This window comes from Aquarana catesbeiana, linkage group LG01 (genome assembly GCF_042186555.1).
Source record: "Aquarana catesbeiana isolate 2022-GZ linkage group LG01, ASM4218655v1, whole genome shotgun sequence".
Classification (NCBI taxonomy): Eukaryota; Metazoa; Chordata; class Amphibia; order Anura; family Ranidae; genus Aquarana; species Aquarana catesbeiana.
This window is the reverse complement of record NC_133324.1, coordinates 110843036-110987214: the sequence shown is the minus strand read 5'-3', so window position 1 is coordinate 110987214 and position 144179 is coordinate 110843036. Positions and strand designations below refer to the sequence as shown.

The following is a 144179-nucleotide window of genomic DNA, read 5'->3' as shown; positions in this document are numbered from 1 at the left end:
TATTTGCATTTGGAATCTATTGCTGTGAACCTACATCATGCATTCAAAGGAGCTGTCCATGCAAGTGAAACAGGTCATTGTAAGGCTTCAAAAATGAAACAAATCCATCAGAGAGATAGCAGCAACATTAGGAGTGGCCAAATCAACAGTTTGGTACATTCTGAGGAAAGAACACACTGGTGAGCTCAGCAACATAAAAAGGCCTGGACATCCACGGAAGACAACAGTGGTGGATGATCGCAGGATCCTCTCTATGGTAAAGAAAAACCTATTCACAACATCCAGACAAGTAAAAAAGACACTCCCCCAGGAGGTGGGCGTATCGATGTCAAAGTCTACAATCAAGAGAAGACTTCATGAGAGCAAATAAAGAGGGTTTACCACAAGGTGCAAACCATTCATAGGCCTGAAGAATAGAAAAACCAGATTAGACTTTGCCAAAAAACATCTAAAAAAGCCAGACCAGTTCTGGAAAAGCATTCTTTGGACGGATGAAACTAAGATTAATCTGTACCAGAATGATGGGAAGAAAAAAGTGCAGAAAAGTCTTGGAAGAGCTCATGATCCAAAGCACACAACGTCATCTGTAAAACATGGTGGCGGCAGTGTGATGGCATGGGCATGCATGGCTTCCAGTGGCACTGGGTTATTGGTGTTTATTGATGATGTGACAGAAGACAGAAGCAACTGGATGAATTCTGCAGTTTAGAGATATACAGTCAGCCCAGATTCAGCCAAATGCAGCAAAGTTGATTGTACGGCGCTTTACTGTATAGATGGACAATGATCCAAAACACACTGCAAAAGCAACCCAGGAGCTTTGAAGGAAAAGAAGTGGAATATTCTGCAATGGCTGAGTCAATCACCTGATCTCAACCCAATTGAGCATGCATTTCACTTGCTGAAGGCAAAACTAAATGCAGAAAGACCCACAAAGAACTGAAGACAGCTGCAGTTAGAGCCTGGCAAAGCACCAGAAAGGAAGAAACCCAGTCTTTGGTAATGTCCATGGGTTTCAGACTTCAGGCAGTCATTGCCAGTAAAGGATTTTCAACAAAATATTAATAATTAACATTTGATTACATCTGAGCCCCTAAAACTGTGTATAAAAATGGTTGCAGTTCCTAAATTTGGACTCGATATTTATGTTTAACGCCTTGAATTAAAGCTCAAAGCCTGCACTTCAAATTTATTTGGATTGCTTCATTTTAATTTTATTCTGGTGACATAGACAGAGCCAAAAGTATGAAAATTGTGCCAAATATATATGGACCTAACTGTATATTTTTGAAAATTAATCAGTTTTAATCAGGTACTGACTGCCGATTTAATTTCTTAAGTCCTCAAAGTGCCAGGACAGTAGGAATACCCCCCAAATTACCCCTTTTTGGAAAGTAGACAGTCCAAGGTATTTCGTTTTTTGAAGTTGTAATTTTTTAGAAAATGTAGAAGTTAAATAAAATGTGTTGTCTCTTTACAAAATTTCTTTTAGATATTGTCACCAGTGCAGTACAGCGTCATCATATGTTTGGTGTGGTGGTGGTCAGGAACACTGACTGGTTAGAGTATATATATAAAAAAAAAAGGTACCATGCGATTGCTTTGGGCCAATTACAGATCACAACAGTAAGCAAGCTGTTCATTTACATTGTTATCATGTGACCATAAAGGTGTTGCTTTAGCAAATCATTAAAGCCAGAGACATACACAGCCTCTGCCCGATGGATCAGTGAATTTGGTAGCCACACAGTCTTTTGAAAAGTATTACCCGTGTGCTTCACCAAGCCAGAGATACTTGGTACCTCCCCCCGACGGCCTGGCACATGGTAATAGGCGGACTACTGTTCCCAGCCAGTCCATTGCTGTAAATGCTGTGTTCCCCAGCCACAGCATTCTGCACTACTCTCAACACTTCTCCTGTTGCTTCTTGTACACTGACCTTCTCCAAAGGGCAAAGTCCTACTGTTACTTCTCCTTCACCGATCTTCTCCTGTGTACAAGTCCTGTGTTTCCTGGTCACAGCAGTTTGACACCAACTCCATGATGAAGATCTTTATCTAGGATAACTTCCTAGCAGCTTCTCCATCCCTCCTCCGTGCCCGGCGCACCCCCATGTAGGGCCGCCCTGCGGTAGACTCCTAAAACTCCATTCTTTCTTCCTGCAGCATCAGAAATCCTCCCTGGCAGCATGTGACCTCAGCTTATATGGGAGGCCTGCCCCCTGCCAATACCAAAGGGTGATTGGTCAGAGCTCCTCACATGAGCTGCCTGCCACTCAAACCTCAGGTCCAACCTCTCTTCCAGAACAATCCTCCTGAAAGCAGGGGAGGAGCCGTTGGGTTAGAGCACAGGTGGTCACACTCACCACTACACTGAACACTACCAATCTCAAATCAAAACAACCAGGCCCAGCCTAAAGCACAGGCCTGGCTAAATTTACCTACACTGATCTCTCAAACACAGAAAAATCCTATTCTAGCACCTACCTTCTGGTAGAGGGTGCTACATTGGCCATATATACTGGCTCCTGGTGAGCTTTATTGGTCAGAGCTGGGACTGATTCTGGGTGCCATTAAGTGGAGGAGGCTTGAGGCTGGCGCTCCTGGAAGAATCCTTAATATAAATACATGCGTTTGATGCTGTTATGATTAAAGAAGCTATGTCTGGCGAGTTTCCATTTCACAAGTAGGTGGTGGTTGGTGTTGTTTCTGACACCTAAACGAGTGGCATGATCTAAGAAGGTGGTGGAAGATTCATTTTCCCATGTTTCACATTGGAAATACTGTTTGGGACTTTTCATTTATTTATAAAGTCTTCTAGGACAATGTTTGCTCTTTTTTGTAAGATTGCACTGTATTATTGTTATATTCAACTGTGTGCGCTGCAGTGTTTGTTTATTTTATTCATTTTGGGTTTTGTATATTAGCCATGTGCGCTAGCAGCCATATAGCTATCCACTCATTTTTCTGAACACAGTGCAGATTTGTTATTATATTATTGACATGGTAATGTGCTGCTCTCATGCATGCGCAGTAATGTCAGAGCATGTGCCCTGCCCTATGCATTTTGTCACAGCTGCTCTCATCAGGGGGAAACAGAAACACAAGATCTGACCACAGTGGAACACATTATATATCGGAACAGATAGGCGAAGGAGGAAACCACTACTGATTTCTGGTCTTGTACCATAATAGCACCATTTTAGCTTCTTTCAATGTGAAATAATCTTTCTTCAAATACATCAACTGAAATATTACATGTTTACAGAAATTGCAGAATTGCCATCTCATTCATATAACTAAAAAATGTAAAATCACCACACCATCTAGTGGCGGAAAATTAAAATAACATCCCCTTTTTCCTATTATAACTAAAAGCAAAAGGCAATAGTACCTACAGAGATAAAATGTAAAATATAAAAGCGAACCATCCAGTGGCAGAAAATTAAGATTTTCCCTATTATAACTAAAAGCAAGAGGCAATTTTGCCTACAGAGATAAAATGTAAAATATAACACTACACCATCTAGTGGTAGAAAATTAAAATAACATCCCATTTTCACTATTATAACTAAAAGCAAGAGGAAAAATGCCTACAGAGCTTTGAAGCCTATTTGTATATTGGTAATTACTGTAAAACCCTTGTGGACTGCAGAATATTGATAGAACCTCCCAGACATTAGGATTGGTGAGCATATCACCAATGTATCAATTACAATATCTGGTCAGGCACACAATCGATCCACATGGCCCACAGCAGGATTGCATGTCTCATAATGCATTTGCACACAGACAGAAGCAGAGGTTTTCTGCTGGTCCCTCCTCCTCAATATTACCTAAATGGAGGATCTGCAGAAAGCAAGTAAACACTTTTCCTGGTGCCTCCATGGCAGCATACCTGAGATAAGCTCCGCCCCGGACTCCCCCTTTCATGATAGTGAATATATTATAAAAGTGACAACCATACCCCCCAATAGCATTCTCCTTTTTTCCTCATACCTGATGGATAGTGTTAGTGCGAGTCTTTTCCTCTGACATGTGCAGCTCCCATCTGGGTTCAAGCCTCTCCCAGATGCGGTCCCCTTCCTTTGGCTGCTATTAGCGCTGATAAGAGGGGAGCCCCTTCTGAGGGTCTTTTGGGACAGCAGCGGTTTCCAAACTTGGAACGATAGCCCTGCAGGTTGTGCTTGGCTGATATCCTCTGTGTGGGCAGGTAAGGGCTTCCTTTCATATAGCCTTAGTTTTAGCATTTTGTATCTGTGTATTTCTTTTTATTTTTCTCTCCCTGTACACCTGTCCTCTCTCCTCACCAGGTTCACTGGCATCCCTCGTGCAGCGAGCGCCACTGATTGGTCCTTGTTCTAGGTTCTCTGTGATTTCCTATTGGCCAGGCGACGTTCCCGGCAGCCCGGTGCATGCGCAGACGGATGACGCTTTCGGCACCATCTTACTTGTGGGTAAAGCCCTATGGCTTGCCCTCACTTAGGACGGGAGCTTCAGGGGGCGAATTGAGGGAGGAGGGACGTGCAGGTCCCGCCTCCCCTTGCCCTATTTAGGAGCTGAGGAGGTTTAGTTAGGCTCAGGCTTATCCCCTGCAGGTCCTTCTCCTGAGTGCTCTTAGGGCGCAGTATTAGCTGTTTCATGGTAAGTACTATTTGGTTTTTTTAAAGGGGAAGTTTTTTTTATCTGCAACAAAAAAAAAAAAATCCTTTTATAAAAATATATATATTATAATTTTTCGCTATTTGGTATATTAAAAAAAAAAACTTGGTTCTTAAGCAATTCCTAGTGTCAGAGGTTAGGGCTGTGCCTCCACCCCCCCCCCCCTTTTTTTTTATTATTATGGCTTTCCCTTTACTTTTTTCTAGTGCTTTGCTGGGCTGCCTTTCGCCCGCTACCTACCCCACAGTTATGAGTCAGCCGCCGTCAGATCAAGACCCTCGTTTTCTTAGGTAAAGACATGCACCTAATGCAATTTAAAAAAAAATAGAAAACATTTTTTTTTTTGGATCAAAAGAGTGCCTTTACGCTGTTACTCTCGTTTCAGCCCTATACGCCAAGACATGTCTAATAAGACTTCTGGATATCACAGTGGTCATTCCCAGCCAAGTTTTGATCACAGTTGTTCAACTAGTTCTTGACACCATTCCGATGGGGGGTCAGCTTCTAAAGGACATCGGGCATCTATCCCCCCCCCCAGGCGGGTAAGCTCCAAAAAATGTCGAGCATGTGGAGCCACCCCTATGGCAGATAAGCTGATCTGCAAAGACTGTCTTTGAGGTTATGCTAAACAAGAAAAAGCTGAAGTTCAGCAGGTGACGGATTTAATAAAAAAAAGTCGTCAAGGACTCATTAGCAGAGCTAATAGACTCATCTCCTTCGCAGCTTGTGGCTAGTGGGCAGGTTCATCCTTTGGATTCAGCCCTTCCAGGCCCATCCACAGCAGGTCCTGCAGTGGTCACATCAGGGCCTCTTTCCCTGACCACAGGAGACAAGGATGGGTCAGATGATTCTATGGATGAATCAGAGCCCTCAGGGTTCAACTTTTCTTTAGTTCAACCCTTTGTTTCAGCGGTCAAACAAGCCATAGGCTGGGAGGAGGCGGAGGAGCCGCCTAAGAAAGCCAAGTCCTTTTTTTCCATTTTTAAAGAAAAGACTCTCCTTTTTCCCTTTAATGGAGGAGTTAAAGGATCTTATAGAGGGGCAATGGAAGAAGACGGACAAACGCTTTTCCTTAAACCGACTTCAATAATTTTACACCTTAGCAGAGTGCGACTCTGTTCTCTTAGACACTCCTCCGGTTGTCGATGCTGCAGTGGTGTGCCTAGCTAAAAACATCACCCTGCCAATGGGGGACTCAGCCTCCTTTAAGGATCCGTTGGATAGGCGCATCGACTCGGACCTTAAAGTCTACCAATTGGCAGAAGGAGCCTGCAGGCCAGCCGTGGCATTGGCATCAGTCTCTAATGCCATCAGGGTCTGGACCGAGAACATTGAGGTAGCCATTAGACAAGATGTACCTAAAGATGACATCATAAAAGCGCTGGAAGAGCTCAAGTTATCTGCAGACTTCGTAGGGGAAGCAGCAATTGATTTGATTATGTATTCAGCTAGAGCGATGTTGCACACGATTATGGCCAAACGCGCTCTGTGGCTGAAGCCATGGGCAGCCGACACAGCCTCGAAGCAAAATTGGTGCAAGATCCCCTTTGACAGGAAAGCTTTATTTGGGGATAGGCTGGAGAAGGCTGACAGCTCTAAATTCCAATCCTCCAGGAACAGGAACTTCTCACAGTTCCGTCAAAACAGAGACCCCAAGAAGAATTGGAGAAGTACTCAAGCTACTTTCTTGAAGTCAAACGGAGAAGTCTCCCCAACCCCCAGGAGGGGACGAAAACTTTTTGACGTGAGGCGACTCCAACTTTCTCCAGTCGGGGCCAGGTTGAAGAGGTTTGCCGAGGTCTGGTCCAGCCGGTGCAAGGATGCCTGGGTGGTATCCACCAACCGTTTTGGGCATTTTTGGACGTTCTTAGATCATCCCCCGAAAGATTCATTTGTTCTAACAAAACTACCAGCATCTCCACAGAAGGCGGAGGCCCTACAGAAATACCTTCACCTACTGCAGGTTCAGCAAGCAGTAATCCCTGTTCCTCCTTCCGAGAGATTCACGGGATTCTATTCTCCTCTCTTTCTTATCCCCAAAAAGAGTGGAGAATGGAGACTAGTAGTGGATTTGAAACGATTAAATAATTTCATTTAATTAGACTCCTTCAAAATGGAGTCCTTACAAACTATCATCCAAATGGTCCAATCGGGGGACTGGATAGTTTTGGTGGACCTTCAAGACGCCTATTTTCATGTACCCATTCTCCCTGCCTTCCAGAAATATCTAAGGGTGGCGGTTGGCCTCACGCACCTTCAGTTCCAGTGCCTTTCTTTCAGCCTGTGCACATCCCCAAGGATATTTTTGAAGGTACTAATCGCAGTCTGAAGACGGTCTACCTTCCGGAGGCAGATCACCTGTCTCTGTATTTTCAAGACGAGTGGTCTTTTCACCCCTCAGTTTTCAGTTGGATCATGAATCTCCAGATTCCTCCAAAAATCTACCTTTTTGCCTCACCAATAAATGCCAAACTGACAAGATTTCTCTCCCGCCTGCCTCACCCTTGGGCAGAGGCGGTAGATGCTCTCTCAAGCCTGTGGCATTGCAAAACAGTCTATGCATTTACCCCCTAGCCCCTAATTTTGAAGTTTCTGCTCAGATTGATGAAGGAGCCATTCAGAGTGGTGGCAATTCTACTATACTGGCCGAGGAGGCCGTGATTTCCATGGGCAATGTGCCTCAGTACTTGTCGCTCTCTCAAAATTCCGATGCTACCTCAACTTCTCTCTCAAGGGAGATTTGTACATTCAGCTCCTCACAAATTGAATCTGCATGTTTGGATGTTGAAAAGGGAGAAATTCCAATCCTTAGGTTGCTCTTCAAATGTGATTTCAGCTCTTTTGAAAGCCAGAAAACCCTCCACGAATTATGTTTACTTAAAAGTCTGGAATAAGTTCAAACTGTTTGTGGCAGACAAGTGCTCGGATCCCACAATTCCTTCCACTGCACTCCTCTTGGATTTTCTACAGGCGGTTCTGGACCTCGGGCTCAGTCTAAGCTCACAAAAGGTTCAGGTGGCTGCTATTTCGGCAGCTACCCAAAAAAGATGGGCAGAGGACTTGCTCATCATTCAATTCTTCAGGGCAGTCAAAAAAAATTGGCCACAAGTAAGATGTTCTTTTCCTGCTTGGGATCATCCCTTTGTTCTGGACTGCCTGATGTCTATTTGCAAAGCGGCCACTTGGTCATCTCCAAACACATTCATGTGCCATTACAGAATTGATCCAGGGGCACTCACTTCCGTGGAATTTGGAAGAAGGGCAATTGAGTCAGCTCTATCGTTTCCTTAATAAATTTTTCTTTATGAGCATTACCCACCCAGTTGTTAGCTATTTATTTTATTACAGGTATGTTGCCATGGAGGCACCAGGAAAACGGAAAATTGTATCATACTTACCGTAATTTTCCTTTCCTGGTGCCTATCCATGACATGACAGCATACAGGCCCTCTGGTGATATTCGATACAATAGCAGAATGCTATCTTACGTACGTGCCATTGCTTCAGTTGGCTTAAGTGCACATGTGCCGCATGACGTCGGCACATGCAAATACAGGGATATCTCTTAAACCGTTTAAAGTGCTTGTAAAGGGTTTACAACCACTTTAAGCCCTGTCAGCGCCGCTGGAGGGCTTTGTTCTAAGGTAAGCATTTAATAATGTGCTAGCATGCAATGCATAGTAGCATATTATGCTATTGTCTTGCAGGTTTTTTTTTTTTTTTTTTAAGGCTATGGTTTACTACCGCTTTAAAGTGAAACTTTAGTCAGCAAATAAATACTGATAATTCACTTTAGGCTGGCCACTTGCAGGTATAGCTGTAAATCATTAAAAGTAAGTGTCTATACTGTTTAAAATCCAGAAATACTCTCTCACCCTGCTCCTCACATGCTCAGTTGCTCTCCATTTTTAAGCACTGCCGAATTTGTAGAGGCTGATCTGCTGACAGCTCTAAAGCAGAATTGAACCCTCCTATACTTTACAGCCAAGGAATCTGCTTCTGATTGATCTGTAACTACCGTGGTGCTGCACATGTGATCAGTTAGGACTCCAGCCATTTGATGGTTTGACAGTTTGGTTGAGGGCACAAGCAAATGTGACAGTTAGCAAATCCTGGCATTCCAGGAATGTAACAGCTTTTTGAAAGCATAGGTTTAGTGGGTTCCATTCCACCTTATGATCTACGGCTGTTCAGGGGCTCTGGCATCAGCAAAATGGAAAAAAGAGAAAAGGCAGCGCACTAAAGTTCTGTAGTCAAATTCTTTGGCATTGTACAGTTAATTGTACATACAGGGATGATCCAACTCCAGTCCAAGAGAAGAATAAAACACCTTTTTTTAAGTAAAATTAGTAGTAACAACACCTCAGTGCAATCAAGAGGACAAATGACAAGCACTATGATGCTTACATGGAAGTCCCTGGTTCCACCAAGCCTTCGCAGCACAATGTGTATTACAGGCTCCTGGTGAGGCTGGGATTGGGACACACACCCATTCATGAGGCAGTGGGGTGGACAGGGAGCCCTGAATGTACCAGGGAGAGAAGGAAGCATCGATCTGAGGTAAGTGATGTAGCAGCAGCTGGTATCCAACCAACTTGATGGCCGCCCTGCGTACAAAGAGGGGGCCAGATCAGAGGTCGCATACCAGAAGTGATGTCAAGGATTGTCTTGGCAATGGGAACAGAGACTGGAGAGGGCCAGGAATCCTCTAATGCATTTCAAAGCAAACAGTTTCTTTGTCATGTGGCCAATCAGCACTGTGCAGACACAGATTCATACATCAGCAGAGTACTATAATCTCCACCCTCAGAACTTTCCCTGAGGATAGGAAAGACCAGGGAAACATCATGTGACCTCTGAACAGCAATAATTAAATAGAAAAACAAGAGACTCCCATCATATCACACAGAGCGAGGTGGTCTCATCCCTGATAATGAGAACAGAAAAATGGTCACCCCCTTAGTTGGGACTTTAGATAGACCACCCACTCAAAGATATAAAAAAAGTATAAAATCTTTAATGATGAAAAAAACATATAAAATCCAAAAAGGACAAAGATGCACAACATGAATTTACATAGAAAGTCATAAACATCTGGTATACATAGTTAACATGCAATGTAAATGCCCAGATGACCGACGCGTTTCCGGTATGAGATGTTCAAATACCTTCATCAGGGCCCAAGGGTTCAAACAGTTTTTAGTATTCAAATATATTCTAAAATTACAAAAAGATATGTCAGATAACACATACAGGCAGAGCGTAACTATGTCAAGCAATACATATAAATAGAACAAGGGAAATCATATGAAGGGAAGGGACTATGATAGGATAACAGATGTACAAGCATAGAAATGCGTAGACCTATATATAAAGGTTCTAGATCAACAAGGAAACAAATTAAAACAAAACAAATTAAAGATGCAAAAATAACCCGTGAACATACCCAATATGATGATTCCATGTTTGGGCAGCCTAAGAGGACCAAAAAGTCCATATAGATATTATAAAATTATTATAAAATACGCAAGCTGAGAATATTGTGTATATAGGGCACAGTCCTAAGGTGCATAACATCTGTAACATCTGCATAAAAATAAGAAAAATTATAGATTTCAAAAAATTCTTAGAAACCTAATTGTTGTAGGGTGTAAAGGAGGTCGGGATAGGTGTATTACTGTGGCCAGACCATGAGCAAACCAACAGGAAAAACAGATTTGAAGCAGAATGAAACAGATGCATTAGATATGCAAAGGGTTCCCACAGAGACCTAAAGCATAAACAGAGACAAGACCACGTGCTGGGGAAAGAGGGCTAAAGGTGAATGAGAAACCCCTAAGCTATGGGCCAAAAAGAAGCCCACAGGTAAGGAGTGATCCGTATCGTTCACTAATGGGGAAGAAAATGCATACCTAATATGTGGTATATGCCCATATGGATCACATCCGAGGAGGTGGGACAGCCAATTGGCTGAGACCAGTGGTATAGGCTAAATAGCCCAGGAATAAATGTCCAAAGTGTCCCACCACAGACGGGTCCTATACGTATATATATAAGGAATGAACAATAAATCTTATAGAGCAAGATAAAAGGGAGCATATATACCCAAAGGACCTGGACAAAGTCAGATCAGGTGCGTCGAAACCTAAACGCCCTTCCAAACAAAGTCTCCAAATCGCAAAGCTTATTCAGGGGGTGGGATTGATAGACATCTGGAGGGAATTGAAGCCTCGGGCTAGAGACTTCACTCACTTCTCAGCTCCCCATGGGACATATGCCAGGATAGACCACATCTTCACGCGTGCCAATGTAGTCCCCTTAATTGTAAAATCCCGGATAGTAGATACTCCTTTATCTGATCACTCTATGGTTTCTTTGACTGCTCGGAGACCTTCGGGTCACAGTGACCGGCCACGCTGGTGCCTACAGGAATCAATCCTTAGTGACCCCATACTAGCCTCTATCATAGAGGATGCCATTAAGGAATACTTCAATCTAAACACTACGCTGGATGTTTCCCCCTCAACGGTTTGGGCGGCACTAAGTCTGTGATACGGGGTAAACTAATTCAATTGTCAGCTCAGCTCAAAGCAGAACACAGAGCAGATACGGTAAAGTTAATGGCAGAATTTCAATCCCTCTCAAAAGCTCACAAACTTCATCCCACTCCTGTTTCACTAGCCAATCTAGACAAAGCTAGAGCTATGCTCAATTTGTCATTAACCACAGCAGCAGAAAAGCACCTCAGGTGGACTGGGGCGCGGTTTTACTCTCAGAAAGACAGGATGGGGTTGAAATTAGCGGTCAAACTTAATCCTAAACCTCGCCCTCTAGCATTCCCCAAAATTAAGTTACAATCGGGAGACCTATCTCAGAACCCCACAAAAATTATGGAGGAGTTTTATCGATTCTACTCGGATCTTTACCAACCAAGCTGGATGTTTCCCCCTCAACGGTTTGGCCACGCTGGTGCCTACAGGAATCAATCCTTAGTGACCCCATACTAGCCTCTATCATAGAGGATGCCATTAAGGAATACTTCAATCTAAACACTACGCTGGATGTTTCCCCCTCAACGGTTTGGGCGGCACTAAGTCTGTGATACGGGGTAAACTAATTCAATTGTCAGCTCAGCTCAAAGCAGAACACAGAGCAGATATGGTTAAGTTAACGGCAGAATTTCAATCCCTCTCAAAAGCTCACAAACTTCATCCCACTCCTGTTTCACTAGCCAATCTAGACAAAGCTAGAGCTATGCTCAATTTGTCATTAACCACAGCAGCAGAAAAGCACCTCAGGTGGACTGGGGCGCGGTTTTACTCTCAGAAAGACAGGATGGGGTCGAAATTGGTGGTCAAACTTAATCCTAAACCTCGCCCTCTAGCATTCCCCAAAATTAAGTTACAATCGGGAGACCTATCTCAGAACCCCACAAAAATTATGGAGGAGTTTTATCGATTCTACTCGGATCTTTACCAACCACTTAGCCCCTCATCTGGGGAATCAAAAGACAGTTTCCTTGATACATTGACTTTACCTGCAGTATCTACAGAACATAAGGACTTGTTGGACAGCCCGTTCTCACCTTCTGAGGTACTAGACACGATCAAATCTTTGAAATCTGGCTCCTCTCCTCTTTAAAGCCAACTATCCCCCGTTGATCACAAAGTGTAAGGGAGATCTTCAACATTGGTCAAGATGTGGTCTAGACGAGTTCTCTACTGGATATTATAAAAAATTTGGTGCTACATTGGCACCTCATCTCTCTAAGCTTTTTAACTTTCTCAGGAAAGGTGCCCCAATGGGAACAGATTTAAACACAGCATATATCTCGGTGATCCCCAAACCGGGAAAAGATACGAGCGAAGTAGGGAACTATCGGCCTCTCGTTAATCAGTAACGATATCAAAATTATGACCAAGATTTTAGCAAATAGGCTAGCGAGTTTCATACCCTCCTATATTAATAGAGATCAGGTGGGATTCATACCAGGGAGACAGGGTCCCGACCAGATTAGACAGTCCATTGATGTAATTTCCCTCCTCAAATCTCCTTGGGATGGGAACCCCCCACAGAATGGTTTCTTACTGTTGATTGACCTACACAAGGCTTTTGACTCCATAGACTGGGGTTACTTGTCTGAGATTTTGAGAAGATGGGGTTTGGGCCCTCACTTTATGAACTTAATTCACTCCATGTACTCCAAACCTACTGCTCAGGTGAGATTAACGGGTAGATACTCAGAGCCATTTACAATAGGTAGGGGAACAAGACAGGGGCGTCCCCTTTTCCCCACTCCTCTTTGCCATAGCTATTGAAACCCTGGCGATCGCGATTAGATCTAACCCAGATATTAAAGGGGTCACCTGCGGAGACAGGGAACACAAGTGCGCCCTGTACGCAGATGACCTACTGCTCTACATAATCTCCCCGCTAATTTCAATACCAATCATACTTAGAGTTCTCAACTCTTTCAGTAGTTTGTCGGGATTGAAGGTCAATATGTCAAAATCCACGGCCCTAAACGTCTCTTTACGACCCGAATCACTTTCACAGCTCTCAAATAACTTCACATTCTCCTGGGCCCAGAAGGCTATCCCCTACTTGGGGATTCACTTGACCCCAGATGTTAATGACCTATTTAAAGCCAACTATCCCCCGTTGATCACAAAGTGTAAGGGAGATCTTCAACATTGGTCAAGATGTGGTCTATCCTGGCTAGGAAGGGTGCATGCCGTAAAGATGACGCTCCTACCTCGCCTCCTGTATTTATTTTGTTCGTTGCCAATCCCCCTCCCGAAGAGCTTCTTGGGGAAATTCCAATCTGAGATAATCCGCTTTGTCTGAGGAAACAAGGGGTATAGGTGTCCATCCAAAATACTTTTACGCCTGAAAACACAAGGCGGCCTGGGACTGCCGGACCTCTGTGGATACTATCAGGCAGCACAGCTATCCCAGATATTGATAGCTTTCTCTAAAGGCCCGAAACCGGAATGGCTCTCAATGGAACGGTGGGCGACTCCCCTCAACACCATCGATTTCCTTTTATGGTGTGATCCCAAACAAAGGCCGGCTTTAATGGCTCCTACCCTCTCACACTCTATATCATTAAGCACTAAGTTATTCAAACACTCCTCTCTTATATCTCCACTTAAACCATTATCACACATTTTCCATAACCCTAAATTCCTCCCGGGATTAAATATCCAGGCCTTCCGTTGGTGGACAGACAAAGGTCTCTACCGGATAGGCCACTTCTTCTCTCAATCTGGTCCCCTTACATTATCCCACTGTATACACAAGCTTGAAATGCCCAAATCGGAACTCTTTAGATACACACAAATCTCTCACTTCCTAAATACCATTTGGAACACTAGACCAGAACCTCCCTCATTTACCTCTTATGAGTATTGGGTCTCCAACCTTTCGGAAATAAAGGGAGGCATCTCCCTAATATACAACGCATTACAGACAAGACTGGACAAGCCGAGCTACGTGAAGGCCTGGGAGGAAGACTCGGGTGGATTGTGGCCACCAGCAGTATGGTTCAGGTCCTGGACACTCTCCTTTAAAGGTATTTGCAACATCTCCCTTATCGAGGCTAATATAAAGGTTATCTCCAGATGGTACTATGTTCCCTTTAAATTGGCTTTGATCTATCCTGGAACTTCTCCTTTGTGCTTTAGGGGTTGCGGGCTAGAGGGGTCCATGTTTCATATTTGGTGGACCTGCCCCCGCATTAGAACTTTCTGCCGGAAAATCTTCCAAATAATTAGCAAATTAACAAAGTCGCCAGTCGGACCCAGCCCCTACATAGCCTTATTCAACCACACCATCCCCGAAATAACTAAACATCAACAGGACCTCGCTTTCTTTGTGTTGTTAGGAGCAAAAATCACTATAGCTAAGGCTTGGAAGAAAACCACGGTGGCTCTTCAGCCTTGTAAAAAGAAGGTGTCTTGGATAATGGCCCAGGAACAAATAGTTGCTAAGCTAAATGACAATATGGAAAAATTCTATGCAATATGGGATCCTTGGGCCACGCTCTGTAATATAGCTTTAATACCGGGGACGGGACCCGCTGCTGGACCCGCCCATACTCTAAACTGACCAACTCTCTACTCTTCTTTTTCTCTATCATCCCCTCTCCTACGTTCTTTCAGTCCTCTCTCTGGTTATTCTTAGCCTCTCAGGCTCCTTTTTTTTTTTAAGAACTTAGCTCCCTCAATCCCATTAGAGGGGGAGATCTGGGATAAGGCTGGATGGGACGTCGGGGGGACTCCACCTCCGCTAGTTTATTTGAATTTTCTCTTACTTATCAGCCTGGAGGTAGAAGGCACCACCATTTTGTCCTTCCTCTTGGACCCTCCATTTTTGGAGATAGTGAGGACTGGTGGGAGGACCCTTATCACACCTACAGGAAGATCCCATAGGGGTAGTGTGTGTGGGCCCCAGCGGGTCCTGGCGAGATCTCCTTAAAAACGAACATATATTCCTACATGGTACTCTTCTGTGGCGGTGGGGGGTCCCATCCGACTACCCTGATCTGATTACTAGGTCCAGATATATGATCCCTAGGATTACGATCCAGTAACGTTCTAAATAACTTCCTCAGTATTTATTTTGGTTTATTAATACCCTTATATAGTCTTTATTTGTCCTTCTCTTTTACAGAATCTCCAGCTTTATCCTTTTTGAATTTGATCAACTGTAATGTTTTGTTAGCAACTGTATGTACCCACTTCAGGAATTTATTGTACTCTAAATTAAGCTACTGTTTGTGTTTCTGTGAAACATTTCAATAAAATAATTAAAATTTAAAACACATATTCCAGAAATTTTAGAAGTACAGACTAATTTTGTCAAAGAAGATGAGGCTGATGTTATTTAGCAGCATAAAATTAGGCAAAATAAACATGATCCTAAGTATTATATAAATACAGATGCAATTTAAAAAAAAGACGTAATAGCAACAATAGGTGTTTAGTATGGAGCTAGAGTTTAACTAAAGCAAGGCAACACGGCAAGTTCACTCAACTGACTCCAACCCCTCCCCACCATACAGCTGCACATAATCCCCTTTGCTAGAATAACCACACTGTTGAGCCACTTAAACTTACCATTCAGCAGGAAAAAGAGGAATTTCAATCCGTCTATGGGCAGGCTGGTTGTCTAACGATTAACTTCAGTACAACCAGCCTGTCTTTTTTTCGGTCAATCACTGCTGGAAGCTACAGCCACCAGCAGTGATCATTGTATTCTGACGGCTGGGAAACCTCCAGCTGTCAGAATACAATAGCACAGCGGGAGGGATTACTCCATCAACACTGACTGTGTTGATGGGGAGATCGAGCAATTTTCTTTCCTTCAACCAATGGTTGAAGAAAAGAAAATTGATTAATTTATGGCCTGCCTAAGAATTAAGAGAGTAAGCACTATGTAAACTCTAAGGCGTGACTTGAAGCTTTCTCAGGGCAGAGGACTCATTTCCTTTTTCCTGGCTGGGTACCTAAGTGGCCAATCACCAAGCATCAGTCCTGTCACATGGGAGGGAGGGGAGTTAGTCACATGCTCCTCATACCTGAAAATATCAAGTATTGACTGAATGGAGAGGAGAAAAAAAAAGAAAAGAAAAGAAGAGCAAGTATGTGCTGCTAAGAGTGGTGGTAGTTTAGTAATCCTGTTATGCCCTACACGGGCAAGGCAAATGCTCATAAAGGCAATCTACAGTCTTTTTAAAGAAGATCTCACTGTCATATCCTGGGCCAATATGCTCACCATCAGAAATTGGCATCATACTCATTTCTATAAGAAGAACCATCAATCAAGCCTGGAAAAAACCTGCAGTCTCCTTCCAGGGAGTGAAGGACCTTATGATGGCCCTTGTGATTAACAAACACGTCTAGTATTTTAAAGGACTCTCACTCAAAGTTTCTCAAAATATGGGAACCTTGCATTGAGTACTCTTTCCCATAATTACATCCAGCTAGCATTGGTCGCCTATGACTCACGCGTGAGAAGGTCCTGAGCCCATGTTTCCTTCCCACCCGCCCTTCTTCCTCTCTGGAACCGTACTTCCATCCTTCGCTTTCTTTCTTTAACTCTTGGGGCCTCTATCCCCCTGTTCCTTTCCCCTTTTTTTATATTTTTCCATTTTGGGTTGTACCATGGATGGGACACCTATCTTTTGGCATTTGTAGATTCACATTCTGGGATATCCCACTGGGTCTTCCCATTTATTTGTTTATACTTTATATTGTTCTGGCTTTATTTGGCACCTTACAATGTTTCGTACTATGGAATGTTTCTTTCTTAGTCCCAGCATGGGCAAATTTGGTACTCATTTTTTTCTGTATGTAACCCAACAAAAATGATTGAACCAGAAAAAAGAAAAAAAAAAAAAAGGTATATATGGGCCAGTGAATAGGTGATGAGCCAGAATTAACTGAGCACCCCATGGAAACTTGACGCGTTTCATGGCTATATGCCATTCATCAGGAGTTGGGTACAGAGATAAACTGTAAATACAAATGGATATGTAGTATCTTCTTTACCTCTCTCACCAAGGCTCTTCTCCCCCGATAGCTCAGTTTGGCCGGTCGGCCAGCTCCGTCTTCCATTTAAGGATTATGGAGGCCACTGTGCTCTTAGGAACCTTAAGTGCAGCAGAATTTTTTTGTAACCTTGGCCAGATCTGTGCCTTGCCACAATTCTGTCTCTGAGCTCTTCAGGCAGTTCCTTTGACCTCATGATTCTCATTTGCTCTGACATGCACTGTGAGCTGTAAGGTCTTAATTAGACAGGTGTGTGGCTTTCCTAATCAAGTCCAATCAGTATAATCAAACACAACTGGACTCAAATGAAGGTGTAGAACCATCTCAAGGATGATCAGAGGGGTCAAAGGGTCTGAATACTTAGGACCATGTGATATTTCAGTTTTTCTTTTTTAATAAATCTGCAAAAATGTCAACAATTCTGTGTTTTTCTGTCAATATGGGGTGCTGTGTGTACATTAATGAAGAAAAAAAATGAACTCAAATGATTTTAGCAAATGGCTGCAATATAGCAAAGAGTGAAACATTTAAGGGGGTCTGAATACTTTCCGTCCCCACTGTGTATATATATATATATATATATATATATATAGTATAAATGGGTATGTTGCATGTGTCAAAAAAAGGGCTTGAAAAAAGAATGTGTGTGCATAACTTACGTGTGTATCCAGTGAATGGGCTGTGTATGCTACCTCCCTGGTGTAAAACACATAGTGAAATGGTAAGGCAATTAAGCTCACCTGCTTATGTAATCCGGGTGTGGGGCGGGTCACCGGCTAACGTCATGCACAACGTCGAATGAGAATAGGAGTTGACAGTGACATCCACCACCCGCGCAAGCGCCAAAGTGGAGCCACGCCAACCCCATCTCCGGCGTGAGATGGACTGAGAAGGCCCCTGCATCGCAGCGTCAAAAAATGCCACAAACAGGTCATACCATGAGGCAGATGCGTAGTAGGGCCCCCCGCCAATATCTCAAGAGAGACACAGAAGGGAAGCACTGCTACACATCGCAGCTCCAGAATCAAGACAAGGAATGGGGCACTCCCCCCCATCCCCAACCCAGACCAGCCTCAGTGTGGATAGAATTATTTAGAACAACAGAGGACCAGTAGGAAAATATTTTGGTAAGTAGGTAAATTGTAATAGGAAAAAATGGGCGTGGTATCGGATGGTATAAAGGCGTTGGCAGGTCACTATATAGAAATGGGTGTCTTCCACCCAAAAATTGTCTGTCAGTGCACCATATCCAGGGTCCACACACTGGAGACATCTACAATGCCATGTCTATGGCACCTGGCGGTACATTTGGCATTGTACTACAAGTATTTGCATTTGACTAATAAAAATCTATATAATAATGACATATGCAACATCTGTAACAGTGACGTTCCTCATTCAAAGTCCCACTAATTTCCTTTTTTATATATTTAATAGAGAAGGAGGTTCTGTCACTATGGTGTTTGGCAGGTCATATCTCTTTTTCTTCACTAGTTTTGGGTGGAAGACACCCGTTTCCATATAGTGACCTGTCAACGCCTTTATACCATCTGATACCACGCCCATTTTTTCCTATTACAATTTACTGTACCTACATACCAAAATATTTTCCTACTGTGCTTCTGTTGTTCTATATGATTCTATCCACACTGAGGCTGGTCTGGGTTGGGGATGGGGGGTGCCCGTTCCTTGTCTTGATTCTGGAGCTGCGATGCGTAGCAGTGCTTCCCTTCTGTGTCTCTCTTGGGATATTGGCGGGGGGCCTCCTCACATCTGCTTCATGCTACGACCTGTTCGTGGTATCTTTTGACCCCGTGATGCAGGGACGTTCTCAGTCCAGCTCACGCCGGTGGTGGATCTCACTGTCAACTCCTATGCTCATTTAACGTTGTGCATGACGTTGGCTGGGGACCCGCCCCACACCCGGATTACATAAGCAGGTGAGCTTAATTGCCTTACCATTTCACAATGTGTTTTACACCAGGGAGGTAGCACCCACAGCTGATTCACTGGATACACACATAAGTTATGAACACATAATCTTTTTCGAGCGCTTTATTTGACACATGCAACATACCCATTTATTATATATATATATATATATATATATATATAAAATATATACATACATATACACACACGTGATACTCGAAAAATAAGAATATCGTGCAAAAGTGAATTTATTTCACTAATTTGTCATAATTGTGATGATTATGGCTTACAGCTCATGAAAACCCCAAATCCACAATCTCAGTAAATTAGAATATTACATGCAATCAATAAAACAAGGATTGTACATAGAACAATATCGGACCTCTGAAAAGTATAAGCATGCATATGTACTCAGCACTTGGTTTGGGCCCCTTTTGCAGCAATTACTGCCTCAATGCAGCGTGGCATGGAAGCTATCAGCCTGTGGCACTGCTGAGGTGTTATGGAAGACCAGGATGCTTCAATGGCGGCCTTCAGCTCTTCTGCATTGTTCGGTCTCATGTATCTTTCTCTTGGCAATGCCTCTCCATTCTTCCTCCATATTCTGGGTCCTTGGTTTCCAAATGAGATGCAAAATTTGCTCTTATCAGAAAAGAGGACTTTGAACCACTAAGCAACAGACCAGGTCTGTTTTTCGTTAGCCCAGGTAAGATGCTTCTGACGTTGTTTGTTGTTTAGGAGTGGCTTGACAAGAGGAATACAACATTTGAAGTCCATGTCCAGGATCCGTCTGTGTGTGTGTGGTGGCTCTTGATGCACTGACTCCAGACTCAGTCCACTCCTTGTGAAATTCCCCAACGCTTTTAAATGGCATTTTCCTGACAATCCTCTCCAGGCTACAGTCATCCCTGCTGCTTGTGCACCTTTTTCTTCCACACTTTTCCTTTCCACATAACTTTCTATTAATTTGCTTTGATACAGCACTTTAGGAACATCCAACTTCTTTTGCAATTACCTTTTGAGGCTTTCCCTCCTTATGGAAAGTGTCAATCGTGGTTTTCTGCACAACTGTCAGGTCAGCAGTCTTTCCCATGATTGTGATTCCTACTGAACCAGACTGAGAGACCATTTAAAGGCTCAGAAACCCTTTGCAGGTGTTATGGCTTAATTAGCTGATTAGAGTGGGACACTGAGCCTAGAATATTGCACCTTCTGACAATATTCTAATTTTCTGAGATTGTGGATTTGGGGTTTTCATGAGCTGTAAGCCATAATCATCACAATTATGACAAATCACGGCTTGAACTATCTTGCTTTGCATGTAATGAGTCTATCGCATATATTAGTTACACCTTTTAAGTTGCATTAGTGAAATAAATGAACTTTTGCACGATATTCTAATTTTTATCACCTGTATATATACACACACAACACTTATTCATTTTTTTTTTTTCCATCCCAATCATTCATTATGTTTTTACACTTCACATTTTCTCACTCTTTTTCTTTTTTACATATTCTTCACATATTTTTATACATTGTTTTTTCAGAACACTATATTTGTAAACATCCCCACACATGTGGAGTGTGTTGTGGTGATTGGGCATGCTATGTGGATGTTTTCTTGGCCGGGGCAAGGTTCCTTGGCTCAGCTCTGGAACAGACAACCATTTGGGGTCCCATCTTCCTCGATGCTAGCCGACCTGTGAGTATAGACCCCTTTCTTCCCATGAGGTCTTTTCTCCCCTTAGGGGTAGAATATATTAACTAATACTACATACCCATTTGTATTTACAGTGTATCCAACTCCTGATGAATGGCATATAGCCATGAAACGCATCGAGTTTCCATGGGGTGCTCAGTCAAGTCTGGCTCATTACCTATTCACTGGCCCATATATACCTTTTATACATTCAAAATGTATTGAGCACTATGTAAGTGTACCTTCCTTTGTTTTTACAGCAGCTCTGTTGCATATGGTATACCAATGCCTGTTAATAGGAAATATCTTGTACTATATCTACAATTAATCATGTTCAAGATTTATATCATTCAACTTATTGCCAAATGCCGTTTCTATGACATGTGTACATATATGTATTTATACAATTTTATCAATTATTCGTTACCTCTCATGTGCTGCCAAGCTGACGTGTGTGTGTGTGTGTGTGTGTGTGTGTGTATATATATAAAATTACTTTTTTCATACCATTGCCACAAATAAATAATGTTTACTAACCACTCTACCTCCAAGTCAATGGCCTCATTCAAAGTCCCACATTCCTTTCTCGTTTACCCGAATCAGGGATGGAGGCACATTCATTGTGCCTCATTTAAAGTCCCAAACCCCCCCCCATCAAAACGAGAGGTAGTACACACAATGTATGCACAAGAACATGTCAATTTTTCTATGTAATAAAAACTTTATTTAGCTGGAATGCACATAAACTGATAATGAGAAGTCAGTTGAGGAGGGGTGGTTACCGGACCTCAGACAGCGTCAAAAGTGAACAATAATGAAAACAAAAAAAATTTCCTATTAGGTGTGCACACATTTGGATTTAATGTAGATTTTATACAAAACATCCCAATTTGCGTTGGCCTTGGGGTTGTAATTCTGCCACTCCAGGTTTATCATGATCAGCCTTTGTTGGCCATATTACATTTTCTCATGCCCTATTCTGTTCATCTATTGCATAAAGACCCATTCTGGGAAGAAAAGGTTTGGGAATTCTTTTGACATACACTATATTACCAAAAGTATTGGGATACCTGCCTCTACACACATATGAACTTTATTGGCGTCTTAGTCTGTAGGGTTCAATATTGAGTTGGCCCACCCTTTGCAGCTAGAACAGCTTCAACTCTTCTGGGAAGGCTGCCCACAAGGTTTAGGAGTGTGTCTATGGGAATGTTTGACCATTCTTCCAGAAGCACATTTGTGAGGTCAGGTACTGATGTGGAAGAGAAGGCCTGGCTCGCAGTCTCTGCTCTAGTTTATCCCAAAGATGTTCTATCAGGTTTGAGGTCAGGACTCTGCAGGTCAGTCAAGTGCCTCCACCCCAAACTTGCTCATCCATGTCTTTATGGACCTTGCGTTGTGCACTGGTGCACAGTCATGTTGGAACAGAAAGGGGACATCGCCAAATTGTTCCCACAAAGTTCGGAACATGAAACTGTCTTGGTATGCTGACGTCTTAAGAGTTCCTGTCACTGAAATGAAGGGCCAAACCCAGCCCCTGAGAAACAACCCCACACCATAATCCCCCCTCCAAGAAATGATTTGAACCAGTGCACAAGGCAAGGTCCATAAAGACATGGATGAGCGAGTTTGGGGTGGAGGAACTTGACTGGCCTGCAGAATTCTGACCTTGCTATGGAACACCTTGGGGATGAATTAGAGCGGAGACTGTGAGCCAGGCTCTCATCCACATCAGTGCCTGACCACACAAATGTGCTTCTGGAAGAATGGTCAAACATTCCCATAGACACTCCTAAACCTTTTGGACAGCCTTCCCAGAAAAGTTGAAGCTGTTATAGCTGCAAAGGGTGGGCCAACTCAATATTGAACCCTACGGACTAAGACTGGGAAGCCATTAAAGTTTGTGCGTGTGTGTAAAGGCAGGCGTCCCAATACTTTTGGTAATATAGTGCAGTTTAGACTGTTGTGGGAAGGTAAACAGAAACAAACAAATGGCCCCTGCCCCCACCTATAACTGTCCATTACAGCAAGGAGCACATGGAAGGGCTATCACATGAAAGACAAAAACAGAACTTTCCATAGCTCACTCACCAACCAGTCGTCTGCCAACCAACCAAATTAACCTGTCCAACAGTGCGTTAAAAACAGGTTTAGTTAGCACGCATTTGCAAACGCATGCATAAGCTGCAAGGCCTCTTCACGGCACCCTGTGTATGCTTGCAGTCCTAACACTACTGAATTTATAAGTGTCTCCACAATGGAAGCACATGCATTAAATGGATAGATGAGAGCAGGTGGGCCTGGAGGCAACAGCCCTCCTCAGGAGTTTCAAAAAATTGTGGCTAGGATGCAGTCAATTCGAATCTGAGGGTAACAGCAAAGGATCTGCTGACATTTTTCAAACTTGTTTTATTTGTCGTTTGACCTCCATGACCACCACTATTGTTCATTATTTTTTCTATTATAGACTGGAACACAGATTAAGGCCAACCATACATAGAGCAAATTTCTTTCCTGCAACCACTGGTTGCAGGAAAAGAAATTAGTTTGATTCCCCAATCAACACAGTGTTGATGCGGGAATTCCTCCTGCAGGGCCATTGTCCTCTCCCAGCGGGGGCAGCCATTCGCACTGGGAGAAGATGGCGATTAATCGCTAGCGGCTATAGCAGCACAAGAGAATCCAGCAGGCTGGTTGTACCCAAGTTGATCGATTGATCAACCTGGTACATTCAGGCTGCCCATTAACCGGTTCAGCAGGACCCGGCTGAAATTCAAGCCGTGTATGGCCAGCCTAAGTGCCACATCTTTAGCTGACACTCTAAGGCTTTGTCATCTGCCTGAGAATTGTACACTGTATATCCTTGCATCAATCTTTGTATAAGGCCTAGGAAGAGCAGCAGCATCACTAAAAGGTCTTCCATGGAGGCAAAGGTGTTTATTCCTTTATAGACGCCAATAAATCTTTGGTTACATGGATGCTTGAAAAATGTCAGCCAGCAAAATAGAACTAACTATAATTGCCTTTTCGGTGGACCAAGTCTTTAAACTCTGGCGCTTTGTTGGTCACTGCAGGCAATACACACTTGCAGGTGTTCTGTACATGCAGGTATTTGACATGCCCAAATTCTAGAATACTTGCAGTGGTTGGGGATCAGCAAAGCTCAAAAGTGTAAACACTCAAGCCACTGTAAAGACAAGCGTAGATGCTCATCTTTTACAGGCTGTGCTACAGATTACACCTGACCCTCTGTATGACAGTCACCAAGTAGCTCACTTTACTAATCCCCTCCAGTTAATTATTAACAGTGACAGATTACCACTTAATGGAACGAACAAGGTTGCCTATGTTGTAAAAAATTTGAAAACTGCACTAAAGAACATTTTTATTAAAATTAAAGCAGCAATTCTACGTGCAACACCAATACTGGAAAAATGGTGAAATCGTACTTAATAAATAGCAAATCAAGAATCAATAAGAGAATAAAGTGCAAACACCCTTAATACCAGGGGCGTTGCTAGGGGGTGGCTATTAGGGCTATAGCCCCGACTCTCTTGCTGCAGGGTCCCTGCCTAACCAGTGGGTTGTGGCTGCTGCAGCGGGTGGGCTGGCTGCATGAGAGAGGCGGAGGAGAGAAGCGAGCGGGCGGATGAGCAGAGAGGACATCTCTCTCCGCCCGCTCCACATCAACGCTCTTCACAGCCGGGCCTCTTCAATTTGGGAGTGAGGTGTGGTGAGCAGAAGAGAGATGACATCATCTCTCACTGCCCGCCACACATCAGCGCTCTTCCGCCCTCACAGCACTGTGGAGTGGAGGTCACGTGCTTCCTGTCATTGTGGAGCTCCACTTTGCAGCCAGACCCCCTTGCTTCAATGTCGAAGGTGCAGGGGGTGAGCAGCAAGAGGACATCATCTCTCACTGCCCGCCCCGCATCACCACTCTCCTGCTCTCACTAAATGGACCAGTGTTGTCTGCCTGCCACCAATGCAGCATCAATGCACATTTGGTGGCGCTGGCATGGCAAGTGACAATCCACATCAGTTGGCAAGTGACAACCTACATCTGGTGGCCGGTGAAGTAGCAAGTGACAATCTGCAAATGGTGGCAGGAGACGTGGCAAGTGGCAATCTGCAAATGGTGGCAAGAGATGTGGCAAGTGACAATCTGCAAATGGTGGCAGGAGACGTGGCAATCTGCAAATGGTGGCAGGTGACGTGGCAAGTGGCAATCTGCAAATGTTGGCAGGAGACGTGGCAATCTGCAAATGGTGGCAGGTAATGTGGCAAGTGACAATCCACATCTGCTGCCAGGTGAAAGTGGGAAGTAACACGCTGCATCTGGTGACAGGCGACGGTGGCAAGTGACACGCTGCATCTAGTGGCGGGAGATGTGGCAAGTGACACACTCAGGGCTCCCACTGATTCTGCAGTATGGTGAGTTGAACCACTTCATTATATATTAGAATGTAACAATAGAAATAATGCACTTCAATCACCCAGACACCATATCAACCATAGTGCCACGATGATTGAAGCGCCAACACCAGCCATTGCCCATGAAAAATTGCTTACCACCGGTCTCCACCCCCCCCCCCCCCCCCCCCGCACGCAGGCATGCAAAAAGGTTGGTGACCGCTGCCATGGGCTCTAGCCCCAGATCTTTTGCACACCTAGCAACGCCCCTGCTTAATACCCACATAAGGTAGAACGAATTATAAAACAAAAAAACAAAAAACAAACTCAAATCAATGGTATATATGATCTAAGAGGAGTGCAAAGTACATAATTTTCCACAATAGTGGTGTGTGAAAATTGATCTTAATGATCTAAAAAATACAAAAATGCAAAGATTGCCCAAAATAGTGAAAAGTGAAGTAAACGATCTTAATGGTGACATAATCCATCTTCCATCACCAAACACACTGTGCATCCACCACCAGCCATAGAGGCTGCTTACCAGCTCCAGGTGACCCCTTGTTATAGGGGGTCAATGTACACCTGTGGCTTAACACCCAGCCGGGGCCTTTGTCCACGTCTCAGTCTGAGCTCATTTGTACAGTTGACTCTCCGCATACCACTTCTAAAAAAATGAAGGGCGTGCAGAGGGTCAACTGTATAGCTGAGCTCAGACTGGGGAGGGAGAAGCAACAAAAGGAGCCAGCAGGGTGTGTTGTAGTACTCATGTACTAACAAGGAACATGATGACAGGAGGAGAAAGCAGAGTAATAGAGATACGCAAAACAGGAAGATTCACCCACACATTCCAGTCCAGTGCCGTTTTAGCTTCCAGAAAAATACACCAGTGAAGGCCTCCCATCTCCCTTTGATACACATATGCTTTGCCGAGCAGTGCTGAGACACGGACATAGGACACAGTTGGGTGTTAAAACCACAGGTGTACATCGAGCCCCTTGATAAGGGGTCACCAGGAGCCTTGTGGAGCGGTGCAGAGACGCAGACAAAGGCCCCGGCTGGGTGTTAAACCACAGGTGTACATTGACCCCCTATAACAAGGGGTCACCAGGAGCTGGTAAGCAGCCTCTACAGCTGGTGGTGGATGCACTGTGTGTTTGGTGATGGAAGATGGATTACTGTATGTCACCATTAAGATCGTTTACTTCACTTATCACTATTGTGAACAATCTTTGCATTTTTGTATTTTTTAGATCATTAAGATCATTTTTCCACACATCACTATTGTGGAAAATGATGTACTTTGCACTCCTCTTAGATCATATATACCATTGATTAAGAGTGTTTTTTTAATGACTTATACCTTATGTGACTATTAAGGGTGTTTGCACTTTATTTCCTTATTGATTCTTGATTTGCCTATATTGTAAGCATTTAAAGAAAGCCTGTAACAAGAAATACAAAGCTGCCATCCTTTTGTACAGAATGGTTGCCTGAGCTTCTCTGGTATAAGGCCTGGTTCACACTATTTCGGGCATCGCAGCGATTCCCGCACCCAAAACTCGCTACTGTTTAAAAATGCGTAGGGCTGCCATTTATTCTTAATGGCACCCCCAAGTATGTCAAACCGCAGCGCACTTGTGGATGTGGGAACTGCAGGGAAATCGCATGGTGCTAAAGCTAGTTTAGCTGACAGTTCCTGCAGTAACAGTTTTTAGCATTGCATGCACAAAATTCACCAGTTTTGTTTCAGGGCATTCCTCTTGAATTAACGTTTATGGAGGGGACAGAGAGTGGGAGTCTTTCCATATTAACAAGCCAGGTAATCACCGGCTTGTTAACATGAACTTGATCAGCTCCTGCCCCTCAGTCCCGATTTGCAGCTCCTCCCGCCCCCTGGGAGGATGACAGTGGCCAGGCGGGAAGCCCGGGACAGGGCACCCAGCAGTGGCATTGCTGCAGTCCAGGCAGAACTGTCAATCAGTCCAGTTCTGCACCACAGTCTGCCATTTAGTGAACGCTGGTCTAAGACGTTGTTCACATGGGAGTACTACAGTGTTACACCTGTGCGAGGGCTAGGTTTTCCTAGACAGTCTCCCAATTTGACAGCTACGTGGGTGCACGGCCCCAAACAGGCATTGTGCGTTCGAGACCATGCACCCTTACAGCTGTCTTTTTGGGATCAGTGGCTGTGTCCGTGCAGCCCCTGCATCCCAATTGACATAAATGGGACTGCTTGTGCAGGGATGCACGGAATACCTGCGCATCCCCATACAGACAAACACGACCCTCGTAGGGGGTGCATGCTGTAGTACACCTGTGAATGAGGCCTAATAATAAATCATGAAGAAAAAACAAAGCACAGATTTGTTCAAAATCTTTTATTTACTATAAAGACAAAAACACCAAAATAGGTACAAATTATACTATAAAATCGGTTCATGGGTTAAAAACCTTTAATAATTAAAATATCTTGATATATTTAAAATAACAAAGGATAAAATTAAGCCAATTTTTTCTTAACCCAGAGATTTCCGCAACAATTGCTTGCACAGTTAAAAGGTGCTAAAGAGAAATTAGCCCTTGAGCCCTGGAAGTCTTAGGAATCAATCTTACAGCAAGTATAGTCTCATTGTGAAAAGTCAACTTTGGTAGAAGAAGAAAATAATAAAAAAAAAAAAAAAAAAAACACTATAGGACACCTGAGGTAGTAGAGACTGAAATAAAACAAGCAGTAGCCGTTATTTACAACTTAACAAGTACCAAATAACATTAAGAATGTCACAAAAATAATTATACAATACGATTTTCAGTCCAGCTTTGATCCAAAGAAAATAAGATTATATCACAATCTGCATAAAAATAGGACAGCACAACTGCCAGCAAGCAGGGCCAGTGGAGGACAAACTCCTAAGTGGAAGCAAGACTTAGGAATTTGAAATGTGGAAAGGACAGGAATCTAGAGAGTAATACTGATTAGCTGAGGTTCAATTATGCATGGGGGGGGGGGGGGGGGAGAGCAATAGAACAGCCAACAATCTTCCAGTATATAAAATCCAACAGAGTGTTATCAGTAGCAAGGGAAACATAGGGCTAATGAATATTTAAGACTTCAAGAAAAATAATTATATGCCATAGCATAGCTGTCAAGTAAAATACAGTTAGAGCTACTTAATTTCACATTACGGAATAAAATTTAACTCTTTGGAATATGCTTGTCTGTCGCACACACAAAAAAAAAAAAAAAAAAAAGGGGAATGTCCAAATTTGTAAATTCACATTTGAATACAGTTCAGCATGTGTTTCTGTACTATCTAAAACAAACCTTCCAGATCCATACAAAGTACATTTGCTGAAATGTACAATAGCTTATTAAGTTGATCCTGAGAGTCAGAATAACCTTTTTTATTAGTTTTCATTGTGCAACAACCCCAACCGGCTTCCAAGGAGTTAAAAAAAATGATTGAAATTTTAACCATAAAAGAAAACAAAAAAAGACAAAGAACAAAGCAAGAGAGCTGCCATCTTCCTTCTATTTTACATGCATTAAATGACAACAGAGGAGAATAAAAATATGACAGTAAATGAACCTGTTAAGTCAGTATTTCACCAGCCAGGTAGACACAGATGATGCGTGGCTCATTTAGGGCTCAGTGACACGGTTGGGGCACATTTTGTTCTGTCCAACCTATAGCCAAGTAAAGCTACAGCAGGCTGGACTTGTATCGGATCTACATCACCTTGATAAATCTCATATTGTAAGGTGAGGCAAGGAGATCAACAAGTCTTTAAAATAGTAATCATGTACCTGATCCACAGGGTTCTAAATTAGCAGTGCCTTATATACATATAGCCTTCAATGTTAAAGGAACCTTTCTACAGAAACCCATAGAGGCCACCGATGCTTAGTTCTTTAAATTCTAGTTACCAGGTTGTCATGCTGTTCCTCTTGCTTGAATACTTTCCATCAATAACTGTGGACAATCATGCAGATAAGGATTTAACTCTGACCTTCCAGACCTGCATACTTGCTCCTGGATTAAGACTTAAGCCTCACATGAGCGCACACCCATTCCAGGGCTGTCTTTGCCTGCAAGGGGATGCAGAGGAGAATCCCATTTGTCAGCTGTGCGGGTGTGGATGCACGGCCCCGAATGCAGACAGTATGCATTTGTTGCCATGCACCCACACCCATATGGCTGCCAAATTGGGAGCAAAGGCTGTCCATGCAGCCACTGCATCCCAATTGACATGAATGGGACTGCCTGCATGGCGATTCACAGAACACCTGTGCAGTCAAACACAGCCCTTTGCATGGGTGTATTTTGTAGTGTAGGCCTTAAAGTAATGACAAGGAGGGGCAACACTGGAGCCAGTGACATGCAAAGGGCCAATGCAGTGTGTTGCAGTCGAGGTGTGTTGTTCAAGATGTATGGCACCACAGCGTACCAAAAATTAGCTACGATGATCCATTGGGTATGGGCCCTAAAACATGTTAATAATTGCAATCTACAAAAGTGGTTCTTTTATTACGGTTATCTTATGATACCTGACAGGATTGTAAAACACAATACATGAATATTGGTGAGTTCTGGTAATGTGGGGGGAGTACAAACATCCCTACACTTTCAAAGGATAGGTTCACCTTTACAAAATAAAAAATTAAATGCACATTTATTGCAGATAAAAAAAAAAAAGTTCATTTATTATTTTTTTCTCCAGGAGCCTGTAAAGCATTGCACTCACAATCACAGATTGTGGGGTGCAATCTCAGGCTCCTGAAGACTGTCTTTCAGTAACTGCCTTCTCGTATCGGAGGGAAGGGCAGACAGCTACACTGACAGGAAGCATCCATGAACTACCTGGAGCACTCACCAGTGCTCTGGTAGTTCACCAAGAACTACAAGTTGTCAGCCACAAAAGCCGACAATAGTTGTAGTTCATGGATTCTCAGGGATCTGTGAATGAATGATGTGGTGGTGTGGGTAGGGACAGAAGGTGCGGGGAGAAGATTTGTGGGGGGAGGAGCAGGCAGATGCTGTAGATGTTACACCCCAAATATGGGTGTAACATGTTCAGAAAGTTGAATTTATCCTTTACTACTGCATCTATGGACGATTACAGGACAGGACATTTTGTCAAGGTTTGTCAATGTCATCTATGGCATATAGCCTAAAAAGTGTACCTATATCAACAACCCTGTACTACTGGGGATATCTTTTTTTGCAGGTGCAGATAATGCATTCCAAAATGGCAGGGGCTGCAGGGATTGAAAATTAAAAAAAACATATTAGGAGCAAGTCAGTCCAATCCAAAAACTCAGCAGGTAAGAAGTCAGGGAACATAGCGGACAACAGTAGAACAAGCTTGCAGGTAGCTGCCTGCTGACATGTATAATGACATTGACTATCTTCCTCCTAGGATTAAGCATGCCTGAGATGGGAACACAATATGATCAGCAGGGTTAGGAGCCCCAGGAGCAGCAAATATCATCTTACAACTATTGGGGTATAGCAGATCTTCAAGTAGCTTTTTTGTGCTTCTGCTATAAACATTGCATATGAGCCTGTTCCAATCCTTGATGTAAGATAGAAGGAAAACCGCAGGTTCAGCAGACAGACAGTGAGAGTGGTCAAGTTACAGTCTTCTTGATTTGGTTTGTAATAGAACTATACTTCAAAATACTTTTAGTAGAAAAATATTAAACCTGAATATTCCAGACAAAGAACAACATTTTCACTTCTCAGACATTACTGATCAGGAGAACAGGCTGAGAAATCAACACACAATACCTTACCAAAATAAAAAAAGAACAGTGAGTGGTCAGGTACAATGCTTGAGTGATCTGGAACTGAATGGATTAAAATCAGTCATTTACCTTTTATTGTTCACTGCAATAAAAAAAAGATGATTTTTTTTTTTTTAAAGGATATGTACACTTATCTTTAGAGCCCCCTGAATCTGACCTTTTGGCAAATTACATTACATATACTAGCCACAGTCAACATTTGCAGATGCCCTTTCAACTGCAATCAATAACTGCAAGGTGCATGTTTGGGGGTCTGAAGCCCACATAGTGATCATCAGAACCCCATGGTTAAGGTATATGCCATTTTTAAATAGGAGGGGGATGCTTTAAGGGACAGTCCAACTTCATTCAAACCTGTTACTGAAGCTTTGCATGGTTGCTGACAAATTTGAATTACATACTCCTAGATTGTTAGCTCCAACGAGCAGGGCCCTCTCATTCCTCCTGCACGGAATTGCATTGTAACTGTACTGTTTACGCAGCGCTTTACTACTAGATTGGGTGGAGATTACCTGTAACATTTAAGCTACCTTGGCAAAAGCCTTAGGCAGAATTTCACTAATGGGTCCAGAATAAAACCTTGTGGTCCCAAAATAAACAGAAAACCTATTCATCTGGCTTCCACTATTCTCAAAATGAGACTTGGGATTCTTCCCTCCCCCCTTCCCCCAAAAAAAACAAAAAAAACAAAAAGGTAACATCTGCATAGCTATCATTTTGTTTTAGAATTGTAATTATTCTCTTCTTTACTATCCCCTAAAGTTCTCTTTTCTGCATAATAGAGGAAACGTATTAGAGGAAATAAAGATTGTAACCCAAGTCAAGATACTATAGAGAAATGAGTGGCCAATAACATTTGTTTGTGGTTGAAGAGACTGATTTATACAAATTGCAGAGGAGAACTGGTTGTACAAGTGTCTGATCCGGCCATCTAGTGGCCAACGCTGACAGTGCATGTACAGAGATATGGCTTTTGCAAAGCTATACTTCCTGTCTTAGCCCGACACTAACTAGAACAAAGTTGCAGGAGTAGAGTTGCACAATTCTAGATAAAAATGAGAATCACAATTTTTTTGCATAGAATAAAGATCACGATTCTCGCGGCGTAACATCTTTCACATTATACAAAAAAAAAATTGTGCTAATTTTACATTTTTTTTTTTATAAATTAATTGAAGTGTTTATTTTCCCAAAAGTTTGTGTTTTGAAAGACCGCTGCGCAAATACAGTGCGACATAAAATATTGCAACATCCGCCATTTTATTCTCTAGGGTCTCTGATTATTTTTATATATATATATATATACACACACACACACACACACAGATATAATGTTTGGGGGTTCCAAGGAAATTTTCCACCAAAAATATGTCTTAACTTGTAAACAACAAATGTCAGAAAAAGGTTTGGTCTTTAAGTGGTTGAACTGCCCTCATTTACTGACCAAAGTTCATTCCGTTCATCTAAAAGAAAAGAGATAAATTGTATATCTTTTCTCTCTCTCAGGGCTGAGAAATGTTGATAAACATTTGATTTTTTTTTTTTTTTGACAGCTCGGCTCTGCACTGTTTACATAGAATCGCAAAAACTGATTAGCATCGTGATCTTTTAACGATTAATCATGCAGCTCTATGCAGGAGCTATGCCCCATTCATAATTTTTATAAGTGGATGCTTAAAGCCCGCTCACTAATGGCAAACCGGAGGCCATCAATTTCCAAGATATGGGCTTGGCCTTGCAATGGCAGGCACTGGCATGGCCAACTGCATCCCGTTCTGTTGCTGGATACAAATACCCACAAAAGCAAAGTCCAATTCTACATGTGCACATATCCTTATCTAACCATAGTTAATCGGAGGTTAATACAATGACCAGAAGACCAATTCCATCAGATCCAGATCAGTCATTGTCTTAAAAAGGGAAAAGCTTTTGGGTACAAGTTGCCCCAAAAATTTTAACTTTACCCAATTTATATATATATATAAAACACGACAGAATTCTCTAAATGAAGAAAAACGGCAACAAAAAGGTTGGTTCTGTGTGGTACAGCTGTGGTAAAATACAGTGTAGTCAGTATTTACACATTGCAATAATCTCTATGGCCATGTATACTGCGATCTGACAAATACACCAATTACAGGCTCTGCCCCGCATTGCCGTCATAACTACTCTCAGTGGAAGCTTCAGAAAGCTGTAGATGTTTTAAATAGATGCCAGAAGTCATGGCCCACAAAGTAACGTTCATGCAAATTTCACTAAAATTACAAAGCACGCACCAAGATGTGTTTTATATATATATATGTATATAATAAATAAAAAAAATAAAAGGATACGATTAAAAGTCAAAAGGAGCAGTATCTTTCTCATTTAGATTTTTGGAAAGGAATCTCCCACAAGGCACACATTTTGTCTCATATTTTAAGTCCTCCTTGTTCTGAAGCTGTTCCAGGTATGAAGTGGTCATGCACAGGGCAGGGAGGGACAAACATTACACACAGGTACAGTATGGCAGAGACAGGACATGCAGCTATAGAGGAACAGAGTTCCCTGTCTCTATCTCAGTAGCAATCTTAAAATGGTCTTCTGTAGAGAATGCTTCTACCACTTCGTTCTAAAGACCGGGTGTTTCAGTAACTCTCTTGATGGGGGCCGGTCTTGAGGCTGAAGTTCCAGACATCGAAGAGTGACGTCCCGTAAGCCTGGAGACAGATGCGGAGGGATTGATGGGGCCGTTGTTGCACTTGCAATCTAAATGCGAAAATAAAAAAATATGAGTAGTTTTGATGCAGCACTGAAGAGGTCACAGATATGGTCAGGGTCTTAGTAAAAAGTTTTTTTGATTGCAGATTATGAATTATTTGCTTATTAAGCCCTGATGAGTACTTTAGCATTACAGTTTATGCAAAAATGCCTGTTTGCTTAAAACCACTTGCCAACCACAATATGTATATATACATTGCGGTTTGCAAGTGGTTTACTGGAATTATGGCTGAAGATACCAGCCATAACCCTGGTATGTGTTTTTTTTTAGACAGCGGCTGGCTTTCTCATTAGCTGTGGCGGAAGGGGACACCCCCCCCCCCCTCCTCTTGCTGCCCGCAGGTGTTTTTCGGGCTTACCGTTCTTACCGGCGTGCACGGGAAACGATCTGACTGTGCTGCCGGTTGATCAGAGGCAAACAGAGACGAGATAGTCTCTGAACAGTTCTATGGCCTTAGAGGACCAGAGCGACGTCATGACATAATTTTTTTTGATCTTTTGCTTTTGAAAAGGTCAAAGCCGAGATTTGGGGTCTTTATGACCCCTGATCTCTTGATAGAGAGGAGCTGTCAGCCTTATTTCTATTACAAGGGATGTTTACATTCCTTGTACAAGGAATAAAAGTGATAAAAAAAAAAAATAGAATAAAAACAAAAAATGGACAGTGTAAAAAATATAATATAAAAAATAAAAAATTTAAAGCGCATCCATCCCTCCGTGCTCGTACACAGAAGCTAGCATATACGCAAGTCGCACGCGCATATGTAAATGGTGTTCGCACCACCCATGTGAGGCATCGCCACAATTAGAGCGGGAGCAATAATTAAAGTGCTAGTCCTCCCCTGTAACTCTAAAAACTGGATAATAAAAGGGTAAGTCCAATAATACTCATTGTCCTGTTGCCCCACAACTTCCTCTGTGGCAAGAGCATATGTGTGATTAACCGCTTGCTGACCGGCTCACGCCGATATACAAATCGGCAGAAGGGCACGTACAGGCATACTAATGTACCTGTACGTTGCCCTTTAAGAAGCAGCTTGCGGCGGCGCCTCAAGCTCTGGGTGTGATCGCGGGCCCCGCGGACTCTATGTGCGTGGGGATACCCCGCGATTGTCTCACGGAGAGGAAGAACGGGGAAATGATGATGTAAACAAGCATTTCCCTGTTCTGCCTAGTGACAGAACACTGATCACAGTTCCCTGTGATCGGGAGCAGTGATGAGTGTCGTGTTACACGTAGCCCAGCCCCCCCCACAGTTAGAATCACTCCCTAGGACACACTTAACCCCTACTGCGCCCCCTAGTTAACCCCTTCACTGCCAGTCACATTTACACAGTAATCAATGCATTTTTAATCGCACTGATCGCTGTATAAATGTGAATGGTCCCAAAATATCGCCAAGTGTCCGATCTGTCCACCATAATGTCGCAGTCATGATAAAAATCGCTGATCGCCGGCATTATTAGTAAAAAAAAAAAAAAAAATTATTAATAAAGCTATCCCCTATAACTTTTGCGCAAACCAAACGCTTATTGCAATTTTTTTTTATCAAAAATATGCAGAATACGTATCAGCCTAAACTGAGGAAAAAAATAAAAAATTTTTATATATTTTTTAGGGATATAGCAAAAAGTTAAAAATAATGCATTTCAAAATTGTCGCTTTTTTTGTTTATAGCGCAATAATTAAAAACCGCAGAGGTGATCAAATACCACCAAAAGAAAGCTCTATTTGTGGGGGAAAAAGGACGTCAATTTTGTTTGGGAGCCACGTCGCACGACCGCGCAATTGTCAGTTAAAGCGACGCAGTGGCGAATCGCAAAAAGTGCTCTGGTCTTTTGCCAAATGGTTCGGGGCTGAAGTGGTTAAAGATGCAATAGTTATTGCAAAAGTTTTCAATTCTCCAAAAGATTGTTCATCTATGGAAATTCCGACATCCTAGCAGGGAAGACAGCAGAACAGGACCCAGAAAATACAATGAGCCTCGACTTCAAAAGAGAAAATGGGAGACAGAGGTGAGACAAGGAAGCACAGTTCCAGAGAACACTACCTTAAAGATGAGAGCAAGGTGATTGGAGTGCTTCTCTGCATTCCATGGAGGTTTAGCACAAGCCATCTCTATAATGCTGCAGCCAACGCTCCACACGTCACAGCTCCGCCCATACTGCTGCCCCCTCAGCACCTATAGTAATGAGAAAAGGGGTAATGCTGAATCAGTAAATTATTTCTATTATACATATGTTCATTCACCAGACAAAACAAAACTGCTATACTTCGTCAAGGAAATGTTATATAAAATAAGTACTAGAGCTACAGGAATAGAAGAGTACCTCTGGAGCCATAAAAGCAATAGTTCCCAGCAGCTGCCCCTGAAATTCGCCAGCACCTGTGCCCTTTGATGCCAGTCTAGCTGCTGCTCCAAAATCAGCAATACGAAGTCGCTGTCCAGTGCTGTCAATCAGTAGATTAGCACCTGAAAAAGGGATAAAGAACTAATTTTAATAAAAGCAGTTAACCCATAAATTGAATGACAGTTAACCTCATCTTGCCCATGTGTATATAAGTGTCTCTCAGCATAATGCGCTTTGCTGTGGAAACATTTCACATTTGAGAGCCAACAGCAGAAACTTAGTGCAGCTGCTGGTTTTCAATTCCACTTCTGACAGCTCTGATCCCCATTAAGGATCAGTGGCCAATCAGTATGAGCTCATTTTCTGCTTATGACGTAGTGATAGCTTGCTGGCTAGAAGTTTTATTGTAAAAAAAATTAAAAGCCTTTAGCCTGCAGTGTTGATCTTATTTAACAATTTCGTGGTCAGCCTTTTAACCAGTGGGGGTTTTAGGGAAAAAACAGGGGTATGTACAGACCCCCTGATTACCTCTTGAGGTTGCAGCAAGAGATCTGGGTCACAAAGTTCTCAAGCTCCATCTCCCCTGCTAACTAGCACTTACTACTGATCACGGAAGTATTCATATTCACAAACAGAAGACATAGTAAACATCTCAATCATTTTTATGATCCCTTCAGATATGAACACCCAAGTTCTCAGTACTTAGCACTCCTGAGTTCATTCAGGAAAGTGAAGGGATTGGTAAACATAAGAACATGTTACTAATCTCTTGTTCACCACCCTGAACTGATCTGATCTTCCCTGCTATGTGCCGACAACCTGCTGTCTGTCAGTAAAGACAGGAGGAGAGCAGTGGGGATCAGAGGGCTCTCCATTAGCGACGATGACCTAAACAAAGTTTTCCTTTAATCTGATAACAGACAGCCTGACAGGGACTAAAATGTTGACCTTCCAGTTGAAAACATCTGCGGAAGCCACAAACCAATGTCCCCATACAAGATCTGACCTAAACTATGACCAAGCCAACAGTAATATGAACTTTACAGCTGTGTTGTGATCCCTGGCCCCCTCACACTGGTACTGACCACCAATCAAGGATACATGGACTCTCAGCACACATAAGCATCAAAGCTTGGAGACCACAAAGAAAAAGTGTGTACCCCTTACCTTTTATGTCTCTGTGAATGATCTGATTCTCATGCAGATATGACAGTCCCCGCAGTAACTGTTCTGTATAGTTGATGACAACAGATTCTTTAAATGCTCCATATTTACTGAGTAGGTGGGCAACAGAACCACCTAAGAATACAAGATCTGAATTAGAAAAGAAAACAGCCCAATACAAATTTCACACACAAAAAAGGAAGGTTTTTGCGGTTACCTGCCATCCACTCCACAAACAGATTGTAGTTGTTCTTCTCACAGGTTGCCCCCAACATCCTTATGATATTTGGGTGACTAAGGTGATTCATCATCCTGATCTCCTCCCGTAGAGCCTCCACCACCTCTCCCTGCTCAGTGGATGTGTTCCTCACATAGGTCACCTAACATGGAGCAGAGAACGATTACTGCACGGTACATGCTATAAATCACAGAAATGTGTGTATACCAACACAAAAACATTACTGATCAATAACCAAACCAGGAAAATGATGAAGCTACTACTGATCAATCTTTGATTGTGACCATGGTTTTCTGGGATCTTTACTTGAGCAAATTACAGGGTGAATTCATGAAAATTTGACGCACACAAAGAACGATTGCCAATAACAACCAATAGGGTCCCATCTTTAAATCGTATGGAGGGAACCTGACTGGCGTGCTAAAGAAAACTGCTCCTTTTTTAATTAGATTTTTAAATGCATTAAAAGGGGGAAAGAATCATCTCTACGGTTGGTGATTCTTTGTCTTAAATGTAAACCCGTTTTGAAGTTTAAAACCCCAACCCCGCACCCAGCTGCTATATGCCTAGTTTACATTTGTGACTGAGGGGTGGGAAAAAGGGGGATTGAACATGTTTTAATCCCCACCCCAAGAATACATTGTGCTTTTTTGCATAACAGAATTTTTAGGTTTGGCGGTTTTACAAGAACTTCTAAAAAGGCAAGGGGCACCAACTAGTGCCTAGGTGTAAGAAGACTCCTATAGACTATTAAGCTGTGGGAACTGTATAAAAGGTAAAGAAATGGTAGCAAGTTTTTTTTTTTTTAGGTTTGTAATCAGTTTGATTAGTCACTTAATTTGTGAACATCAGACTGCAGATAAGCGGTATACATAACTTAATCCCCCTTATTCTTGTTCATTACATTCTCTCACCTGTTTGACGGCCATTAAGGTGCCAGTTCCAACATCCTGAGCTTGATAGCAGGAAGAAAAAGCTCCCAAACCAATCTGTTGGCCTTTAAGCCATTCAGCCTCTTCCCGATAGTGATTTTTTGCTTTGGTATGTCCAGGGAGGGTCTCTGGAGTCTAAAAGTAAAGATCAGCATGTTATTGGCACAATCCTTATACAGAGGCGTTTGATTAAACTACTTGGGCTGGTAGGTAGGTAACGTGGCCAGAAATGAACGATAAATCTGTCCCGCACACAAAGGATATCACTAGTTCCTAGTAAATTAACAGATTACATATCTAAAAATGTTGTCCCCAAATGCTGACTCCATGAACTACCACTAACGGGTACTGTATATCAAGTACATTAAATTGGTGTAAAATCAGCGCTAAAGGAGCACACATGCACCATCAATGCAGAGACAACTGTCAGCACTTGCTGCTGTGCCATTCAACTAAGGCACGCTGTCACCTGAGGTCACAGAACTTCTTCAGGATCTGGAAGGATCCCGACAATGTCAGGATATATCCAGATGTCTGGCTGGCAGCTGGCTCAGCCTCTTGGCGTGCTCCTCCAGCACATAATGGCACTCCAGCGAGCGCTGGGAGAGCAGAGCAGAGAGTGGTGACTGGCATGACAGTCACTGCTCCCTGCTCCAAACAGACCAAGAACTGAGTGATCAGTGGTCATGTGATCGCTCAGTTCTTGGTGTTAGAGGAGACATGGGACTGATGCTGCAGAATGAAGGAGTTCGCGTTCTTTTCAAATCCCACACTCCATTAAGCACCACATCTAGGAAGAAATGTATTGTACAGGGGTTGATGGAAGGTAAAAGTAAACTTTATTTCTAGACATACATTTCTTATTTGGGGGTACAAAATTGACAGCTTTTTGACTTGTACATCCATGCCTGCTGCTTTGCACAGGCTAAGAACTGGTTATTGACCCCACCAATTTTTTTTTTTTTTTTTGGGGGGGGGGGGGGGGGGGGAGATTTTGCCATATCCACACTTTTGCTTACAATGGGATCACAGATGCTGGAAGATGCCACTCTAAAGATATCATTTAATTATTAATAATATTAATTATTATTATCACCTCATACTGTTGCAGGTATGAGGTGCACATAGCTCCAAACAGATTTTGTTTGAACCTTCAGTTCCTTCAAATATTCACCGGTTCTGACAAGTAAACCACCAATATTTAGAAAGTTAGATATGCACAGGAGTGTTTTTTTTGTGGAAAACTATTTGCCCATCATAACGATAGGCAACCTCATTTGCCAACAGAAATTTGCCCAATGAGGAGGTCATCTTCAGCACAATCACAAAGGGCTGAGGTTTTTCTTGTTGGAGAACCCCAGGATTGAACACATCCCGAGAAGTGTGCCATCACAGCCAAGTGTCAGTTTAGCAATGTCATCATGAGCACACGTTTTCATGAAGAATGTCAAGCCAATGGTTTTAAAAAAAACTTAAAGCCGAACTAAAGTCCTCCTACAACAGAGCAGGCAGGCTATTCTTACAAAAGAGACATGCAACTTCACTTAAGTGATAGATTACACCTGCCTGTCTGCTCTCAGTCTTCTGCAGCATGTAAACTGAGCTGCGCATGCATAGCCCAACGTAAAATCGCTGGCACGGCCCCTGTGTGCTGAAATGACCGATTCCTGCACATATGCAGAGGTTACGTCATCCCGTGCCAACCAATGAGATGCCTGAAGACAGGCACTGGAGGAAAAGATACCAGTCTCAGTGAGGGATCTGAAACATTTGACAGGAGATAGAGAGCTTTCAGGTCAACTTTACAGTCTCAGATATTGAAAAACAATCGGGAAAAGCAACATGTTATTCACATAGTATGAAAACATCAGCTTTCTTTAAGAGGAGCTCCACCCCTCGTCTAACTTGGCATGTAATTTTGAAAGGGGGGGGGGGGCCTAGCGGGTACCTGGTTATGAAAGGTACCCCACTGGCACTTCTGCTTGGATTGCCTTCCACATTCTCTCCCTGCAGTCTTTTGGGACACGTCACAGGTCCCAGAAGACTGTGGGACCATTCACAAAGCACAGTGTGGCTCCCGCATGTGCAGCTGTCTGTGAAGCCAAAAGCCGCACAGTTGGCTGCCCACAGTTAAGATGCCGGCACTGGGAACCCGGACACTTGCGAAAACTAGCCTGGACGAGGACCCCCAGACTAAAACATCCTCTTTAAAAGCAGACCAGGTGTCTTTAAAACATTTCTCCAAACTATACTTTAAAACTGCTTAAAAGACAAACTTACATCCTGCTGAATGATGATGATATCCTCCCCATTTTCCACTTGCAGCTGGGGTATGACTGGCAGAGCATCCTGAGAGGCAGACATGGCGAGAGTGATAGCCAGTGCTTCCTCCTCCTCTGCTTCCATTTTCTCTTTGCACTTCTGATTGTGGCTGACATCCTCTTTGTAGGTGTTATCGATTTCTGCTCTCTCAGGAGACAGCACAGCTACCTCAGACTTAAAGGTGACAGTGCCATCACAAGTAGGCATGGATGCCTCCAAGAGGTCCTCCATGCTGGAATTAAGCTCTGTATTAACATCCAGCCGACCCTTTTCTTCCACAGGAGTAAAAACAGTATCATCACTAGGTATGACAGCACTAGTGCTACAGCCACCATTGTCACCATGAGAAACGTTTAAATCAAGAGTCATATTGCCTTTTGGAGACTCTGCCACTTTCCCCATGTCCCCCGGAGTAGGCCGAGATGGCTTTGGCCTGTGTATCTGATGAGATGGCAGTGGCCTAGCTTGAGTGAAAACAGGAGACAGTTTTTCAGGCTCTTTACTTCCTGAATGGTGCTTCTGTATTTGAAGAGAAAATTTCCTCTGAGTCTGAGGGGAAGCAGATGACAATTTGCAGGGAGTAAATGCCTGAGGTTTAGGTTTAGGGATATCCGCGACAGGGCCAGCTGGCACAGATGGGGCAGAAGAAGGAGACGGTAAGGTCTGGAAAAAGGAATTAGGCGGTTGTGAGGAAGAGGGAGAATTCAAGCATTGACTTAATGGTCTGCGTTTAGTGGGGATGGCAGGCTTTGGTTGCTCAGTCGTTACAGTGGACATAGTGTGCCCTAAGGAGATCGCTTCCAGTGCCTCGTTCAAGTCCTCAGGGCTAGAAGCGGCTTTTGAGACACATGGATCATTCCCCACTATCCCTGAAAGCTGCATAGTGTGTTCTGGGGAATTACTTTGTGAAGTAACTGGAGAGTTGGCTGGCGCAGAGGGCTGCACGAAGGCTTCCCTGCGGTGTTCAAAAGTCTGAGAATCCTCCAGGCCTTGCTGGATCACCTCCACAATGTCCATTTCTTCAGCAATAGCCATTAAACGTCTCCGCATGCGGCTGTAATGCGTTGAGCTGGTTGTGCTCAACATGTCCAACAGCTTGACGTACACGTGGGGGACTCTGGCAACCATCCTGGCCGCGCTTAGGAACACTCTGCGAGATAATTTTCCCACCATCGAATGGGAATTGTCAATGGATTGCAGCGCAAAGTTCAGCAAGGACAACAAGTTTCTATACCTGTTACAGAGAAAAGAAAGTGTCACATTCTAGCATAATACTCAGCCTACGCACAAGATGCTAAATGCGGATTGATTAGGAAAGATTAACCTTACCACGACAAGAAACATTGCCCTGCGACGAGGATAAATTTATAAATGCCCCATTTTACCTTTGATTTTTGTTTTACTGCTGTACTCAACGCTGTATTACTGATGTTTACTCAGCTGTGTGCAATGTCCCATAGATCAATGTTTCTAAACTACAGTCCTCAAGTACCCCCCAACAGGTCGCGTTTTCAGGATTTCCTTCAGATGAAACGGCTGTGGTAATTATTAAGGCAGTTATTAAGGCAGTGGAACGGATCAAATCATCTGTGCAAAACATGACCTGTTGGGGGTGCTTAAGGACTGGAGTTGAGAAACCCTGCCATAGACAACAATGTAACTCATTTCACATCGATAAAAAACTCAGCATTTTTTAATCTTGTGCGCAAAAGGCCTTAAAGGGGTTGTAAACCTTTGTATCCTATGCATTAAAGTGAAAAAACACCTGGCAGTGACTGGCCCCCCCAGCACTCCCGTTTTACTTATCTGAGCCCTGGAACTTGACCCGGCAGGGACGCGCTGTCTCTCTGCCCGGGGTTCTCGGCTCTTGATTGAATAGATAACAGCACAGCCATTGGCTCCCGCTGCTGTCAATCAAATCCAATGACGCCGGCGGGGCAGGGCCCAATCACATTCGGCGGCTATGGACGCCGAATGCTGGACTCGGGAGCACGCCCGCAAGGTAACCCCCTCGGGAGAGTGCTTCTCCTAGGGGGTTATCTGATGTGGGGAGGAGCTGCAAGAGCCACCGGGGGCCCCTAGAAGACGAGGTTCGGGGCCACTCTGTACAAAAACGAGCTGCACATTGGAGGCAAGTATGATATGTTTGTTATTTAAAAAAAAAAAAACAAAAAACATTACAATCACTTTAAGTGTTCTGAGCCATAATATTTGCTTTGAAAAAAAGTGCTTCAGAGAGCATCCACTATGACAATGATTGATGTCCTTCCAGCAACTAACTTTATTGTGAGGAATGTGTATTGCAGATGAACAAGCACTTGTATATTGCTAGACCTGTGTTAGACACTACATGAAGGAACTATATACTAAAGGTGATATAAAACACTTTGTAGCACTGCTCAGCAAAAAGCATGTGCACAGACAGATAACATATAAAAAAAATTATAATCAATCTCTCTCTCTCTCTCTCTCTCTCTCATATATCTGTTACTGGCACACCAACAGAAGTTAAAGTGATTGTAAGGTCTCGTTTTGTTTCAGAAACAAAACATGTTCTACTTACCTGCTCCATTGCGATGGATTTGCACAGAGCAGCCCAGATCCTCCCCTTCTCGGGTCCCTCTTCTGTGCTCCTGGCCCCTTCCCCCCCTGTTCAGTGCCCCCAGAGCAAGCAGCTTGCTCTGGGGGCACCCGAGCAGAGTCACAGCTCTGTGCGTCCATTCAGACACAGAGCCCCACCCCCTCTCTCCTGATTGGCTAGCCGACTGATTGACAGCAGCAGCAGCCAATAGCATTGCTGTTGTGTCAGCCAATCAGGAGGGAGAATCTTGGAAGGCTGAGACACTCGTCGACATCGCTGCACAGGGAAGGACCTCAGGTAACTATTAGGGGGGCTGCTGCACACAGAAGGCTTTTTATCCTAATGCATTAAAGCGGCGTTCCACCCAGTGGAACTTACGCTCATTTGTCCCCCCCCTCCTTTCCGGTGCCACATTTGACACCTTTCCTTCCCCTACCACCGGGCCAGCAGGAGAACGCAGAGGTGCCTCACGTATGTGCAGTAGGGACCCGGCGTGAAGCCGTAATGCTTCACCACCGGATTCCCTTACCAGCAATGGCGGCGGCAGCACCCGATAGCTGATGGAAACCGCTGCGGTGCCGACATCGCTGGACTCCAGGACAGGTAAGTGTCCTATTATTAAAAGTCAGCAGCTGCAGTATGTGTAGGGGCTGGCTTTTAATTTTTGCAGGGGTGGGCGGACATCCGTTTTAAGACAAAAAAAAACTTCTGTCCTTACAGAAGCAAACCATTTATCACAATAAAAAGGGCAGTTTCAGGGACACTGAGGACCCCTTCCTTGGGCAGATATTGTTATATGATTTGCCCACAACTACTTCTGATGATGCGACAGCTCTACATACAGACTTTCTTCCACAGATACCAACAATTGTTTATTTTCACTGACCTTGGAGGAGTTTTTACTCCCACTGAACACAGTCCTGCCCCCTTGAGGTCTAAACCGTGAACTGGCCCCTTTATTTAAAAAGTTTGAGGACCCCTTGTTTACATCCATCGCACACATCTTTCACAGCATTGTAATTTACACTCAAAGACAGTTTAGTGTGAAGTGCAATTGGACTATACTCATAACTAGATTCCTGATACCTTTCTACTGCTGCATCAGCCTGCAAGACATCTCCACTGATGATGTGGGGGTAAAATTCAGCAGGAAACTCCAACAAGAGCCGGTCAATGAGACATAAGCGGCCCAAAAGCGCTTGCCAGTTGTTAGACTCTGTCTGGGCGGACAGGATACAGTTCAAGACATATTCGACTCCACCAATACCAACAGAACCTGGAGAAGTGATAAGATAAAGGCCACTTATAGAGACATGTAGGACAAGGAACTTAAACTTTTTCTCAAAAACACATGAACTAAAACTAACCATGTGAATAAAAATTAAAGCTCAAAATTTTAGATAACACACCCCTATGGGTTTAACCCAACTCTTGCTGAAATTTTCCTCCTTTCCCGATTCCAATGTTTGGGCCTCTAAAGAAATTAAATACCTTAGTCAAGTTGGTGAGGTTGGTTCTCTTAAAACCTTTGATTCTCTGAAAGAGCAATACAATCTCCCTAATTTGTACCTGTTCGATACCTCTAACTGCACCATGCTTTTCAGACACAATTTTGCAATCAACCAGTTACCCTGGTTGTTCTGGAAATCAAGTCTTTATTGTGTGAGCATTCCCTCATGGAACTCCAATTATTTATAAGATCCCATTACCAACTTTTCATGATGGCCTAGATACATTTTTGTCCTGCTGGTGCAGTGAGGCTTCAGAGTTTGATACTGAAAACTGGGAAGAAGTATGGGAGTACCCTATGCAACAACTGGTCTCTACTCAGGACCGGTTAATACAATATAAAATTGTTCATAAAATATATTTTACTCCTCTGCTAAATGTTGGCATTGTCCTGCCAACATTAGACCTGGCAATATTTATACATGTCTTCTAGGAATGCCTGGTCATCCAGTCCTTTTGGGAAGCTGTGTCCAAGTGTATACCATTTTGTAACCTCTAGATCTATACCCTTATCTGTTGATGTTTCCATCCTGGCTCTGGTTCACCTTTTGGCTATGTCCAGAGCCTTGAAAACATTGATAGGTTTTTGCTCTTGTTTTACGCACATACATAAAGCCATCCTTTTAAAGTGGAAATCCCAGTCCCCACAATTGATCTATGGATGTGCTTAAATGATGCAGCAGTCCCATTATATAAATCTATGAAGCAAGGGGTCGTCCCCAAAAAATTCTAGAAGGTCTCGGATCTTTGGATAGATTCTACTGATACAATCGCATCTAATAAGATGTCCGATTAGTTCATGGCAGGTTTTTTTTTGTGTGGAGAGAGGCACTAAGCGCCCCCCCTTTTTATCTCCTTTAAGGTTTCTTTTTTCTCCTCTGTTGGAAGTTGTCATTTTATCTATTACAATTTTTACTACTAACAATTTATTGATTTGCGGAGGCTACTGGTTGCCTTGAAGTAGGTTATAGGCTTTGTTTTGTACTATAAATCTACATTTTCTCTCTAATCTATATAGCAGGGACGTACAGTCAGGGGAGGCAGGTGAGGCAGAGCAGAGCCATGAACATTAAACAAAATAAACACGATCGAGCTTTGAGGGTCATAGCTCAGTGACTCGGAGTCACAGTAGCTGAAGACCTAACACCACCACTGGTCAAAATTTGGGGCTCCTGCCACCTATCGTTCCGGAGATACAGGGCTTCTTGTGCAGCCTGTCAGAAGCTACTTACAGAGCGGCCAGTTTAAATACAAGCTGTCACACTCTGTTTGCAGCAGACTGAGAGGATGAACTCACAGTGCCTCCCACTTACTATCAGAGGCACTGAGCACAATGGACAGCTTGAAGCCTTGTACCAATGGTAAAGCACCATTGGAACAAGCTGTCCAATAAAAACGCTGCAGTGGAGGCTGCCCTCTGACTGCGTGTCGAAGAAGGGGCATGTGTCTAAAAAGACAAAATGCTCCCCTACAGCTCAGACCTCTTAACTAAAAGGAAAAGCATTGGTTTCTGGGTACAAGATTTACCCATAATCCCATGTTTTTCTCACAGAGTTAAGAGGAAGAATGAGAATCTGCTGCTGAAAATGTACTATTTTAATCATGCCAAATCACATATTATACCATATTTTATTATCTATTTACTGTGAAGTTACTGGTGTAGAGTTATAACTTCAAACTTCAGTAATTTGTCCGTTAGGCCACCTGCTGGAGTACAGTTTTTGAAAATAGTAAAAAATTACCTTAAACACAATATATAATAATGATTTGTATATTACTTACTTATGGTAATTAACCACTTGCCACCCAGGCCAATTCTGACACTTTTCTCCTACATGTAAAAGATCATCTTTTTTTGCGAGAAAATTACTCAGAACCCCCAAATATTACATATTTTTTAGCAGACACCCTAGGGAATAAAATGGTGGCCGTTGCACCTTTTTATGTTACACGGTATATGCGCAATTTTTCAAAAGCAATTTTTTAGAGAAAAGTTTCATGAATAAAAGAAAAAAAAACAAAAAAAAAAACCCCACACTAAAGTTAGTCCGATTATTTTATATAATGTGAAAAGATGATGTTACGCCAAGTAAATAGATACCGAAAATTGCGCACACTTGTGGAATGGCGCCAAACTTCGGTACGTAAAAATCTCTATAGGCGACGCTTTACATTTTTTGTTACAGGTTACAAGTTTAGAGTTACAGAGGAGGTCTATTGCTAGAATTATTGCTCTTGCTCTAACATTCGCAGCATATGTAACCTGTGTGTATCGGGCTCTGATACTAGCCAGTGCCTCACCAGCCACTGACCTCATATGTCCCCCGCTAAATATCTTAATAAAGTCTGCAAAAAAAAAAAAAAAAACGCGAACCATTAATTGTCAACTGATGGAAAAGAGCAGTTATTCACAAAATTAAAACCAATTTTTCCCAAAAAGACAATATCTTTTAAAGGGTATGATGGCAATATGAATTACATGTGGCTACTTTTGAAATGTCTACAGCAGAATTCCTAGTCCTAAAATCGACTGCCACAGCCACTACAAACCTAACAGATAGTCTCATGTCCTCAGTCTCTCTGATAGATGGGACCAAGGCATAAAACTAGCGTAGAGAAATTTCACTGGATTCTATACCAGATACGAGCTGGTGGGTAAGTCGTGCCACCCAAAAATGAAATCGTTTAGAGTTTGCCTTTTAAAAACTCTGGATATACTGTATACTTGATCAGAAAATAAATTCCAAAAACTAGGGGGTTAGGGTGAATTGTTTTTTTTTTTTTTTTTATGGTCTGTTAGTTGGTGTATCCCCTCTCTTACTCATTCAGCAACGGGTTTGTATACATAACAGAATAGCAGCAAACACAACTACATAAACTGTGGAGAATATACTCAAGGCATCACTGGGCCAGGTATTGCAAATTAATGTGGGTACTGGCAAATGGGAGAAACCTTTTGCAGCCCAAACTGCACATGTATTGATAATTGAAGGTGGTACTAACCAGATTTAAGGATCTCTCTCCCCACAGCCAACTCTCCTGCTTGACCTTTGCATAGCTCCAGCAATGTTGACACAGAAAGCTGACTTGTCCGGCTGCAAGAAGCAACAAAGGGTTTCAATGAGAGGTCTGTCAGAAATAGCAGTTCATGTACAGTTATACAGTTCTTCCTTTAGATTACCTGTTCGCATCGGCACATTTGACCAGGATGGTCTCCACAACAGGGTTGAGAAGCCGTTGCAGTTTTTTCCTTTCAGCGGTTGTATGACATGGAGTGTACACCAGCATGGCTCGTAACGTTTTCTGAGAGCATAATAAAACAAAGGAAAATTTAAATGGATGAGACAGAAAATTCAAACAAATAAAAAAAATTCTCCAATGATCTGAAAACCAAACCTTCTTTACATGTTTCTGTTCTGTGACTAACAGGTTCAACCACTAAACATTTGAGGCAGCCAATCAAAAAAAGTAGAGGAATTCAGTCTTGTCCAATACAGAAGATCTTTCACCATTTTACAGACACATTTTCAATATAAATACGTTTAGGTACATTGCCACTGAATCTTAGAAGTACATGAATTCAGTCATCATAAATAAAAACAGTTTTAAGCCAACTTACTAAAGCAGCAACGTAGACTTTGTAGACCGGGTCAGCACACACCATTGACAGTACACTACAGCAGGCCTCTACAACAACATCCCCTGAGATACTGGACTGAGATGAGCCACTGGCAGAGTGTGGGGTGGAACTGCTAGGAGTGCCGCCAGTGCCAGAATTTCCAGTGCTTTCACCATTAGCCAACAGCAGGGCCCCACTGACATCGTGTGAGAGTCGTCGCAGGGCCATTTCTCGGATATTCCAGTTGCGAGAAAACAAGCAGCCTACCAATTCCATTCCAAAGACCTGCAGAAGGAAAAAAAACAAAAAACGAATGAACAGGTCAACATAACTGGTTTTAGTAGCACTTTATCCTTCAAATCACAAGGCCCGGTCTTTAATTCAAAGCTAAACACTGGTTGTGCAAAAGTAACATTTTCTTGTGTAAGTCTCATTACATAAACTACAGATTCCCATTGGTACCACAGCATAGACAGACTCTGGGAACTGTAGATTATGCGGACTTACCTGTCCAATTGTCCTAAATCCTGATGCCACAATTATCTTTAGGCACTATACAGACTTTGTCTCTGTGACAATAGTCATCAAGACAAATAGAGGCAGACAAATGGAGGCAGACAAATGGAGGCAGACAAATGGAGGCAGACAAATGGAGGCAGACAAATGGAGGCAGACAAATGGAGGCAGACAAATGGAGGCAGACAAATGGAGGCAGACAAATGGAGGCAGACAAATGGAGGCAGACAAATGGAGGCAGACAAATGGAGGCAGACAAATGGAGGCAGACAAATGGAGGCAGACAAATAGAGGCAGACAAATAGAGGCAGACAAATAGAGGCAGACAAATAGAGGCAGACAAATAGAGGCAGACAAATAGAGGCAGACAAATAGAGGCAGACAAAAATAAAATCTTGGGAGAGGCTGCAGGTTGTAGGGACATTCAGCAGAAACAGATATTTTAAATCTGTTCCCTTTAAGATAGCCAATCCCTCTGATGAAGCCCCGTACCTGTGGCGTAACTCATAAGTGGCCGAGCCGGTGACACACAAGGATACAGGAAACAGGGCAGAAGATCAAGTCGCTGAGTGCCAATGGCAGCATTAACCACACTCCACTTAAGGGGAGAGTTTTTCAAAAGGCTTGGTTTCTGGCAAATATCACTACAGATTGCAGCCTCAGTGTAGTTTGCCTCCAGTGGTGTATCCTGGAATGGTGAATGTTATATATCTGCTATGCACCAGTATTGTGCACATTTACACGCGAGTTCATTTTGGTAGTTACATTTTTTAATTTTATGAAAATTATGATGGTCTTTATATATTATTGTCACAGTGGTTGCGCAGCAGTATTTGCTAAAATGTTGGGAGAGGCTAAGGAAACCTAGGCCTTAAAATTTGAAGATGCTCAATGCAAGATAAAAGGTCAAGCAAACGTATCTGCACTTACCTGCAGCATTTTCCCTTAACCTCAAATCAATCTGACAGGCAAAGCTTCTGCACTTCCTGATAATAATGAAGCTTGCCCACCCCTCACTGTCTCCTGAAAGTTCCCATTAGCTTTTGGAGGTACCCATCAGTGATGGGCGAATAGGAATGTGTGTGCGGAAGAATGGCGCAGGAGGTAGAGCCAAGCTCTTGACACCACACAGAAGTGTCAGAACTGTAACAGCAAGGAATTAAGAGCTGCTGCAGATATGTGACAATCATTTTATAAGCAATGAAAGTAATATCCAAGTTACACTCTCTTACCTGAATCCATGGCTCAGCCATGCTTTTGTAGGAGGGGGGAATCTGTTGAACCCCATAATGAGTCAGGTTTAAATCAGAATCCTGTGACCTTCTTTGGGACCCAGCTGTAGGCTGCTGCTGTTGAAGAGATTGCTGCTGAGCAGCCCGCAGAACAGGAGGTGGAGAATCGACAGGAGTTGACATTTCATGGCTAGAAAAACAAAAACAAAAAAAAAAAACAAAAAACAAACCCTTAGCTTCTTTTTTTATAAGGCAGTATCTTATTTTATCCTACATTATTAAAAAGGTAAAACATTTTTTAAATTTTGGATAGAGTGGAGAGGGATTAGAATGCTTGTCAGCTTATATTGCAGTCTGTGCCCCCAATAAGGCGACTCACCCTATTTGTCCAGTTTACCATCATTGAAAGTGAAAGTAAACGAAAATCCCATATTTTAGGTTGCCCCCAGAAAAGTAATAGAGGGGAAATCTTCCAATGGGGACCCTCGTTCTGGTGACCTGGGGGGGGGTCTCCAAGGAACTCCCGGGAGGGGAAGGAAGGAAGGAAGGAAGGAAGGAAGGAAGGAAGGAAGGAAGGAAGGAAGGAAGGAAGGAAGGAAGGAAGGAAGGAAGGAAGGAAGGAAGGAAGGAAGGAAGGAAGGAAGGAAGGAAGGAAGGAAGGAAGGAAGGAAGGAAGGAAGGAAGGAAGGAAGGAAGGAAGGAAGGAAGATAACCCTTCCTAACTCTAATATGGAAAAAAAAAAAAAAAAAAAAAAGTTGTTATTCTTTAAAACCTCATGCTAACCAAAGGGTAGTTCGAACCTGTCAGGTTTTTATTGCCATCTGTGTCCTCACTGGGAAGGATTTGCCCTAATCTAAACTAAAGTCTCTGGAATTGGAAAGTTAAGGAAAAACTCCCCAGTGGGACACAGACAATAAAAAAACTTAACCAACTCTAACCAAAGCTAGAAAAAAAATGGCAGGGGTTGAGCTTTAAATTAAAAACTAGAACACATACTCCATTGACCGCAGAGACAGACACGGTTCCTGAACACTGACCTGTAGAAGTCCTGCGTTCTCCATTTTGAACGACAGAGGGGACAAATGAGAGGCTCCCTATTTCTCCGACACTCCTCTGCCCCTAAAACAATGGAAACCAATTCAATGGAAATACACTTTAAAGTCAACAAAAAATAGGTCTTCTGTATAAAGTGCTAACTGCATAGAGCAACCACCTGACTTCTGTCATTTTCCAAGAGAATGTCTAAAAAGAAAAAAAAAAAAAAAAAAAAAAAAGACTGGATATGCTCTGGGCAACAAAAACACTTGTCATTAATCAGGCTTCATGTACCATTAACAATGCACAGGATAGCTGCATTTAGCATGTGCAAGCCTTGGGGTGAAGTGTATTAATTTTAGAATACAGAAACTTTGTGAGAACATTTACAAAAATTTCCCTCTAAATCTGACATTGTCACCTGGCCAGGTAAACAACCCTATTGTCAACCAGTCCAGTTTTTACGCCAATTCTGTTTTGGCAACACAAGAAGTAAATATTTCCATATATACACAGCTGTAAGACGTGTATTGTGGTGTGAGTGCATTGGGACTCCTAAAGTCTCTCAAGCTAACCTTACACTGGTCACCCTGAAATTTCAGGGGGGAAAAAAATTTTACACTAATTTTAATACATTAATTAGCTAAAGAATGTGTATAACCATTACAAGTCAACACAGGACAGAAATACTAAAATGTTTGCAGCCACAAGATGGCAGTATTGCCACAATTTCAACAGTCATTTGACCTCAGTAAACGGAAATCCAGATTTTATGGGTTCCTGCACTCTTGCACTTCCTTTGATTTCTATCCTCTGCTGAAAGATCTTAGAGGAATGGTATTCAGAAAGAAAAAAAAAAAAAAAAAAAAAAAAAAAAAGTTATCAGCTATTCCTGAGCCTTAACTTTCCCTTGTAGCAGAGATTACTGGACCAATGCAATTACATCTACTTAGTGACATGTCCGGCTCTGGTGGGAGCCAGGAGAACAAATTTTGTAAAGAAATTCACAGCAAGTGTCATCTTTTAAAGTGAGTTTTTTTTTTTGTATTTGCCATCACTTTGCGAATACCAGAAAGCACAAATTGGGCTTCCACTCGTTTGCTTTTATGCAAAATAGTTGAAACTTGAGACAATTACATTTGCCAGGTTTTTCTTCTAGACCAATTTGAACCTTCTAGTATGTCCACCTCTAGCAAACACATGCCATCCCTCACTTTAGAGAGTCTGCTAACTTTCACATTCAACTCTAACAAAGATTATAAAGATAATGGTAGGTTGTCAATGAGATTTCAGAAGTCAGCAAACTGACAAAGTGTAAGGCAAGTTAAAATCTAAGCTTAATTGTAAAGTCTTGTTTGTTACTTTAAAAAGAAATTAAAATAAACATGTTATACTTACCTGCTCCATTGCAGTGGTTTTGCACAAAGCAGCCCAGATCAACCTCTTCTCGGGTCCCCCCTTCGCTGCTTGCTATGGGGACACCCAAGCCGCAGGTCTGTGTGACCATTCAGACACAGAGCTACCCCCTCTCTCCTTATTGGCTGACCGATTGACAGTAGCAGGAGCCAATGGCACCGCTGCTGTGTCTCAGCCAGTCAGGAGGGAGAGTCCTGGATGGCCGAGAGACATCGCTGGAAAGAGATGGGGCCTTTACAATGCCTTTAAACCTGTTCCAGCCCCCATTTTAAGCCCATCTACCCTGTAAAAGGAAAGCTGTCAATACTGAAGTCGCTCCGGTTCGGTCACATGATCTCTCCAGCGCAGACTTCAGTGTAGAAGAGAGATCACCACCAATGACTGCAGAGCCTGGGCGAGGACATTACCCATAGGCTTACTATGGGGCTCTACACTTAAAGCGGAGTTCCACAGTCTTGTACGTTTATTAAAAGTCAGCAGCTACAAAAAGTGTAGCTGCTGACTTTTAAAAGCTACGCCTGTCCCACGATCCAGCGATGCGGCCGCCCAAAGTCTCGCTCCTCTCAGCCGTCATTACTACTGTGAGCACCTAGCGGTGATAGCTTGTGGCTTCACAATCGCGCTGTGCTCTCTTAGTGATGTGTCCCAGAAGATTGCAGAGAGGGAGGGGCCGCCTTGGGGGCCAAGCGACAGAAGAAGGAAGTGGGACAGGAAGCACCTGTCAAGACCAGGTACCCCCCCCCAAAAAAAAACCCAGAAAAACACAACACACACACATGTGGCATGTAAGGGGGCGAGGCGTGCTTAAAGCGGAAGTTACACTCTTGGGTGGAACTCCGCTTTAAGCCGCTCGCATAAAAACATACCGGAGAATAGACAAGTATGGACATCTTAACCTTTTACAGGATATAAAAAAAAAAAAAAAAAAAGCTAAAAATGGGGGTGGGAGTCGATACAAGCTTAGTGAAGTTTTGACTTGCCTTCCACTTTAAAGCTGATTTTTAGCTTTAAATTGTTCATTTGGACCAAGCTGGTAAAAAATAACCATTTACTTCTAACAGTTGAAGCGGCTGTGTTCGCTGTATAAACTGTATGCAGCCTCAGCTACTTACAGTATACATCCCTGTGTTCCGGCAGTGGAATGGGAACTTCTCATCTCACTCCCGGAACAAAACATAGTTGGGCTGAGCACTCCTTAGCCATGTGCAGGCAGGGGATACAAAAGTTCCCGGTGAATGACTAAGCAGCACTAGGGTTTAGTTCTGGGAGTGGGACAAGATGTTCCATGCCACAACTGGAATACAGTGCTATATACTTTATGTAACTGATGCTACATACAGTTCTATACAGCATTCCCATACAGTGCAACTGTTAGTTAAGCTAATAATTTGTTTGGGTGAGAGTGGTCCAAAAAAACAATTTAAACTTCCACTAAAACCTGGAGATCAGATTTAAGAGCTGCAAGAGGTTAGAAGCCCCATTTAATGCATTTGTGAGTGACAAACCTATATCTGCCATGTGAATCAAGCAGTGCCTATTTCCACCACATATCTAAAAAGTCTAAGGGATGCAGAAGGGAAGACAGTGTAGTCCAGGCCTGTGCTACAGTGACATGCAGAAGAGTGGGTGACGTACAGATTGACATGCAGTGGTGGTGTAGCTTGTTTCTGCAGCCTTCTTCACATACAGTCAGGCTCTCCTCATCCAGCATTCCCAGCAGGCAGATGGGACACATTTGTTCATCTTCATCTTTTATGCTGTGGATTAAAAAACACACATTGGTCACACACTCCTCTGTAACTCATCTCTTACATTATTCCAAAAAACAGAGCACCAGAGGGCTCTAATAGTACACACGTGGGAAAGGGGCCCAAGAATGTAAGGAAAATTTCACTTTTTCTGGCTGCCAACATTAAAGTTTAACTGCAATACACAAGGAGCATTTTTATGTGCTGAAGGATTTTTATTTTTGTCCATCCAGTCCTGAGGACCTAGAGGCCTGACTTTTCTCTACAGAAGCCAACTCAACTAGGTCCTACCCCTTCATTAAATATGTGAAAAGACTGTTGAGCTAATCTTTCCTAATAGTATGCTTAATATTAGCACTTTTGCAGTACAGACAGACAGATATCTCTATCTATCTATACATATATACATGCACACAGTGGGGACGGAAAGTATTCAGACCCCCTTAAATTTTTCACTCTGTTATATTGCAGCCATTTGCTAAAATCATTTAGCACCCCATATTGACAGAAAAACACAGAATTGTTGACATTTTTGAAGATTAAAAAAGAAAAACTGAAATATCACATGGGCCTAAGTATTCAGACCATTTGCTGTGACACTCATATTTAACTCAGGTGTTGTCCATTTCTTCTGATCATCCTTGAGATGGTTCTACACCTTCATTTGAGTCCAGCTGTGTTTGATTATACTGATTGGACTCGATTAGGAAAGCCACACGCCTGTCTATATAAGACCTTACAGCTCACAGTGCATGTCAGAGCGAATGAGAATCGTGAGGTCAAAAGGAACTGCCTGAAGAGCTCAGAGACAGAATTGTGACAAGGCACGGATCTGGCCAAGGTTAAAAAAAAAAATTCTGCTGCACTTAAGGTTCTTAAGAGCACAGTGGCCTCTATAATCTTTAAATGGAAGACGTTTGGAAGGACCAGAACCCTTCCTAGAGCTGGTCGTCCGGCCAAACTGAGCTATCGGGGGAGAAGAGCCTTGGTGAGAGAGGTAAAGAAGAACCCAAAGATCACTGTGGCTGAGCTCCAGAGAAGCAGTCGGGAGATGGGAGAAAGTTGTAGAAGGTCAATCATCACTGCAGCCCTCCACCAGTCGGGGCTTTATGGCAGAGTGGCCCGATGGAAGCCTCTCCTTAGTGCAAGACACATGAAACCCCGCATGAAGTTTGCTAAAAAAAAAAAACACCTGAAGGACTTCAAGATGGTGAGAACAAAGATTCTTTGGTCTGATGAGACCAAGATAGAACTTTTTGGCCTTAATTCTAAGCGGTATGTGTGGAGAAAACCAGCCACTGCTCATCACCTGTCCAATACAGTCCCAACAGTGAAGCATGGTGGTGGCAGCATCATGCTGTGGGGGTGTTTTTCAGCTGCAGGGACAGGACGACTGGTTGCAATCAAGGGAAAGATGAATGCGGCCAAGTACAGGGATATCCTGGACGAAAACCTTCTCCAGAGTGCTCAGGACCTCAGACTGGGCCAAGGGTTTATCTTCCAACAAGACAATGACCCTAAGCACACAGCTAAAATAACAAAGAAGTGGCTTCACAACAACTCCGTGACTGTTCTTGAATGGCCCAGCCAGAGCCCCGACTTAAACCCAATTGAGCATCTCTGGAGAGACCTAAAAATGGCTGTCCAACGTTTACCATCCAACCTGACAGAACTGGAGAAGATCTGCAAGGAGGAATGGCAAAGGATCCCCGAATCCAGGTGTGCTATCTACACCATTCAAATCTCTGCCGGTTTAGCAGGTATCGGCTGAGATTCGAACCATGTACAGGCAAGCTTAATGTACCAAGTTGATCTAGCCTGCCAGGTTTTACTTGCAATTATCTATAGTGGCTGGTATCAGCGTCTTCTCCTGGCGGGGGAGAAGACAATGGGTCAGCAGGAGTGATTTCTGTATCAAAACAGTCTGTGTTGATGGGGGAATCAAGAAAATTTCTTCCCTGCAACCTGTGGCTGCAGTAAAGAAATTTGCATTGTGTATGGCCAGCCTAAAACACTGTTTATCAGTGCAACCTTATTTGTGGCTGCAGTAGTGTAAATGCGAGTGGTTGGCCCATGCTGAAGCCATACAGAGCTTCAATCAGAAAAACAGTCTAAAGTCAAACAACTCTTGAAAGATTTCCTATCAGTAGTAGGTATAAATAAAAAAAGGACTGCATACAAAAGAAATCCTCATGCCCCAGAAGAAATCCTCTTAATGACAAAACCAGTCGGTTAAAGGAGCCATTTCCTGCAATTGCGTTCCTGTTTACAGCATCTAGATGTTTTTATGGAGGCCGCCTATGTTGTATACAGCGCTGGTTTTTATATGAACAAATGTAAGTTCAATACCTTTTATTAAATAAGTCTTTTGTAATTTTACACTATCTGGCGTCTTCTTCATTTGCATGGTTAAATCTGGTTGTTGTGGGGTGAAAGTTCTTAATTTGTTCTGAGAACACACCTCTAGCTGATGACCCCTGCAAAGATTACTACATAAAGCCTGTTTGACCCTTCATAATAAAGGGTCCAGGCTCTCTGTGAAGAGTCTATATTGCTTGAGGTGGCAGTATATACAAGAAGTGGAGGATTCATCTGCAATTTAACAAATTTGTGTTTGCGTTTTTTCTACAATTGGACTATTTTCTATCAACACTTTAGGAGCAATTTTAGGTTTAGCACAACACTGTTTTTGTATATAAAAAAAAAAAAAAAGACCAAAGAAATAAAATAGACCCAAAACCCTATACAGATGCCGTGAGATAAGAGCATTGCTGGCTGCATTTAACGCTTTAAAATGAGGAGACAATAGAGTGGTGCTCACTGCCATGTACAAACCTGGTATCTGAGCTAGATGTGGAAGTGGTGGATGAGGACAATGTATGAGAATTTGACATGCGTGATACAAACTTCTGGATGGTGTTACGAGATGGAGCTTTGATCCTTGAGCTACGTCTACTGTGATATTTCTGGAACAAACTTTCAACCTAACAGAAAAAAAAAAACAACAAAAAAAGTGACGCCTTGGACGATACATAATTCTATCGAAAAGAGAGCCAAGAAATACTAGGCTTGGTACAGAAACTGACTTGGAGATGACATGAGAAACTGAAATGTGATCAAAGCTTCATGAAACACATCAAAAATCTAAATGGAGTAAATTATGCAAATCTTAATTCATGCCAATTTCAGAGAGAAGATTAATCCCAGAAATACTGCTTACCATCTCCAATGCTAATAAGCCTCAGAACACATTTTGTGAACTTGTAGTAAAAATTACTGAAATGAGGTTCCATGAAAACGGCCGTCAGGTGGAGGAAATGCATCTAGCGAGTGATCAGTCACTGCTGTGACTATCTTTTAGCAGGTTGAACAAATAAAAACAGTAGTAACTAGTCCGAAAACCTCTTAGCTAATCTGACTTGGGAAACCTGGCAGGTTCCTATAAGATATAGGCAACTGTGTACATTACCAATGTATTGTCCACAGCTATACTAAAATATGGGTTCAACAAGCAAAAATCTATATGGAACCTCTGAACCACTGACAGAGAGCGCCTTAAGATTACACACCTGAATGTGCTTGATGTGGGAATTCACAACTAAAGAACCCCAGGGATTTGTAACATTTCAAGGTAACCTGCCCCAAAGAAAGCAAAATACCTGTAAGAGGAACTGCAAGTGAAAGCTTCCATGCTCTGAATCCTGGGATGCTCACTGCTTCTACACCAGTAGAGATCTCCATTTCAGTGACCTCACCAGCATGGAAATATCATTCAGTGCAACCTGGAGGTCAGAATAGCTGCTTCCATCTGGGGCTTGCAAGATGGTTTATTGATCCATGACAAATGCCCTTTAACCACTATTTATTAAACCCACTCGAACATTCCAAGTAAAAGTCAAGTTCTTTTATACGTAATGAGACACACCAATAATAAAAATAGAGAGAGAACAGACTAAAGCTGTAAAAAATAAAGATGCACTACATGCCAACAGTAACCATTTTCTGTCTCTGACTGCTGACAACTTTTGGGCAACTGCTCAGTTTTAATACGTAGACATTTTTGGGTGGAAATACACAACTCTATGCGATGTGTTCATTTGATTATTGCATATAACAGGGAGGCCATTTGACCATGCAAGGGTTCCCTGCTGGGGGTTAAACAGGTTTCAGGCTATTGGAAGTGCTCTTCATGAAGAAAAAGGTTTTAAAAAAAAACCTCTTGAAATGTTGCACTCTCTTTTAAGAAGAATTAGTGGAGAAGAATGTGATGGGTACCACAAGAGACTCTTATCTGTAATAAGCGAACAAGAAGGTGCCTGATCTCTAGAAGCCTTGTTGTCAACGGAGATCACAAAACACAGTAACTGGAGCCAAGTAACTTTTAAGTGTATTTCTACTGTTACAGACCATAGGCTATTTGCTAGGCAGTTTGTCTTGTATTCTTAATATTGTAATAGTTTTGTATGTACAGCATTTTTGTTCAGCAAAAGCACATTTACACACTGAAGTCAGAGTTTCCTTGCTTATACCACAAAGTAACCTTGCTAGATAGACACAAGCAAAACACCATGGCTTCTCCAATGATAGCTTTATATGCCTAATTTAGAAGACCATAAAGGAACTTGATTGTCAGTCAGATCAATTTTTTTTACAATTCAATGAATAAACGTGTCACTGACTGGGCTAAAATTGCTTGCAACCAATAAAATGAGGAAATATTCGCCATGATGTTAACATATTGTAAGTTTTGTCATTGCAAAAGTTTGCTTTTAATAAATTTAAATTTGTGTAAGTAGTTCTTTAGTTCTTCTTGAGGCTGGCAGAATGTTTGCAGTAAATCTGTTGCCAGAGGCTGGTAGGATGAATAATTCTACATAAAACTGCACAAGTCTGTCTAAAGGACTAACAATGTTAATCATCCACAGGAATAATTTAGTGATGGCTGATCCACACTCCTTCAACTTGTCATGTGACAAAATTGCATAAGTCACCTTCATTAACGACAATTAAACCATTCTAATCAGTGCGACTTCTGTTAGTCGTCGCTTGCAGGTCACGTTGAAGTCGTGCAGGGATGTCGGCTTCAAAGACGTGCGACTTTGAGGCCATGCTGATGTGAACCGACCCTAAAATAAATATCTATGGGACTGTTCATTCAAAATCTGGACATAATTCTATATTTGTCCAAGTTCTGATCGCCAGCTGGAGCAAATAAACTGCAATACCAGGTCCAACCTTAAAGTGGCAGGCGAAAGTCGTACGTTTGAGGATTCAATGCTAAAGTAGCTTCGTTTTTTTTTTCCCCAGATGGAAAACTACTTTAAGAATTGTGATCACAATCACCATTTTACATCTGTACTACAGACAACTCTTTGAGCTCTTTGTTTATATTTTTCCTCACAGCCCCATATAGTATTCTTACCCAACAAAAAGCTCATTTTGCACAGTGATTCTATGGTCTGTAAGCAATTAGAAACTGCTCTGTGAGCCTGAAAATCACTTTCCTGTTTAGCTGGGGGAGAGAGATGCTGGAATGGGAGGACTACAAATTGCTGGCACAATACAATAATTTTCTTTGAGACAATGTGCGCAGAATTAGCATACTTCAAAATTCTTTAAGGTTTTTCTCCAAAGCATTGTGTCCGATGGCTCCAGCTGAAACACCCGTAACATGACGAACAGAAGATGGATACAGAACGCCCCTCTGCCACAGCTGCAGGTCTGCAAGAGAACGAGGCACCAATTACATGTTATCAGAGACAAGATAATACCACACAAGCATGAAGAGGACATGACAGGTCCTAAAAACAATTTCCCCTCATGATCTTATTGTGAACGTTTCTTCTGAGCTAAATGTGGGCAGAGAGGAAGTAACAGTTGCCAATCTTAAAGTGTCTACCAAACACTATTTTAGTTTTAGCAGATGTTAGAGCTAAACCCTCTGAATGTTATATCTTTGGGGTCTCCATCGTGGTGCAGCCATTCTCCCTGTTGAAGTTAGTTCCTTTACATTATAGAGAATACACAAAAGGTGGTGGCTGTGGTTGAAGTGGGGGTGTTTAGGGACAGTAGTTGAGACAAACTCCCAGGTAGAAAGAAACAGGAATAATGGCGGAGGATCTCACTGTTAGAGCATCAAAGACAAAGAGCCAGGAGCTAACTCAGTCTATAAAAATAGCATTTAGATGAACACAAGCTCATGAAGAGGCAATAGTTTGTTAAGAACTGCACATGATTTTGGAATCCTCCTACACCTCAACAACTACATTTGCAGAGTATTTTGAGAATGACAATAACCAGAGCCAGCAAGTTTGTAGATTTTGGGCCACTGACCCTCTCAATCTTCTGAAGGCCGTTAGGAGGGTGTTAACCTACCTAGGCATCAGAAGCCTTCAGTGTACATCTAGCCAAATGGCTCAATGCATAACATTTAGCAACAAATTAATCTAGGATTATGAAGATAGTTTAGTAAAGGACAAGTTCACATTTTTTTAAATAAATGCAATATGCAGGGAAAAAAAAAAAAATGTGAAAATGTGAATTTACTATTTTTTTCTTAGGGGCCTGTAAAGCATTGCACCCACGGTCAGCAGATCTTGGGTGCAATGCCAGGCTCCTGCAGACTGTGTAGCTGTGTCTACCCTGTACCTTTGATAAGGGCAGACCGTTACTACAGTCCAGGAAGATTCAATGAACTATGAGGATGCTAACTAGCGCCCTCGTAGTTTGAGAACTACAAGCCGTCAGCCGCAAAGACTGTTGGTACTTGTAATCTATTCATTCACAGAACTCTGTGAATCAATGCATGATATGGCCATGTGGGCAGAGCCCCGCATTCTTTTCAAAATTGTGACAGTGGGTACAGGGAGAAGATTCCTGGCCTGCTGCCACAGGCGGAGAACTGCAGGAGCAGGAACATGTAAAATGTTCCCAAAGACGACCTTATCCTTTAAATGTTCATGTTCACTGAGCCATGTGACTTAATTCACAGTTTCAACAGAGCCCTGATCTCTGCCACCACACTGTCATGCAAGACCCAGTTTGCTGCCACTGCACTCGACAAGCAGGACCCTGCTTGCAGCCAATATACCTCAGCACACTTCTGCACTTGCTGGCAACATACTGTGCTCACACCTGGTACCTACACCAACTTTTGCACTTGCACAGCTTCACAATGGGGGAGATTTACTAAAATTGGAGAGTGCAAAATCTGGTGGAGCACTACATAGAAACCAATCCACTTCCAGGTTTTCTTGTCAAAGCTTAATTGAACAAGCTGAAGTTGAAAGCTGATTTGCTACCTTGCACAGCCGCACCAGATTTTGCACTCTCCAGCTTTAGTAAATCTACACCAATGCTCCATTTGCTAACGCAGCTCTATGCACGTCTGCATTCACTGATACCACACCTCAACTATCAAATACAGAGGCAACATTCTTTTTTTTTCGGTGTGTTTAACAATTCTGCACTCTCACCGCACCAATGTGCGCTTCTCCAGTTGCCAAAAAACTTGGCTGACGCACTTTTGCACTTGCACATACCACCAACTTCTGTGCTAGCCAACTCATTCTATAGCATTTTTTTGTACTTGTCAATGCTACAATGCTGTTCACTTTTGCACTTGCGATTACCGGAAATCACTTATGTGCACTTTTGCACTTACCAACACTTTATCGATGTACATTCAACACCACTTTTCCACTTGCCATAATTTCTACAGCATTCAACACTGCAGCTAAATGTACTTAAGCAAACAGCAAAACATGCTTGTTTGTGCTCGCCAACACAATACCCACGTATACTTCTGCCATCATCCACAAGCTCTTACAAACATGCACATTTCAAATACCACAGTAACGTGTGCTTTTGTACTATCCAACAGCACAACAATGTGCTTTCTGCACTCACCAACAACGCAACTAGATGCATTGTGGAACTCACTGACACTGCAACGACTTATGCAGTCCCCAACCCACTTACGCATTTTCATATTCATTCTGTTTAACAAACTAGCACACTTTTGTTAGTGGTGGGTATGGGTAGGGCACAGTTCCTGTGAAAAATCACGAAGGAACCAAGTACACAATGGGAAAACAGATGCTAAACATGAACATGACATAAGGTGCCCCAGAAGCGTTTGGCAGCAGGTAAGTAAAGTGAAACCCCACAAAAGCATCAATGTGAACACAAAGGCCTGCAGGGCAGTGAAATGAAGAGAAGTGCTGTTTGTGCAGCTTATTGTTTTTGTGTATGTTCCCACGATCTCATTAAGCACACAATTGTCAAACTGTAATATAACATGAAGCAGGACAACTTTAAAAAAGGCAAAGAAATGCAAACACCATTTTATCTATATTAAAGTCCATTAAAGCTAAACTCCAGGCTCACAGCCAAATACACACTCAAAACACATATACACCAATCAGCCATAACATTTTGACCACTGACAGGTAAAGTGAATAACATTGGATTATCTCATTACAATAGCCCCTGAAAGTGGGTGGGATATACTAGGCAGCAAGTGAACATGCTCTTCCTGAAGTTGATGTGTTGAAAGCAGAAAAAAATGGCCAAATGTAAGGAGCAACTCTGACAAAGGCCAAACCGTATTGGATTACAGCAACTCCAAAAATGCAGCTCTTGTGTGATGTTCTCGGTCTGCAGTGCTCAGGACCTACCAAAATTGGGTCGAAGGACGAAAAATATGTGAACTGGCAACAAGGCCACGGGGCAGCCAAGGCTTATTGATGCATGTGGGGAGCGAAGGGTGGCCCATGAAGTCTGATCCAATGAAAGCTACTGTAACTCTAAATACTGAAAAAGTTAATGCTAGTCGTGATAGAAAGTGCATTGTTGATATTTCCATCGTACATGTTCCTGGAAATGGACTAGTCAGTATCAGATGCTACAGCAACTACTAGCTGGACATTGGACTCATCACAGATCAATGCATATATTCGCCATTACACCATAGATCATCAAATATCATCCAAAGCTTTTATTGCAAAAAGATCACATCACAAATGGACCAAGTGCAACGTGCCTAACACATGCCTGACGGGGGTCCTGCGCAGTTCCAAAAGGTTGCACTTGGTCCTTTGTGATGTGAACCTTTCTGCAATAACGGCTTTGGATGACATTTGATGATCCATGGTGGGCTGGCGAATATATGCATAGAACATACAGAGCATCACAGTTTATTGCATATGGGGCTGCCCTGCCACAGATTGGCAAGGGTAACCATGCTGACCTGTGTCCACAGCCAAAAGCACCTATATTAGGCATCAAAACGTGACCATGGAGTGGCCTAGTCTGATGAATCGTGTTTTGTCTTTTACATTACGTGGATGGCTGGGTTGGTGTACATCGCTTACCTGAAGAGATAGCACCAGAAATCACTAAAGGAAGAAGGCAAGCTGGTGGAGGCAATGTGATGCTTTGTCTAGTGGAGTCCAAGCCTCGATAGGGTAGGGCGGTTTTTTACAGCAAAAGGGGGAACTACTCAATATTAGGCAGGTGGTCATAATGCTATGGCTTATCGGCGTATATTGGAGCAATTTCGGACGGTTCCTGCTGAAACATTGATCGATCGAGCAACTTGGGTACAACCAGCCTGCTGGATTCTCTTGCGATTATCCCTAAAGAGTTCTATAGCCATGGTTGCAGCAAAGAAATTTGCACTGCGTATGGCCAGCCTTACCTGTAAAAGCATATTTATTTCTAACCACAGCGTCACAAAAAATCCACAGCCTTACTGGGCAGCAGTGCCAGGCTGAAGACCTGACTTTTTTTGCCTGGCACTCGGCTCAAAGGGTAAAAGGTGTCAAAATTCAATTAGCCATCACTTTTGTGTGTCATGTGCACACCCTGCAAGCAATCTTTTCTTAAAGATTTCCAGTTTGACCACCTACTGAGGCCATAGCAATCTTGGCGTGTATTAAAGTAAACTTATGCTGAGTAAAATATAGAGGCTGACAATGCTGACCATCCTTTTAAAATGGCTAATTGAATGGATGCCATGCTGTCTAAATGCCTTTAGTGACCTGAAACAAGAATGCGCATCAGGTCTGATTTCACTTGGTGTAAGCCTTATCAGGGTCAGTAATGCAAAGTACTGGTCAGCATGACTGCCTGGCAAGTATAATTCATTGCAGGCAGTCAGTAATGGTCAATTCATACTCCTTTCAGCACAAGTTTCCTTTAAGGCTGGGTACTGTTGGTCTCCTTCATTGGCAGACAACAAATGATTCCCATACCCATCCTAAAAATCGCTAGAACGAAAAAATAAATTAAAATGTGATAGCATGTGATAAATCCAAGTTATAGACTGGAGATCATACAAGCACTGCATCCCTTATTAAATGACATTACTGAGAAGTATCTGTGATGGAGACAGAGCAGGGTTCCAAGTGATTTCATACCGTGCACGCAAAATCTTCTTAAATTGTCTGTCACATTCACTTAGTCACAGCGCAGCTAGAGAAGTCCTATGAGTGCGACAAGCCTGTCTATGGGATTGCAGGGGAGAGGAACAGTTTCTCACTTAATTAGAAACAAAGATCAGAAGCATATCCTCCTATCCCACAACAAATTTGATTGGCGGGAAAAAAAATAAGGCAAGATAACGCAATTTTGTTTATGGAAGTGTACCAATAAAGTCGCTTCAGGAAACCCTAAATAGTTTTTTGTGAAACTAAAAGCTGTCTATGATGAATCAAAGACTTTACTCGCTTCAAGCATGCTAAAGCTGGACAGGCAAAAAACAAAAAAAACAAAAACAAAAAGTGCCAATGCTGCAGCTGGAGCTCTCCCTCCTCCAATCAGAAAGGTCGATGGAGTGGGTGGACTAAGAGCAATATCCAAGCACCGCAGTGTGGTCTTTAAGTAGAAAGATATGATGTTGACTTACCTGAGGACCAATAAAAACTCTGTATTTATTATCTGGACTATCTCCACCAATCAGAAAAGAATTGGGTCCTATTTGCTGCAGCAGATAGAGTCTTGCTCGCATCACTTTGTTGACCCGGCGACTGGTTTCCTCAGGACTATATGGGGAAAAGCCATCCGGAGATGGTGCTCTTCGTGGTGGAGTTGTACGTCCGCTCTGAAACTGCACAGAAAATCATCTGTGAACATGTCCCCCCCAATAACTGCATTATCTCCAAGCACAGATATCTGTGATATCTCTACCAGCTCAAGTACTTATTAGAAAATCAAATTCATCCCCTTGAAAAAAACAATGTGGATGATTTACTAAAACTGGAGAGTGCAACATCTGGTGCAGCCGTGCATGGTAGCCAATCAGCTTCTAACCTCTGCTTGTTCGATTAGGCTTTGACAAAAAAACTAGAAGCCGATTTCTATGCAGAACTGCACTAGATTTTGCACTCTCCAGTTTTAGTAAATCAACCCATGTGTCATTACCATTAGAATACAACTACACTTTAAAACTAGTGAGTCCGTCCAATCTGGAAGCCAGCATGTCATACCACAAACAATAGAAAAAAAAAAACTATTTAAAAAAAAAAGTTAAACAGCAGCTACAAATTTTACCCTTGGCACATATTAAAACTAAATGTTAAAATTCTATAGCCATCACAGCAAGATATTGAATCGTTATCTTCCAAAGTTGGCACCAAATATTTTTTTCCCCACATGCTAGGCAAACAGGAAGCCCTTTCTGCGTAGGAAAAGTTATTGAACAATGATGGAATAAGAAGTCAAGCTCAGAAAAAAAAAAAAAAAAACACCATGTAGTTTGTGCCAGAGAAGCTCACCATTAAGTAAATCATAACAGTATGTTGTGATCAGCAGCATATATTTTTATTGGTAACGCTCATTTAGATCAGGCTGGTTTAGAACCAGTATTGTTCTAAAACTTCAAAATACTTAGTGTAGCAATCACTTCACTGGCATCCCAATAGAAAAAAAATCTTTATGGCCCCAAATAACTAGAACATTAACAGCTACATGGGTACAAAACAGGAGGACAAAATCACCAACCTGAAAGCCAACAGGCTTTGAATGGTTAAAATAATGAATTAGTAACGTTGTTCCCTGTATGTAAAAGTAGCAGAACTTACAGGGACAGGAGACAATCCTCTTCTCTTCATTCCTGGAGACTCTGGCTTGGATTTGGAAGAACTGGATGAGCTGCTGGGAGAAGGGCTGCGTCTCCCTTTCACAATATGGGATGATCCATTCAATGACCCATCAACAGAAGAGTCCGATTTGGGAGTATCTATCCCATCAGCTTTCACAGGAATTGGTTTTACAACCTGCATTGCACAAACAGCAAAACATCAGTTAATACCAATACCTTGTTAATGGCATTTTCTCCTTTCCCATTGTTACATTTAGTACTACATTTACAGCTGCATTTTAGGACACAGGGACATTTCGGTTTTTCTAATGCCTGGTACACAGGCATTTTTTTTTCTCATTCAAGCACACAGGCTGAACGAAAAAAATAATAAACAAACAAATAAAAATGAGTTTGCTGTACTAGCTTTGCAATGTTAGTACAGCGATCTCCCCACTGAGCTATGGTGTTTTGCCAGGGAGACTGCCCCATGACAGAACACACCTGTCAGCGCTGATCAGATGCCAATCAGTTGCTTGGTTTCCAGCATGCCCATTCGACAGAAGCCGGACATTAGGCCCGCTTCTGTTGGAGAAGCTGCTATACACACTGGCCAGGCCAGTTTGTTGAACTGGCCAATATTCGATCGATCTGCACTGTATGGCACTGATTCACTTTAAAATTGTTAAATATTCACTGTTGAGATTGGTCTCATCTCTCCCCCATAGCAAAATTGACACTCACTGGACCCCCTAGATCAGAGGTCTTTAAAAACTTTCTAAAGAAAGGGCCAATTTACTGTCCTTCAGACCCAAGAGGGCCGGACTGTGCCCAGTGAGCGTAAACGATTCCCGATCTTTGGTATTAGGGGGAGAAATAGTTGGCGTCCTTGGGAGGAATAGTGCCCCATTTTTGTGGTCAGTGGAAAGTTTTATACCCCATCGCTGGCGTCAGTAGAAGGAACAGTGCCCCATTGTTGGGGTCAGTGGCAGGAATAATGCCTCAAGGGTCGTTAAAGGCAAGCAAAGGACCGCAGTTGAGACCACTGCCCCAGATGATAGAAGCAGTCAACTCAGGCTGCAAAAACTTTGCACTTCAGTTGGCCGAAAAAAAAAAAAAAAAAGTCAGTTCCCGGCATACTAAGGTACAAGAGGATGGGTCACAGATCAACTAGTAAAACAGGAGTACAGGCCACTGGCTCAGCTTGGAACGCTTGTAATTTCAATTACATAAACAGTCAGGTCCTTTGTGTTGGCTGGACATCAGAAATTTGAGTCACTGAAGACCATCCTGATTCCAATGCAGTCTGGGTAGCACCAACATTTTTGGAAATTAACATGATATATTTTAACCAAATGTTTGACTGCAGAACATTTGTATAAAAAAAAACAAAAAAAAAAAAAAAAAAACTTTTCCCATCTGCAAATTAGGACAGATGGAAGCTTAAAGCACAACTCTCCTCCCGTCCATTCGGTACATGCGCTTGTTCTGTTTTAGTCACTGCTGACCTAACAGGCCACTTACCACGGGGCCTCTCCTGCTCCTTCTCTCCAGCCATTCATGCTTCCAGGCTGGCATACATGTAGCCTTGAGTTTTTCCCTGATCATGCGCTCCTCCGGGCGGTCATCCATTTTCTGAAGCCCCCTGAGTGTTTCTTTATTTTCCATGTCACGGCTGTAGGTAGACAAAAGGAAAAAAAAAAAAAAAAATCATCAAACTTCATAAAAGCACAGCCATCCAGGATATGCCGTGGCACACAAACTTCAGCTCATCTGCACTGCTTCTCATATTACAATTACTGAGAGATTAATTCCAACTGGCTGGAGCACGGCACGTATGCAGCACTCTGAAATATTTGCTTGTTTGCTTTTTAGAGCAGAAGTGCTGTGGGGCATTGTGGACGTCGGGAAGCTGAAGAGATGAAGCTCCAACACAATCAATAACCTTTCAAAAAATAAACAGACAAGTCTACTAATGCGTCTTGCTTTGGAGGGAAGGGCAAACCTGGCAAAACCTGCCAGAAAGCCTATTACTAGGCCCTGGGCATGTCAACCCCCAGCACAATGCTCCTATTATCGGTGAGGAAACAGACATATACTTGCACTTGGTTAATAAGTCTGTGCAAGTACAAAACATGCATTAACCCATAGCAACCAGATTTCAGCAGTCATCCAGATGATCATTACATGAGATGGGGTTACAGTGACTTCAAGTTTAAAAAGTGAACCTAACATTAGAAGGGAATTAGTATTACTCTAAAACAAAAGGAAACGTGGCATCAATCTTACTGCTGTGCTAAATTCAGCTGCAAAAACATACAAACCGCTCAGAAACCTGGTAAGAGTATGCAGCCCTAAAGAGTATATCAGAGTTCCAACTTTGAAAACACAATGTGCATTCTGCATATCAAGAAGCTCCCAAAGCAGGCTGGATTTAAAGTGGAAGTTTATTGCTGCAAGACACCTTATAGTAACCAAAGAACCCCCAAATTCTGTAGCTGTCTTGTAAACCAAAAGCCGACCTCTTTGCGGAGCTTAGTACATAAAGCTTCATGGTGGTGCTAGATTTCGCCAGAAGGTAGCGGTACAAGCGGTGAAATCTATATGCACAGGGTTATATATATATATATATATATATATATATATATATATATATATATATATATATATATATATATATATATATATATTTGTGTGTGTGTGTGTATATTTATTTTTGGAGCATGCTTGCTGCATATTTGAACAAAATTATATGCATTATATAGGATTTCAATGTAACCCACCTGCAACAGACTGCATAGACTTACCCTACTCAGTCATGTAGCACCGCCGTATTCACATTGTGAATATCAGCATGACCCTACCATCACCAGAGTTGCTCTAACAACCAGAGTTACCAGCACTGACACTGCTCATTAAAGCAGACCGTAAAGTGTTACTAAACTGAGTAATATGAAAATAGTTCATTTCCCCCCCCCCCACAGCTTATAAATCATCTTTTTTACATTAAAATATTGCCACTATATACCTTTTTGGATGATCTGTATACCACGGTCACGTGATAAACTGCACAGTTTATCCAGTGTTGAGAGTTAAGGATGAAATTTTCACTAATGCCTTTATAACTGTTTATAGTGTAAAAAATATTTGTGAGTACAGAGTCACACGACCACACAATTGTCAGTTAAAGCAACGCAGTGCCGTAGTGCAAAAAATGGCCTGGTCAGGAAGGGGGGTGAACCTTCCTGGAGCTGAAGTGGTTAAACAGTGTGTGTTTAGTATCACTTTAAGTAACTTTTTAGGGAAGCAAAGCCTGCTTTTCTGCCTTTTTCTTTTAGGCTCGGATCACACTAACCCAACTCCAAAGTCGCACAACTTTCAGTGCAACTATAGAGTATTTTGATGTGACTTTTTAGACTCTGTGGCATTGAAATTGTATCAAAGTGAGACCAAAGTAGTGCAGGAACCTTTTCTAAAGTCGGACAGACTTGTTTAGTATCAGTTAAGACAGCTCTGATAGGGAAACATTGAATTTCTCATGTCATCTCACTTGGGGGGTCTCACAAGTCGGATCCTATGTCGCATTAGTGTCAACCAAGCCTTAGGTGAGAATGACCTTCCCCAGTTGCCCAACGCTTTCCAAGATACACACGTCAGAGATCACAGGAGGCTCAAGCGTAATTTGAACACACAGTGCATGTGCGACTGCATTTGATCAGGAGGCCTGCCGGCTGCAAAAAAAAAAAAAAAAACCCAGAACAGACATAGTGCCGTTTTTGTTAATGTATAACACACTTTACCACATGGAGCCAAGACAACTAAAAAAGGAACGGGCCAATGGATAGAGAAATCTCTGCTCTGCCTTTTCTGAAACAAGCCAATGTACAGGCACTTTAGGCAAAACTCTAAAGCTTTACTCAAGAATCTTAAAAAAAAAACAAAAACAAAAAACTAAGAAAAAACACGCAGCTGGTCAGACCAAATTACTACTAAAGTTATTAAACAGTGAATGTCTGAAGAATAGAAGGCCAGGACATTGTGATGAGGAAAGACCCGATAACATCCAGCATATGGCAAGCAGCCCCAAAACACTATCCTTCCTGGAGAGAGAGAAACCCCTCTGAGGAAATCCCTTTCAATGAACTGGGAAGGGAAACTGGATAAGAGCAAAGCTTTGTGAAGTCGCTCGGTGTTTGTACTTGATCTCTACTGACTAACTGGAGACACAGGTCTGCTCACTGGGGGAGAAAATACTGGCAAGGCCATCACAGCTTAAAGGAAAAGCACCTTCTATACAGATCTACGTATGCTGCAAAGGGGCATGAAAAATAAACACAACCACCAAAAGTAGGCACAAGTACAAAAGCATAGTAGTGTGCAAAATGCAAATAAAGTCGATAAAGGCAACTACTCATTGTATTCAGACCCCTAACTGATTTTCTCATTTTACTAGCAAATCAAAACAATGAAATGATTGTTCTTTGAAATATTTTTATCTCAAGACCGCTGGCAATGGAAATGAGAAAAACTATGGAGGGCGACGCTTCTTGTTCTAGGGTTTGAATGGATTTTGGACAGAGTGGGCAAGGGCAATTTCCCTCTTCACTTCCTGTTCTGTGACACCTGTCACCTAGACAGAAAATGAAGGGTAATCTCTACATAGAATCCTGGGAGAGGTGGATCAAGGTTGAAGAGATCAGATCAAGCTAGGCTTAAAGCAGACCTCAACTCAATATTAAGTTTGCCGCATTCTAACCCTAGACAAACTAATAAGAGCAGACCTTTTTTCCAAAACAACAAATAAATTTTCTCATTGTTGACCCACTCCCTGCCTCCAATCTTGCCTAGGCAAGAATGATGTAAAGCCTTCTCTTTAGTTCGCCTGGCATACCAAAGTCACACATTCAAGGAAGCATCGGCTTCCCCATTATATTAACATCTTCTTTTACCTGGAAGTTTTGAGAAACCGAAAGAAAGACAGCCAACTCCCAATGAAGCAAATAAGATGGCATCACAGGACAGTGTGCTGTGGAAGAGGATAACACAGGGTTCACGAGGATGTTTTCCCTGTTTCAAAAGAGCATCAAAATGGTAAGTGAAATTTTATTTTTTTCGGGACATGGGTGAAGCTCCTCCAAGTTTAAGGGCGGCTTCTCACCGATTGGCCAAACCGCAGAGTACTCGTGGTTTTGGTGCAGGTTAGCCAAGCTTTGCCATAGACTTATTATAGCCCATGGTTTTGTTGCAGCAGTTTTTGTGTGGTTTTAGAAAGCACACCAAAACTGTGCGACATAATAGAAGTCTATGGCAAAGTGTAGCTAAGCACACTAAAAATGTTAAAATTTGCTGCACCCGCGCTGAGGCCAAAGCGCATCGGGGTCAGTGTAAAGCCACTTAAAGTTTTGTAACGCTTACACACCAAAGCTACAAATATAGTGGAGGTGGGATTAGGTTATGCGCTAATTTTCATGTACCAGGGCTGGTCACCCAAGTAAACAGACGAAAATCTGAGGCTTGGATAGTCGTTCAGCAGAACGACTTTTCCAAAAACAAGGCCAAAGTAACTATGAAGTTTCACAAGACAAGCATTCTTAACATAAAATAAAAGATGAAAGGGGCACGCCTTCAAGGAGCTACAATATACCTATGAAGACCGGGATTAAAAATTAAAAAAAATTTTTTTCAATGCATGCACCTCAACTGGCCCTGCAACCCACAAAAAAACGGCCTACCTGCACTATTTTGTAATGCAGCGTACCACAGCATAGATCATGTGCGTTGTGGCGAGTTTATTTATTACAGGTATTTTTATAGCAAAGATACATTATGTAAAGCGTTGAATAAATTAGCAATCCCTGCCTTCAAGGAGCTGATCTAAGGACCCCATCTCACATGCATACATACCGGTACACACATTGGAGTCAGAGAAACCAGAGCATGTGGCAGAAACTCACGCAAGTGCAAAGAGAACACGTAAACTCCATGCAGACAGCATCTTGGTCAGGGTTAGAACCAAGGACCCCAGTGCTGCAACTCAAAAGCCACTGAGTTGGAGCTCGACTTTAAGCAACTGACCCATAATGGACAGCACTAAGTGTAATTGTGATACTACATATTGCTGCAACACGTGAAGCCAACATTACACCAATGCTCACAATAAATGCAAAGACAAATTTAGAAAAATAATCCTACTATCCTATTAAAGGGGTTGTAAAGGGTCGTGTTTTTTCACCTTAATGCATCCTATGCATTAAGGTGAAAAAACACCTGTCAGTGACTGGCCCCCTAGCCCACCGTTTTACTTACCTGACCCCTCTAACTTGACCCACAGGGACGCGCTCGTCTCTCTGCCCGGGGTTCTCGGCTGTCGATTGGATAGATTGATTGACAGCAGCGGGAGCCAATGGCTGTGCTGCTATCAAACTCAACGACGCAAGTGCTGAAGGGGTAAAGGCAGAGTCCTGCATTCGACCTGTTTGGACGCCGAATGCTGGACTCGGGAGCACGCCCGCAAGCTAACCCCCTCGGGTAAGCGCTTCTCCAAGGGGGTTATCAGATGTGGAGAGGAGCCACGAGAGCCGCTGAGGGACCCCAGAAGAGCAGGTTTGAGGCCATTCTGTGCAAAACGAGCTGCATAGTGGAGCCAAGTATACATGTTATTTTAAAAAAATAAATAAAATTTATCTTCACAGTCACTTTAAGTCAGTGCTCATTTGGGACAAAGGGCCTAGATAGAAAAATACTCCAACATGCTCAGATGGGTTAGTACAATGCCACCTGGTGAGAGTGCTCAGGTGGAGAACAGTCAAGCCAGGGTATTCAGACACAACATAACAATGGTAATGCGAAAGGACAGATGTCAGATCTTTCTTCCCATCCGATTAAAGATATGGCAGCCCAGAGATGGCATTGCATTAATCAGTTCTCAAACCAACACATGAGTTGCCAATAAAAATAAAAGACAAATATCTTGAAACAATACAAAACACATGGCGCATACAGGACATGTGACGCAGGGGTTAAAAAAAAAAAAAAAGAAAAAAAAAAAAAAAAATCACAAAAAGTGAAATAGATGGTGCGTGCTACTTCCTTTTTCTTTTTTAAGGAGACTTTGTTTTCTTTCTTATTCAGACTTCCTGCTCCAAGAAAACACACACACACAGCAACAGCTGCGCAGTTCCTGTAAGCCTGGCAGAAGAACACAACAAAAGGAAGTGCTCCGAGCTACACACTGTACAACAGCAGGTCCACCAACAAAAAAAAACGTCAGGGCCACAGAGACATGAGCCAAATATTATTGACAGCAAAATCACACAGACAGGCAGGATCATCAAGATAAGAAGTCAACCTCGGCAATCTATAAGCTTAACACAAAATAAATAAAATAATTTATCCCAGTTCACCGCTCTGGCGGCCGACATCTCTCGCGGAGGTTACTTCTGGGCATCATGGCTCCAGCGCTGTGATTGGCCAGAGCCGTGATGTTGTCACTCCCGTGCACGTGCGCGTGAGCTGCCGGTAATGGCAGTCTAGTACGTGCCGTTGCCTCAGTTTGCTTAACTGCGCATGTGCCGATGACGTCGGCACATCCAAATACAGGGATATCTCCTAAATCGTACAGGTTTAGGAGATATCCACTGTAGCTACAGGTAAGCCTAATTATAGGCTTGCCTGTAGTAAAAAGTGGTTGTAGCGGGTTTACAACCACTTTAATGCAGCTGTGTAATACGTCAAATGTTAAAAGGGGTTGTAAAGGTTTTTTGTTTTTTTTTCAATAACAAACATGGTATACTTACCTCCTCTGTGCAAGGGTTTTCACAGAGTAGCCCCGATCCTCCTCTACTGGGGTTCCCCAGCAACACTCCTGGCTCCATCCGCATCGAGTGCCCCCTCGGAGACTTGCTTTCCAAGGGGGCACTTGGGCGGGCTCCCAAGTCCTGCTGCTGCATCCATTGACACAGACAGCAGGACTCGGCCCGTGTCACTGGATTTGATTGACAGCAGTGGGAGCCAATGGGCGACCTGCAAACATTTCAGTCCCTTGGCTGCATCCGGCCCTTTAAGGGGTTTGCTATGTCGGGAGGCAGGGTGGCGCCTAAGGCCATGCAACCACTGTGACTGGCTGTCACGGTGGTCACATGATCTGGAAACTTCCAATTGCAAGCAGAGATCAGGAGTTTTCCACTAGCCGCCAGTCACCGTATCAAGAGCGCACTTGGGGCTATTGCACACAAATATGCGTCTTCTCTGCACCAAGGCCCAGCCGCCAAGAGGCCGCATATTTGCGTGCGCTTGGCGCCAAGAGGTTAAACAGAAAAAAAAAAAAAAATGCCAACAGCAGCTTGTAGGAGCTTAAACAAAAAGGCTAATGTGCATGCAGTCTAACTGCAGGAGAGAAAAACAGGTCTGTTAAACAATGTGGAAGAGCTGTGCAAAATACATTTCAGAACTGGATTAACAGAAATACAAATCCTGAAATCCTGTTCATTTAGCACAGGGGTCAGCAACATTTTTCCACTTAAGGACCGGATTCAAGGTATGTGAATGCGTGGAGGGCTGCATTCACCTGCTAATAAATGAAGATAATAATAATCATCCTAACATAGTAATAACAGTACAGATTTACGTCACTTTTAGGTGCTTCACCAATATAAAGCCAGTGCACCCTGAGGGAGCATGTGGCTGGGGATTCGGATTTTACTGCCCCCCTCCCCCATACTGGCACCCAAGGATGGCTGACGCCAGCCAGCATGGTCTGGAGTTGGCCGCCCCATCCCCATGGGAGATGGAGTCCCTAATAGGGCCCCCCCCATTGCAGTGTCCTCTGTACTCCCATAGTGTCCTCTGCCCCCCACCTCACACACAAAAAACACTGTGTAGGTAGAACTCTCCTACCTTACACAGGTGTACAGCATCACAGGGCTGGATGGGGGTGGGAACTGCTGAAGTTAACGTTTCACATTAACAGGCTGGTGATTGGTTGCTAGGATTGCCTGGCAACCAATCACTTGCTATTTAATGTAAAAAGTTAACTTCAGTGGTTCCCGCTCTCATCCAGCCCTGTGGTACCAGCCGCTTGCTGCTGTCCAATAAAGAGGACAGCGCGCAAAAAACGTCCGTGGGCCTAGTGCCTATGATATGATCACGGACACCGACGGGCCGAACATTTAGCGGTGGTGGCCCGCGGGTTGCCAACCTTTGATTTAGCGGTTTGCGTGAAGTTAATCTTTTTAAAAGGGCAATTTTTTTCCCCCTCACACATTAATATGAGCAACTACCCAAACATTACATATTATATGAAAGCAGAGGCCTACAATTGGCAAGGAATGACCGCTCTGAAGCTAGAAGTGATAAGATCCTCATCATTTCCTGGTTCATTAGTTACAGAGTTACAGAGAAGGGGCAGCCCCTCCCACCACTATAAAAGTCTCCCTCCCTCACCATTCACTACACAGATGAAAGGGTGTGGAACTTCATTGGCAGTGGTTATTCATCAAGGCGGGGGGGGGGGGTTAGGAACAAAAACACACAACCTAAAAAAAAAAAAAAAACGCTATTATATATTAATATATTATAATAATCCAAAGACTATTACTTTGGGTCACTTATCAAGGATATGTATGCAGATCATGCAAATTAAATGGCTAAAGAAAATAAGTAGACTTTAAAAGGAACTCACGCCTTATATACTGAGTGATCCCCTTGGTATTGCTGCACCTGGATGGTAAAGTTATATAGTTAAATTTACTTTAGAAAAAAAAAAAACTTTCCCATGAAAGCATGCTTTGCTCTTTGTGGAAGCAGTGGTCTTTCTGCAGAGAGCTGCCACACCCCCTGCTAAAATCAGAGCTAGATGTCTGGCTTGGTGTCAGGTCTTTGCAGAGAGCAAGGCACAAGGTATGATCGTAGGAGTTTTCCTAAGAAAACACTACACCTAGAATGCACTTAGCCGGTTGGGCTTTACGCTGGCCATACATTCACACTTACACTGCATCGTAGAGGTTCACTGGTCACAGTAACATTTCTTGCTACAGTACCAACTGCCAGGCAATCCCGGTGGCCATATAACAAGGTCTAACAATGTTGAAGGGGCCAGAATGTGTAACTGAACAGACAAGGGACAGGACACGAGAAAAAAAAGAAAAAAAAAAAAAAAAAAAAAAAATCAGGCAGACAGCTCTGGCTCCATGCAAGAAAGTTTGACAATCCACATTTGTTCTGCACAAAAGAAATAAATCAGGAACTATCTTCCTCTCTCATGTGACAGCAAGCCCAATTTACTTTCTTTTAACACAAAGGCCTTTTGTTTGCCTAATGCAGGTGGGAACGGTGCAGGCTTTTCAGTAATCTCAGAAAATGAAACGGCTTTCGTGAAAGACAGGTTGTGTTCCCAGGAGGGGGCAATGTGATGAGGACAAGGTTTATCAGAAGCTCCAAGCAATACATAGCTACTCAGTGTGTCTGAAACACCGGACGCCAACAGAGAACTACCAGTTGGGGCAGGAGGCAGCAAACAGTCCACAATGATAGGACCACTGGTCACGCCACACAACAGGTGGAAGTCTTCAATGCAACTGATGAAAAAGCCAAACTGGTTCTAGCTGGCCATAGACTGTTAGATTTTCTTCATTCAGCCAAACAACGAACAGATCCTTCATCCACACAAGCAAAGTGGTTGGAGCAAATCCCCTACTCTGACACATGTCCTAGACTAGCCTACAATTACTTTGTGGGTTGTTTGGCAGAACTGCAGACTTATGCCCCGTACACACGGTCGGACATTGATCGGACATTCCGACAACAAAATCCTTGGATTTTTTCCTACGGAAGTTGGCTGAAACTTGTCTTGCATACACACAGTCACACAAAGTTGTCGGAAAATGCGATCGTTCTGAACACGGTGACGTAAAACACGTACGTCGGGACTATAATCGGGGCAGTAGCCAATAGCTTTCATCTCTTTATTTATTCTGAGCATGCGTGGCACTTTGTGTGTCGGATTTGTGTACACACGATTGGAAACTCCGACAACGGATTTTGTTGTCGGAAACTTTTATAGCCTGCTCTCAAACTTTGTGTGTCGGAAAATCCGATGGAAAATGTGTGATGGAGCCTACATATGGTCGGGATTTCCGTCAACAAGGTCCTATCACACATTTTCCGTCGGAAAATCTGACCGTGCGTACGGGGCATTTGTCATTCTGGGCAACCTCCTTCCTAAAGGAACTGCTCAGGCAAAGGACGATCATTTCTGAATGGTCAGAGCAGTCAAAATTAAACTGCACAGACACCAAATAAGTGGGAGTTAAAGCATCACTAAACCAAATAGACACATTATAATAACATTTTATATTAGATATCTCTATCTGAAAAAATTCCATAATCAATTTTTTGCACCTTGTAAGTGTAGCATCTGCAGCACACTCCAATATTTATTCTAAAAAAAAAAAAAAAAAAAAAAAAAAAAGGAAGTGTGACCATACTTGTTTACTGGGTGCACTTACTTTTGCTTTTCCTGTGAAGCAAGGCTAATAGCTAAAGCCCGATGTTAGCCGACATCACAAAGCCCCTCCAGGCTCTGGAAAGATCCTGACCATTTTGTCGGGATCCACCCAGCTTCCTCATTGATAGGTGGCTCCAGCTCTTCATGCTCGGCTGAAAGCCGGAGCCAACTACACCCAATCCTTCATCAGCCTGGCGCTCCAGTGAGAGTTGGAGGGTCGGAGTGGAGAGCCATGACTGACAGCCACCGCTCTCTGCTGAGAGCTGATGGAGAACTGAGCGATCAGTGGTCATGTGTTCACTCAGTTCTCAGCCTTAGAGCTGGTGGGGGACAACTGCATCATCAGTCTGATGCTGCAGCACAGAGGTGTGTTTTTTGTTTTTTTTTATAATCCTACACATCTTTAAAAGCTGCTATACTCCATAATGGAAGTAGGAGTGTGCATACGTTCCCCATACTTGGTCCCATTGTATGCGGGAATGTAGCCATCCTCTTCAGCTTGGTCCAGAGATGGACTATAGTATTACATGTGATGCAGTGGACAAAGAATAGCACGGCAAACCTCCTCTTTCACACTCACACAGCTGGTTCATTGCGGCAGGGACTAGTACCAGTCCTATGAGTCCTATGAGCGAGCGTGAGATGCATGCACAGTGCAGTAGGAAGGATCATTGGTTTTGGGGATTGGTATTTACAGAAAGCATTGCATTTGGCTGCAATACACCTCTTGTAAAAAAAAAAGACAGGAAGAGAAAGTCCTCATTGGGAGTGCTCAGAAATAGATTCTTTAATTAAAAATCAAAAATGCTGTGTAACTTTTTGTGCAGATTGTAATAAAGTGATTATGTGTAGGGCATAGGCTTAGAACTTGGAATGGAAGGTGACACTTTAAATAAGGTGTACATGGAGATGTCAACCATAGGGGAACAAAACAACATGAAAAATAAAAGCCAGATATTTCATTTAACAAGGGTCCAGCGCCATATAGGACATATTACAGGCAAAACCTCGTTCTTGAACCGAGGCTCGGGTACCATCCACTTTAGCTTTCTTGTGCCATCCGAATGGATCCAATTATAACGTCCTCACTGGGACATCATTGAAGAATTTGAAGAGCTTCAACAGCCATGATGACCATCATCTTCAAGACACTGGCGAAAAAAACGGAGGTACTTCCAGTGTGGGAGGAACTTTCTTATTATTGGTTGCCAGTGTAAAATCACCTAAAGGTTGCGTATAACTCAGATAGTCATTACTATGATGCTCTGTTTCTCGTGATGTACGATAAAGAAATAAAAGCCAGATAAATCATTTCATGCTTCAGTTGGGGCTTTCATACATTTCACTGTCAATCCCAGCATTATACCAACACTCGCACCTAGATAAAAATCATCCATTAAAATTGTGTATGCAGCCATTGACAGTCATAATAAAGAACTATAACTACTATAAATTTTCTCTCATCAAAAGAACCTTCCATTACACCACTGATTTTAAAAGGCCCTGTTGATGGAAGGAAAAATCTTGTGCAATGTTAGCAGCTAGGCTCAGACAGGATCGTTTTTAAAAAAATTGTTCAAAGTTGCCTCAAATCATAAAGGAATTCTAATTGCAGGTGGTCAGGCCTTTAATGTTTGATCCTTTCTTGTGGTTCTTAACTCATGCACTGCTTCTTTAATCAGCGAGATTCTTCAAGTCCTGCAGCCCCAGCTCCCCTCTTTTCCCACCCCCTGACCTGCCTTTCGTCTTTCAAGTTTAAAACACATTACTAATCTCCAGTTTCCTCCTATTCCGTGGCCTTTTCAGAGATTTTCATTTGTGACCTTTGCTGCAGAAGACAGTTACAAAAGGGCTTCTCCTTGTGTACTGAGACACAAAAAGCCCATTCTTAAAATTAAATAAAAAAAAAAAAAAATTAAACATGGGGCTGGGAAAAAACAGACCTTGCAATTTAGGCCCGCACGGCCTCGTTGAGCCCCCAGGTGAAAAAGGAGGAGAGGGGGGAAAAAAAAAAAAAAGGAAGAAGAAGTTCATGGAAGGGACACACTAAAAACGGAGACATGAAGGAGGCAAACAGAGACAAAAGCCAATGGCTCAGAAAACATCTATATAATTGTTCTATTATGAGCTCCTAATAAATACACTTTCAAAAACCTGTTAAAAACAAAAATGTATATGTTTAACCACTTCAATACAGGGCATTTTCACCCCTTCCTGCCCAGACCAGTTTTCAGCGCTTTCACACTGAATGACAATTGCGCGATCATGCAACACTGTACTGTATAATTTTTTCCCCACAAATAGAGCTTTCTTTTGGTGGTATTGATCACATCTGCGGTTTTAATTTTTTGCACTATAAAAAAAAACAAACAAACCCCCCACAATATTTTTTACTTTTTGCTATAATAAATATAAAAAAAAAAACAAACTTCCTCTTCCACTTCCTCGCGGCGCACTGCGGCACCGGAAGGGAGATCACCTCTCCCCCACCTCTCTCTCGGCAATCACAGGTCCCAGATGATTTCCCAGCCAGTCACGGCACGCACATGCGCAGTAGGTGCCCGGCTGTGAAGCCACAGCTGGCGCCCACACTTACAATGCCGGCACCGCAGAGAGGAGGGGGGAGACGAGCGGGGCTTCGCTCCTCTGCAACGCTGGACCGTAAGTGTTCAATTATTAAAAGTCAGCAGCTGCAGTATTTGTAGCTGCTGACTTTTTTTTTTTTTTTTTTTTAAGCAGAACTCCACTTTAAAAAGACTAAATCTTCTTCTGACACTTGTTGGTTTCATGTTTTCATGTCTATGTTTTTGCTAGAAAATTACTTAGAACTCCCAAACATTATATATATATTTTTTAGCAGAGACCCTAGGGCAGGATGGCGAACCTTGGCACCCCAGATGTTTTGGAGCTACATTTCCCATGATGCTCTTGCATTCTACAGTGTAGTTGAGCATCATGGGAAATGTAGCTCCAAAACATCTGGGGTGCCAAGGTTCGCCATCACTGCCCTAGAGAATAAAATGTTGGTTGTTAAAATATTTTATATGTCATACTGTATTTGCGCAGCGGTCTTTCAAATACAATTTTTTGGGGGAAAAATGCACTTTAATTAATTAAAAACTAAACAGTAAAGTTAGCCCAATTTTTTTTGTATAATGTGAAAGAAGGTCACGCCGTGAGAATTATGATCTTTATTCTTAGCAAGAAAATTGTGATTCTCATTTTTACCAGAATCTTGCAGCTCTAACAAACATGTTATACTTACCTCTTCCGTGCAAGGGTTTTGCACAGAGTGGAACCGATCCTCCTCTTCTGGGGTCCCCCAGCAGCGATCCTGGCTCCTCCCCACATGTAATGCGGGTCTCCGAGGGGGCACTCTAAGGGGGCACTCGTGCGGGCGCGCTCCTGAGTCCTGCTGCTGCATCCATGGACACAGACAGCAGGACTCCACCTGCCAAGTCACTTGATTTGATTGAAAGCAGCAAGAGCCTATGGCTGCTGCTGCTATCAATCTATCCAATGAGGACCCGAGACAGCGGCTGGAGCTGTTGGGCTCATTCTCGTTGCTGGAAAAATTGGGTTCAGGTAAGTAAAAGGGGGGCAGCTGCACTACAGAAGGTTTTTCACCTTAATGTATCACCTTAACCTTAAATTTCACCTTAATGCAACCTCGAGGGTTTACAACCGCTTTAAGCCAGGAGTGCAGAAATGACATTTGGAAGCTGATTAAATAAGGGCAGCAAAAAACAAAAACAAAAACAAAAAAAAAAAAAAAAAAAAAAAAGGAAGAATACACACCAAACTGAGCATGTGCAGCCTGACTCCAGTAACCCTGTCTTATCTGGACCCGTTTTAGAGTCAGTGGAAGGAAGAGGATCTGTGCATACGGGATCAAACAACCTTTTTACGCAATGCAGAAGATTAACCCCTTAGGTTCCACAGTGAGTGTAACAAACATGATTTACTGCACATACAAGCTGATTTTACTGTTGTGGGTTTATTAGCACTTTAAAAAGGAGGATAATGCTCAATTCCTGTTAAAGGCCCAAATATTTTAGGGCATTTGTTATTCCCTGAACCACCAAAGACAAGGGCAAGTTGTTGTCACAAAAAGGCTGAAATGTGGCTTAAAGTGATACCACTTTGTTAAATAAGCGGTTATACTTGACGGCTCTGTGCAACGATATTGCACAGAAAGGTCCCTTACCTCTTCTTCTGGCAGTATGCTGCGCTGGTGCTGTGTACTACTCCCTCTTCTAGGTGCCTCTTTGGCAAGCTGGGTGTTAAGGAAGCACCTGTGCACCGAGCCAGGCGGTCTACATTTATAGACACACACAGTGCTGGTAAGCCACGCTGCCCATGCTCCCTACTCACAAGAGTTTGACTGGCAGCAGCTGGTTTTGACAGGATTACCACTGTGCAAGTTTGCCGCGCCCCCCCCCCCCCCATAGTCTGAGACACATAACAGGCCCCTGAAGATTACATGACAATTCGCAAGGCACAGTGTGACTCACACATGCGCAGTAGTAAGCTTCACTTCCAGTTTCCCCTACTAGAGATGCCAATGCCTGCACATGAAGGAAAGCGAACAATCGGTTCATATGAGGACATTGCTGGATCCCTGGACAGGCACGAGTTCTTATATGAAAAGTCAGCAGCTACAGTATTTCAGATCTGCAGGTTGCATGCGCACACAGTATAAAGCACTAGGCCATACTAGGTCATACAGGGGGCTGCACATACAGGGGGTTCTTCCAAAGAAGTGGGGTTCTTTAAAATAAGTGGCACTTCCGCTCTTGCACCATCCATCTGAACATTTTTTCTCTCTTCACAGGTAAATCTGCGTTTATACTTCCATCTACCTAAGCTGAACATTGACTGACTGCTCAAATGCATATTTGGTAAATCTGTGTTGTCACCACTGTTTCAACTCCATTTGTAGCCAGCTCACATTATTTCAATGTTTATTTAGCTATTAAGTCTTACCTAAATTATGGGTTCCCTTATCCTTATAATTTTGGCCTTTTGGTCCTCTTGCAGTTTGATTGTGGTGTGAAAAGTTTTGCTCTGCTAGCTGTGTGCCTAATATTACCTCCTGATTGATTAATTGCCAGATTCAATCCACACCCAAAACAGTATAAAAACAAGTCCTTCTTTACGGGGGAACACATACAGAGGGCTGCACATGCAGTAGGTTCTTCCAAAGAAGTGGGGTTCTTTAAATAAGTGGCACTTCCGCTCTCGCACTTCAGCGATTTGCACAAAGCAAACCACAGCAGACTGCTGGTGACCTCATTTCAAAAAATTAACTCGCCTTCCTCTCTGAAACATACACTCTTTACCTCTCCTCCTTTTCACAATTGCAGCCTCTCTCCTCAAACTCACTTTTCTTCATCCCTCTGCTCCACCCCACAATCTGTACATACCACCCTCACTTCTCCCCTTCCCCTATTACTGCACTCATCACCTACTCTAAGCCCACTTTAACAAACCCCCCAGGGTACTGAAGCATGTCCCCTCATACAAATTGTATTCTTATATTACCTCCCTTATTCTTCTGCTTCTCCTAACTGTTGGAGATATTTCCCCAAACCCCGGGCCTCCCTTATTTAACTGTACCCAACACACCCATCACCCTACACCCGCTGGCAGTAGTCGCAATCTACGCAATTTAGTCTCCATTCCTCTTCTTCCCAACGCCAGCCTCCCCCTCTCATGTGCCCTCTGGAACACCCACTCTGTCTGCAACAAACTCACCGCTGTTCATGACCTCTTTGTCACCAATTCCTTTAATCTACTTGCTGTCACCGAAACCTGGCTCTACGAATCTGACACCCCTTCTCCTGCTTCCCTCTCCCAGGGTGGCCTTCACTGGACTCACTGCCCTAGGCCTAATGGATGCAAGGGAGGTGGAGTGGGATTCCTCCTATCCCCCCTTCCAGGTTATTCACTCTCCTCCCTCTTTTCTCTCATCATTTGAAGCTCACTGTATACGTCTATTCTCTCCAACTTCCCTAAGAATTGCTGTGATCTACCGGCCCCCTGGACCATTATCGACCTTTCCTTGATGAGTTTTCTGCCTGGCTACCCTACTTTCTCTCTTCGGAAATTCCCACAATCCTTCTCGGTGATTTCAACATACCTGCTCATACAAACACTCCTGCTACTTCTAAACTTCTTTATCTAACCTCTTCATTTGACCTGAAGCAATGGGTACATGCTTCTACTTACTCTGATGGCAACACCCTTGACCTTGTATTCTCCTACCTATGCACTCCATGCAACTTCTAAAAACAAATCCTTTTCCTCTCTCCAACCACCACCTTATTATTTTCTCTCTCCCTCTGTCCTCCACCACCTTTCCCTCCATTCACCTAACCATCACCCGCAGAAACTTTCGCAACTTTAACTCTTCTCTCCTCTATTCTGCTACTGGCCACCTCTATGACAAAATCTCTCCTCTGTCCTGCCCCAACCAAGCCACTTCCATCTACAATAAATCCCTGTCCTCCACCCTGGACAAGTTCGCTCCCCTCACTACACACAAAATCAGGCCTCGACCCCTACAACCCTGGCAAACAGATGACACTAAAATTCTCAGAAAACGTAGTCGCCCTCTAGAGCGTCTGTGGCACAAGACTAAGTCTCTCAAAGACTTCGACCAATACAAATCTGCCCTCCAAAAATACTACTCTTTCCTCCACACTGCCAGGTAGACCTATTTTACAACTCTTACAACTGTTAACGCCTTCTCATCCAGTCCCCGTAAACTCTACCTTCAACTCTACTTCGTCCTCCACCCACTGACTCACTCACTGCCCAGAAGATGCTAATCACTTCAAAAACAAGACTGATACAATCCATGGTGAAATCTCCACTGTACATGTATCTTCCCCAGTTAAGACACCATGTCAACAGGTACAACTTACACTCCCCTTATTCAAATCTGCTACTACAGACGAAGTTGCTAAACCCCTTTCTAATGCCCACCTAACCACCTGTCCCCTAGACCCTATTCTCTCAAATACTATGGTCGCCCTCTGACTCTATCCTACACTCTCTAACCCACATCTTCAATCTCTCCCTCACCTCTGGCATTTTCCCCAATGCTCTAAACCATGCACTGGTCACCCCCATACTTAAAAAGCCGTGCATGGACCCTACCAATCTTAACAACCTACGCCCTATCTCCTTGCTCCCCTTTTCCTCTAAACTCCTTGAACGCTTGGTTTACAACCGAGTGACCACCTCATTAAGAATAACTTTCTTGATCCCCTTCAATCTGGATTTCTCCCTCAACACTCCACAGAAACTGCTCTTTTAAAACTCACAAATGACCTAACTGCAAAAACCAACGACATTATTCTGTACTCCTACTTCTGGACCTTTCAGCTGCCTTTGACACGGTTGACCACCCCCTCCTCCTCAAAAACTTTACTCCCTCGGTCTCAGTGACTGTGCTCTTCAGTGGATCTCATCCTATCCCAACACACTTTCAGTGTCACTTACAATGCTACTTCCTCCACTCCTCTTCCCTTCTCCGTCGGGGTCCCCCAAGGTTCTGTTCTTGGACCTCTTATTTTCAATCTACGCCTCTTCCCTGGGTCAGCCTCTCGCGGCTTTCAATATCATTTCTACGCTAACGACACACAAATCTCTCTCTCCACCCCTCAACTCACTCCATCAGTCTCCTCACGCATCACTAACTTACTAACAGACATCTGTATGGATGTCACACCACTTCCGTAAAACTCAACTTGTCCAAAACCTAGCTTATAATATTCCCTCCCCCACGTGCCTCTTCCCCTGACTTCTCTGTCAAAAGCAATGGCACAACCATGCACCCATCCCCACATGTCCGCATGCTAGGTGTTACCCTGGACTCTGAACTCTCCTTTCGGCCCCACATCCAATCACTTTCCAAAACTTGTCGCCTCAACCTCCGCAACATCTCTAAACTACGTTTCTTTCTAACCAATGAAACCACAAAGCTCCTGATTCACTCCCTGGTTATCTCTCGCCTTGACTACTGCAACTCCCTCCTCATTGGCTTACCTTTAAATAGACTATCCCCCCCTTCAGTCCATCATGAATGCTGCTGCCAGACTCATCCATCTTACAAACCGTTCAGTGTCTGTTACCCCTCTCTGTCAATCCCTCCATTGGCTGACACTCGCCCAACTAATTAAATTCAAAATACTAACAAGTAGTTACAAAGCCATCCACAACTCTGCCCCCAGCTAAATCACTAGCCTAGTCTCAAAATACCACCCTAATCGCCCTCTGCGTTCCTCCCAAGACCTCCTGCTCTCTAGCTCCCTCATCACCTCCCCCCATATCCGCCCCCAGAACTTCTCCCGAGCCTCGCCCATCCTCTGGAATTTGCTACCCCAATCTGTCAGACTGTCTCCACGTTTATCCACTTTTAGGCGATCCCTGAAAACCTTCCTCTTTAGAGAAGCCTATCTTGCCTCCATCTAACAACTGCACTATTTTCTCAATTAGCTCATCCCCCACAGCTATTAGCCTTTTGCATAACTTGACCCTCCCTCCTAGATTGTAAGCTCTAACGAGCAGGGCTCTCAGATTCCCCCCTGTATTGTAATTGTACTGTATGCCCTAATGTTGTAAAGCGCTGCATAAAATGTCAGCGCTATATAAATCCTGTATAATAATAATAAGCCAAAACATGCAATACAATGCATCTTAAGAGAGATGAAAATTAACACGAACACAGCTGACCTGATCATTATCTGCCAATACCAAGAACACTGCTGACCAATGTATTAGAACTAACTTATGAGTGCACACGGGAGAGACAAACTGGCTTTACAAAACACAGTGGTAATGCTATGCAAATTACATAGAAAATACTTTGAGCTACAAGTTTCTTCTAGTCACAGGCAAGCTGTGCATTGTTCTATGCTGCGGTTGGACAAATCTAAGGTGCCAGTTAGGCAGGAGATAAAATGTCAGCTGCCTCCTCTTTTTTTCTCTGTCTTTGTATCGATATTTACAGAAGCACGTGTCTCCCTGGATCCAAAGAACATTTGCAGTACTTGAATATTGTACATCAAGGAGCTTACAACTGAAGGTCCCCATTTTATATCCATACATAAAAAGGGACAATTTGGACAGCAGCATGTTGGAGGGTAGGAGGAACCCCATGCAATCAATCCTGGATGCTAATCAAACTTAGGACCATAAATTGGTGTGAAGTTGAAACATTCCCTACATGTTTAGCATGTGCTTATTGACCATCATCTAGTGAAGTCACTTACATGAGAAAGGCCAAGAAGAAAATACTCATATTAGAACCAAGACTTAAACAGCTGCTAGCATGATATAAAAAATAAATAAATAAAAAAATGATAATACTTATAATTGCTATTCTGCGATTTAGCATTCAAAATTGCCAAAAATATTAGTTTTTCAATTTTCAAAATTCCCCAAATTCATTCGCCCCCTAAGTAACAGGCTCACCTTCTCTCTTGAAGTATGCACAGAGCTTGGGGCCAAATTACAGCCTGACACTTGACCTCATGTTTACTATAGGGAGTGTTTCCTATTGCGTGAAAAAAAGGGGATGCAGGGGGAAGAAAAAAATGTTTGCTGCAAAACTGATTAAGGATCATGTGATTTCTAAACTCCATCTACATAGCAGACATGGAGGAAACAGTATGGACTACTTGTAACAAAACACCCATGTGATTATGGAGGCTGTATCAGTGGACAGCAACTGAAGATTCTGCGTTTGTGTGTTGCAATATACAGCCACACAGCAGTCAGATGACACCAAAATAGTTTGGCAGTAGGAAACTACCAAGTAAACACTAAACTACCTGCCATGAGAAAAATGCTAGATGACTGGCCTTATTGCTGACTCACCCATCTTTAATGCTTCCTGTGTCAGATCAAGTTAATAGATTGGGAAACGCCAAGAAGAGACAGAAGTCCTTGTCTGTATACCTGTTTGGCCTTTGTATCACCAGTGAGCAGTGAAAATCTATTTAAAGACAACTGCTCAGATTCGTAAGACTGAGGTCTTATTTATTCTGCCAGAGGGTCCTAAGAAAAGGACAGGCAGCGTCGAAATCCACTGTCGTTAGGTGGATTCGGCAAGTGATAATTCAAGCTTATGATTTAAGGGGTAAGATTCCCCCGTTTCAAGTTAAGATGCACTCTACCAGGTCGGTAAGTGCTTCTTGGGCAGTGCGTCACCAGGCCTCCATGGCTCAGGTCTGCAAGGGCTACAACTTGGTCTTCAGTGCATACATTCACAAAATGTTATCAGGTGGATGTAAGGAGGTATGAGGGTATTGCCTTCGGGCACAGTGTGCTGCAGGCAGCAGAATATAGATCCTCAATTTTGGGGGTACCCTGCGGGTTGTGTCCCCCTCCCCTCAAGTAGCATTGCTATGGGACGTCCCATCAAGTAATTACTTAAGGCTCTGTGTTCCATGATGTACGATAAAGAAAATAGGATTTTTATAACAGCTTACCTGTAAAATCCTTTTCTTGGAGTACATCATGGGACACAGAGGTCCCGCCCCTCTTTTTTGGGATTTAAGTATATTGCTTTGCTACAAAAATTGATGTGCTCCTGGAAGGAGGAGGGGATATATAGGGAGTAAACTTCCTTGATTGGGTTTACCAGTGTCAACACCTGAAGGTAGCCTATAACCCATTAATTACTTAAGGCTCTGTGTCCCATGATGTACGATAAAGAAATAGGAAGAGTACCATTATAGGCATTCACCATCATACAGAATGCATGGCAGTCATGCCTTTTGTTCAGTCTTATGCTGGAATGAATTGTGCAACCAGGGGAAGATATCACTATCAGTTGTTTATTATGGAAAGACAGTCTTGTCTACAGCTGAGTAGCCAAAACCCTTTTCTTTTTAACTGCCTTATTGGGGAGATTTTCTTTTACATCCCATCCTACACACAACAGGAAACCTCTCCAAACTGAGGAGAAATCCAATCCTAGACAGTCATCACCAGAGCAGGTGCTCCTTAAAAAGATGTCTCCTTACCGCCTCTGACTAATCTGTTTTGGATTTCCCTTCACTCTCTGCTCTAGTGACAAAGGTCACCAAGATAATAAGAAACTCCTGACACAGACAGTAATACACTTCAATGCAGGCCTGGACACATCTCAGCCAGAATTAGGAGCCAGCATTTTGCAACCTGCATATGACTATATAGGTTGACGAAAGATACAAAGTTGAGCAACAGATGGAAAACATTTGATTAGATTTGAATATTCTTTAAAGTGGTTGTAAACCCTGTTACACCACTTTTACCTACAGGTAAGCCTATAATAAGGCTTACCTGTAGGTATCGTGAATATCGCCTAAACGTGCAGTTTAGGAGATATATTCACTGTATCCGTATGTGCCAATGTCATTGACACATGCGCACTGCAAAAACGGCCCGCTCGTGTGGTTAATTCAGTAGCCGTGCTGCGGCTCCAGCCAATCACAAAGTCGCAGCCAGCGAACCCAGAAATATGTCCCGTGATCCGCGAGTTGTCGCGGGTCACAGCAGTGTGCAGGGACCGCTGCAACTGCTTCGATCTATGTATGCGATGCATACTAGCTCATTATGCCTTTGTCCTGCAGGTTTTTGTTTTTTGGGTTTATTTCCCTTTGAGTTTACAAAATACCTTAACAAAGAAATTAAAAAATATATACATGTACAGTTGGGGGGGGGGGGGGGGGGATTTGATCCCCTACAAATTTTGAAAGTTTGCCCACTTACTAGGAAATGAAGGGTCGAATTTTTATCATAGGTTTATTTTAAATGATAGAGACAGACTGACTATCAACCAAAAACCCAGAAAAAAACATGATACAAAATATTATAAATTGAGTTGCAGTTCAGCGAGTAAAATAGGCATTTGACCCCAAAGCAAAACATTGCATTAGGTGGAGAAACCCTTGTTGGCAAGCACAGAGGTAAGACGTTTCTTGTAGTTGGTTAACAAGTTTGGAGGGATTTTGGTCCATTCTTCTTTACAGATCTTCTCTAAATCCTTAAGGTTTCTTGGCTGTCGCTTGGCAACTTGAAGTTTAAGCACCCTCTAGAAATTTTCTATAGGACTAATGTCTGGAGACTGGCTAGGCCACTCCATGACCTTAATGCGCTGCTTCTTAAACTTCCTTTGTTACCTTGGTGATATGTTTTGGGTCATTGTCATGCTGGAAGACCCATCCACGACCCATCTTCAGTGTTCTGGCTGAGGGCAGAAGGTTCTCATCCAAGATTTTACAATACATGGCCCAGTCCATTGGCCTCTCAATGTGGCAAAAATGGCCTGTACCTTTTGCAGATAAACAAACAGTCCCAACACATAATGTTTCCACCTCCGTGCTTGACTGTAGGGATGGTGTTCTTAGGGTCACAGTCAGCATTTTTCTTCCATCAAACACGGTGAGTCGCGTTAATGCCAAAGAGCTCAATTTTAGTCTCATCTGACCACAGTACTTTCTCCCAATCCTTTTCTGAATCATTTAGATGTTCATTGGCAAATTTCAGATGGGACTGTACATGTACCTTGAGGAGGGGGACCTTGCGGGCGCTGCAGAATTTCAATCCATGGCGGCATATTGCGTTACTAATGGTTTGTTTGGTGACTGTGGTCTCAACTGCCTTGAGATCATTTACAAGCTGCTCCAGTGTAGTTCTGGGCCGATTCCTCACTTTTCTCATGATCATCTTTGTGACTAAACGTTCCAAACTCCGCTCGAGTACATTTGTTATATACTGCTTCCTCCAGTCTGGACCTTCAGATATTACAGCCCATATAATGTAACCAAGAACCAGACAAGACTAGCTCAGTTACACAGCTTGAACATGAACTGTTTTATTTGAGATCTCACACAAATTATATATATTTATTCACATACACACACACACCAGGATGACAATACAAAACTAACCAGAAACCTAAATTAACATGAGCTAACTAATCATTTAACCAGACTAGGCGATTCAGAGATATGACCTTTCAGGTCAGCCTTGTCTCCTAGCTCACTGACTATACCATACACATTATCATAAATATCAACACAGAACTCCTTCACACAATAGCAGAGTTAATTAGTACAAACAATGGGCAAAAGTCCCTTTAGAAGCCACACTAGACTTATTTACAATAAACACAGACAACAGACAGGTGGCTGGAGTTGATGGCATCAACAGTATGAAGCGGTCACTATTTCTAATATTGCATTTAGGCCCTATACAGGGATCCCACAGTCTGTCTTGGGGAGACATGGACTTAAATCCAAAGTAACAATACTTCAAGGGTCCCCAGGCATACACCTCACAAAGAGTATTGTTCCCTTAAAATCCAGGGCCCATAATAAGTAGGCAAGAGGCTAGCATTCAATCCCCTCCAAAAGCCTCTGTCCCAGGTGAGTCTATCACAATCCTTACCGCATGAGGCGAAATCTTGCATGGAGTTTCAGACCGAGGGTGGTTGATGGTTACTTTGTATTTCTTCCGTTTGCAAATAATTGCTCCAACAGTCTTCTCACCAAGCTTCTTGCTGATGCAGGTCTACAATCTTGTCCCTGACATCCTTTGACAGCTTTTTGGTCTAGCCCATGATTGTGAGGTTTAAAATGGAAGAAAACTGATTGGCTACAGTATGTGGTACACAGATTAGTCCTGTCTGTGGGAGCCAGAATTATTGCTGGTTGGTAGAGGATCAAATACTTAGGCCTCATGTACACTGCTGCTGGTAAACGGACATTTAAAAGCAGTTGGGCATTTTTTGCTCCTGAACTCTCCTCTATGTGATCTTATCAGTACATGTACACAGGATCATTTACAGTCCTTTCTAGGCAGTTGAGTTTAGAGGCTTTTTTTGGAACGCAAAAAAATAAAAAAAAAAAAAAAAAAAAAGGGTTCAGAAACTGATTTAAGAGGCATTTCAAGCGCTAAAAGCGTAAACTCGCGTTTGGCCGTATTTCATTTTTGACTAATTTGGAAAAATTTTTTTTTTTATTTTATAAAATGCTTCTAAAACGCAAACGTGGCAAAACGTCACTAAACACAGCATGTAAATGGACATTTTAAATGTAGCTTATCATCTGTCAAGTTAAACCATTCAGGAGAGGTTGTAAAAACGTCTTGTGTACATGAAGCCTTACTCACTGAACCGCAACTCAATTTATAACATTTGTAGCATGTATTTTTCTGGATTTTTGGTTGATATTCTATCATTTAAAATACAATCATGCTAACAATTATAGACCCTTCATTTCTTTGTAAATGGGCAAACTTACAAAATCTGCAGGTGATCAAATTTATTTTCCCCGCTGTATATACAGAACAGATTACTACTTTACCAGGAGAACTAAAGTTAAAAACAGGCCCACGATGCATCACACTGGCTTTGTAGTCATGCTGTGCAAAATTATGCAGGAAAAAAAAAAAAAAACACCACACACACAGGTTTTCAGTCATGTCCCTTAACTGTTTAGTCCCGGAGCCCTTGTATTTGCTATATATATTTGTCGCGAATATATAAAGGATTTGTTACATTATGGCGCCAGGAACAGCAGCAATAGTACTCAGCGTTTGATTCATTCTGCATAAAGGAATGAATTTAACTGTATTAACAGAAACAGGTGAGACAGGCAGAGCTAAGTTCTCCTTTCTCATATGCCAGGTCCGTCTGTCTTGTGCAATATAGTCATATTAAATAGTACATTCTCACGCAGAGCTGGCTTCACCAAAAAAATAATCTCAGCATTTCAGTACCCTGCCTCCCCACTGGCAACAGCTCTCAAAGACCCTGGTGCTAGATTCCCCCCCCCCCCTCATTAGCATACAACGTACCACCCAGCCCTTGAGGTCTTTAACTCTGTTAGGGCATTTAGTTTACAGCTGATAATGAGATCTGTCAGCACAGATAGATTTAATTTAAACATAACTCCCTAGCTCCTCTTTAAAGTGATTGTAAAGTCTTTAAAAAAACAAAAACAAAAACAAACACACCACATGCTATACTCGCCTTCTCTGTGCAGTTGGTTTTGCAGAGCAGCCTGGATCCTCCTCTTCGACTCTCCTGGAGAGTCCCCACAGCAAGCAGCCTGCTATGGGGGCACCCGAGCTGAGTTGCAGCTCCGCGTGTCCATTCAGACATGGAGCTGCGCTTCTGCCTCGTCCCATCTCTCCTTTTTGGCTGACTAACAACCGCAGGAGCCAATGGCGCTGCTGTGTCTCAGCCAATCAGGAGAGAGAGTCTGATGGCCGGGACTGGGGCTCAGGTATTAGGGGGGTGCTGGGGAGGCTACTGCACACAGAAGGCATTAAGATAAAAAACCTTCTGCTATCACAACTCCTTTAAAATTACATTAAACATCAAGTAGGATTTTTCAGCAAGTGAAAATGCAAAACACTTAATTCTTTTTTATTAAAGTGGTATTAAAGGCTCTGCTTGCCACGGGGGCACTGGTGCATGCACGCTCCCAAGCCCTGCGCTATATATGTCTATAAGACAGAGCCGCAGCTCGGCCCTGTCCCCTGCTCTCTCCTCACTGACCGACTGGCTGTGACTGACAGCAGTGGAAGCCAATGGCTCCTGCTGCTTTCTCAGCCAATGAGGAGAGGGAGTCCCGGGATAGCCGAGGCTTTCCATAGACATCGCTGATCAAGAAGGGGCTCTGGTGAGTATTGAGGGGGGGTGAGGTGTTGGTGGAATGCATGAACGTAGAAAACCTTCAGCCTTTACAACCACTTTAAGGTATGCTATGTGAATAACCCACACACAAATATAAAGTAGGTTGTATCCCAATTTGGCTGCAAAAGTGGAAATACACTGTAAATATATAGAATGATTTAAAATGTATAATCTGTCCTAATTAGTAAGACATCTAAAATGACTGCAGAACGAAAACCAGGCAACTTCCCATTTTCTCCAAATTGCATGTACTTTATTTTATTTTTCAAAAAAATGCAGACTGCGGTGCATACATAGTACAGCTAAAAAGACTTTCAGCTTCTGCTATTTTTATTGAGGCCCCTTTGTATTACTGAAATGCAAGTAATGCCATATTTAGACTGCTACAAACCTGGATTAAACTAATTTTAGGAGAACTGGTATGGATATGAGAAAGAGCAAATTTATAGCAAGCTTCTTCTATATTCTTGTAAGCACAGTCTGTCTCTAAAAGGTTTTCAAGTGGCACATTAGAGAAGAACAAGTCGCTGTTTTCGAATGGTGAAACAAGGAGGGAATGAACAGCATTACTGTATAGTGAGCGTTGGATTTGATAAGCAGTACAATAGTAGCAGTGTATATCTCCGGAATAGTAAAGAAATGTTTAAGAACATTGGTCCTTTGAGCCAAGAGCGATAGTGCCATGAGCCGGCTCCAGAAAGGCTGGATTCCACTTAAGTCACTTCGGAGCTTTGATCTCCTGACCAAATATTTCAGCAGTTTAAATCCGAATATGTGAATGATAGCATTATTACACTGAACGAAGGTTATTCATGGCTGCCCAATGGCACCCTTGTGCAGGTTACGATCTAAGGTTTGCAATGAAGTCTTCAATTCATACAATGAAAGCACAGGCGAGCTACATATATCCAAGCAACACATTAGGAAGATCAGAGATGTTTGTTGACAGTGTATCAAAGATCCCGTGGTCTGTACGTACATTGGTCAAATAGAATTCAGAGACCTCTCGTACATCCATGCACAATTCAACCACTCAACTGGCCATTTTAGTCAATTTGGAGCCACTGGCAATCGTTAATACAGTCGGAAGTAATCGCCAGATACTAAATGAAGGAATTTGGTTATTTGTGAAGTCAAGACTGGGTAATAAATTGCCAGCTACTCTACAGATTATTGAAAGATCAATTTTTAAAAGAAATGGAAGGGGAATACCCATTTTCCTGAGCCCCAATCGCCCTGAAAAAGTAATGTTTTTTTTTTTTTGTTTGTTTTTTTTCTTAAAAAGAGAACAAAAAACATTCATACTTACATTTGGAATTGCAGCATCAATCCGAATCTGTATCTGTCCCCTGCCACAATGAGAAATCAAAGACCGCAGATCGCTCAGTGCCAAGTCTTCATCGACTGTCACCAGCTCTCTGCTCTGCCCCTCCAGTGCTCACTGGAGCACTCTGCTGTGGAAGGGGCGGTAGCAGCTGAGGTTTTGAGGCATGCCGAAAGGGTGAGCCAGCTGCCAGCCAGGCATCTGGGCGAATCCCAACATTGTCAGGATCCTCACAGAGCCTGGACTGGCTTTGTGCTGTCAGTCAACAGCAGGCTTTAACCCACTGTTGGTTCTGCACTCTTGTGACCCAGATTCAGCCAAGTGCAGTCCAGTGATCCATAGAAGTATGGCCACAAGAGCTTTAGTAAGCCCTCTCCTTTAAAATTACATAGACGCATGCAAATTCATCAGCCAATAAGAAAGGTGATGGAAACGAATTGGGTTTACCAGGCAACATTATACTTATGAAATCAACATGGGCTGCTTGCCACTTCAGGGCAGATGCAGAATTGGTGGCATAGGCTTGATCTGACCAGTTGTGGTTGTGCAATATTTTTCAAGGCCTCTAATTAACCTAAATGGAAAACTGTACGTCAATGCACCCAAGGTGCAGCATGCAGGATATGTCCACAATGCAGTGCACAACCAACAATGGCCCTACTAAAATACATTTCCCGCATGTGCAAACAAGCATGAATGAGCACCAAAACCAAAATTAAATGTTCTGTGTGACCATTTCAGATTATCTGTGATTCTGGCCTGCTCATTGAAAAGCTTTTCCAATAATCCCGTGGGTAGCAGTTCATAAGGAAATATTTTAGCAATAAACATCGTGGAATTTCACCCATGCCTGCAAACAGTTACTATATTGGAAAGCGTGGGTTTGCTGGAGTAGAGGAACCTTGCTACATATCGCAAGTCATAAAGAAATGTCTAGGACTCCTAGATAGACATTATCATGCTAGGCCTGGGAAATGTATGTGTAGCACATCTTGCTAAACTAGAAGACAATGCCATCCTCTTTCTACCTGCTTAAGCAAGCTGTATTTAGCTAGCAAACTATTACTTATGTTAAATATATCTATAAGTCATGTGGAAATGGAACTGCGATTTACACAGGGACAGGACAACATTTTGGTAGCCATTCTGCTACAAAAAAATAAATAGTTAATTGTGGTGCATTTATTACTCAATTTCAGACATGTTTGTAAAAGGAAATGTGTGGGGGTATAGATATGGACGTCACCACTACTGACATGTCAAAGCAGACCTTGCTTTAAAAAAAGCCCAATTCCTTAAAGAGTAACTCCACTTTTTTTTCTTTACAAAAACACATTCCCCCTATGGGTGATCTATGTACATTGCAGGGATTTTAACAAAACTTTTCTGAAGATTCCTACCTTTTGTTATTCTGAAGAAACTCCTGTTTGTGTCCATGTGCTAAGTGAATCTGTATGGGAGTGGTTTTATAATTATCACTTAGCTGCTGCACCTGCAGGGATCTAATGAGGATATTGGCAAGGTCTGCATCCCTTTAGACACAATTTACCTTTGGGAGTATATCATTAAAAATTACATTTTTGTTGCAGGGGATGCCCAAAATCTGACTTGCATCTTAGTGCAGACTTCTGGGAAAATCAGTAAGCCAATCACACAACGGGGAGGGGGGGGGAGCCAAATTTTACAGAAAATTCGAGCGCTGGAGATTGAAAAGGAAAGGTCATTTTTAATAACATTCAAATACAATGACTTCCGTAGCAATTGCATACTAACAGAAAGCTTGAACAGAGGTACGGGCAGAAAGCTGCAGCAAGTGTCTGCATAAGCCTTGACATTGCACCTGCGATCCACCGATAATGGATGCAATGCTCTGCAGGCTCCTGAGAAAAAATAAATGCACATGTTTTTACTTGCAAAAACATGTGCAGTTATTTTTTTTCAAAATGTGAACCTATCCATCCTGTAAGTTATTGTAGGACCTAACATGCAAATGATGACCCACTGTAAGCTTGCAGGCAGACTGCTCCAATCCCCAGGTTTGTAAGCAGATGCTTTCGCTCCCAAGTGTGCAACATCTGCATCGTTAGCAATCATACAGGATTAAAAATTTACCTGCATGGTAACCGACATATACACACATGCACAATCAAAGAACTCCACATCATCTAAAGTTCTGGATCTTAAAGATTTAGGCTTAAGCCCAGGTTCACACTGAGCTGCGGGAATGATTTCACTCCCACATGTCAGTCCCGATTTCGGCCGCAATTTCAGAGACATCTGTGCAGGTTTCTGCACAGATGTCAATGTAAATCGCAGCCCGAAATCACAAAAAGGTAGTACAGAAACTACTTTTTGAAATTGGTACGGCGCCTCAAACACAGCGTCGCACCGATTAGGATGGTATAATTGCCGCAAATAGCAGCGTCCTAATCGCCGCACCGATTTCAAAAAGTAGTTTCCGTACTACTTTTTGCGATTTTGGGCTGCGATTTACAGTAACATCTGTACAGAAAACTGCGTAGAGGTCTATGAAACCGTGGCTGAAATCAGGATCGACATGTGGGAGTGAAGACGTGGCACGGCTTCATTCCCACAGCTCAGTGTGAACCAGGGCTAAATCTACTTCAGTGCCCGTCATCAATAGCCTGACCACAGGAAGGACAGAATGCACAGGAGGCTGGAATGTGAGGGGGTGGTCCCACTCAGGGACATAGGCCGGCTATACATGGTCCGATTCTTGGCATCAGTGGGCTGGCTGAATGTACCAAGTTGATCGATCAACTTGGGTACAACCGGCCTGCCGGATTCGCTTTTGATTACCGCAAGTGGCTGCTATAGCCATTAGCGATAATCACGGTCTTCTCCCGCAGCGGGGATGGCTTCTCACGCCCGCCCCTGCTGGGGCAGGACAATGGCCCGGCAGGAGGGATTCCCCTGTCACCACTGTGTGCTGAAGAGGGAAATCAAGCCAACCCGATGTTGGAGGAAAGAAATTCACTCCGTGTATGGCCAGCCATATACAAAAGTTGGCTACAGACATTACAATGGCAGTGGACTGTAAAAAAGGCACACTTTCAACCAGCAAGACTTTTTTTTTGTACAGATGGTGTTTACCTTTCTGCAGCAATTACGGTACATTAAAACCATTACACATAAGAAATCCTGGAGCCACAATATCACATATCCTTCCATATAGTACAACTATCCCCTCTCCCCCCACCCACCATGTGTGTTGACCTGACAAAAGGCTGAAAACGTCTTAGGAAGTCACAAGCTTTTGGTAAATGACAATTTTGAACTGCTTACAATCACATGCTTCTCTGGTGAACAAGTCAACTTCAGCATAATAAGCAAAAGTTTAAATCATTAACCTTTTAGTTTCTGAAGAGATTGGGAAAAACAAACAGTGTTCTTCACATACTACTGAGAGGTCAGTGATCAACTTCCAAAAACAGGGGGAAATTATATACAGTATCTCAGAAAAGTGAGTACACCCCTCACATTTTTGTAAATATTATATATCTTTTCATGTGACAACACTGAAGAAATGACACTTTGCTTCAATGTAAAGTAGTGAGTGTACAGCTTGTATAACAGTGTAAATTTGCTGTGGCTAACTCACACAGCCATTCATGTCTAAACCGCTGGCAACAAAAGTGAGTACACCCCTAAGTGAAAATGTCCAAATTGGGCAAAATTTTCCATTTTCCCTCCCCAGTGTCATGTGACTTGTTAGTGTTACAAGGTCTCAGGTGTGAATGGGGAGCAGGTATGTTTCGTGTTATCGCTCTCACTCTCTCATACTAGTCACTGGAAGTTGACACCTCATGACAAAGAACTCAGATATAAAAAAAAAAAAAAAAAAAAAAAATAAGAATTGCTGCTCTACATAAATGATGGCCTAGGCTATAAGAAGATGGCCAAGATCCTGAAACTGAGCTGCAGCACGGTGGCCAAGACCATACAGCGGTTTAACAGGACAGGTACCACTCGGAAAAGGCCTTGCCATGGTCGACCAAAGAAGTTGAGTGCACGTTCTCAACGTCATATTCAGAGGGTGTCTTTGGGAAATAGACGTATCAGTGCTGCCAGCATTGCTGAAGAGGTTGAAGGGGTGGGGGATCAGCCTGTCAGTGCTCAGACCATACGTTGCACACTGCATTAAATTGGTCTGAATTGCTGTCGCCCCAGAAGGAAGCCTCTTCTAAAGATGATGCACAAGAAAGCCCGCAATTTGCTGAAGACCAGCAGACTAAGGACATGGATTACTGGAACAATGTCCTGTGATCTGATGAGACCAAGATAAACTTATTTGGTTCAGAGGTTGTCAAGCGTGTGTGGTGGCAACCAAGTGAGGAGTACAAAGACAAGTGTGTCTTGCCTACAGTCAAGCATGGTGGTGGGGGAGTCATGGTCTGGGGCTGCCGTCACTGAGAAGCTACAGTTCATTGAGGGAACCTGATCATGCTCCCTCCAGAGACTGGGCCACAAGGCTATATTCTAACACAAAGCTGAGGGTAAAAGGTGATGGACTGGCCAAGCATGTCTCCAGACCTAAACCCTTTTGAGCATCTGTGGGGCATCCTCAAACAGAAGTTAGAGGAGCACAAGGTCTCTAACATCCACCAGTTCCGTGATGTTGTCATGGAGGAGTGGAAGAGGACTCCAGTGGCAACCTGTGAAGCTCTGGTGAACTCCATGCCCAAGAGGGTTAAGGCAGTGCTGGAAAATAATGGTGGCCACACAAAATTTTGAAACTTTGGGCTCAATTTGGACATTTTCACTTAGGGGTGCACTCACTTGTTGCCAGCGGTATAGACATTAATGGCTGTGTGTTGAGTTATTTTGAAGGGACAGCGTATTTACACTGCTATACAAGCTGTACACGCACTACTTTATATTGTAGCAAAGTGTAATTTCTTCAGTGTTGTCACATGAAAAGGTGTGAAAATGTGAGGGGTGTACTCACTTTTGTGAGAATAATATACACACACGGAAGTTGTGGGGGGGGGGGGGGGGAGACATGTTTGATTAAGCAGGAGCAAAAAAAATAAAATAAATAAACACACACACACACACACACACACACACACACACACACACACACACACACACACCACACTTCAGCTGATCTTGGCAGTTGAAATCAATTGAGAGCTTGCTAAAGCAAACGGAGGAGCTTTGCCATTTCAGTTTGTTTAATGGTTAAATGATTGACTGTATGGTGCCATAGATGTGTCTGTGGCCACCTTTAGAGCCATGCAGATTTTTTACTTAAACAATCTGGAATGTTTTAATAAACAATATTCATAAAAATGTAGGGTTGGACTTTAAAACATCCCCTGCACATCTACCACACGAACAATGAATTGACGGTGTAATTACTCTGTTGTAATGGTGAAGCCCCAATAATGGATAGCGTTCAGCCAGTTTGACCTTACTTTTAAATTGCTCCTGTATCATTGTAACGTCCATGTAATAGGACCCAGACTGCAGAGTCAAAACTGTCAGCCAACTTTGTTGAAGACAAATGAGGTGCTGCAAAATATAACACACACTTCTTCTATCTTCTGCCCAATATAAACACAAGGGAAACCAGGGGTGTGCTCACTAGCAATCCACCAAAATGTAGAGAGGAAACAGATTAACCAGTTCTGCAATAAAATACATTTCCAACTCAAATCAATGGATGAATGGGCAGCTACATAAAAAAAAACAAAAACAAAAAAAACCCACCAATTTAATATATACATTTTTTTTTTTTCGGCCAGACCAGGCAACAGACACCATGTCCAAGGTAGCCGGCCCAGGCAACAGACACTACATTCTCTAGAGAAAAAAAAAAAAATCTGACTGGATTTTCAATTTTAAATTAAAAAAAAATCCAGTTTGTTTAACTTAGGCAGTTGAGACATATTTTTTTATGCCAAAACCCCTTTCACCCCCCCAACCTTTGAGCTACAAAGACAGGTGTATGAGGGTGTATATATGCAACAAAAATGATCCCCCCAACCACGGTCGCATTCAGTGGTCAGTACTGCTGCCGCACATTTTCAAAAAGTCCATTCAGTAATTAAATAAAAAAAAAAAAAAAAAAAAGCAAAAAAAAAGGAATTTGGATTGAAGATTTAGAGGAGGCTGAGAGCAACAGAAACCACACAGTTACAAATGCACGATTTTTTTTTGGCCAGAGTTTAGTGTCACTAAAAGCCAAAATTTGCTCATCAGTGATGTTGCAGTTTGTTCTGGCTGCAGTTCCCCAAAGCAACACCTATAAATTGGGCTTCAGCTTAGGGGTGGAGTTACAGCACACACCAGAAAAACAACCAAAAACAAAAAAAAAAAAAAACCAAAAAAAAAAAAAAAAAAAAACAAAAACAACCTGTACTTGCATCTCCCAACTGCAGAACCAGGTGCTACATTCACTTGGTACCTTTGGGGGATTAAAACAAGGACTTTCAAGTTCTAGGCATACCACTTTGAGAACTGAGCAACCCCCTAAACCAGACCAGAATGTTTTTTTGTGTCCAAGCCCGCCCTCCTATAAAAGATATCTGCGGCAAGCAAGAGCCATGCTGACTATGCACCCAGCACTACCACCACTTACAGCTATGACATGCTTAAGGAGAAGGGTAGGCAGTTTTTCTTTTCTTGGTATTTTGTTTCTCTGAATGGTCACTGGGCTTATGCAACCCATTTAAAAATAACTAGTTGCTTGGGGAATTCCCAACTAAAAGAGCAAGCTGTATTTAAGGCCAAAGTTTACCCATAATAACCCAACACAATGTTCTTTAGCTAGGAAAAATACATTCCACATAAATTATACTACCAAAATTAGTGTGCTGTAAATTTCCTCCAGCACTGCTACGGTTTCTTCTTGCCGAAGGCTACCATTTTGTTGAAGCCCAGAGCCCATGAGCGTTAGTAAATCTTTGAGCCGTTAGCAGATCAGCCTCTAGTGGCTCTAATTTTAGGAACATGTGTGGGGCAGGGTGAGACAGTATTACTAGATTTTAAACAGTATAGGCATTTTGAATGATTTACATATCTATATCTGCAAAAGCAGTCAGCATGAAGAGATCTAGCAGGACTTTTCTGAAGTGATCTGTTCAGGATTTAGTTTTCTGACTAAAGTTACACTTTAATTATTTCAGGCACAGCATCTACCTGGCTTTTGACCACCTTGTTGCCAAAAGAACTATCCAACCATGGCAGATATGGAATCTGGTCATTTCCACATGGCCCCAAGATGCCTGCCCTAAAAGCCAAAAAAATCAGAATACCACCATAATATTAAAAAGTAATCCATCTCTATAACTGATGACATTTTATAAGAGAAGGTAGCTTGGTAATTTAGGAGTAGATTAAGCCTTGTTATAGCAACAACAGCTAAGAAAACCAATAGAAGATGAATGTTCCTTTCCTACGGGCCTTCGCACACATACACAACTGTAAAAGGAGAAAGCTCTGGCAGTCCAAACCTATCAGGAGTCATTTTACTACCTGAAAAGTGGTTAAACAGCTTTCCGCTTGTTCACATAATTCTAGCATAGAACATCTCCTGGGACTTGTAATGGATACTGCTTTTTACATCCAACCATGCGAATTAAAAGAAATAAGAAATACAGCGTAAACAGCTGAATGCTGCACAGAGAGATGGAGGGTGAGCAGAATATAGCCCAGGCGACTGACACATGGAAGAGATTCCCAGCATAGGAAGAAAGAATGCATACTCCAGAAATGCCTAGGACAAATATACAGGTCAGAAACAGATGGAAGATGGATATTTTGGTTATTCTTGCCATCAGCTCCTTATGTTGTATTATAGGTCAGTATGGAGAATGAGGAGCTGACAGCTAGTACGTAGACTTTAAATGAGGACATATCTCAGGACACTCTAAAAGCTGCCTCTCTCAACCTTTTGAACATGGAGAAACCCTGTGAAATAACTTTAAGGTCTCCGGAAACCAAGATTAACAAAAATTACTAGATCTACAGCTCATGGTATATTGGCATGATGGCGTATTTTTCAGCCAGGGTGCCCAAGCACCCTGGGATGCCTTCAGGTTTCTTCAGGGGTGCCTTGGCAAAATGCCTACAATTCCTCAAACATTGTATACAAGCCAATGGGTTGATCAAGCCTGCCTTTTAGTTACATAAAGCCACAATTTCATTGTGCACCATTACAACCTTCTAGCCTATGGTGTCCTAACAACCAATGACGAAAACGGTCGCCTGCAGTGCACTTCCCTGCCCCTCTCTGGCAGCATTGAGTTCATGTTAGCTGAATAAGAGAGGGAAACTGAGGGAGAAGAGAAACATTGGTATACTAGTCAGTACCAGTGTGCAAAGGTGTATTTGCTTTGGAAGAGCAAATCATCTCCAACGTTGGGTGTCCTACTTGTGTGAATATTCCTACATTATGTAAAACTATTAGTTTACCTTTTTACATTTTATAATGGGGTGACCCAAGATTGTGCAGAATTTGAAAGGGTGCCTTAATCCCCAAAAAAAAAAAAAAAAAAAAAAAAAAAGTATGCCTTGTGCAATTGACACCCGCTCTATACGGCAATTATTTAAAAATAAAAAATATTAGTTAGGTCTCATGCATACAGGGCATTTGCCTGGCTCTCCTAAACGTTGTTCCTTCTTGCAGCAGCGTTTTGGCAGAAAAAAAAAAAAAAAAAGTGTGACATGTTGACATGTGTAAACGCTTGGGCAATTGTTTGTTTAATAAGCCAGATTATCAATTTATTCTGGCCAATAAAATTGTTCAACGTTGAAGCGCGTTTACATGCCTCAAGCATTTTTTCTGCCAAAACGCTGCTAGTGCTGGGTGCACTGGCAGTGGGATTTTTCCTCTGCCGCTAAAACGTGTATGTGTGCACTGACACAGACTAACATGGAAGGGCATTTAGAAGAAAAAAAAAAAAAAAACACACACACACACACACACACACACACACACACACACACACCTAGATGAGAAGGTCTGGCTCGCAGTCTCCGCTCTAATTTATCCCAAAGGTGTTCTGTCGGGTTCAGGTCAGAACTCTGTGCAGACCAGTCAAGTTCCTCCACCCCAAACTCACTCAACATCAGTGCTGACCTTACAAATGTGCTTCTGGAAGAATGGTCAAACATTCCCATAGACACACTCCTAAATCTTGTGGACAGCCTTCCCAGAGGAGTTGAAGTTTATAACTGCAAAGGGTGGGCCAACTCAATATTGAACCTTATGGACTAATGCTGGCCATACACTATACGAAAAATCGGCCGAAAAATCATTCATATAGACACTTCGTTCGTTTTTCGGCAAGTTAATGGGCACAAATCAATAATAGTTTGTGACGTTTTTGTGGAAAAAAAACGAACAGGAAGTTTGGAAAATTTCTGCTGAACGTACGATAAATTGCAAGGTTAATGTGTTTCCCGTCCGAACTGTCTGCACTAGGTATATGTAAAAAAACGAACAAAAAATTATTTATTCATGTCCACTGAACAATTTAATCGGTCATTACATGATGGCACGATCGTTTGCGGTCACGGTCGAACGTTCGTTTTTCGAAAATGTGTTCGGCCGATTTTTCGTATAGTGTATGGCCAGCATAAGACTGGGATGCAATTAAAAGTTCATGTGCGTGTAAAGGCAGGTGTCCCCATACTTTTGACATTATAGTGTAACTGAGCAGCAAATGCCCCCATTTTGCTTTAGAATTATGGATTTTTTTAAAAGATATGGGACATATGGTTAGCTATCGCAGGCCTGGCACCTACATTGCTTATTCTAAATAGATTGCTACAATATAGTTTGGAGGAGTCCTGCACAATAGGTTTTAATGTACCACCCGTTCTGTTCCTCCTATATGTGGTAGAGCTGTTTACTACTGACCTCTCATGATACCAATCTGAGCGAGTCTAGTTTTAAGACATGACTATGGTTCCAAAGCACCAGAAGGCGTATAGGTTGGTTGTTGGTGTATTAGCTAACGTTCAGAATATCTCCTAACAATCTGTTCCTGAACTATTGATTATGGGTCGACGGACATAATATTGTGCATCTGTAACAACTCATGTAATGTTGTATTATCCGTCTTTATACCATTGCTGTACAACAGACAAGTCACATCTGTTTCTATTACTTTTTTTTGACCCACTGCGCCTAGGATTGTTGTGTACACTGTGTGTATGTGTTCTGTTTACAGCTTAAAAAAAAAAAAATAAATTCTGGATTTGCTTTCCCTAGAAAGTTGAGAACGCCTGAAAAATTATCTCACTACTGAAATAGCAAATTTACATCACAGGGAGGAAGGAGATGGCAATCTGAAATAGGGAAAGTCATCCAAGAAAACCATTACTTTGTTGGCTTTTGCTTCGTCTGAATGTTTAATAGATATTAGCTGTAGACAAAATAACATTTCTGTATAAACTGTATACTATAAAAAGACTGTTGCTCCATTTCCTGAATTATACAGAGCAGGCCCATGCGGTAGACATCACACTGTCCTGCTAGGAAGTCTTAAATAGAGGCATGTCCTACCTGTGTGGGCCATCCGTGAGCCAACATGATTCTACTGCACAAAATGTTCTCCAATGCATGTATCTGCTCGTACACCATATACCAGGGATAAGCAACCCCCGACACTGGTGCCGCAAGCGGCACTCAAAGCCTCTTTTGCCGGCACTCGACTCCCTCCCCATCAGCAGAGCAGTGCAGGGAAGTGTCAGTGAGACACTAATGCAATCCAATTTCAGAGTTCCCCACACCGCACCTGCACTGAGGGGGAGGCACTGTGCCCCCACACATTGTAAAAGATGGGAAACATTGCTGTTACTGTGATCATCAGCTTTTGTGATGGGGAAGACATTGGGTGCAGTTCTGCTAGGAGGGGCAGCCCCTGTTTTCAGGAGGAGGGCTGTCTTGGCCACTGCTAAAGCCAATCGCAGTCCTGCTAGCCCCGTCCACCATCTGGAGGAAGATAACTCGCTTGGTTGCCACTACCAATCTCAGAAAGAAGGGATTTAACTGTGATTGTGGAATTACCATTGGGCTTCTGGGAACTTTGTTGCAATCATTCCTGAACATCTGAGTCACTTACTACTGAACCCCTGCATTCGGTGTCCCTTTAAGCCAGAGGCAGTATTCAGCGCAATGACAAATCATACCCAACCACTTTTTCTCAGCTGCGGGGGCCAAACTAGTGATCTTGCATACAGGCCCACTGCTTTCAGAAAACGCTCATGACCTCATCATTGAGCATCCATTCCAGGTGCTTGTATGTGACATCACATGCAAACACGTGGGCTGGATATATGAGAGACAGATTTGTACCTGCCTTTCATTCCCCCACGCATCTGTTCAGATTCCAGGAGCTTACCTCCTGTGTACTGTAAAATATGGCTCACTAGAGCTGTAGCTCACACAAGACTACGAACTCACCATGTGACCGTACCGACTAGCCCAGCGCTGTAAAATGCAGTGAAATAACCAAAGTACCAGGAAATTCTTTCAACTAATCAGGGAAGGGAGGGGGGATAAGGGAATTAACCCAAACCAATTTCTTTGTCATGAATAGGCAAAGCACAAATTTACTCTAAGGCCCCGTTCACACCTGAGCAATTTTCTGCTCGAAGCTCTGAGTCCCCATTCACATTGGTGCAATTTGACAGGTCAAATCTGAGCCTATTGCCGGCAATAGGAGCTTCCCAATCGGTGCGACGCCACACCGATTTCCAAAAGTAGTTCCTGCACTATTTTTGGCGTCTTTGGGGGCGATTTCAATAGGCATCTGTGCATGAACCCGCTTTTTTCTTGGCAGATTACAAGTGTTTTTGCTCCATAGACTTCAATAGAAAAGCTTAAAAAAAGCTTGACTGAGCAGGAAACGAGCGACAAAACGCTTGTAAAACACTCTAACAGCAGCTATCCACCCCTAATTACCTCTCCTCCTAGTGCTTTCTATTGGCTAAACAGAAAAACACCTGAAGCTGCCAAACGCTTGTAAAAATGCCAAAAAAAAAAAAGGGGGGGGGGGGGAGGGGGGAAGAAGAGGTTACGTGTACACTAGCCACCCCTAAACCTAACTCTCCTGGTAGCATAAAAAGTAAGCGTGGCAAAAAAAGAAGTACCACGGATTTGCCATATTTGCGCTTGTCAAAATCTTCCTCTCCTGAACTGGATTCTTTTGCATTCAGGAGAGGGACGTTAAACTGCCCCTAAACTCTGCTGCTCCTAAACTCCAAGAAAAAGCCTATTGTGTACATGGACAAGTTTCCACAAACTACATATTTTTGCTCACTTTACAACACATATGATCTACTCAAGCACTGCACCAAGCCTCACTAGTGAAATCACATGTACATACTCTCCTGAAGAACTTCTAATGAACATAGAAGGTCCATGTGCAACACCAATGGAATTTTTCATGTAAAGAAAATTCTTTTAGAGATGGGACACAACTTTTGCCTCTGACCTAATGAAATGTTAAAGTCTTCTAAAGCCTGATATGGAATGGATTCAATAAGTCAGAGAAGCCTCAAGCACTCCAGTAACTGATTAAAGCTGGCCATGCATGGATAGAAATTTGGTCAGCTCAGCAGGGACTGGCCTGCACTTTGGTTCAAGTATGGCAACTGTGGTTAAACAGAAGTCAGTCATTCTACCGACTTCTGTTCAACCATTTTTTCGGATTAGAGCAGCTCCATCAGCGCTGCAGGCTATAGCCAACAGTGCTGATCAGTGTACTCTGATGACAGGGAGGTCTCCCCGCTGCCAGAATACAAATACACAGTGAAGAGTATTACCACCATCAACGTGAATGTGTGGATGGAGGAAATCAAGTCAATTTTTTTTTTCCCCATTCAACCCGCTGGTTGCAAAACAAAACAAAAAAAACAAAAAAAAACAAACACAGACTCCTCAATGGCCAGCTTACTTGGGTTTGAGCGTTTAACAACTGGCAGAAAGCTTTTCTTTTTACTAATTTTGTTGGTTATTAAAGCAGAGTGTCCTGGGGGCCCCAAAGCCCAGGGTATTCTGACATATGGCAGCCTCTCTAATCTCTAGGCACTTTGGTGCATAAGAGTAACTTCAATAGTGTCCTTATCAGTTGATCAGATACATTACACATCAGTGGTTTCAGCAAAAGCTATTTTTGAACTACAATGGAAAGCCCTTCAATAAATCTGCATTCATGAGAGGGCATAGTCATTCTCGTCTAAAGAGATTCTCAAAGTATAAAGAAAGTCATACACAGATTTAATCACAGGCTGAACAAGAGAAAAATAGATTCTCCCATCCACACTAAACTGTGTAGATGGAGGAATCTCCGCTGCTGGTATTGTACTCAGCCAGCCGCAGCAATCACAGCTGCCTCAATACCAGAGCAGCGATGGTATCCCATTGGATTCAGTCACTACGCAACCAAAAAAATTTTCACCCAGGCAAAGTCGATTTTTAAATCGACTTGTCAAGCCAGATGGTCCGGACATGGCCACCCATGGCTTGAAATTCTGCAGGGAATGGCTGAAATGCAAGTTGTGCATGGCTAGCCTTAATCTAAATGTTTTATTCCTCTTTTTGGATTGAATTTCTAGAGAAACTGTTCGGATAGGCAAAAAAAAAAAAAAAAAAAAAAAAATTATATATATACCGTATATATAATCTGGATTTGGGGAAAACTCCCTTCAGTATAAACATTGGATTTCTCTATGGGAACACCTGATTAGGTGCACAGCTTCCATGGACTAACAACTTTACATAACCTTGAGGTCAGTTTCGGGTCCCAATGCTGAAACTGGGACACAGACCAAATATTCCAAGCATGCACCCACTACTCCCTGCCACAAACAGGCTGATCTATTAACTATTCCACAGAGCCGCTAGTACACATTCAAGTTTTAAAACAGGAAAAAAAAAAAAAAAAAAAAAGACTCAATGCAATTATCGTAAGTGTTACAAACCATTTTTAAAGGTTAATCAATCATACATTTCAGAACCTCAACAAGTAAAAGCATTGTTGCAGCTAGATATTAAGCTAAAATGTATTTTTTAAAGTATTGGTAGTATAACTACATAAAATCTATTTTAAAACTGACTCCAAATAACCCCTTACATGCCAGATATTAGTGAGATTCAGTATGACATTTTACTGCATAGGCCTGTCCCAAAAGATTTCCTTGAAGGAGATGTATTTACACTGGCTTGTGGAAGTGGAGAGCAGAAGAAACACCTACCAGTGTGAGCTCAATTACAGTGCAAGAAACGTACCGGAGTACAAAGGTGACACATGAAGTCTTGGGATATCAGTTACCTGCTGCCTATATATAGTTAGTGTGGTGTGTAAATGACAAGGCTTGCCAAGGGGACTAGTTACGCAGGATTGAAGTACGCATAAAAATTCTAAAACTGTGCACTGTGCCATTTGGCTGCAGTATGGATTATTCCTGCACATGCAACCATCTTCTGATGGCAATGACCACCTTAAAAGAAACATGGTAGAATAGAAATTTCAGGAGAAATGTCAGAGGCAGTGAGATATAGGGTCACAACCTGAAGTGATTGGCAACGTAAAATTTTATTTCTTCATGGTCAATGAAAAACTGACCAGCATACTCAGGGACAAAAGCCAGGATTTGAAAAAGTGTGGTCCCCCTGGATTAGGTACCTTCAAGCCCCAAGGGCTTAAGGGCATTAAGAGTGGACACATGTCAGCTCTCCTCCCCTTCTTGTTGCTGACCCGGCAGTGACATGTATGACATCCCTTCCAGGTCCCAGTTGGCAGTTTTTGCGGCCATCAAGGCCAGGAAAGAATGTAATGCTATATGTAATGCTATTGCGATGTGAATTGCGTTCAATGAAGCACAGGGGAGACATGCAGGGTTAAAAGAACCTGTCACAACAAAAAAAAAAAAAAAAGTCATATATACAGGTGATTTTTTTTTTTTTTTTTTTTTTTTTTTTTTTACAAAAAAAATAATAAAATAAAAATTACTTACAACCTCTCCTCTCCAACCAACCCGCCCCCATAAAAAAAAAAAAACAAAAAAAACACAACGAGGCCTTACACACACACCGGGGCGCCTACACCTGAAAATGCCGATTGTGATACACGTTACATATCGCCGCGCACGCCACAGTGAGAGCAATAATTCTAGTACAAGACTTGCTTTGTAAACGCTAAACTGATGACCTATACAGAGCTTTTAAAGCGTCACCTATGGAAAATATAGGGTACTGAAACTTGTCGCCATTTCACGGTCGCACGCAAATTTAGAGTTTGACATGTCTGGTATCGATTTACTTGGTGCAACCTTGGCTTTTATATATTTTACCAAAAAATTGGGTAATTTATTGCTCCCATTCAATAAGACCGACTTACCAACAGAGGTGCTTTCACCTGACTGCAGACTAGTAGGTGTTGGGACTATGCCCTGAAGCTAGGCTTCAGTGGCAAAGTGAAATTGGTTGGTGAAAGAGGCCCACAAAAGGAGTTTATTCAAATCTACAGCAGGCATGCTGTGTTGTCTGCTCTGAGGCAGAACTTTTAAAAATAGCTGACAGGTACACTTTAAGACAACATCAACAAGACATTACTGGATCAGATAATTATCATGGCTTCCCAGGCTTATACACAAAAGTGCAAAAGTGCAGGCGAATATCTTTTGAAAGGCACAGGAAGCATGGGAAGGGCCAATTGTCTGTCTTATGCAGCTGCATTTATTGTTCTTGGGGCAATGATTGAGGAGATCTGTTACAAGCATCCTATTTGCATTTCCTTTGTCTTTCAATAAAACATATAAAAAAAAGAAAAACGTAACGGAAATATAATTTAGGAATACAAGCATTCCAGAACAGGAAGCGTCCTGAGACTACTTTTTAAGTGATCTATGCAGATCAATGCAGCTCAATGGAGACGGTGTGACTTTTTGCAGTATATGCAGTGAGCTGCAGGATTGCCAGCTTCAGTAACCAATCATATCATGAAATGCGGTCCATAATGATCACGGCACACCAAGGATTTGTAATGCCATTATCAGGTAATGGATCTAGCTACATCAGCAACTCTGTAGCCACTAACTGGCTGCTGAGTCCCCGTGGCACACTGCTGGATCACGATTATTGCTCTCATTCCAGCATATAGCATCAGATTAATTTTTTTCACGTTAAGTGTATGCATGCCAAGTAATGTGCAAGTACAACAATTCCATGTATTTGATTACTCCACACAGATCACAGTACTCCCTCCGACAATGCCTTACTGTATCTACTTTTTCTCTCCAGAACAATGGTGCCATCTTTGTTCAGATTTTATTCAGAGTCCGTATCTCCCCCCTCTGCTAGTAGAGTCAAATCAGTGCTCATTTCCTGCAGCCTCATGGGTGATATGTGTACCAGAATGTGTATTGCTGAAGTGGGAGCAGGCATCTCACAAAAAAGGTACCTCTGCCCTCCCAAAGAGAATGAGTGGTATGTTCGTTTTAAGTGGAGGTCCACTTTAAGTACAAGCATGCCTTAAAATTTCAGGATGCTCTGCATGCAAGCTATACATTTTATATTTGTCGACACAACTAAAAAAACATTAATGCTTTTAGAAAATAAGGCCTCTTACATAAACTAGTGATGCACAACATTGTAAAACCTGTACATGGGTGAAGGCTGCTGGGAGATATGAAGGCAATTAGAGAGGTTTCGGTTGAGTTCCTTGTCGCCGAGTATGAATTCTGACTTTGCCTGGAAAATGGTTCTGCTGCCCTGGCTCCTGACAATGAGAAACATTATTTATATTGTGGTGGGAGTGGCACATCAGCCCATGCTCCAAAAACCTTTAACTATTTCCATGCTGAAGAAACGCCAGTCGTTCAACCGCAGCCAATGCAGCCTAAAGGAAACCAGATATTAAAACAACGCAAAATAATAAGCAGCGCTCATTAGCCAATAGCGTGCTGAGACATTCGTCTATCTGTAGCTTGCTCACTGGGGATGAACTATACCCTGCTGTTTAGGTCTGCAGCTTAAAAACTCTAGAGCCTGCTAAGCTTTCAAGGCGATTTTAGCTTTATATGTAAAACGTCCCAACTCCCCCCTCCACACCATACAGCTTCAACATAAAAAGGAGAACTTTAACCAAATCCAACATTTCAATGGTGACTTTTCTTCACAGCACCAAAAATTTTCATTTCTTGCAGGCAGGGAACCGATTCTTCATTGCAGCCTCCGGGGGAGAACAACACTGCTTCTCACATCTGCAGGCATTGGAATATACAGTATTCACCAAAAGCAAGCCTAGGCATTCAACCAACACTGTGATTCCAAGGGGAGAATCATAGTTGACACTGGCTGATCCTCGTCCTTTAGGCACCCTTCACACAGTTCCTTCCGAGCCCTGTGCTGTGAACAGCGGCTCCCGCGCGCATGCGCAGGAGTGAGGCCATTGCGGCTCCGGACAGTCACAGAGCCAGAGCCCATGAACCCAGAAGCAAGACAGGTAAAGATAGAAGCGGCTGCAGCGCTGATATCACATTGCTGGAACAGCTTAGCACATTATGAGTTTAGGAAGAGAAAAAAAAAAAAAAAAAGTCCAGCGCTAGACAACCGCTTTAAGCCCTGGTTCACATTGAATGCTACTTTGAAGTCCTGCTACTTTACTTGAAGTAGCAGGATAGCACAATTTCAGGTGCTCTTTGGCCGACATCTGTGCCGCTTCATGCACAGATGTCTATGCAAGTCACAACTGAAAAAAAAAAAATAAATAAATAAATATATAAATATATATAAATATATATAAATATATATAAATATATATAAATATATATAAATATATATAAATATATATATAAATATATATAATGTAAATAATAATTCGCAAAAAAACAGTGCAGGACCTTCCCCCCCCCCCCCCCCCCCCAAAATCGGTGCAGCACCAAAAAGTGGGATTCATACCATTTCGAACGGTTCCATTGCCGACAATAGGGTGCGACTTGTCATGTGATTTGACAGTTGCAAATCGCATGGCAAGTCGCACTAGTGTGAACAGGGGCTCATTAAAACTGAGAAAATAAAGAATTTAAAACATTTTTCAGGTATAAATGCAGTAGGGGCTCGTTTTGACAGGTGGTAATGCTTTCTGCCCTCTGAAAAGTCTAGATCTACAGTGGACTGCTTTTCAGAGGGTGGTATATCAGCAGCTGACAGATGTACAGGAACCACTACTGCCGCCTCCGGATATCTGTTTTTATTTTTTATTTTTGTTAGTTGCTGAATGGCAATATTAAATTACATTTGGCTTGTGGCTGCGGTGCAGCCCAATTGATCTCAATAGGGGAGTGTGACAGGTGAGACTTTGCTTCACAGTGAAGACCATTTTAACTCAGACTGCAAAGTCAGGCTGTTGTGTTAGAATTCTGGTGGAAGCAGCAAAAATAAATTAAAAAAAAAAAAAAAAAAAAAAAAAAAAAACCACACAACCGTGAGCGGCCTGCTTTTACTGCTCTCCAGCCACCAGTGTGAAAGAACTCAAAAAAGGTAAACTTGTACTTAAGAAGGTGCACAGGCTGGCGAAGTTGCAATTGCAGTAGGGTGAGACTAACTGGTTAATTTTATCAACAACCGTAAAAATCATTCTAACTTTTTGGTTTACTACACCAAATTCTACTGGGTGCCAATGGCTTTCCAGGATATTAAAAAAAAAAAAAAAAAAAAAAAAAAAAAAAAAGTTATACTTTTTTTTTTCCCCACACTTGCTACATATTGGGCATGATTTACTAAAACTGGAGAGTGCAAAATCTAGTGCAGCTATGCATGGTAGCCAATCAGCTTCTAACTTCAGCTTGTTCAATTACACTTTGACAATAGAACCTGGAAGCTGATTGGTTTCTATGCAGAGATGCACCAGATTTTGCACTTTTATTAAATCAACCCCACAGTCATGAGAACTAGGGCTCAGGAAAAGGGAACAACTTTTGCCAAAATGTCTTTAAAAGGAACACTAGTCCAGAGAAGAATAATTCCTTCCAGGACAGGAAGTTAAAATGAATTGTAAAGTCTCAAGGTTTTTCACCTGCAGCTCTCCCCCCCCCCAGAGCTCCCCTTTTACTTACCTGAACCCGATCTTTCCAGCAACGAGAACGAGCTCAGCAGCTGTCTCAGGTCCTCATTGGATAGAGGGATATGCTCACAATCAAATCCAGTGACTCGGGAGTCGGGGCCGAGTCCTGCTGTCTGTGTAAATGGATGCAGCAGCAGGACTCGGGAGCACGCCCGCACGAGTGCCCCCATGGAATGTGGCTCTTTGTGGGGGCACTTGATGTGGAGAGGAGCCAGGAGCACCGTCAGGGGACCCCAGAAAAGGAGGATCAAGGTCACTCTGTGCAAAATCCTTGCACAAAGTATAACATCATTGTAATTTTATTTATTTGTTTTTTAAAACAAACCTTTACAATCACTTTAAAGGAAGTCTCTCCTATAGGAAACCATGAACAGCAGTTTTAACCCTTCCTTACTTTATTAAAACTAAAATGAATATTTCAGGCTACACATTACAATAAATACAGTGGTATCACCTTCCTGCCTGTAGCCTGAACAATCATGGAAGCATGCTCTAGACTACCAGCACTAAAATAGAATTCCAGTCCCCCGATACAGCTGGCCGGCCCTTCCTCAGTACGAGTTTTCCTGTACAGGGAGTTCCAGGAAGCAGTTATAGAAGCAAAAAGCAGGTACTTATACTGGAGCCGTATACCTATGGATGATAAAGGCACTCCCAGTGCAATTTTTTCACCCAATGAATTACACATGAAAGTGGTTGTAAAGGCAGAAGATTTTTTTTATCTTAATGCATTCTATGTATTAAGATTAACCACTTCAATACCGGGCATTTTCACCCCCTTCCTGCCCGGGTTGCTTGGTTTGCGCAAAAGTTATAGCACCTACAAAATAGGGGATAGGTTTTATGACTTTTTTTTTTTTTTTTTTTATTAGTAAATGGCGTCGATCTGCGATTTTTGTCAGTACTGTGATATTGCGGCGGATAGGACAGTTTTGACACTATTTTGGGACCATTCACATTTATACAGCGAACAGTGCTATAAAAATGCACTGATTACCCTATAAATGTCACTGGCAGGGGAGGGGTTAACACTAGGGGTCGATCAGGGGGTTAAATGTGTTACCCAGGGAGTGATTCTGTGGGGGGAGGTGACCGGTGTTCCTCTCTGTACTGGGAACACACGCTCGGTCTCCTCTCCCCTGATGGGACGTGGATCTGTGTGTTTAGCGGCCAGGAAGCCAAGGACGTCATATGATGGCCGTCCAGGATGAGAGAGCCACCTTGCAGCAGTCATTTCACTATACGCGGGATGGTAAGAGGTAAAAAAAAAAAAAAAAAAAAAAAAAAAAAAAAAACACACCACACACCTGCGTGCAGCAGCCTTCCTAAGCCCCCTATTACTTACCTGGAGGTCCACGAGTGCCTCAGCCATCCGGGACTCCCCCTCCCGCTGAGACACAGCAGCGGTGCCATTGGCTCCCGCTGCCGTCAAAGTCAGTGAGTCAATCAGGAGAAAGGAGGGGCGGGGCTGAACCGCGGCTCCGTGTCTGAATGGATACACAGAGCTGCGGCTCGGGTGCCCCTATAGCAAGCTGCTTACTATGGAGGCACTTGACAGAGGGGCCAGGAACACTGAAGAGGGACCCAAGAAGAGAAGGATCTGGACTACTCTGTGCAAAACCATTACACAGAGCAGGTAGTATAACATTTTTTTCCCTTTATAAATAACAAACAAGAGAGACTTTAGTATCACTTTAAAAAGGCGCATACATTAATGCTCTGCAATAGGATGCTTAAAGTGGAGTTTCACCCAAAAGTGGAACTTCCACTCATTAGATTCCTCCCCCCCTCCGGTGACACAGTTGGCACCTTTCAGGGGGGAGGGGGGTACAGATACCTGTATATTACAGGTATCTGTACCCACTTCCGGCGTAGATAGCCGCAGAATCTGCGGGTATTTACACCACATCCTGTTCCCCCCCCCCCCGCTGCCTGCTGGGAAACACACGGGTCCCAGAGGCAGCAGGGACCATTCGTATTGCGCTGCGCGACTCGCGCATGCGCAGTAGGGAACCGGGAAGTGAAGCCGCACGGCTTCACTTCCTGATTCCCTTACCGAAGATGGAGGCGGCAGCACCCGAGGACGGAGAGACGCTTCGGCCTCGGGTGCCGACATCGCGGGCGCCCTGGACAGGTAAGTGTCCATGTTTTAAAAGTCAGCAGCTGCAGTATTTGTAGCTGCTGACTTTTAAAAAAAATTTTTTCGGTGCCGCTCCGCTTTAAGTGTGAATAGACCCAAACACTGAATCCTGTAGTTCAACTGGTATTTTGTCATTTCATCCACCCATTTAAAAACACCACCCTGCATCTTATAATATATACAGTAGTTTGCAATAGATTTTAACAAAGTCATCAAATGGCATATATGAAGGTTTCATTAAAATTAGCTGGAAGGCACCGAACCCACAGCACCCTCAAAAAATTTCCAACTAAAAGGACATGGCAAGAAAATGTAAGGTACATGGCCCCCGGTCACCAAAGCTTTCATCAGAAGCCTTCTTTAACCCCTACAAAAACACCTGGGAAAAAAAAAAAAGCAAAGCCCACAAAGGACAATAATGTAACCAACAGAATCAAGAAGCATTGCATGTAGAAGCTGCATTCCCTAATGAAAATGGCAAGCAGCCCAAGAGAGGCCTGCGATCATAACTATTTTCACAAGACGTGACTCATATACAGCCAGTCAAATCTGCAGAGCAATATGCTTTTCAAATGGCTAGAAGTCTGTACAATCTAATGAGCGCTGTTCCCATGGGAAGTCATTTGAGATCATATTTACACAAGTACGTGCAACATAGCCTGGAAGAGCGTAACAGATGAGATGATATTAAACCACACTTATTACAGCAAGCTTAGACAACCTCTGGTTTTTTAGCTGTTGTGGAACTAGAACACTGGACTTGTCGTTCCACTTCAGAAGGGAACCAGGAGGTGGATGCCGGTAACCTCTGCAGTGAGACAAAGGTTCCTTCTCTACATAAAGTGTACTATGAGACAACACCTTTTGTGTTAATGCACATGGAAAGTATTTTTCAGATTTTGGGCTCATGCTGTCACCATCCCGTCTCTGCACCTCATCCAATCAGAATGGTTTGCATTAGTTCAAAAATTGCAAAGTATTCAAGGAAAGGAAAGAAAGAACTTATGCCATGTACACATGGGCGGACTTTTTGGCATCAAAGGTCTAACGGTCTTTCCAAATGCTACACACGATCACACCAAAGTCCGACGGATTCGTACGCGATGACGTACAACCGGACTAAAATAAGGAAGTTGATAGCCAGTAGCCAATAGCTGCCCTAGCGTCGGTTTTCGTCCGTTGGACTAGCATACAGACGAACGGATTTTTCGACCGGACTCAAATCCGTCGGAAAGATTTGAAACATGTTTTAAATCTAAAGTCAGTCTGATTTTCGACCGAAAAAGTTCGCTACAGGTCCAATGAAGCCCACACATGGTCAGATTGTCCGACAGATTCGTTCCGTCGGACAAGTCTGGTCGAAAAGTCCAGTCGTGTGTACACGACATTAGGTGCGATTTCAATTGGCCAGGTATAAATATATACAGTTACATTGGTCCAAATCTAGACCAAAGTAATTTTCTATAAAATAAAGGTGGCTGGAATTATTAAAGGAAAAAGTACAGCCAAAGCAATCAGTGGTGTTAGATCACTTGGTTCTCAGTCAGAGATGCCAGGAGGACAGATGCAGCATCAGACCAATGCTGCATCCACCTAAGCAAGTATGTGATGTAGCAGTTTCTCAGAACTGGTGCGTCGAAAATAATGTATGCTGTACATTTTATTTATTTATTTTTTTTTTTTTTAGTCCACACCACTGAATTGACACCATAGGAAACAAGGCAAATTGCCTGGTCTTTGCATTAGGACTATGCGCCCCAATGTAAATGGTGTGAACGGGTGCTAAATGAAAACAATTTAATATCACCCTGTGTAATAGTCATTCATCACCCAGCAATAAATACACCAAATTATGATAATAAACCAACTAGCCAGATTTTATTAGCAGATATACATACTACAGTGGACCTTACATGCGTTACATCTGCCTGTCTCTGCCACGTACTATAGCAAAGCTAGCAACTCCTGGAAAATGTCACTTACACGCGCTAATTACAGTTATGAATGAAACCTCTCCAAACCCGGAAAACTAAAGTGTGACATTTTTAAACAAGGATTTATCTATCTTCAGTCACAAATGGCCTTCACTACCTGCTCAACCAGTCCTTAGATATACAAGCCTCGGCCTGCACTATAAAACTATTGCAAGAGGGAAAAAAGGTGATTCAACTTTAAAGAGGACACCTAATGCATGAGAAATATGAAGGCTAACAATGTTAGTGACCCTCTGGCTGTGATATACGTTACTCCGCAAAACACAGACAGACTCTAAGTATTCCTTTCATTAAAGGTTTTCCTTGGGGCGTGTCCAAGATGGCGCTGGGAGCAGACATGCTGTAGTGGAGCTCCTGTTTCGGATTATAATCCTTAATTAATCTTCTTGTAGAATTGCCATATTTCGGATTACTACCCTGCAGACCGACTCCTCGAGTGCAGAGGAATGAAAAAAGGCAACAGAAGACTCAGAAAATCTGAACCACCGCAACAATCTGGGTGTTCTGGGGCTGCCAGAGGGTGCTGAGGGCTCTGACCCCATTTCCTTCATGGAACACCTACTCCCCCTCCTTGCTCCCAAAGGCGAAATTCTCCCCGCATTTCTCAATTGAACACGCTCACCGCATGCCGGCAACCAGAGGGCAGCAGGGGGCTCCATCGCGCGCATTCATTTTTAAACTCCTTCACTACAGTGACATCGCACCCCCCCTTCCATCCGGATGGTACGGTCCCTTGCAGCCTGCCCGGGCCCTTTCCTTTCTCCCTCCCTGCCTGGAGACGGGGAGCTACAAACTGAGGCTCCCATTGACTTACTGTCTTCCTCTGTGAGCGATGTTCCAGGTGGCTTGTTGTGGGCTATACTCCCGGGGATCCGGGTCTTCCTAATAACATATTCTCCTACACAACTGTTACCCCTATCCAGTTATTGGTTACACTGTGGAGGCCAACTCTCGGGCTGTTGCCCTGAAGATGTTGGTCCTACATCCTACAAACTGCCTGTTAGTACTCCCCTTGTGCCTGTTTTTTCCCCCCTTTGTTTTCTTCACTGTCCATCTAAGTTTTGTGCCCCCAGGGCTCCGGGTGATCTACACCAACACTCCTTTGCTGGAATACCCTAGATCAGTGATGGCGAACCTTGGCACCCCAGATGTCTTGGAACTACATTTCCCATGAGGCTCAGCTACACTGCAGAATGCATGAGCATCATGGGAAATGTAGTTCCAAAACATCTGGGGTGCCAAGGTTCGCCATCACTGCCCTAGATACTTTGACTGTTTCTATTGAAAGGGGCTAGGCGCCTCTGCCTTCATGTCCGGCCGTAGGGCTAGTGTTCGTTTGGGGATGCAGACCCTCCTCCACTGTTAGGGGGGGGGGGGGTTAGGTTATAATTGGTTACATTGGGCCACCTTTGCTGGCTCTCAGTTATATGTGTTATGTTGCATGGCAGTAATGTTTGTCACTTCCCCTGCACTGCGATGGATGTCTGGTTTCTTCCCCTGCCCTCCCCGGGCCCGATGGAACGAACTATTGCTCCTCCACTCCAATACTACTCACACCATATTGACAGTGTATCTCCATATCTACCCTTAATGTCCTCTCCTGGAACACACACAGATTGAACTCCTCAAACGATCCTTCGTATTCCAGTTTATCAAAATGCATAATCCACATGTTTGTGCGCTCCAGGAGACCCATCTGGTTGGGGGCAAAACCTTTAGCCTTAAGAAACTGTGGGTGAGCCATCACTATCATTCTACCTACTCCAACTTTGCCGGGGGGGGGGGGGGGGGGGGGGGGCGGGGGGGGTTTGAGGTGAGTGTTCTTGCACTCAAGACGCTGCACTTTAAACTCCTCGATCTGGCATTGGACTCAGAGGGTAGGTTTGTTATGAGTCTATGCAGACAGGCTTTATGCCGGGCCGTGGTACAGACATCCAGCATTTACATACCCATATTGCAGTAGCTAAGCCTGACAACCCCGGGGTGGTGGCCTCTCGACACAGAGAAGGCTTTAAACTTGGTCAAATGGGGGTACCTATGGGCCGTCCTCTCTAGATTTGGTTTTGGGCCCCGTTTTCTGACCTGGCTGCAGATCCTGTATGCCCAACCTAGGGTACGCATACGCACTAACGGGAACTTGTCAGAATTATTTTCCCTAGGGAGAGGGACACGTCAGGGCTGTCCACTGTCACTGGCATTATTTGCCCTGGAACCGCTTGCCATCCTCCTTCGGATGGACTTGGGAGTCAGGGACATAAGGGTGGGTCAATTAGAGGAAAAGCTATCCTTATATGCAGGCGACTCCCTGCTATACCTAGCAGATACTTCCACCTCTTTACGCTCAGCGCTGACCCAAATTTATAAATGGACACCCACACACCACTACGCTGGGTGGGTGAATTTACGTATTTGGGGGTGAGGGTGGGCCCCACAGCACTAGGATACCTGATAAAGAAAATGTTCCCGGTGCTGGACCAACTCACCAGGCGATGTGCGACGTGTCGCAACCTCCCACTCACACCGGTTGGTAGGGAGAATTTAAATTCAAATGATTTATCTACCCAAACTGCTGTATTTCTTCAAGCAGACCCCTACCCCTAGGTCCTTCTTTCGGAGAATGGACAGCATCGCGACCTCCTTTAATTTGGGCTGGTTGCCTCTCAAGGGTAGCGCAACTAATTCTCTACCTCCCATTATCTGGCGGCGGGTTAGCACTTCCCAATTTTTTACTATACTACTGGGTGGCAGTTACCGGCGGTAACTTTAGAGGCGGCCCTTCTGGGATCTTACGCAGCAGTGTCTAACTTGGTATTCAGGGGGTGTAAGGCGCATCTCTGACGGACCCCATGAGGACTACGATACGGGTGTGGCAGTGTTCTAGGGTGGGAGGCCTAAAACCCATCTTGTGTCTCTCCTCACATGCCGCTCTGGGAAAACCCCCTACTCCCTCACTTGTATACAATACCGGATCCTGCAATTTGGGCTAAACGGGGAATTCTCACACTGAGGCGTGTGATGACGAGCGGTAGAGTCACGCCAGTCCAAGAACTGCAACAGGCATACTCTCAACTCACAATTCCCGAACTCGGTGACTCTTTAATTGGACCCAATTGAGCGACTACTGACCTCGGGGGTGATGAGGAAACCTCATTCACCCCTATACCTATAGATGACTGTGGCCCTTGAGTAAATGGAGAGTGGACATCCCTGACTTGGGGGAGGATGACTGGGAGGACTGTGTCTCTACCTTCATTCTCTCTATGATTTCGGCCAGAGACCGCTACAATCAGTTGAAGTTTTTACACAGGGCGTATTACACCCCGCAGAGGCTAGCTGGCATCTACCCTTCTCTTAGCCCGCTGTGTACAAAATGTACTTTTGAACCAGGGACGTTCTTTCATATAGTCTGGTCCTGTCAAAAACTTCACCCCTACTGGCAGGTGGTGGAAGACACTTTAAAGGGGATATGTGGAGTTGCTATACCGAGTAGAAGACAGAGGGAAATAGATATACCATACTGTGCATTACCTTTGCCCTATTTTATGCCAGAAGAGAAATCTTGCTGAGATGGAAGGGGAAGGAGCTTTGTACGAGATCCTCTTGGCAAAATACGATTAACAGAGTGATAACAATGTATAAAATCACGTACGAGAGCAGAAATTGCCTGGCAAAATTTGATAAAATTTGGTCAAACTGGATCGACGCCTGTGGCCGAGATCCATCAGTCCACAAGGACATCAACTACAGAAATCAGAAAGGTGTGTACTTGTAGTGGGTGGCCCCGTGCCTTCCTCCTCTTCCACCCCCCCCATAGGTAAGTAGCAGGTAAATGTAGTGGGGGGGGGGGGGGGGTAACGCAGTGATAGGACAGCTAGCTGCCTATATCCCTGCCAAGCTCTTCCTTCTATATGTTCTGTGCTCTTAACTGTTACTTTGCTATCTGTTAACAATAAACAACTCCTGTGTTAAATCTCAATCCTGTGGTATCACTGCGACTTGCAATGTCAGGCAAGGATTCGACTTGACATTCTATTTGTGCTTTGTAGGTTTTGTTTTTTTTTTGTATGTCCAACAAACTTTACTGTTAAAAAAAAAAAAAAAAAAAAAGGAAAATGGGTTTTCCTTCACAAAAAGGTGCTAGCCTTGTCACACCAGTGACCACATATGCACATTTTAGCCCCAACTTTGCTAAGTTTACTGAACATCTAAAAAGGGCAAACTGCTTGTCATCCTCAATGGCCATCAGAGAGCATGTGGCCCAATGACCCCCATATGAACCTCAATTTGATCCTTGCTTTCCAAAAAGAGGTCAGAGACTCCAAGCAGCACATGTTCCAGGATGAAGCTCAAAAAGGTTTAGCTGCCAGGACAGAATGATGAAATCCACCATACTGTTGACTTGTGTGTAAGGTGTAAGCCAAATTGCAATCATCAACTTCCGTGCTTAAAGCTGTACTCTGGCCAAACTGCTAAATACACAACTAAAGCAATTGTAAAAGGAAAAACATTTTTTAAAAATAACAAAAACATCTCTATCTCTGCTCTGTGCAATGGAATTGCAGAGCGGACCTAAACCTCTTCTCGGGTCTCCCACCAGCACTCCTGGCCCCTCCTCTGTCCAGTGCCCCCAAGGGAAGCGGCTTCTCAAGGGGGCACTTGTGCGTGCTCGCTCCCGAGCCCCACTGCTGCGTCCACTGACACACACAGCGGGACTCCCTTGTCACAGGAGTCGATTGACAAAGAGCTCTATCAAACTGCCCAATGAGAGCCCATCGCTGGATCGAATTGGGCTCAGGTAAGAATCAATGGGGGGGGGGGGGGGATCCTGCAGCAGACACTTTTTTTACCTTAATGCATAGAAGGCATTGAGAAAAAAAACAAAAACACAAACCTTGAGGCTTTAGAACCACTTTAAAAATACATTTACAAGCCACTTTATTATTATTCACATCTGTTCAATTGCTTGGTAACAAATTGCTAATCAGCCCATCACATGGCAGCAAATCAATGCATTTAGGCATCTAGGACTTGAAGACAACTTGCTGAAGGTCAAACCGAGCATCAGGATGGGGATTTAAGTGACTGGTCTGAGTATTTAAAAAACTGGTGATCTACTGAGATTTTCCACACACAACCATCTCCAATGGTCATAAAAAAAAAAAAAAAAAAAAGAAAGAAAATATTCAGCGAGTAGCCATTGTGTGGACGAAAAATACCTTGGTGATGTCAGAGGAGAATGGGTAGACAATAGAAAGGCTACAGTAACTCAAATAACCACTTGTTACAACCGAGGTATGCAAAATACCATCTCTTGAAGCAGATGGGCTACAGCAGCAGAAGACCACACCAGGTGCCACTCCTGTCATACAAGAACAGGAAACCAAGTCTACAATTCGCACAGGCTCACCAAAATTGGACAAAAGAAGATTGGAAAAACCTTGCCTGAAGAGTCTCGATTTCAGCTGTGACATTCAGATGGGAAGGTCAGAATTTGCCGTAAACATGAAAGTATGGATCCATCCTGCCTTGTATTAACAGTTCAGGCTGGTGGTGGTGTAATGGTGTGGGGGATATTTTCTTGGCAGACTTTGGTCCCCTTAGTACCAATTGATCATCCAATACCACGGCCTACCTGGGTATTGTTGCTGACCATGCCCATCCCTTTATGACTACAGTGTACACATCTTCTGATGGCTCCTTCCAGCAGGATAATGCACCATGTCACAAAGCTCCAATCATCTCAGCACTGGTTTCTTGAACATGACAATGAGGTCACTGTACTCCAATGTCCTCCACAGTCACCAGATCTCAATCCAATGGAGCACCTTTGGGATGTGGAAGAATGGGAGATTCGCATCATGGATGTGCAGCCGACAAATCTGCAGCGACCGATGCTATCATGTCACTATGGACCAAAATCTGAGGAACGTTTCCCACGGCTTGTTGAAACTATACAATGAAGAATTAAGGCAGTTCTGAAGGCAAAATGGGGTCCAACCCAACACTATCAAGGCATCCCTAATAATATGGCTGATGCTTTATGTGATCCATTTTACCAGACAAAAGGGATTTGTGTGGGGTTTGTGTTTACAGAGTATGAGATTTAAAGGCCTAGCCCACCTTTTAGAAATAAATGCAGCCACAATGATGGAAAAAAGTGCATTCAATAATGTTTACATTCAGGTCTGTAGAGGACTGCATTTTCTACCAGTCTGTCACCGGAGCAGTGCACAGGCTCTTACATGGTCTACTCCCAGGTTGCCACAATATAGCTTTACTCTGCAATAATAAAAATACTAAATGACAAATATAGGGGGGTTACCATTGTAGTACCAATGTAATAATCATTATACCTAGATGCACATTTGCACAGACCGATGACAGCAAAACAGCATGCCCATAGCTGGTTAAAACAAGTCCGATTTCCTTAAGACAGAGTGACCCGCACTATTTGCGGTTCAGCTCTTGGCTCATCCACTCATCCTATTAATGGCTCAAACGTTATTTCTGTCGGGGGATTAGGAAAAGCTCCGATGCTCAAGTTTCCTTGACTACTTTAAAAGAAAAAAGGGAAGCTGAAAAAATAAAAATGGACGAAGGTCGAGCTTCGCTTTGATTTCCTGTGTTTGTATCAGTTTCAGCCTCCTCGTCATTAAACTCCTGCTGCAGAGACATGTGTTTAAAGAATCGCACTCCCTGCCCCCCCATCTCCAGTACAGGATAGTGAGAAGGCACAGTCAGCATTTAGCAAGGTCTGTGGGAACTGCCGGCACGTAAAGCTGTCAGCAACTACATAGGCTGTATCCGTTTCAACAGATGGAACTTTATTAGGCCATACATATAAAAAAAAAAAAAAAAACACACACCACACACACACTGCAAACCTGTTTTTAGCCCGACAAGACTGAATGAAAACCCTGAACTGGGAGGAACTGCTGGGAGGACAGATCTGTTTTAGAATATTAAACTACACCAATTACAGAACTAACTTTATGCATGTCAATGTACTGATGTGCGCTTTTGGAAAAAGATTAAAGTTGTTGTAAATGATCACCTTGTAAAACAACCCATTCAGTTTAAGAGTTCATTAACTTTGAAATCATGCGATTTCAGTGCAACTTTGGCTTTGACCAACGTGATGGTAAGTCGCATGTATAGCATGCAGGTGGGACTTTCATGTGACTTTTGAGGGTTTACATTGAAGTCTATGGCCCTCAAGTCACATGAAAGTTGAACCAAAGTGGTGCAAGAACTACTTTAAAGTTGCTGTGACTAAGCCGAACAGATATGAACAGTGGGAAACATGGGGTGTGACTTCTCATGTGACTTTGGGGTCCAAAGTCACACAAAAGTGTGAATGGGGCCCAAAATAGGAACGGAAGGCAAAACATTTGTGGAGATATATTATACTTCAAGCCTTTGATAAAGCAGAATTCCATGCAAATCCTTTGCACATTTATTTAAATGGGGAAAAAATAATTTTGGTTTATTAAAAAACAAAACAAAAAACACACAACTCTCTAGTTTAGGGCCTGTTCACATTATGTGCTGTGACTGACATTGATCAAGTGCAGGAAAACAGCAGACACTGTAAAGGCAGATAGAATACAATGGTTTTCCATGTGCCCTGTGCACACTACAATGCTGCCTTCACGTGGGTTGCAATGTGTCGTGGGTAATCAAGTCATGCTGCATTCTTTTCACAACATACCACACTACTAGTCTGAAGCCCTCATCTGAATTTGCACCACAACTCTGCTGCAGTGCAAAGGAATGGAAAAAATGTCACAAACACACAATTGTAATGTAATACCTTACATTGCACCAACCAGTCCAAGGCAACGCCAACCTCCGCCATCAGCACACTATGAACACACCCCGCATGCTAAAAACAGATCAATTTAGCATGCAGCTAGTGTGAAGGAGCCCTTAGACCCCTTTCACACATGAGGACCGTTCATTTCATCAGTTCAGTCACATGAAAATGGATGAAGTATTAATTTTTTTTTTTTTTTTAAACTCCACTACAATTGCAAAAAGATGAAAAACTGACCATTTGTCAGTTTACATCCGTTTTTCGTCCGATTTTAAAAAAATAAAAAAAAAAAAAAAAAAAAAAAAAAAAAAAAAGGGGGAAGGAAGAGCTTTGATCAGTTTAAAGAAAAAACGGATGATGATGGATGCGGATGTAAATGGATGATCATCCAGTTACATCTGTTTTTCCATAGAGATGCATTGATGTTCGTTTTTCATCCGTCAACGGATGGATAAAAAAAAAAAAACAACAGCATGTGTGAAAGGGGCCTTAAGGCTCGGTTCACACTGGGGCGACTTGTCAGGCGACCTAGTCGCCTGACAAGTCGCCTCCCGTTCTGTGCTATGGAACCGTTCTAATTGGAGCGACGCAAGTCGCTCCGACTTAGAAAAAGGTTCCTGTATTACTTTGGGGGCGACTTGGGGCGACTTGCATAGACTTCTATGCAGAAGTCGTCTCGCAAGTCGCCCCGCAGTCGTTTGCAGGTCGCCTCGCTGAGGCGACCTGCAAATCGTGCCGCCCATGTGTGAACCGAGCCTAAGGCTCGGTTCACACTTGTGCGATACGGAAACCCTGCGAATCCACTGTGGGTTCCAGAATTGCACCTTGCCATATACGAACTGCCGGGAGTGTCAATACATTGTCAATGACACACACCCCCCCCCCCCCCCCATTTCAGATTGCATATCGCACTGCGAACTGACAGTTCAGACATGAATCGGACCGCATGGGCGTGAACACCCAAGCGATCCGATTCTGGTGCATACCAGCCATACTAATTGTATGGCTGAATTCGCATTGCATGTGATCTGCAGTGCGGTGCAAATCACATGCGATCTCCCAGAGCGCGCTGGTGTGAACAGGCAAACGTTAGCACTAAAGTCCTAAAAACACTCTGCTAGAGATCACTGTAGCACAGATCAATAAACTGAGCAAAGGATGCATAGAGACATATCAGTACCTGTTTACGTCTTCCTCCCTGCCTTAGGCCCCTTTCACACTTGTGCGACTAGAAACTGCAAAGTTGCATGACAAGTCGTACCCCATGTTTTCCAATGAGTACCGTTCATATCTGTGCAACTTCAAAGTAGTCCCTGCACTACTTGTGTGACTTGAGGTCCAGAAACCAAGATTAAACAGGCATTGCTTCAAGTCGCACGACTTTCAGGTCATACAAGTGTGAAAGGGGCCTAATTTGATGAAAATTATCCAACACATGGAGGCCTGAGGAGGACAACACACCTCTGCCTCGGGAGCTGCCATAAACCATTTTCCTAGGCAGAGTCATGCTAAGCGTGAGTGTGCGTGTAGGCAGGGTCCTCGTGTACCAGGAGTGCACACTATAGGACCAACCCTGAAACTGGAAAAAGCGTGGCCAGCAATGAGGGGACAGGACAAACCTGGGGGGAAAATTAGGGTAACCTGGGTTCACACTGCCGCGACTTGGAATCTGACATCCCTATGCAACTTCATTGTGGCTTACATACAACTTCTTTAACAGAAGTCAATGCAAGTTATATTGAAGTTGCACCAAAAGTAGTGCAGGAACCTTTTACTGAGTCGCTTCGATTAGAACAGTTCCATTACCGGTAATGGGGGATGCTACTTTGAACTCTAAAGTCTTGGCAGTGTGATCCACGGCTAAAACATGAAGAGGTATACCAAGTAAGTGCCTGTTCACACATGCCAAAATGATCCATTTTAGTGTGCAGGCTGGTACTCATTCTGTAATGGAGTTGGGGAGTAGTGCCTTAACACAAGGCATGGTTTACCTTTTATTTTTTTCCAAATTTTATTGAAATTTCACATTGACAGTGTGGTGACCAATACGGACACAAGGTGAGCTTCAATGTGTTGCATAAAAATGCACCAGCTTTGTGGTGTAAATAGTGCACACAGAAAACAATTGTTTTCTATATGTCTTTGCAGTGACTGGCGTTCATCCACTGCAGAAAAAAAACGTAAATCACCAAATGACAGCATGAATGGCCCTCCAAGTGTTTTGATCAGCAGCTGAAACTACTTAAAAAAAAATATAAATGAAATTGAAGTTTTATCCCTTGTTCACACTGAACGCAGGTTTTAAATCGTGGGAGTTCATTTCAAACCCACATTTTAGTGCAAGTTTGGGGGCAATTTGAAAGACATGTGTGGGTTCATGCACAGATGTCTACTTAAAAATCGCCCCCGAAGTCGCCAAAAATAGTGCAGGAACTCCTTTTGGAAATCGGTGCGACACTTAACAGATTTGGACAGTGCTGTTGCTAACAATAAGCTGCGATTTGACATGTAAAATCACGCCGATCTGAACGGGGGCTTCCTAAAATTTGTGTAGGTCAAAAGAACCCAGGCACATCATAAATGGCAGACTAAACATTGTAAGTCAATCAGGTGCTATTAGAATGTAAAATGCAGTCGGTTTGACATACTTCTAGCACCGGAGGTTCGGTAGGGAGGCGTTTAGGAAGTCTAAAGTTGCCTAACAAAAAAAAAAAAAAAAAAAAACACCACACACACACACACACACACCACTTTAGACTGTGGGGCACTGCAGAGTCTTCTCATGACAGTTGGGATCCTCAGCTTTCCCTGGATCTATCCGGAAGGTTGTTCTTGCCTTGGGGACATGGGCAGAGTCTGGAGTGTGAGGCAAGTAAATTGCAGAATTTGTGTGTTGTAGGCAGTATTTTTACATGGTCATCCAATTTAATGTTACAACCACACCTAGTCTATTTCTGTCACCTGTTGCCAACAGGTTACAAACCACTAATAAATGGTTCACCAGTGCAGACTTGATCTGATCTCCTTGTAACATGCACTTGATGTGCCTTTCCTCCTGGCTGCAGGGATGTTTCATTGTCATTTCACGTATCCTAAACACTAGTTATGACGCATGTACTGCAAGCTTTATTTTCTGCCAACACAAAAAAAAAAAAAACATCGACCAGCAAAGTAAAAATCATCTGCTAGCAGTGCTCGTGCCCCTTTATCTTACTGCTGCCATTTATGATTTGCTGTGCAACTTAGAAGGCCATAGATGGACTGATGGTCCATGCAGAAGTGAACAAATTTTGATCCATCTATTGCTTTTCCCACTCAACAAAAGTTGATCTAACAGTCAACCTATTTAAAATGGGAATGCTGGAAAACTGTTTATCAGCGGCCGCAGCCGCTGATTACTGTATTCCAACAGTGTCAGTATGCAATGGGGCTGATTTACTAAAACTGGAGAGTGCAAAATCTGGTGCAGCTGTGTATTATAGCCAATCAGCTTGTTCAATTAAGCTTTGACAAAAAAAACCCCAAAAAACTTGGAGCCTGGGTTTACACTGCTGCAGTGCGAGACATTCCTGTGCGACTTACAGGCGGTGTCTCTGGGGTGCGATTTGAGCCATGGATTTGTATTGCTTAACCACTTCGGCCCCGGAAGGATTTGCCCTCCTTCCTGACCAGGCCATTTTTTGCCATACGGCACTGCGTTGCTTTAACTGACAATTGCACGGTCTTGCGACGTTGTACACAAACAAAATTTATGTCATTTTTTTTCCCCACAAATAGAGCTTTCCTTTGGTAGTATTTGATAAATAAATAAAAAAAAACACACAATATTCTGCACTTTTTGCTAATATATATATAAAAATTTTGCAATAAGCATATATTGATTGGTTTGCGCAAAAGTTATAGCGTCTACAAAATAGGGATTTTTTTTTTTTTTTTTTTTTACACTAGTAATGGCGGCGATCTGCGATTTTTATCAGGGCTGTGACATTGCAGTGGACAGATTGGAAACTTTTGACACCATTTTGGGACCAATGACATTTATACAGTGATCAGAGCTAAAAATAGCCACTGATTACTGTATAAATGTCACTGGCAGTGAAGGGGTTAACACCAGGGGCAATCAAGGGGTTAACTGTTCCCTAGGTGTGTTCTGCCTGTGGGGAGTATTCCTACTTAGTAGGAACACACAATTCGTCTCCTCTCCCCTGAGAGAACCAGGATTTGTGTGTGTGTTTACACATACACACATCCCCGTTCTGTCACGAGCGATCGCGGGTGCCCGGCGGACATCACGTGCATTGGCTCCAGGGACACGCGGCTCGCGCGTGCCTACTATGACGTCTTAAAGGAGCATTGTACAGCTATGGCGATTTGCGCAGCCGTGACAACCTAGTGGTTAAATTGCAATGCATTTGCACCAAACTTGTGCAGGACCCTTTTTTTGTCCGCACCAAAATCAAATCGCATGTGTGTTCACACGCATGGGTAACGGGTACCTAATTTTGACTGGTACCCAGCTCCCACTTCTGCTCCGGCCGCCTTTACGTCTCGAGTGGAAGTTCTCCTCTCCCCTTCCCTGCAATCTTCTGGGATACGTCACAGGTCCCGGAAGATTGCTCGGCCACTGAGGAGGTGCAGAGGGAATCGTGCACATGTAGTGCGGACTCGTCTGTGAAGCTGCAAGCCGTCACAGTCGGGTGCTCACACTTGTCATGCCGGAGAGATCTGAGGCGTCGGGCGACCACATTGCTGGACCGTGGGACAGGCGAGTATGCGTTTATTAAAAATCAGATACACTCTTTGTAGCTGCTGACTTTTAATAAACACAAAACCGAGTGGAACTGTGCTTTGACTTTACTCTGCACTTGGTTTGAATGGATGGGTTTAGATGCGGTGCCGAATCTGCAGCGAACCCAGGCAGAAGCGGATTGGTTTCTATGCAGAGCTGCACAAGATTTTGCACTCTCAATTTTTAGTAAGTTAAGCTCCAATGTCTCAGCAGGAAGAATTCCTTCATCCACCTTGCTTGTGTGCATAGGGGAATCTGTTAGTTTTTTGTTCGACTTGCAAGCAAAAGAAAACAAAAAAAACAAAAAAAAGGGAAAAAAAAAAAAAAAAAAAAAAAAAAAAAAAAAAAAAAAAAAAAAAAAACACACAAAACAAACACACACCTAAAGGGCAGCCTTATGAACATTATGGCTAACAGTAAAACTCTTGCATGGCAGCTCTGGATCACAGGTTCAAATCCCATTGGGGACAGATCTACATGGAGTTTGTATGTTCTTCCCATGTCTGTGAATTATACGCCAGGTGACCAGCTGCCTCCCACAATAGTCCAAGCATGTGTATGGGTGTTGAAAGGACATTAGAATTGCTTTAATATGGTAGCCCATAAATTAAATCTTGATGCATCTGAACGTCTTGTCACCACCGTAAAGTTTCTATGTATTGTTCTACAGATGGGGGCACTATATCACCTGTAATAACCTCTCACCAAAAATAAATACATTTGCAACATGACAAATGCTATTAATGAACTAAGAAACCAGTTCCAACCTGTAGACTGAACCAGCTCATTACTTCTGCAGAAATTAAAGCCAAGCTGTAACTAAGAGAGCTATTTTCAATGCAGAACAAAAGAGTGTCTTATTATCCCCATAAAGTAAAATCACCCACAGTAATAAAAGCCGGAAACCTGAAACGCAGTAAACACACCATCTCTGAAAAAGCTAAAGACATAAAAACAAGCCAGTAGCCCACAAGAACCAAGCAAGCCAGGCAAAGTACAGAGCGTGGACGATCTCAGATCAGAACGTGGGAGAAGGCCTGCAGGCGTGTCAGTGGCTGCAGGAATGCCATAAACTCTACAACTGTTATAGGAGGCAACTGGCTCATTTTACTGCACAAAAACCACCAAGGCTGTTCAAAAACACCATTTGCTGCATTCTAAAAGACACTCTTGTAAAATCGTCTACATTTGAAAAAAAAATAAATAAAGATATATATCTTGAATATGCACCACTCAATTTTTGGCAAAACCAGCAGAGCGACAAGAGACATAAGAGCATTTGTGGTAAAACGTGTGCAGGGGTGTTTGCATGAATCTGAATGCAAACAATCAGGGTTTGCTTTACTAAAACTGAGTGTGAAGTTCTGCATAGAAACCAATCAGCTTCCTGGTTATTTTTTGTCAAAGCTTAATTAAACAAGCAGAAGTTAGAAGCCATTTGGCTACCATGCACAGCTGCATCAGATTTTGCACTCTCCGGTTTTAGTAAATCAACCTGTGTCTGGATCTGTGCATTCACTCCTGCATGCAAAATTTTGAAATGTGGCCATGTATGCTGTCACTTCTAAAGCTTGCCTGCTTGCAGCTTTTAGGCTCAGTTCACACTAGTGCGGGCCATGCGGCACACGTTTGCTCGGGAACAGCAACCAATTCATTTGAATGGGCTGCTGTGCCACGTGAAACGCACAAGAGAGGTGCATGCACCTTAAAACAAAAAAAAAAAAAAAAAAAACCACGCAGCCGCAGGGAAACTGGTCTTTTTGACTGCGGGCTGCGCTGCGTTCTGAGATGCGTGGGGGTGCCGTTCAAAATGAATGGCAGTCCCATACATCTTGCAAGTGCAGTGCGATTCAGCTGCGGGTATCAATGCGATTCCCGCAACTGGAATGCATGACCCACACTAGTGTGAACTGCGCCTAAGGCAAAGACAGAAAACAGCAGTTCAGCCTGCAGAACCGGTGTCAGCACCCGTCTGAATGGAGATAGAAAAACAATTGTTAAAGCATATCTACAGTCAAAGTTTAGATACCGATTATATTCATTTTCACATTGTAATTCAATTATTTCTCGCCTATTGTGAATGTATGTGAACGATTTAGAAGTTTGTCCCCACACTTACTTCCTTGAATTCTGTGACATGTATTCACTAGGCTCTGTAAGGAGGCACTGCTGTGTCACACATTTCACAGAGCCTGCCTTCTGAATTACAGAGGTGCTGTGAGGAGGAGTTTCAGAAGGCAGTACAGGAATCACCGCTTGCAGGCAGCAAGGTACCATGGGATATGTAGTCATAAAAAAAAATTAAAATTAAAAAAAAAAAAAAAAAAAAAAAGTAAAAACAAGCAGCAGAAGAGAAGATGCAAAGCATGCAGAGAATCCATGAAGTTGTGGAAAGAGATGGCCAGCAGACCACCACATAAGAAATCTTTCAAGTGAGAATATATTGAATTGTCAAAAAAGGAGTTGAATGCCTAATACAATGCTGATGTTAAAAACTTAAAGTGTATGCTGTGACTATAGATCTATGTTAAAGGTTCATACATGGGGAGCTTTTATGTGCCGCTGTACACAGCCATGCGCAACGAACCATCAGTTGTTTACCCAAACATGTGGTCCGACATATTGATGCACAAAAGCATGGCCATGTACAGCCATTCACTTGAATAGCAGGCTGCATGTGGGACATGTGGCTCCCCGAGCACCAGGAAATTACACATATAATGACTTGTATGCATGAACCCCAATAAGGAAGAGGATGCCAATATGAAGTTAAATAAGATATTTAACAACATAGAAGATGGTTAGTTGGAAAGAAGGGAGTATGAGAGATCTACAAAGTGGGTTCATGAATAAAGAGAGAGTGGGAGCAGATCTCTAGAGAAAGCGAACCTAAAGCTGGCCATACACTGTTAGAAAAAGCGTTCAATACTCTTGATCGTTTGACTTTCGAAATGTTAGTGGGCTAATTTTGATCGAAATGCAAAGTTTTACGGAAAAAAAACAAAAAAAAAAAAAAAACACCTGCACTGAAATCGGATTGCATGGGTGTTCTCACCTATGCGATCTGATTCCTGTGCGAGTTCACAGTGTGATTTGCGAACCGATCTGGGGGTGTCATTAACAATGTACTGACACCTGCAGTGTGAACTGCCTGCGAGAGAGATGCAATGAGGGAACCAGCGCTGTAATCTCGCATCGCACAAATGTGAACCTAGGCTAAAAAGTCGATTTTCTAAAAATTAGTAGTGAAAATCCATCAAAAAACATTTGATAAAGTCTACAGCGCATGCCAAAATGTAACCACGGATCGTGTAATTAATTGGTGAAAAATGTACCATTTATGGATAATACGATGATATATATTGATACAATGATGGTGTTATCACATGCACGTTCAAATGATCTTTAGAAATTCAACCTTTTTTTCCTAATGATTTTCTAACTGAGTATGGCCAGCTTTAGATTAGAGATAAAAGAAACATGCCAGAAGATAAGACATACTGTATACTTTTACTGGTTGCTGCAGGAAATGCCATCTAGTTGTGTACAACACATTTGATATAAAGATTTAGCAAGTAATAAGTTACGTTTTGCAAGTCTTGCAAGTGGGTAAGATGCACATCACTTCTGCAACAATCTAACAGGTTTCCCACAATGAGGCTCGGTTCACACATCGGCGGCACGACTTGCAGGTCGCCTCAGCGAGGCGACCTGCAAACGACTGCCGGGGCGACTTGCGAGACGACTTCTGCATAGAAGTCTATGCAAGTCGCCCCAAGTCGCCCCCAAAGTAATACAGGAACCTTTTTCTAAGTCGGAGCGACTTGCGTCGCTCCGATTAGAACGGTTCCATAGCACAGAACGGGAGGCGACTTGTCAGGCGACTAGGTCGCCTGACAAGTCGCCCCAGTGTGAACCGAGCCTTAGACTCTTATAGTGTTAAAGCCAGCGTTTATATGTATTATTTCTGTGGCAAAAAAATGATCAAAACATTTGAATCACATCACATATAATAAAAGGTTTAAACACATTCACAAGAGGTTACATATCCTATTGACTTATCCGTACTTAATCAACAGAGGAAAAAAAAGACAAAAATTCCCATACCCAGCCTACCGATAACCCCCCAAACTCCCCCCATATCCTACCGATAACCCCGCAAACCCCCCCCCCATATCCTACCGATAACCCCCCAAAACCCCACCATCCAAGTTTCATCACAATTAAGAAGGTCAAGACTGTCAATGGTGGTATTGGAACTGATTGAATCTTACAGCGATCTGCAAGTCAGTATAAACGCCTGTAGGAATATACTCACAAAGGTTTCCCAATTGCACACAAAAACATGCCAACACAGCCATGCGACCTGAAAAACTCCAACCATCGTACAACAACTCTTTCCAACACAGAATTAAAAAGGACCCGACTGCTCCGAAGCCTACAAACCGTCAAGCTATCACAACTTAAAAACACGGCAAATACAAACTAGCATTAAAAAAAAAAAAAAAAAAAAAAGGAAGGGACTAGTCACATGCACAAAACAAAATTCTCCAAACGAAAAAAAAAAAAAAAAAAACACAACAACACAGCATTTAACATACTTCAGAAATAGCATCCATTATGTACTCCGTGTAAACAGAATATGGAATGTCATTATCACTAACCATTGTATTAAAGAGCGTTTATAGCTGGCTTTCTTCATCATCTGTACTAACATTCTGAAATCTCCGCTTATAGAATCTTGGGGTCGGTAATGACAAAACACAAACAGGTTTTACTTTACAAACACTGATAAAACAAGACCTATTGTTATCTTGTAGCCTCTCTAATCTGTTTTCGAAAAAGGCAATTAAACCTCACACACCCACATGGCAGCAAGAGTTAATCTTCAGCAAGCAACAGATTAGAGGATAAAGCGACTTACCTGTACGCATGTAATTCCATTTACAGAGGAGCCTTCACAAAGTAAAACAGGTCCCATCAAAACCAACGAGCAGAACCCCCTTCCCAGAGCAGGAGGCAGGTAAACGTGTTGGGGGAGCGAGCCACAGACAGAACAAGCATTGTGTAGTCCAATGAAGCAGCAAAGAGGCAAGGCAGGCAGCTGACAGGAAGAGGGCTTCTATGACCCCAATGTTTGCATATAAGCAGAAAAAAAAAAAAGGAGAGAAGAGAAGCCTTATCTGGATTAACTCCTCCTATACCAGTTGTCTGCAGCCACAAAAATCAAACTTCAGCTCATCAAAATGTGCACAAAAGCCACAGAAGAGAAAGTCAGACAAAAAGGAACACCCATGGGCTTTGTAACCCAATGCTACAGCCCAGAGATGGGAGTTTCTATACAGTTACAGCCGAGTTTGAACAGCAGCTTATTACAATAGTGAAATGAAAGCAGTACATTTGTGCCCAGTCCACCCCCCAGCATCTGTCGTCCACGTCTCCGGGACCAACCATCATTTGCATAATTAACGAAGGCACAATATCTGCGACATTGACAAAGTCAGGAACAATACACAAAATGACAATGCACCACGACATCAACATCAAACTGCCTCTATTCAACATTAGAAGAGCCGTTGTTTAATGCTAAAAACCTGGACACACCTTAGATTTCCTTCTAAAGGCTTTATACAGTTCTATAAATTTATAGCTTTTAAAATATACGGGATCAAAAAGCATCCCAAAAGCTGGGAAATAAGCATTATTTATAACTAAAGAACACACATTATAATGCAGCTTACCTGTCCTTAGATATGGTGGCTGCATTACTTGTTTCCACACTTTTTTCTCTCCTTTATTTTAAAGACCTTCACCCTAAAGGTCATGTTGTGCTGACCCCCCCCCCCCCACCCCACCACCACCCTCTCAACAAATGGACAATAAAAAAAAAAAAAAAAAAAAAAAAAAAAAAAAACACAAAGTGATTTTTCTCACCTAGATGAGAACTTCTCCCTACCCCCTGCACAGATGTGCCAAGAGAGTCCTATGGCACAACTGTACATGCTCCAGTGTCCCCGGCCATCTTTGCATGTTTAGGGTTTCCCACGCAAAGACTTCCACCAGGGAAGTCCGAAACCTTTCCTGTATTTGCACGTGCGATGTGAATCACCCGTACATGTGCAGATGTGCCAACAAGCTCCGCTAGGACCCAAATGCCGATCAGAGCCAATGTGCACATCAACAAATGCGGTGCCGGGGGGGGGGGGGGGGGGGGGTCCACATGGGAGGCAGACTTAGAGAAGTTCAGTAAAGCATTATACCTGCGATCAGCAGATCTGGGGTGCAATGCCAGGATCCTGCCGACTCTCAGTTAGCTGTCTGCCTGTACAGGCAAACAGTTACCAAACTGCTGGAGGAACCAATGAACTACGAGAATGCTCACCAGCACGCTCGCAGTTCTTGGAGGACTACAAGCCGTCTGCTGCAATGGAAGATGGTACTTGTAGTTCATCCATTCACAGGAAACTGAGTGAATGATGCAGACGTGTGGGTGAAGACCTGCAGGGCCGCACTGTTTATGAAATATGACAATCGGTTGCAGGGAGGGGATCCCTTGCTCACTGTCACAGTGAGAGATCAGTGGGGAGCAGACAGGACAGGTGCTCTTTGGTAACATGTTACACCCTAAATATGGGTGTAACATGTCACCAAAGGTGAACTGTGGTAGAAAGGGAGAGAGAGAGACCCCATAGTAAAAATAGGGCAGTAGTATCACATCTGCCCCGTACCTGGGCCTCGCTGGTGCCTGTCCCAGTACCACGAGGTATGCTGTGTGCGTCTAGGACGCCGGTTCTGGACTCGAATAGCGCCGCTGCACCAGCTCAATTCCTCCCTTCCCCCTGCACCTTCCAGCGGAAATGACACCACGCGCCTGCTCTGTGGACGCAGCCCCTATCCGGATACCTCACTTCCGGTGGCGGTGGCATTTTTAGAGAAGGCAGGCGGTTGAAAAGAAAAAAAAAAAGAAAAAAAAATATATATATATATATATATATATATATATATATATATATATATATATATATATATATATATATATATATATATATATATATATATATATATATATATATATATATATATATATATATATATATATATATATATACACATACACACGTTGCCCAGGAGTAGTAGTGGCGCCCGCAGCACTTTAACCAATTATCTACAGGGCACATTCACCCCCTTCCTGCCCAAGCCATTTTTTCAGCGCTGTCACACTTTGAATGACAATTGCACGGTCATGCTACATGTAACCATGTGAAATTTTTTTTTATCATTTTCTTCACACAAATAGAGCTTTCTTTTGGTGGTATTTAATCACTGCTAGGATTTTTTTTTTTTTTTTTTTTTGGAAAAAAATAAGACCGAAAATGTTGAAAAAAGTTTTAGTTTCTGGTCAGTAAATTTTGTAAATAAGTAATTTTTCTCCTTCACTGATGAGGAGGCACTAATATTCTGCACTTATGGGCAGTGATAGGTGCCACTATGGGGCATTGACAGGCTGTGATAGCTGGCACTGGTGGGCACTAATAGACGGCATGGATAAGCAGCATTGATGGGCTTTACTGAAAGCCAGCACTGACTGGCATCACTAATGGGCACTGATTTCTGGCTGTGGTGGGCACTGGTTGCTGGCAATCTAATGTTATCAGGGCACTGATCATAAGTACCCCGATTGCATCTCACACAGTCCCCTGCGACGAAATGCCACTGATCGGCTCTCCTTGCCACACTCTGTCCATGTGAGGGCGAGGAGAGCGGATTACCGGCACTCCCTTGTTTACAAGTGACTGGCTGTGATTGGACACAGCCGATCACATGATTAAAGAGATCGGGGTCGCGCTGTGTCCTAGCAACACGGCGCGACCACCGCGCTGAGCACCCCGAGAGCGCACAGGAGCGGCCGTTCGGGTGCGCCATCATATGACGTCCACCCACACTGTCATTTGGCGATGGGTGGTCGGCAAGTGGTTAAAGAGGGAGAAGGAGCCCATCCAGCAGCACTCTGGAATGGGAGGAAAAAGCTCTCCAAGGTAAAACAAAACGGGGGAGCAGGAAGCCTGAGCTCTCAGGACAGCACCTAAGAGTTCCTGACTCCCCACTAAGTGTTCCCTGCCAGAGGAACGTAAACTGGCAACATGTGGCAAGGAGCGTCCTTTAAAAGTTTGGTGGAAGAGGCGTTTCCTGTTGGCAAGTGGGAGGAGCCACTCTCTCAGGTGCTGTCCTGAAAGACGTTTAGGGAAAACACCATAATCATTCAATGAACACGTCTATTTCCAATGTATTCTATTCATACCAATGACATGACAAACCACCCAGGAGTAAAAAGATTGCCAATGCAGAAAGACACGTCTATACTTCTATAAAAAACACTGCAGGTGAATAGGGGCTTCAAATGGAGGAGGAGGAGTGCTGCTCATTTCCAGGACCACCATGCGGGTCTATTTATCCAGCAGGGGAGCCAGGTGTGGTTATGCAGCATTTTCTGGGCAGGCACAGCTGCTGTCATCGGCTGATGTATGGAGAACGTGGATGGACAGGGGAGAGTTCACATGTACAGGCCAGCTGGGGACAATGACAGACCACCAGCAGGGCTCCACACATGGGTCGGCATTCATTGAAAACACACGGCCAAACTTAGACTGGCTGCTGTCCCTGTATGATCAGCAAGGACACTGCTACACAGCTGATGACACTGCATTATGTCCTGCAGAACCTCTACAACCAAATAGAAGCAGATGGAAACCTCATCAATTCTCAAACCTATCACACCGGGATGAGGAGACATCCTGTTCACAAAAAAGTGACAGTTATTTTCAGCTGAGTCCAATGATATCTGAAAATAACCATCACATGGCTGTTCACATAACCTTCTGTTAAAGCTTTCTGAATTGACCCCTAAGACTCGTTCACACCACGTCTATTGATCTTCATAGCAAGAACACAGAAGACACTATTCTCTATGTGCACTGGTCATACTATCAGGCTCCATGCACACTAGCTATGCATGGAGCCTGAAGGAAAGAAAAAAAAAAAACAAAAAAAAAAAAACACTGTTCTAAGCATTTTTCATCCAGCGGTTTTCTGACCTTTCTAAGCTTACAGTGTGCATGGAACACTGCACTGGAGGTGGGTGCATAAGGGCTCATTCACACCATGTGCATTGATCAACGCAGGCTCCGCCCCCATTCACAACCAATCTGACTTTGAAATCATCCAAATTCACTTGAAAGCTCATAATATCAAAGCTGCAGGTCCATGCGACTTCATGCACAGATGTCTTTGCAAGTCGCACCTGAAGTTGCAAAAAAATAAATAAAAAAGCGCTGGAACCTTTTCTTTTTCAAAAGGGCGAGGAACCACAAAAACAAGCATCGCTCTCATTTAAACAGTTCCATTGCTAACAATGGGGTGCGACTTGTCATGCGATTTGGACCTGTCAAATCACAGAACAAGTTGCACCAGTGTGAACAGGGACACAAGAGAAAAAAAAAAAAAAACACCACAAACAAAAAAAATTGTCTATATGCCCTGTCCACACTATGCAGATGTGTTGCACAAAAAAGAAGCATGTCTATATTTTTGCACAGCACCAAAAAAAAAAAAAAAAAAATGTACGCAACTATGGACGGGTGCGACATGGACGCAACTTTGGCTTTGACCAGTGATAATGGACAACAGCCACATTTATAAAACACTCAGGTGCGACTTTTGAGGGTTTATGTTGCAGTCTGCGGCGCTCAAGCTGCATGACATTCAGACCAAAGTAGTGCAGGAACGACTAAGTCGCACATATTTGAACGGTTGTCATTGAAATACATGGGGTGCCATTTTAGTGTCCAAAGTCACATGCCTGCCAAGTTTCAAGAAGTGCGAATAGAGCCTAAAAAGTAAAAACAGTGTGATATGTTGTCACAACGTCCACCATCGCTGAGACGTTAGCGCCCAGCCCTCTGTCTGCTGTATACACTGTGTAGAGGGATGCAGCATTGACCCCAAATGTCTCCATAAAGGAGGACCTGTCATCCCCATTATGAGAGATGATTACATTTCTTGTAATAGGAATAAAAGTGATAAAAATATAATTTTTTAAAGTGCCATGTCCCTTCTTGATCACACGCAGAAGTGAACGCATACGTAGACCTGTTTTCATGCTTTTTGGATCCCGATGCCACCCGCCTACACACACTGTATGCCCCATTCATATCTGCGTTTTGCGGTAATGGGCGCTTTCATTTACACTTTTTTTCCCCCCACACGAGAGCGTAGGAAACCCATTTACTTAAATAGTCAGCTCTATACATGACAAGCGTTCCAAAGAAGCTCCCGCACTTTTTTTTAGTTGCAGAGCTCGATGCGTTTTGTTACATGATAAAATGCATATCTGCTAGCCACACTTAGGGGTGCAATTGCAAGACAGTGGTCACAGGAAGTGGCAGTTGGAGGACAGCAGTCGGCAATGGCAGGACAGTGGTCACAGGAAAAGGCAGTTGGAGGTCAGCGGTGGCAGGACAGTGGTCACAGGAAGTGGCAGTTTGAGGAGAGCAGTCAGGGGTGGCAGGACAGTTGGTCACAGGAAGTGGCAGGACAGAGGTGGCAGTTGCAGGACAGTGGCAGTTGCAAGGGTCAGCGGTGGCAGGAAGTGGCAGTTGCAGGGGTCAGCGGTGGCAGGAAGCGGCAGTTGGAGGACAGTGGTCAGCAGTGGCAGTTGGTGGACAGTGGTCAGCGGAGACAGGAAGTGGCAGTTGGAGGGCAGTGGTCAGCGGCGGCGGTTGGAGGGCAGTGGTCAGCGGCGGCGGTTGGAGGGCAGTGGTCAGCGGCGGCGGTTGGAGGGCAGTGGTCAGCGGCGGCGGTTGGAGGGCAGTGGTCAGCGGCGGCGGTTGGAGGGCAGTGGTCAGCGGCGGCGGTTGGAGGGCAGTGGTCAGCGGCGGCGGTTGGAGGGCAGTGGTCAGCGGCGGCGGTTGGAGGGCAGTGGTCAGCGGCGGCGGTTGGAGGGCAGTGGTCAGCGGCGGCGGTTGGAGGGCAGTGGTCAGCGGCGGCGGTTGGAGGGCAGTGGTCAGCGGCGGCGGTTGGAGGGCAGTGGTCAGCGGCGGCGGTTGGAGGGCAGTGGTCAGCGGCGGCGGTTGGAGGGCAGTGGTCAGCGGCGGCGGTTGGAGGGCAGTGGTCAGCGGCGGCGGTTGGAGGGCAGTGGTCAGCGGCGGCGGTTGGAGGGCAGTGGTCAGCGGCGGCGGTTGGAGGGCAGTGGTCAGCGGCGGCGGTTGGAGGGCAGTGGTCAGCGGCGGCGGTTGGAGGGCAGTGGTCAGCGGCGGCGGTTGGAGGGCAGTGGTCAGCGGCGGCAGTTGGAGGGCAGTGGTCAGCGGCGGCAGTTGGAGGGCAGTGGTCAGCGGCGGCAGTTGGAGGGCAGTGGTCAGCGGCGGCAGTTGGAGGGCAGTGGTCAGCGGCGGCAGTTGGAGGGCAGTGGTCAGCGGTGGCAGTTGGAGGGGCTCCCTGGAAGGACGGAGCCCCCATTGGAGGTGACAGTCCGGCACGCTGCCCCTTGTAGTCCCTCCCCACATACCCGGTGCTGTGGTTCCCGGTCAGCTCCTCGGTGTTGCCGGTCGCCGGTAGGAATGTGCCGGAGTCCAGCAGCTCCCCGTTGCCTCCCGCTGTGTGCTGCGCCTCGAGCTCCGCTCTCCTCTCCGTCTCCACGCTCCGCACTTTTCTCAGCTGCTTCCTCCTCCAGTCTTCCCGGGACTCCCCTCCGCCTTCCCCGGGCACCACTTCCAGCCCCGTCTCCGGACTGCCGGACGACGAGCTCCGACTCCCCGCCGCAGCCGCCATCTTCCTGGGGCCAGGTTTACATTCGTGTGGGACAACCCCCGGGGCCTGAGGGAGGGCGGAGCCCGGGAGAGGGGGGCGGGGACTGCGAGCTTCGAATTGTGCGTAACCTGGGAACAAGCCTTTCCGGCCAGGTACGCAAACGGCGTAAGGCAAAGGGATCCGCGAACCACCTAGCAACGCTCTGTGAATAGCGAGGGGTCAGCGCTTCTGCGCTGGTTACCTGCTTACGCCTTTAGCGTATAGACCTGCCATGGGTGTGTGCGGGGAGACTTTACGTAGGGGCAGGTAGACGGTACGGTCTGCCTACGCAAATTGCGTAAGCGTGGGAGTGGGCGTAGCTGTGTTTACACTGACGCCCACACGAGGCGGATGTCAGGGCTGTGCACGGATTTTAAACTGACTACCTGATGATGAGTGAGGTGAGGAGGGTGAATCACCTCCGATCTTTGATCACACACACATCAACGTTTTCCTGCCAGCCTGGCAATACGATCCATGGCAGGAGCATAGGAAGAATTGCGCAAATAGCTAGCTTAGGTTTAAAAATAAATTCCAGGAACATTCCTTTAAGTATATAAATAACAGATCATTACATATGTATATAATCTACTGATGCTGAATAACAAAGCATAATGCCAATCACAGCAGTCACATGGTACCTCCCGGGGAGCTAAACCTCACTAAAAGGGTTGCCGGGGGTTACGCAGTGTCTGTATCATGTGATCTCTGTGATCGGCTGGCGTCTTGTTCGTTCCCAATCAGAGGCCTTGTCCGGGAGTGTCAATGACAGTCAGTGTGTTGGGAGCGCCCTCTCAGCGCACAACTTTACGCAATACACTAACCGGCCACTTTATTAGGTACACCTGTTCAATTGCTTGGTAACACAAATTGCTATTCAGCCAATCACATGGCAACAACTCAATGCATTTAGGCATCTAGATGTGGTGAAGACAACTTTCTGAAGTTCAAACCGAGCATCAGAATAGGGTAGAAAGGGTATTTAAGTGACTTTGAACATGGCATGGTGGTTGGTGCCAGAGGGGCTGGTCTGAGTATTTCAAAAACTGCTGATCTACTGAGATTTTCACCCACAACCATCTCTAGGGTTTACAGAGAATGGCCCAAAAAAGAGAAAATATCCAGTGAGAGACAGTTGAGGTCAGAGGAGAATAGGCAGAGTGGTAGAAAGGCAGAAGTAACTCAAATAACCACTCGTTACAACCAAGGTATGCAGAATACCATCTCTGAAAGCACAACATATCGAACCTTGAGGCAGATGGGCTACAGCAGCAGATCACACCGGGTGCCAGCTTTGTCAGCTAAGAACGGGAAACTGAGGCTACAATTTGCACAAGCTCACCAAAATTGGAAAATAGAAGATTGGAAAAACGTTGCCTGGTTTGATGA

The 144179-nt window shown here is 43.3% G+C and overlaps 1 protein-coding gene across 4 annotated transcripts; it reads right to left on the bottom strand.

The window, feature by feature from the left end:
• Positions 1–27628: 27628 nt before the first annotated feature.
• On the bottom strand, positions 27629–142835 carry MAP3K1 (mitogen-activated protein kinase kinase kinase 1). Of its 4 annotated transcripts, none has more exons than XM_073622911.1 (20): positions 142510–142835; positions 68102–68252; positions 66579–66773; positions 65405–65605; positions 60100–60216; positions 57331–57479; positions 54383–54504; positions 51334–51415; positions 50296–50485; positions 48548–48832; positions 48110–48231; positions 47932–48023; positions 44506–44695; positions 40797–42072; positions 38499–38651; positions 37564–37726; positions 37350–37481; positions 36162–36304; positions 35882–36013; positions 27629–33819 (listed from the first exon to the last, which is right to left on the bottom strand). In XM_073622911.1, the coding sequence occupies exons 1-20, from the start codon at positions 142770–142772 to the stop codon at positions 33670–33672; spliced, it is 4308 nt and encodes a 1435-aa protein (XP_073479012.1). In that variant the 5' UTR covers positions 142773–142835; the 3' UTR covers positions 27629–33669. The 4 variants fall into 4 exon arrangements, with proteins under 4 accessions (XP_073479012.1, XP_073479037.1, XP_073479019.1 ...); XM_073622936.1 differs by lacking the exon at positions 142510–142835 and adding an exon at positions 135874–136261; XM_073622918.1 differs by lacking the exon at positions 142510–142835 and adding an exon at positions 135614–135828.
• Between the last annotated feature and the right edge of the window lie 1344 nt (positions 142836–144179).

Bases quoted from the DNA above. Each gene is read 5' to 3' on its own strand.
- MAP3K1 (XM_073622911.1), bottom strand. From the start codon at position 142,772: ATGGCGGCTGCGGCGGGGAGTCGGAGCTCGTCGTCCGGCAGTCCGGAG. The intron at 50,486-51,333 runs GTCAGTGTTCAG...TTGTTTTTCTAG, and splicing joins AGAACGCAGGACTTCTACAG to CCATGAAATGTCAACTCCTG. The intron at 38,652-40,796 runs GTAAGTTTGTCT...CTTTACTTTTAG, and splicing joins TCATCATCATTCAGCAGGAT to ACTCCAGAGACCCTCCCTGG.